We start from the raw sequence: 144179 nt of genomic DNA, 5'->3' as shown, positions 1-144179 counted from the left end.
AAAAGGCTATCGAATCAACATGGACAGTTAACAGTGATCACTAGGGCAGAAAAGTCAGAATTACTACTTCAGAGATACAATTTGCTATATACAATATACTTATTAAATGTTAAAGCAACACTGTGTATTATTTATTTTAAAATTGTTTAGCTAAAGGCTAAAAGAATCTCGCGAACTCTGCTTCCCCCGTCCATCCACAAAAGAGGCGGAAAGATCTTCAAACCCACAACTGAGGATGCACAGAGGTAGATTTTTGACATGCAACCTATAAGTGTAGATGTATCTCTGTTTTGAAAAAATAAAACACTTTTAAAAATAGTTTTTTGTTTATTTTTATCAAAAAACAAGTTAGGAAATTTTTAAAGGTATACTTGACTCAAATATTACATTTATGTCACGTGGTTTTGAACCCCTAAAGACCTCTATTCATCTTGGAACCCAAATTAATATGTTTGATGAAATCCAAGAGCTCCTTGACCCTCTCTCAAGGGTGGCTAGGGTCCTACCACGTTCAAGACACAGAATATTAGTAAATACTAATTAAAATAGTCCATGTGACACCAGTGGATTAATAGAATACAAAAATATTTACTTTTCAATTCACTTTTTTACTATTCGACAATTTCTTCTCTTCCATTTTATTTTATTATTGATGCCTTCACTTTCCAAAACACAGTTATGATAATAGCATATAGCAAAACTTGAGACACAGCAGTCTAACTGATCTATTCTGATAACATAATGCATTTATCATTTAGAAGTATCTTATAAGATGTACTGGGTTGCATGTACTAAAAGTAAACTTGTCTTGCGTGATTGCACGAGGGTGCAGATGAGATTTGTGCAGCCCATGTTCCCCTTTCAGCAATAAAACTGATACACCGTGAATAAAAGGTGGGGGAAATCATGACTGGAGAGTTGGATACGTGGCTGCAGTTGTCAAAGAGCTGCAGTGAAAACACATTATGATGTCTCGTGGGACCAAACCCTCCACTGCCTCGCCTTTCATAATAGCGAGAAGCTTGTTATTGCCTCTGTGGAGCCAGCCAAGTATTTTCATTTATTTATTTTTTAACATCCCCCTTCCCCCCCCTCCACTTTCCACCATCATCTTCACCGTCCGTGAGCATTATAGAGGCTTCAGCACTGGATATACTCTTTGCTATTGCTTTGTGATATAGTTTAAGAGCTCTGGTCTTTTGGAAACAGTGGCACATTTTCTTCATTCCCTTGTACTTGCGAGGAAAACAATAGGTCACAATAGGTCATTGCAACATGAACATGAGTGACCGCAAGATACAAACAAGATACACTAACACTTACAAGTGCTCATCTATACTTACAGCTACGTCAGTCAGCATAATGAATTTAGCATTGTGCTTTAATGATAGCACGGTATGGAAAAACCTGACAATCATGTTCTCAAGCGTTATTTGCGATAATACAAAGATAATTCGTTGCTTGAACAACAAGAAAACATCTGTCAAAAATGCTCTCTTAATCAGCGTCCCAAATTTGATTAAAGCTACAGCTTTATGTGTTTACCTACTTTTGTTTGTTCAAAAAATTGTAGAATCTTAAAATGTCCTTATTTCGAGATTCGATAAAGGGGAAATTGTTCTTACAGCAATTTCTTTTCAATAGTGCTTGTATAAATATCTCATGCATTTGTTACATTTTCTTACGTACGCAACATCATTTCTGGACATTTTTTGAGTTGGGTCACACTGAGCTATTGAACCTTCCTGCCAATGTCCACTGATCTGTCTCTCAGCCTCTTGTACAATCTGCTCAGGATTATGTTCCCAAACATGCTGAGTCTTGTGGTCCAACTAGCATAAGACCATCAGCTCCATTTGCCCATGATCTCCACAACAAGCACAGTATGGATGCTCAGATAACAGACAGCAGGGGCTCACATGCACCAGAGCGGAGATGATAGGCAGAGTTTAACTCACTTATGCTGATGGGATTTACCGTTTGGTCAAAACAGTCCTTGCGCTTGTCTGCCATGATTATGTTTGCAGAAAGTTTGCAAAGTAATTTGCATTATCATTTTATTTGTACCCATTTATGATCATTTTAAAAGTATTACATTTCTTTTCACATAATTAAAATTGTTTACTGACATGAGAAAAATATTTCTTCCTTTTTTTTCAAAATAATATATGACACTTATTGTGGGAAGGTTATATAACAAACAAAAAAGTTATGCAGCAGTATACTGAAGGCATGGGTTTATTTTATGACATGGAACCTTATTACAATGTTTCTTATTGACAATTTTGCATTAGGTCATGTTAAGTAAAAAAAAAAAAAAAAACGACCTTACTGGAACCTTACAACAAGTAAGATTTTCAGCATTTGCAAATCTCTTTTGAATGAAATTTGTTTCCTGTCCTGGAGGGCAACACACTGAACTGGTTTTGTATTAAACCAGCATCTGCAGTTTTGATAATAGGAAATAACATCTGCAATCTTGCTCAAGGCTTTCTGCAATACTCATTTGTTTTCATCATTCTTCATCAAACTAATATTGCCAGCAAACAATCCAAAGGGGGCTCGGAAAAGAACTGTTTAGCACAGTAGGAAATTAAAAACATTTTTATGCATACATATTGAGATTCCTACAGTTCTAAAACAGAGCTGAATAAGACAAATGCCGAATGATAGGGACATTTGTTTTTAAGCTTCCAATATCGCAGCAATAAATTATTTTTGTAAAGTCAACAGGAACTATATCTGAGGGACACTGAGTAAAGGGTGTTTCACATCACGCATCACACATGTATTAACATCAAAGTTAGTAAATTATGTAATTTTAATATTAGCCATAAATTGTACAGTTATTATCTACCTTGTCTCATGGCAATCACAAAATATGTACCAATAAGTATATATCACTACAGTAAAATTCTGACACATTTTTTTTCCTTTTCATACAAATTTACAGAATTTTGATTAATAAAGTGTAATTTTCGCACAATAATTCGTACAATGCACTTATTGTGCACATATTTTTTACACTGTAAAGAAATACCTATATGTAATTACATCTGTAATTAATTACTGAAATTACATTTATAATTATACTGCTGACCTACCCATATAACCAAACCTGTCCCTAACCTTACTCATATTTCACCTCAATAAGAGCAAAACTGTTTTGTAAAGCAATATGAAATAAGTACATTGTATTGTTTATTGTTTTAAGTTCATAGTAGTTAAAGCCATAATATAAAGTGTGACCAAATTCTATATTGCATATATTTACAGATACTTTGCTATGTTCAGCGTGCTATATATATTCAAAGAGAAGAGAAATCGGTACTGAAACAACTTGCAACTATGATTATCTTGCAAGAGGACAGTGTAAATGCTGTGTCTTGTTACTATGGGAGCTCAAATAAATATATGCTGCTGTAAAACAGGCCTTAAGCTGATACCTTGCTTAAAAGTTATGGCAGTCGACTGTAGCAGCTCTAGGTCTTCACGGCAAAGGGCCCTGCAAAGTCTACCATGTCCAATTGCAGCTTTGATAGACTTTGTGGCGGGAGAATTTCAATTGTGTAATTTCCTCAGAAGCAGTTTTTTGTGCAACTTCCCGATTTTCTAGGGAGTGAGAACAAGCTAGTATGAAATGGGATTAGTATTAGAGACAATTTCTCTGACAAAGCCATTCACTTTCTTGTTCTGTCGGAGCTGGCGCTAGCTCAGGGATGAGACTCATATAGACCAATGTGATAAAGAGCTCTCCATCTTGCCTGCTTTTGTCCTGCACTACAGGCAGACACAAGGAGCTTTCTAAAGGTCATTTCATCGACTGAACACAACTGCATTTTGAGAAGTGGGAAGAAACTACAGTCTTTAGCTCCTTGGCTTCGTAGGAAAAAAATTATCTCATGGGTTCAAAGTCAAGTTGTTGTGTCTCAACAAAAATCTGTCATTAAAAAGGATTAATCATCTTCATATTTGGCATATTTCAGAGGCTTAAATTATAGCCCATGTGTGCAAGAAACTGCTCTTAAATCCTGACTAATTCATGTAGTAGCTTTCCAGTATCACGCTAAGTGAGATGAATGATGAGGTTAAGCAGTCTTTCACACATTAGGTATTTTAAGATACCCATTCTCCTAATATCATATGCATTCACACATATAGTTTTTTTTTGTTTAATTAATGAAAATGCAGGGTGTCAGGCTATAAAAGCAGCCACTTCACCACAGGATTCAGATCACTTCGATTGATGCGTAGTTCGTGCAGCCCGTCAGCATGGCAAGAAACACAGTACTCATTACCATATCTCAGGGAACCAAGGTTTTGTTAGTAATCAAGTACATCTAGGGACATCTAGACTATAAAATCTAGCGAATATGGACAGTGAAGCCCAGTCGGCCACCTCACAAATATCTGTAACAGTCACACCACTAGACCACGCCCATGACAAGGAGACCACTCTAATCGAATGGGCTCTTACTCCAATGGGACAGTGTAGGCCAAGGAAGAGTAGACTAGATGAATAGCATCCACAATCCATTTAGAAAGCCTCTGCTTTGAAACCAGAAGCCCAAGACAGCACTTTGGGTACATAACTATGCAGATTTAGCTGTCTGGCCCCTCTTGTGAAACAGACGGTTTGGTTTATCCTGTAGAGTGGAGCTATGAGCAGCATTCTGTGTCCTTGCTCCCTGACCCATGTGATTACTTGGGGAATCAGAGGAAAAGGGGAGAAAAGCATAAAGGAGAGGTTTGGGCCAGTCTTGAGCCAACACAAGTGAGAGTTGTTTTTTGAGGCAAAAAGATCCACTTTTGCCTTGCCAAAAATCTCCTAAACCTGTTGAAGCATTCACTCCTCTGAGGAAGCAAGCCTTTGCTCTGGTTCAGTTTGCCCGGCAGGTGTACTTCTCTCAGGGATTTCAGGTTTAAGTCAGCAACCATGACGTCAGCCTGAAATTATCACCTGAAACCTATGACACCATCGCCATGCTGTCTGATCTGACTAGAACTTGGTCTCCCCTCAGGTTTGGTAGGAAGCTCTGGCAGGCTCTGTAAACTGGGATCATTTTTAGGCAGTTGATGTGGGGCCTGCTTTTTCCACCTTTGACCAGGGGTTGTCTAAACTCATGAGTGGTGTGATAGAATTCTTTTTTCTTTTTTTTGTGTCTGGGTGCTAGAATGGAACCTTTTTTTAACAACAACATAGCCTGTATCTAGAACTGAATGAGGTAGCAGTTAGAAGTTTGACTTGGAAGACTTAAAGCACTGCCATGGATGAATGCAGCACCACGGCAGCCTATCTTGTTGGGCAGAGGTAAGCGCCACAGATTCTCGTATCCCTTCAGGACCTTCGAGCAAAGTGAGGGTGGAGAAACATGAGGTACTCAAGCGTGCTGAGTAGGCATGCTAGGACGTGGTGAGCTCATCCTGGACCTCAGGAAAGAAAGGGCAGGCTCTCTGACGATGAGCTTGCTGTCGCCCTGGCAGGTCCAAACAGCTGCAGGAGGAAATCAGTCCAGGCCAAGTTCCTATACGGACCTCGAGAGGACGCAGATGAATTTGGTAGGAGTAGAAGTGTCAACATTAAGCAGTTCAGTGGAGATCAGCAAAGTGTCATTAGCGCTGAAGGAGAAGCAATCTGAATCCTGAACGTAGCCTGAGTCCCCGCCCATTATTGTGTGCTTTGCTGCCATAGGTTCTTGCAGTACTGCTGCCAAGCCATTGGTTTGTTTCTTTTCACTGCACAAACCAATGGCCAACGCAGTTTCACTGAATGATTGAATAAGTCTCCAGTTCATGACAAAAAAAGGAGCTTTTCCCATAGTGTCTTGAGGAGACACAGTACAAGTGAAGTATTGAAAGGGAATCAGAGTTTTAAAGAAAGTTTTGACCATCTTTTTTTATTTTTTATTTTATATTCACAAACTGTCATGCCAAAGTAAATGTCCACATAATTAATGGATAATACCTTTTATAATAACTGTTCTAACAGATCTGTTCTAATAACATATATTTATCAGAAATGTTGCAGACGTTTTACTCACTTTAAAAGTGTTAATAATGCTAAGACTAAGAGATTAGTTCCCAGGGGATTTAAATAGTTGCAAAATGTCTGCAAAATGATTATTTTAAAAGAATAATTCACCCAAAAATGAAAATTATGTCATTAATTAGTCACCCTCATGTTGTTAGAAACCTGTAAGACCTTCATTCATCTTTGAAACTCAAATTAAAATATTTTTGATGAATTCTTAGACCTCTCTGACCCTCACATAGACAGCAAAGATCCTTAAATGATCAAGGCTCAGAAATGTAGTTTAATGTGGTTTTAAGGACATTGTTAAAATAATTCATGTGACCTTAGTGGTTCAACCATAATTTTACAAAGCTACAAGAATACTTTTGTGCATAAAGAAAGAAAGAAAAAAGTTCTTCTCTGCATCATTGTGCCATTTTGGAGAGTTTTACATACATAAATATATGTAATGTGTATGCGGATATGTTGTTTACGTTCAGTGTAAACAACGTAAACAATGTAGCAAAATGCACACATTGCATATATGTTTAGGTATGCAAGACAAGTCGAGTTATTGTCTTTCTTTAAACAAAAAAAAAAATTCTTTCAGCTTCATACATGAACCACTGATGTATTGTTGATTATTTTAACAATGTCCTTGCTACGTTTATGAGCCTTGATTGGTTTAGGATCCTTGCTGTCTATGAAAAGGTCAGAGAGGTCTCAGAATTCATCAAAACTATCCTAATCTGTGTTTGCGAAGATGAACAAAGGTCTTACAGCATTGGTCTCAAACTCAGTTCCTGGTAGGCCACTGCTCTGCACAGTTTAGCTTCAACCAGCTCCAATTCACAACATGTTTGGATGTTTCTAATGATTCTGAGCCTTCGGTTATCTGGATCTGGTGTGTTTGATTAAGGTTGGAGCAAAAGTGTGCAGAGCTGTGGCCCTCCAGGACCAATGTCTTACGTATTAGTAATTAATAAGACCATTTTACATTTTGGGTGGACTATTCCTTTAATTTGGTCATAATATTTAAGTACAAAAGTATTTTTCCCTAACTGCTCTCATGGCACTAACGTACCTTGGTGCACTTTTTAACTAGCCAGAAAATATGTACCAATAAGAACATCAGGGCAGTTTCCATAAAAAATTAATACCAGAGTAAAACTCTGACACATTTTATTCCTTTTCACAAAAGTACAGAGTTTTGATTAATAAAGAGTAACGTTTACACGATTATATGAAGAATATCATGTTATGATTTCAAAACAATATTAATGTGCTTGGAGATTTGAAAATTGATGCTTTTGAATGTTAATATCAGATGTAACCACCTTCATATATGTTGGTTTTCATAGACAATAGATGTATGTTTGCGTCAACTATCGGGTAGGTTTAGGGTTGGATTTGGTGAATATTTCCAATATAATAGAACATTAACTTTTAGTGACAGTCCCTGAATATTTGAATGCTGAATGTCACAATATGTAATGGAAGCATTTTAATAAGAACATAGCAATACTCACCTATGTCAACATAATAAAAATGTGCCAGGGTCACGTATTGAACCTGTGTTTTAGTATCACTCAGTGGACATTTCTCATTAAAACTGCAGCGAAACATGCAGTACATAATACGGTGTTGCACAAGTCTACATGGGTATATATTTTTTATGAGACCAGGTTGATTTTCGCCAATTGTTTCAAACCTTAACCTCGTTAAATTTATTATTTCTTATTTCCCATTTCTTACTTCTACTTTTTTTTGTGGCAGAACTCTTATCAGTCGTCTTGTTGCACATTTGTCAGTGTTGCTGTTAAAGTTCTACCTTCACCAGATACACAGCTGTTGGCCTTTATCTGTGCCCCTGATGATAAGCCAATCGGATCAATGGATGAAAAAAAAAGTGCATGTGAATGATTCTGAAATCCGTTTTAAGACCTGATTGCTGATATAAGTGATATATCTAATGAGGTGCCAGAGCAGCGCTGGGTTATTTCAAAGGTGTTCTGTTATGTTATCCCACCCCCACAGTCATTATAGTGTTGCGCCCATATTCTGAAATAATGTGCAAGAGCGTATGAAATATAAATGCATGATGGTGGCAGAGAGATTCAGTAGCCACCAATAAATACATGATGAATGTTGTGTTTAGAGGCTTCATTATTTACTCTACACAACAGCTCCAGCCAGCTGTCGTGCAACACTCTGAGGATGTTTGATGCATTTTCCAGGGTCCTTAAAGTGAGCTTTGGTGTCTTGTGAACAAGTATGAATGCAGAGATAATGCTAAAACTCCAAGTTCATAGTAATTGTTTTTTGTGTTTGTGACAGCTTTTTGCACCAAAACCATTTGTCTGCTTTCAGAGAAACAGCATACATTAACTTTCTGAAGAAAATGTGAGAGATGTTTGCTAATATAAAAATCACAGGAGGTTTTGCCAGTTGCAAAGGTTTTCCAAGTGGTTGCTGTCGCTGTTCTTTTTAACACGATTTGGCTGGTTCGTCTGTTTATTTTGCAATATTTAACTGTTATTTTATCGATATGTAAACTGACATTATGATATGTATCTCACTCATTTTGCCAAAAATAAATAAATAAATAAAACAAACAAAAGAAAAAAAATCTTAAGAGTTGAAAAGCATTTGCAGGATAATGAAGCCTTTAAAAATAATTAGAATGTCCCTAATGCAAATTATGAGGTAACAAATTTGCTGTTTGAAAAAAAAAACTAAGCTTTTTCAATTTTTATGAGCTATGATATACTTTAGTAACATCACACAAGCAAGATTGTATGCAAGAAAACGTGACACTGATTTGAGAAAAGAGCTGTACCAAATGTGACATGATCTAGCAAAATAAGTCACAGTGACCCAAATGTAGAAATTGAGATTTTGGCATCAATGGAAAGAGGAGACCATACCTTGAATGGTTTTAAAGATATGCCCATTTAAATAATGTTTTTTTAAAGGGAAAAACTGTTTATTTTATAGCTTAATTTGACCAAACACGTATAAATATTTTAATTTGGCATATTTAGGATTTGCTTTCTTTTTTTTTTTATTTATGGATTTTGGCCTGAATTTAAAATAGTGCCGTTATCAAACACATTGAAGTTCATGTCCCATGTCCCTTTGATATCATTAGGTGCCGACTAACAGGGAAAAAAAATTGTATAATTTTTCTTTGTATATCCTCTCCTTCTTTGTATGTATGGGGTCTCCAATCTGTGAGTTCAGACATATATACATTTAAAACAGCCCCAGTACTATATTTAAGGGGTTAAATGGATGAAAATGGTCTCATGTTGCACAAAACACCTTGAAGTTTAACACATAATGTATAATTATTGTTTTTGTTCATTATCCATAGCTCCGTATTGAGCTCACTGCTAGCACACCACCATACAAGCTCACAGAAACATGATAATAGTCTCATTTTAAACGTAACAACCTAACCTAAAAGCTGTTTGTGGCCACTTTAAGAAGGAGACCTTTTATTTGACATATGACTCATCTATGAGTGATATCAATATAAATTATATCGATCCTTACGAATTCTCAGTTGATTGCATAATTCCTACCAGTATAAACACTTTATCGTTATAATGTTTATTCAACTTTATATTCATTTAATCACCTTTATTTAATTATCTGGACTACTGAATTTTGGGAGAATATTTCTGAATGTCTGAAAATAGCTAAAAAATATAAATACATTTGCTTAATGTTTTCCCACATTATTGAACTGTATCTTAACATGGAATGTGAAAATATTGTTAGAATGGCGACTTCTGACTCATTTCGCCAGATTGGGTCACAAATAGAAGGGAAATATTTACTGAAATGCATTTTAAATAGACAATTGTTAGCGAAGAGCTTGCAAAGAGCTTGATTTGACAGGCGATCTGACCAATCAGAATGCCAGTTGCACCCTGTCCCCATAGAATCCATGTTAAAACGGGGTAGTTTTAAGTAGATTGACTGAATTGAAACCTTTTCAATATAAGTAAATCTAAAAATGTGCAGAGGGTTAAGCTACGCTGTTCCTGGCTGCCACAGTAACAGGAATAGGCTAAAGAATTCCTTTAAAGTACTCGTTTTGTGTACCAGAAAACCTGTCATGTCCGGCACTGTTGGCATTGATTTCAGCATTGAAGTTAAATACTCAGTGATAAATAATGAAATAAACTGTGAAAACATGCACACTTGCACTCATCTGTTTTCAATGCAGCTAACCTGGCGTCGCTTCATGTCACCTTCCCTCTCTATAACAGATTCTTTACTGCAAAAATATACTGCGGCACTCTGAAGTAATGAAACTATGACACCATGCGCTTTTTAAAACCAATTTTATAGGGTTCATGTTATATTCATACATGTTAGAATATGTAAATAGCATATAAGCCGCACTGTATCCTTTCTAGCCTTAATCACAAATCAGACAGAAGAGTAGATTACCTTCAGTGGACTCAAACGTGATATGGTGTGTTTCCTCTGATTGAAATAAAATTCCGAACAAAACTGGAGTAATATTTTGCAAAACATTTGTCCATCGCAGTGCAAGTGTGCATTATTTTGTTTCTGAACGAATCTATCAAGCAGGCCAATGATTGGAGCTAAAATGCACGCATAGGAAATACAAATGCGAGATATAAGAATAACTTCGTTTCTAAATGCTGTTTTGAACAAATTGTTTAAATGAATGATTCAGTTAAACCCTCATTAAAGCAATGACTTGTCGCCACCTAACAGCAATTTTAGTTCTACCATTAGCCATGGTTTAAATGAAAATTGCATAAATGATGAATTTTGGGGAGCAAATAAATAAATAAATGAATGAATAAAACTTCAAGAATGTTTTCCTGAGCAAGCAGCAGTAAAATTCATAAACTTCCTGTTTCCAATTAAAAGAGAGAAACACAGGTCTGGTATAATTTAGAGCAATTAGCTTTGGCCTCCTTGATCCTTTCCAAAGCACGATAATTACAGCCTGAGCTTCACCTCACACCTCTAAGCATGGTTATTTTAAACCAGAAGCTTGTTTCCAGGACCTGTGCGAGAGCAGCCCCTGACCGGGTCATGTTGTTTGTCCATCTGTGTGCTTGTGGTTAATGTGTGCTGGTGTTCAGAACACCCCTGAGAGAACAGCCCAGAATTCCTCCATCTGTGAATGCGATGGCATTTTGTGACATTAGAGACCCCGGGCACGTTTAGACCCGCTGTCTGTCTCCCATTTCTACATCTGCACACATAATATCCATGCACGAGGGTTACCGTTAAGTTATAGATTACGTAATGTAATGTCAGTAATGTCAACTATGCTTCATCAGCAATGATATGCGGATGTACATCATCGCAGTTCAACATCACAACGATGAGCTATATACGGCCAAAATGATTAGAACACTAGTAATTTCGCCAACAAAAAATGGCTTGAAATCAGTTAAAATCTTTTTCTTTTTTTGTAGTGTGTCAGTAAATGTAATTTTACATTTATTTTCATGCATTAATTTATTCTTTTGTTTTCATGCATTCATTCATGCAGCTTAATATGGATGAGAGCAGGGAGAGCAGCAATAACCCCCCAAGGTATACAGAACCAAAGAAATGTATGTTTTTATATTAATAAAATTAATCATTTTTGTACACGTTTCAATTAGTCTGATTCAAAACGAGCCAGAAGGCTGGATCCTGACTGACCTTTTAAAATAATTCGATAAATTACTGAAATAAATAAATGACTTTTAAAAACGGTTAACTGATTGTATTATCTGGTCAAAAAGTCTTACCGGTCAATTACCGGTTAACCGGTTAAAATGAACATCCCTACTTTGAAATAATATTGCAGTTTAAAATAACTTTTATAATAATAACTTTTTAAAATGTTTTACAGTGCTCTCCAATAATATGAGGAAAGGCAACTGTGAAAATAAATCTGTATTCTTGATCTTTTATCAAATCTTTTTTTTTTTTAAATCACAAAATATTTAACCTATCATAAAAGTAAAACAATTGAAAGTGGGGAGAAAATCTCCGGATTTATTTATTTGTTAATTTATTTAATTTTTTTCATAATAAGATTTTATGCATGTATATGTTTATATATGTTTCTTTCTTTCTTCCTTTCTCGTTTAGAGCATCAAGTTGCCAGGACTGACATTTGTGCTGCTCAAAAAAAAGAAGCAAATAAATAAATAAAAATATGCATGGCTGGATTGTTAATTCAAGGGCATTTCTAAATTGTGGTGGGGGATGTGGGCTGTGAGTAATGACCCAAACTATGCTCAAGCTCGGGTCACCCACACACAAGCACTTCTGTGCAGCCCGTTGGAACACGCGCGCTACCCACTAGGCTCCAACACAATTTTGACTTGTTAAACAGGCAAGCAGCTACACTTCAGGGTTCATTAGCTTATTGAAAATGATCCTGCAGCCTGTGAAATGGGGAAAATGACAGTATAAGCTTTCAGAGCAGGGAATGGTGCTAATAGAAAGGTAAATATTGTAGAATGAGCAGCATGAACAATTTGCAAGTGTGAGAAGGTCTTGAAGTGCTCATATTTTCTCCCTGTTTCAATGACACATCAGATCACATGAGGTCTATTAGGCCGGATTAATGGTGAAGCCCAGCTGTGGGGGTGGTGGACAGATTGAGGGTGGGGCGTCTGCTGGAGGCCAAATAGCTGTAGACTACAGACAGCAGTGAGCTAATTGTTAGAGCGAGCCATTGGAGCTCTCAGTGACACATTATTCACCGGGTAAGACCGCTCCACCTGGACGGAGTGGATGAACATTGTGAAAATGCAGCCATAATGCGGTGGATAGATGGGTTAGGAATATTACAGTCCTGGCCTCAGATGTGTTGCACACAAAATTGTGGCTGAAAGGCTGAAATAAGCGGTTCTAATCTGACTAGCTTCATAGTTTAGGGGTGTCTGGATTTTATCAGCGGGTTTCGATGTTACCAGGCTTCTACAGTGTATACTTCCAAGTCAAAATCACTAGACGTGTCAAATATTCAGAGGATCGTGGCATCAAATGCAATGTATTTTGTTTCTGGATGGCTACTAAAAATGAAAAAAAAAGGTTTAAATTTGGCGTTTAAACTGGTTCTAACTATTCTCCCAGCTTTTGTCATTATATTATTTTATGAAATGTAAAGTTTTAATTAAGTACAATAAACACATACATAATAATAATAATAATAATATATCATCCCATAGATTTCAATCACATTTATTTATCAGAGAACATCAGTAAATTATGACATTCGCATATGATATAAAAGAGCCTCTGTGTGGGCAGAGAATAAACCAAAAGGTCATTCAGACTTACTATAGTCAATAACTGGTATATACAGTATATATATAGTGTGGGTGTGTGGGACTAGTGGTATGATGGAAAAAACTAACTTAGCGTGACCTTGTATTGTGTCTTTTTACCGAGTCACAGTGTACTTGGCACAAACAGTAAAGCGGCGCTCTTGCTGTTTACTCAAGACATTGAGTCTGTGTGTATGCGCTGTGTGTTGTGTGTGTGTGCGTGTGTGTGTGAAATGAAGCAGGAACGCCGGGTATGGCTCAGATTATGATGTGTCTGCCGGGAAGGGGAATGGAGGCAGCAGGATATAACGGGACAGGCTTGGGCTGCAAAATGGCATGTGTGACAGAGATGGATGAGCTCAGGCCCAACATCAGAGCCCCGTTTAAAGGGCTCGTCCTGTGGAGCGGCAGGAAGCAGTGTTTAACTGTCTCCCACCTGCAGGCCACAGGCAACCACCAGCAGACTAAAAGACACTTTACCCTTTAACTGAGACGCTCATCAGTTCTGTCATACGCTTCGATATTAACCTGCTGATCTGTGCATGTGCTCAAAACATGATTCTGAAAAATATTAGAGACTGCATGTGTTTAAACAATAATAATAATAATAATAATAATTTACACAAACAGGGATGTTGAATGCTTGATTCTGATTGTTTGATGAACAATTTAAGTTATGAAATTCTTTTGTTTGTTGACTACATAACTGTTCCATATTACTATGGCAAATTATATCCTTATTATATATGCTTTTATCCGAAGCAACTTACAAATGAAAACAAAAGATGCAATATAAACAAATATAAAGCAACAGCATGTAAACACCATGACAAGTCTTTTTTTAGATAGAAAACAAGTAGATATAAATAAATCTAGTTTCAGTTTTAAAGAAACTCTGGTAAGTGGTAAGTAACACTAGTGGTAAGAGAATAAATATGCAATTTTATTATTATTATTATTATTATTATTATTATTATTATTATTTTTATGAAAAGAAAGATTAAATAGAAAACATAAGAAGAGTTACAGGGTCAAATAAAGCCGGAAGAGATGTGTTTTTAGCTGTTTCTTGAAGATGATTCAGCTGCTCGTATTGACCAGGTTGGAACAGTTTGTGAAAGTGATTATGTACCTCTTTAGGACATGCATTCTTTTCGGCTCATTAATCTTGCAGCGGCATTTAATTGTAGAGGTTTGATGGAATTGGCCTGCCAAGTGAGAAATGTAAGACATGCTGAGGCTCTAGCAGTTATGGTCGGATCATCTGGATGAAATGAGAGGTCATCAGCATAGCAGTGATATGAAAAGCCATGTTTCCGAATGACAAAATCATAGCAATGTCATGTAGACGTAGAAGAGAATTGGTCCAAGAACGTGAGATGTCCTGAGATGCTGTGACTTGGATACCTTCTCTTCTCCAATGTACTTTGAAGGACCCGTCTGAGCGGTAAGACTCAAACCACTGGAGTGCAGTTCTTGAGATGTCCGTTCTGAAAAGTGTTTACAGGAAGGAACTGGTGGTTGATGGTATTAAAGGCAGTTCAACTAAGATAAGTAACAAAGACTTGGAAGCCACTCTTGCAAGTCTTAGTGTTTCAACAACTGACAACAAGGCAGTTTCGGTCGAATATCTGCTTTGATGCCAGACTGGTTGCTGTCCAGGTGGTTGTTCTGTGTGAGAAAGGCAGAGATTTGGTTGAACGCAACCCGTTCAAACGCTTTTTTTCAATGAAAGGCAGATGGGAAACTGACCTATAGTTCCCCTAAGGTTTCTTAAAAAGTAGGGTTATACTGAGACTGTTTAAAGCTAAGGGAAAAATTCCAGTATAATATGTATATATATATATTCCTACCTGGTCTTATTACATAAATGTTCCTTTTTAGTAAAACATGAAATACGTACCAGCAAGTACATATCACTTCAGTTTTCAAAAGATATGATCACTTAGAGCCAGTAAAACTCTGACACCTTTTATTCCTTTTTTTTTGATTAATAAAGCATAGTTTTCACACAATTACTTGAAGAATATCACAGTGACTTCAAAACAGTATTAATATGCTGGGATATTTGAAAACAATTGCTTTGAATGTTAGCATCACGCATATACAGCTTCATATCTATGGGTTTTCTGTAAGTTTGTTTAGTAGCTCACAGAGTACAGAAATGTACAAGAAGCTCAAATCATGTGTGTTTAAATCAGTTTTGCATTTTTGGGTAGGTTTATGGTTGGAAACGTGCCAGTGTTATACAAAGAGTGCACAGAAGTATATATTTTTATGAGGCCAGGTTGAATATTTCACTCAATAATTAAATCTGTGGTGTCATGTTTTTTTTTCAACAATTTAGTTGTCTTTTGTCAGTTATTCCTTACATACAATACACAGTTAAATTAAAAGTAATTAGATGCATCTTTCTTGGGTTTCTCTTCCTTTAAGTCAAGTTAGGTCAAGAAATGAATACTTTTGTTAAACACAGATTTATTAACTTGATCAAAAATGACAGTCGAAAGTGACAAACAAAACACATTTTCCTCCAAAAAATAGAAGCAACATATCTTTTTTTTTTTTAAATATTGGTAAGAATGAGAAATGTGTGCATAATAATTGAGCAGCAAATTATTAAAAAAAAAGGAATAAATGAATACAAACAATTATTTTAAATTGTAATAATATTTAATATTATTATGGTTTACTGTCTTTTCTTTATGCAGTTTACAGAAAATAAAGTAAACTATAATATCATGAAATATTATTTATTATTGTATACATAATCTATATATATATGGCCACAGGTGAGTCCTTCAGGATATCAGTGCACAGATCACCAATAGACCAGTTTTATACAAAAGCACAGTCAACAATGTCTCAGGAAAGGAAAGTGAAATAAAGTTTAAAAAGAAAGTTTGGTTTGATATTTTGTCATCTGCAATGAAATTCATACATTTTTTAAGAGTGACTTCCAAATACATCTCACTATCTTTACCACAGCTATTCAGAAATATGACATTAAGGGGCAAACATTTTTTCCCTATGAATAGGATTCCTTCCCGAACACATTTTGAATGCCAGCATGTGCAATAGCAAACAAAACCAGAAGCTCCAGTGTGACTCTTGAATAACCTTGCTGGATCTTTTTCGTATCATGAGTCACACAGGTCTTTTTCCCCTCTAAATTCAGATCCGATGTTCACATAACTATAATAGCACATCATCTGGAGACGAGATGTTCGAAAACGTTCCACCAGCAAGTTACAAGAAAGAAGCCTGCCTGATGGCAGAGTTAGCAAAGTATGATCAGGGATCGGCGTTCTGCGTGAACGCGTATCAGTAAATCTGAGTTGAGTGTGGCGAGAGCAGCTGTAAGGATGTCTCTGCAGAGCCACACTGCCTGCCTCGCTGTTTATTTTTGTTTACTCAGGTTTGCTTCCTCAGATTAATCTCCAATAACAGCTGTGTCATATTGTCTGCTGTGCTATTAATGGCGCTCGTGTAATTACTTTACGCCCAATCATATGACTTCACCAAGTACGCAAATGAACCTCCCTTTGGGCGCTCATTAAGACTGCTTTCAATGGGTACACATATCAAAACAACTTAACCACACTTGTCTGGTTTCCTCACAAAGTCAGTGGCATCAAGCTGTTGATATTCAGCTGTTCTGTAATGTTTGCATGTGAGCCTTCAGTTCTTTAGACAGAGAGTGGGCATCTGGAGGAGATTATAATAGCATTAATAGGCCTAATCATGACATCTCTGTTAATATCGACATTCAGATTTTATATAAAATGCATTCCTGCTGTGGTTTTTAAATTGCTTTTGTTTTAGCGAGACGGGCCTCGCTATTGATAATGAAGCGCAGTATGTGGACCTCGATCGTTTGTTTGTTTGTCCGTTTGTCCATTCATTTATTCGTTCATTCATTTTTAATATTGTTAAAAGAATACCTTTTACTAGGGTTATGCTAGCCAGCCAAGTAATGACCCTTTTGTTTCGAACACACACACATTATATATTTTCAGCTGAATCTGAATGCAGCCGAGCTAGGATGTTCACATGTAGACTTTTAACGGATTCATACACGAGTCTGTAAATTTTATGCAAGAAAATTAATAACGAATGAATGCAACATTCTATATTGTGTGTTGTACAGAGATAATACTGTTGAACACTGCATTTTTCAGTAGGGCTGTGTTTGAAAGTATTAAATCTTAAATTTCAAGATTAATGTGCAAAAAAAAAACAAAAACAAAAAAAACTAACGTTCATTTGTACTCTGCCTACCTGCCTGCCTGCCATCAAATAATTACTATAATATTTTTTTTTTCTTTTTGAGCTGCCTCGGTATAAGCAGCATGTAAAATGTAAATCTATTTATTACGACCACGATATATTAAGTCGGGGGAACGTGATGACATGACGTGCCCATGAGATGTTAATTAGTGGGAACATCATATTAACTCGAAGGAATGTGATGTTATGTCATAGCTGCGAGATCGTTTTATTGAGGTATCAGCATCCCCCCGTCAGTTAATGTCACCATATTTTAGATTCACAGAGAGCCTTTGAGCTGTCGTGTGTAATATTGTGGCGTCTTACGAATATCGCTATGTCGCTAATGAGATATATAGGTGTACATATACATATATATGCCGACAACCGTGTGTCAGCTAACTTCTACTAACCTTAAACCTAACAAAACAGTTTAGTCTGAGAGTCAGTAGACATGTAGTTGCAAATAATAATGATTCGTTTCTAAAGTGGACATTCTCTGCAGTGTATTTTCAAATAGTATTATTATATATATATATATATATATATATATATATATATATATATATATATAATGACTCTTGGTCATTACAACACTTGAACATATGGATATTGAACCATTCAAGCTATTCATCCTTTGACTTAGTAAACGGATACCATGTGTTTGTGTATTGATGAGAATTGATCACACCAGATGCCCATAATCTTGATAAAGTGGAACAGCACCGATATCTCTACACGTAACAGATTTATAAAGCACATCTATCCTCCCTAACGTGTTTTTCAGTGAATGCAGATCACGCTAACTTGATTACTTGAAAGGCTGCGCACCTGCACATGACACATACACGCTAATATGCATAAATGATTATGTAAATGCTGAGGCTTTCAAAAAATGAAGTGTGATTTTTTTAATCATTTCATCTGAACCACAAACGCAGTCGCCGCTGCATGCCGATACAGTTGTAACATGCAATCTCGAAACACACTGCTCGTCTGCTTTTGACATCAGCTGTTGAGCATTGCGTTTTAATGCGTCCTCGTAACATTAAACCAGCCATCTGTGACCATTTGCTATGTGGCACTTCTCAAGATATGAATTGCTGCTACAAAACGTACAAAGAAGGGCCACATTATTTCCTCTGATTACTGTGATTTCGAACCACTCTGCCTAGATGTCAAATATCAAGTGCATTTTTAAAGTCAGTCCCAGTTTAGTCATGAGTGATCATACAACATTTTTAAGATTTTGGCAAAGTTACTCTGCTTAGCGCACAAACGCGCATGGCAGCAAATATTGTTGCATAATGCTGATGGTACTGAAATGTTTATCTTGATACTAAAAAGAAAAAAACAAACAAACACGGCTTAACTGTGCAATGCATGCTATTATGTGAAAACAAACAGATAGAACACATCTGTCAGCTGATATGTTGATACGAGCGTGTGAATAAAGGTAAATGAATATAAATAAACATATAAATGTCTTTGGTGAGAAGGTTAATGCTATGTAATACTTATTACTATTTACAACGCACCTTTGCCATTTTCGCGGAAACTGATGTTTCATAATTAAATCAATTTTATTAGTATTATTTTTCTTTCACAGAAAACTATGATCCTGAATACTTTTATGAAACAAACGAACAAACAAAAAAAACTATTAAGCTGCATGCTGTCAAACACGCACATCCCCTCGGGGGTTAAATAGTACATTAAAAAGCTTTTATAAAGTTTGTACATTTGCGATGCATGCTTGAGTGTGTGTGTGCGTGCATGCATGCATGTATGTGTGTGTTCTTGAGTTGAAAGTCACTGCTTAATGGTGAATAACTGGAAATAACCACTGTACGTAATTTATGCAGAGAGAGGAGAGAGAGAGAGAGAGAGAGCAGTTATTCCTTAACTATTATTTTCCATGTGAATTGGTACACCAGTGACCTGACTCACACTGAAATCTGCTGAATGTACATCATGCCGGAAATAAGCTTACAAAACCCGCACAATTTTATGGGCCAAACATGTCACACTTTCATATCAGGTTTGTGCTTGCAATTCAGTTCTCACTCTCTCGGTGGGCTGAAATGTAGATCAAAGTCCTACACCAATACAACTTTCTGGCAACATTTTTCCTGAAGAAAAATTGCATTCTTTCTTTGTTCTGCTGAAACAAACAAAAAATACAGGACTTAGGATTCTAGGATGCAATTGATTATTGTGAGTGGTCCTACCAATGAAGGCCTCTCAGCTTTGATTATACAAGCTTCTACAATCTTTTCTTCTTCTTCTTCTTCTTACTATTTGAACTTATTTGGCACCCAGGAACCTAGATTAGCTGTCAAAATGTGCAGTATGCAAATAAATGTTTAATATCTGCTTTGAGCAGAACCTGGGATTTTTTTTTAATTTCATTCACTTTATATTAGGTAACAGTCAGTATTGCGTAACCAGATGCTTGCCTTGCAGGATTAGACAAGTGAGTTGTGATGATTAATGTGAAAAACCAAAAAAATACATATATAAAATGAAATATAACTGCTATGTAAACTATATATTGAACTATCCCTTATTTAATATGCAGCTTCTGTTCTGGGCTTTTGTCAAACAGAAATATCTGACACTATTTTGTGTTACTCTGAGTACACAAACCTTGAGAAATCACAAGCTTTTGTTGAAATACATGCCAAGAGCGGAGTTTGGTATTATTGTATGCAAATAAACCAATCTTAAAAGAAATGTAGAAGGGATAAATATATTAGAGACTGAAGGCCTCTGCTTTTAACTAGGATTAGAGTACGGTGTGTTCTCAGCATGATCAAATAGATATTAAATTCAAGCTCTTGTTAATAGAAAGGCCTCTGAGGTAACATGCTGATTTGTTCACTTGGCTAAGGAAACATTATGAGAAAATTGTCTCTGCCATTTTGGTGAAGTGGACCTCAAATGAGGATATTGCCATGGTGCGGATAATAAATAATAAAGTTTATCTATCGTGAATGTTATATGTAAGTTCTGAATCCCTCACGCTGGTTTTCTTTGAGCTCCGACGCGAGATGCATGCTTGTTTGTTTTCTTGAGAACACATGACAGTCACAACCTTGGCGTTCCACGAAGCTAAAAGTGAATGCGGATGATAAGTGGGCTACTTGACCACAGGTGAGGCTGGACTGACGTCGGTTTCCAGAAAGCACCGATATGTATTCATTGAAAATGTCATCAGCCAGAGAATGTATGGCCCTACAGAACCCCACCAGGAATATCGGCTCTCAAAACTGCACTCAGCAAAAGTGTGTAATTACTGTTTGCTCAAGGAAAAGAGTGACGGATTATTTGTCCAAATACTAGACAGTCGGATGGCGACTGTTTCATAACCTTGTCATTTTTTTTTTAACCGTATGTCACACTAATCCGAATTATAATTATTAGTTTTTCTCAGTACATCCTTATTTTTGTACATTTTGATAGATAATGATCCGTATTTGCTTAAATTAAATCAAATAAAATTAATTTAGTTCTAACTAAATTAAATTTATTATGATTTTTTTTCTGTATTTTATGAATATTTTTCACAGTAGCGTATTGAGACACGGTTCTATTTTATAGAAGAGATATGCGTGTTATGTTTGGGTTGGGGATGTTTGAAATATTGACGTAATGGTGTGACATGAAGGTTGTTTGAAGACACGCCATTAGCAGCACATAATCCACATTTAATTTAATTTATTTAGGCTAAAGTGTTATTGAATATGATTGACTTTGAGTTGCACTATGTGCTATTGTCATGCATGCCATCAAAACAAGAAGAAAAATAAACATTGCACTTCGTTTTTTTCTCTCTCTGTGAAACCTAGCCTTTGTAATGCAGTTTTGTCTCAGTATTTTGTTGTTTTGTATTTGATAATACCGTTTCATATCGGACATTGTGTGATCAGCTTTAGGATATCATACCTTTTAAGTCATAAGTCTTTCATAAGCATTTTCTTGAAGTGTACTGCACTGGCAGCAGCTGCTTTGCAGCCCACTTCTCCACTTACTGCTGTTCTTCTCAGACCTGCCCTGCAGCTGACTCATGAAAAATGAAGCGCTTCACACATATTTTCATCTAATCTGTCCCTCTTGAGTCTTAAAAAGATTATTTTTTTCATAAGTAGAGAAAGGGTGAGGTGAAGGAAAAATAAAAAAATAAAAATCTCAGATCCATATAGATCAGATTGTACTTGATCTGAATCAGAGGATTTGACAACTACCTGCTACTTCCTATTTTCCTCTAATGAAGTCATGAGCGTGGCTGCAGTCTTAGGCCCACCCCAAATGTTCTCATTGGTGGACACACGTGATGACGCCCATATCAAGCCTTCCTGTGACCCATGGTTTATCTGTTTATGTATTCAGAGCCAGTGAGCAATGGACTTTTTAATAACTTTAATAACAAAAAAGCTGTGTTAACTTTAGATAAAATAACAGATAAAATAATTGTCAGCATTAATCAATTAATGTGTTAACGTGCCAATGACGTGTTAACTTGACTAGCCATTATATGTAGCATCTACAGCTCTAATGTTTGTGCAACTGCACATATGTAACAACCAACTCAGTGTTATGTGTATGTGCAAATGTGTAACAAGACATCGGTAACAACACTTTTTGGTAATGAAAGTACAAATGTGTAACAGGACAAACCTTTTGGGGTCATAATACAGAATAATTACCTAATTAGGTACTTAGTAGTAGCCATTGTACTTACATGAAATAAAATGTACTTTAATGTAAGTTATTGAACAGCCTGTACAGTAGCTGTTACACATATGTAACAAACTGAGTCTGTTACATAGCTACTTACACCAAAGTACAATCTAGATTTTAATGTAACAAGGTATTACATGTGTTTAAGCTGTATACTAAAGGGTTAAATCAAACTAATGTGCAGCTAGATAAAGTATATAGTATAGTTATACATGAAGTAAACTTAAGTACAATCTTGATATACTTTATGTAGCTTATACCTGTCTAATATTATGTAATTTTAATGCAATTAAAAAGGCACATGTATTTAAGCACTTGTGTGGACATCTTTTGGTTACATAAGTTGCTGTGTAACAGACTTGGTCCGTCGCAGCCTATTACACCTACATAACAGTACAAAATGTTCTATAACTTTGTTACATGGTAAGTACTTTTTGTTTTTTTAAGTACTACTACAAAGTACTTACTAGGTAATCACTCTGCATTACGGACACCCTTAAAATAAAGTGTTATCCCTTTTTGTTCAAGAAAGTGTTAAACTTTATATTAAGTGAAAGTTTCTAAAGAGTTACCATGTAAGTACACTGGTATTACAGTGCTACACCAACTCCACCAACTCCAGATCCAACTTATTTAACCCTGAATGGTTTAGCTACTCAATACTTGAGCAAGCTTTAATAATACATAGAATATCAAAATCGAACATGGGGGGCAGATCTTTTTCCTATTTAGCACCCAAACTCTGGTACTATCCCCCTAACACTGTTCTGGAAGCAGACATACTCTGTCAATTTAAATCTAGATTAAAGACACATCTCTTTAACCAAACTTACACATAGCACACTATTCTATCATTCAAATCCGTTAAAGGATTGTTAGGCTGCAATATTTAGATCAGCCGGCACTGGGAACCTTCCCCAAAACACACAATGTTCTTGTTGCATTGTAAAAAGAATGGCATCTACACTAATATTAGTCTATTTATTGTCTATAATATTTTTTTTTTCTTATTCTGTTTCTCATTTCGTAGGTTGTGGCTCAGTACCAAGAGATGCATCGGAACACCTAGATGAGCCTTGTGGACAGATCACTGGAGCCATGCGCGCACACACACACACACACATACATATACATATACACACACACACATACACACACACACACACACACACACACACACACACACTTGTGTACTGGGAAATTAATTTTACTGGGAAATTAAGTGCTGGGCATCCGGCCAGAGGAGAACTGACTTGCTTAGTTGTGAATACTTCTACTTAATCTCTAGTGATTATTGTTGATTTGATTAAACAATTTTTTGTTCTATTAGTCTCAGTAATCATAATCACTAGTAAATAAAAGTAACTGATCGATTATTACTGTTGGTAAAAAAAAAATGTTATATCATTCCTGTTACACGAGTACTTAAGTGAAATAAATGTCTTGTTACACATTTGTACTTACACATACCATTCTGAAAGTTGTTATATATTTGTAGTTACAGAAATATTACAGCTGTAGATACTTACACTGTGGTAACACTGTATGTATACATCTAGTTACTATGTACAACAACAGGTGAACGCCAGCCAATGAGATTGTAGTGAGATTGTGCGCAGTATATATATATATACACTTTTTTACCTGTTTCTTACACTTTAATGTTTCAGATCATCAAACAAATTTAAGCATTAATAGAAGATAACACAAGTAGACATAACATGCAGTTTTTGGTGAAGGTATTTACTATGAAGGGAAAACAAAATCCAAACCCACATGGCCCTGTGTGAAAAAGTGCTTTCCCCCTAAACCTGATAACTGGTTGGGCAACCCTTAGAAACAACTGCAATCAAGATTTTGTGATAACTTGCAATCAGAGGTGGGAAATAACTACAAATGCTTTTGTTACGGTACTTTCTGGAGTATAATTAAATTGTGGTACTTTTACTTGAGTAAAATAAAACTAAAAAAGGCTATCTTTTTTTCTTTTCTTTTTTTTCCATTTCTGTCCCCCTCATTTCTGAAATAATGGCTATACCCCTATGTGCGGGGTACAGAAAACAGTGCACAAATCTTGTGCTTGAATGATTTAAAGTAATATCACAATTTTTATCTTATAACAATGAGATGATTCCTGACCTTAAGCATCTTATTCCCAATTTGTAAGAGTTTGGATTCCGAAGCCTAAGTATGGGTTAACATTTTTTAATAACAACAGCTTTTTTTGTCCTACTGAAAATGTGTCTGGAGTCCACCTTTGTTAGTAGAACAAACTACACTTACAATGTGATTTTTAACCCATTCCAATCAAAAAGACTCACTGTTTTGTTTTGTTTTTTGCTGATGGTGTGTTTGATTAATAGCATCAAACATGAGACTAATATCTTGTTTTGCTCCAAAATCACTATCAGTCATGTTTGAAACAGTTAGCTTCTGTGGTTCCGTGTTGCTTCTTATTTTTTTTTAATTTTTATAAGTGTATACTGCGCTACAAGCTATGATAATTAGTGTTGCATTGCGACTGTGTGCTTATCTCTTTCCCGTTTCATCAGTCAAAGCGTCTCTATCTGCATGTTATTCAGCTAGATATATCTGATGCGTTTGTCCATATAAGGGATTTCCTGGGTCTTGTACTTGAAAAACAAACATAACTGGGTGTTAGGGTTAATTATGCTCCATAATGTTCACGTCATATTTTGGGAAAAAATAGAAAAATAATACTAAAGTGGACCTGAGTGGTCTACTTACTTACTCTTATTTACTTATTTACTTCAGATATATAAATATAATTTTTCAGTACTTTACTTACTAATTATTCCTTATAAACTATTCCTTAAGTAGCATAATTTTTAGTTAAGTACAATTTCTTAGTAATCTTTCCACCACCATTTTCTTTGTTTACTTTTAATTGCGCTCGTGCTTCACATTATTCTGTAGGTGAGGTAAGATACATATATTATACACATGCAAAGGGACTTTTTTTAAATGCAAAATTGCAGCTGATTTTATACTCGGTGACATTCAGACATTCATGCATTTTTAGTATATGGAAAAGAGCAACTCTGACTTTTGAATTATAACATCTTTTTTGAAGGTTGCATTCATATCCATTTAATTAAAACAGCATATGGCATCTCACTTCGAATGCGCATGATGCCTCGTGACAATAACCTTCGAGTTTTTTGTCTGCATGTCGCGTATCTGCGTTCCCCGGAACGCATCCGTGCACAGGTGTGCACAGAAACGCACCGTGACGACTGCAGGTTTATTTATTTTCGTCATATGACTCCCTGCAGCTTCCATTATGTGTTAAACTGCAACACTTGACTGCTTGCGGCTCAGCATAAGGAAAGCCTCTCTCTCAATCTCCCAGTCTCTCTCTTCTTCTCAGCCGGGCCAGAAAGCTCTCCTGCAGAGGCGCAGGATTACACCCACATGTGCTCCTTTCCTGTCATGGTTGTAAACATATTGGACCACCACCATGCACACGCCGGCGAAAATCCATGTCTCCTACTGCTTTTAGCTGACTGACAGCGGCCCAATTAGAGAGACCCGCTGTCTCCCCCATAAAGCACAGAGACATGCCTGAGTCAGAGTCTTCCCCACCTCTGCTGGATACTGCATGCAGATCTCTCTTCGTAATATCTAAATATAGTCCTAACCAAAGAAAAAGAGTGCCGGATCTGACATGAGAGAGGTGCTGAGGTGGAAACAGGGGTGTGCTGAAAGCATTAGTTAGTTTTCATGGCTGAGTGATCTTGACTAGTTGCAAAATATCAGTTCATATGAAATAAGCCTCAAAATATCCGGTCCTGTCAGACAGTACACCACTGGCCACGGATGAATTCTGCCTCACAACAACCCATATAGGAATATTCCAGGATAAATGCAATCAACGACACTACTGACATAATGTTCATTACCACAAACAATAATGTAAAATAATAAAAGTAAAGTATTTGTTGGGATGAGGCAAGAAGTGGGAGATATAATAAAAAAAGCATACTTATTGCATGCATTTTTAAGCATTGCGGTATAAAAAACAAGTGATGGTAAGCCATTGAAACGTAATCAGCAGCAAGTAAGAGTGTGATTATAGTGTGGGTGTATTGAACCAAGTTATTTTTGGTGCTTTATAGGCAACCTGGTCTCTTAAAAATATGTACCTCTGTGCACTTTTTGTGCGGCACTGTTTTATGTACCTTACTGAATGATTGGCCGCAATTTCAAAGAGAAATGTCCACTGATTGATGTTAAAACACAGGTTCAGTACGTGACCCTGGCACATGTTTTCTTACATTGACATAGGTAAGTTTTGCTATGATATTTTGCGTTATGCTATTGTCATGTTGCTTTAGTTACATATTGCGACGGTTCAGAATTCAACGGCGTATCATGCAGTAAAAAGCCATACATATATGTGTGATGCTACAGTTCAAAAGCACCAGATTTTAGTTTAATATTGTTTTTGAAGTCATGACATGGTATTCTTGAAATAACTGTATGAAAATTACGCTCTGTTAATTGAAACACTCTTGTGTGAAGAGGAATAAAAGGTGTCAGAGGTGTTTTACTGCCTTATTTCATTTGAAAAACTGCACTGATGTACTTATTGGTACGTATTTCGTGTCTCGCTTCAAAAGCGTGCCCAGGTATGTTAATGTTATTTGATCAGGTAGTTTATAGAACTTGAACGGTTAAATGCATAAAATTTTATGTGGCAGAATGAAAGAAAACACATGTTCAATAATATATTGGATCTGGGCAGCTCCTAAAGTGGTAGCAGTTTAATATTCCTTCTGTCTGTCATTTATGTTAATCAAACCACAAAAAAGAGAATATATATATATATATATATATATATATATATATATATATATATATATATATATAATTTTGAAATCATAAAGACCTTTCATTTTGAGAAAAAAATAACGAGTAACACATATTAATAATTAAATAATTAAACTGTAATTAAGCGTTTATTCTACATGACCTTATTTTGCATCCCTAATCCCAACCAATACCCGAATTTGAAAACTACATTCTATTAATATGCAGCAAATTAGGAATTTATAGAGGGAATAGTCATAGTTAACACTGAATAATTAGTGTGATACCTTTTGAATCCTTATTCTAAAATGTTGCCAAATAACTATACAGATTACAGTCATATCACAATCCTAAATGAGGCACTTACAATAGTTGTGAATGGAGCTAGTTCCAATTTAAACTTATATCTAATTTTACATCCAAAACTACAATGACAATGTAGCATTTAAAACATTTAAACAGCCAAAAAAAATTATGCATGTATTATTATAAATCCTACAAATATTTACCTCATTCACTTACACTTTTATTTTTTTCCCCTTAAGCTATTTGTGTAATATTTAAATGAAAATTATTTATTTATTATATATATATATATATATATATATATATATATATATATATATATATATATATATATATATATATATATATATATATAAAAAATGTAAAATTTATCAGTGTGCCACGAATGCTGTTGAGTTTTTTTTTTTTTATTGATTTTGGAATATTACTTGTAAACAAAAGTAAAAAAAAAAAAAAAAATCTAAATAACACACAACCTCCTGCGGTGTGTCACTTACTCCTGCTGTGCTTCGTGAGCCCATCACTTTTGCAGTACAACATGTAAACTCATAAAAAACAATTTGTCCCTCAAAAAGGATGATGAGTTGTCACTGACAGCAGTTGGAAAACATTTGTAACATGCGAACGCTGAGCCATGCCTACTTGAACAATTATTTTCCGTCTGTACCATCCCTCACATCAGAGAGTACGGCTTTTCAATCAATCACACTTTGGATAGGTGCTATATGGTCAGTTTTACTGGCATCCACTTGCTGGGGGGGGTTTGTACATTATTTTGAAGTCAGGTACCTCCATGACAGTTTCATGTCTACAGAGTGGGAGATTTAGAGCCTATGCGGTCACGTTGAATTAGAATCGATGACAGATGACACAAAGACAGATGTTAGTGCACCAGGCATACATCTTGGCGCTGACTTGCTGTTAAGCTGTCCATAAATCTACCTTAGGTTGCTGATGACCACACATGAAACACTCTGATGGTCATGCGTTGCTCGTGTATTCACAAAAAAAAAATGCACTCTATATGTAGAATGGTCACCATAACATTAAAAGGAAGCATAGGACTAAGGTCGTGATAAGCATCTTATGTTCTCATAAGGTTCATAAGGGTCTCATTGTCTATTATCTACATTAACAGTTCCATTTAAAAGTAATCATAAGTATATAATAATATGATAATAATAATATTCAGTAACTGCATGTTTTGTATATTTTGTAACATAGGCAGCAGCTCAGTGCACCATACAAGTAGCACCTCTCCAAAGGAAATTTTAGTCACAATAGATTCCAGATGAACTGAGTGTTATTATGTTGGTAATAGTCAAAAAATAGCATGAAATCCATAGTAAGCAAAAATCGAACTCAGGAACAACATTTCACATGCTTTGTCTGCTATCTTAGAAGAAAGCTATTTGCTATGAATTTCGGTATTGACTTCTCCTGGAAATATGCAGCATTACCTTTTGAATTTAGAGCTTTTTAAGACACTTGACAATCTTTTCCTTGAAAGGGTATATCATATTGTGTTAAAGTGTTTTTGTGTTTTTATGAACATGACGTTTCATGTCGTTCCAAACTCTATATTTTATTTTAATAAACACACATTATAAAACCTGTGCCTCAGAGATTTTTGTCCCTCCATAGAAAGTTAATTCAATGTTCATAAAACATTGTAACCATTTATAAACATTGAACTATATATATACATAGAACACATCAAATATGATAAACAGCAGCTGAACTGTACATGCTTGACGGATTCAATTAAAAATAAATAAATGTTTATTAAAATAAATGGAGGTTTAACCCTCGTGTCATTCCAAATCTGTGAGTAATCAATGACTTCGATTATAAGTTTGAGGACCTAACCATCACACAAATAACTAATAATCATGACAAAATCGGCAACGGTAGAAAATAAAATCAGCCAAGAAGACAATAACCCTTAAACAACAACTGCATTATTTGTTTATGCTGCAGTGTATGCTGGGAGATCACAAAGCTAAAATTGTTCAGACTGTGTAACCGTGTTTGGCTAGTTGGTGTAATATTGCTGTGATACAGATTCAAAGTTATCACAAATTATAGTGCCTGTGACTCATAAGCTGAATAAAATGTCACTTCTTTCTTTTACAGCGTAATCGTGCTGCAGACTATATACTGTAGTTGCGTCAGAAACAAGTCTATGATGTCTTCAAATATTGCCTTCGTAGGCAGCTCAGTGGTTATAGAACCAAGCCATTATCTCGCTATAACACACATTGAGTGAATGTGTGTGTGCGTGTGTGTTAACACACATCAAATGTCTGTCAGAGAGGTGTGGGGTCCAGCGGAGAGTGGGCCGTTGGATGAGAGGAGTTCAGCTGTGGCTATGATTGAGAGTGGCCATCGGGGACTGTCACCGTGTTGATCAAACTATACAGAATGAAGAAAGCCTGACGGACCTGTCAGGTCTCAGCTCTAACTGAGAACTGAGGGATTATGGGAGGAGTAATGTTACCTTGATGTATTTTTCAATCTCCTTATAGTGCAGCTGCTGTACTTTCCAGAGTGCGCAGGACTCAGCAAATCAAAGGAAACACTTTGAACCACGTGATTTTGTCTGGCATATATTATATATATATATATATATATATATATATATATATATATATATATATATATATATATATATATTTTCAGGTGGAATTATGCAAGCGTTTAATAGCGTCGAACCCAAGAAACACAATTTTCTTTGTCATACTACAACATGCATTTAATATTCTTTGTCATACACCAGCAGCAGCCTGGCTTGAAGTAGAGCCTGGCTCACACTACAGGGGTTTTTGCCCGATTTAGCCGCTGGATAGAAATCACCTCAGTTTTGAACTCACCGGGTGAGTACAGAAAGTTGCTAAGCACGCTAGCTAATGTAAACATCAATGAAATATCAACGACGACCTGGTGCTGCGTGAGATTACCCGAGGCTCTCCTTCTGCCATGATAATCTTCATATTATCTCTTAATGTGTGATTCGCCACAATGTTAAAAAAACTTGTAGTCTGTGCAAGATTTGAGGGTAGATCATTGGGAAAGATTCTCCTTATGTGTGTGCTGCAACCAGATTTCAAAATCCTGTTGTTTGAGCCCAGCTTAAGAGCATTTCTTTCTATTTTTTTTTTTTTTTTTTTCTGGATTTCATTTTATTGGTTCATTCTTGAGAAATGTTTAATCAGTTGAAGTCATAGAACTTTGTACAAAATCGTAACAATATTAGTGTCCTACAGAAGGTTTTATTTACTTTTTTCATATGTAAATATATTTTCATATTTCATATGTTTTCCCATATGCTCTTTTTATTTATTAAATGTAAATTTGTTCTCAAAAAACGCACAATTTCATTAAAATACACCTGATCTTTATTATTTTGAACTGAATAACTCTACACACTGATACACATTTTTAAATTCAATTTTAAATTAAATTTTTAAATTTTAAATTCCTTTCAGGTTAAATAGCATCTATGCGATCAAGTCAACGATATCGCTGATAATTACTTAAAATGTATTATCATTTGTCTGCTAATAAAAACACATTGAGTGCCCTCAACCATTTTAAGATGAAATATTAAAAATGCAGAATAAACAAACACGGTTCAATGATCAGTATTATTTATTTATTTATTTATAAACACACACATAAATGTGACCGCTCTAAGACCTCACTTGTTTTCCCCTCTGAAGTGACTAGGGGCCCTGCTACGTTTGGCAGCGTGAGGCAATGATCTGTAAGTGTAACAGATGAAAGGACCAGCACTCGTGTGCACATTAACCTTTGGACCGCTGTTCGACTCCCTGCGCAGTACTCGTAAACCGGGGTTCTTCTTTTGAGAACAAAGCTTTGAAACACTGGCCCCCAGAAGTTCCTGAGCACACTTGAGCTGATTTTGCAGGAAATGAAAGAGCATGTACAGTAGGGGACTGATTAGATATACAAGACCTGTGAGGACTAACTGTTGAGCTCTGAATGACCCCCCCGTAAAAATATATAAATAATTACATGCATGAATAAATCACGACAATGCATTTCATCTGTGATTTGCGAAGAGGGCAGGTGCAATTTTATTTAAATAAATGATTTAAATTATACAATTATTACAATTTAAATGACTTACTTACTAATAAATATGTTCTTTCAGAGTGTTTCTTGATGCCTACTGAAAACGTCAATGCTTTTAAACATGACATATCATTTCAATTAAGTAAGTATTATACTGGCATGTAGAAAGTGGCATACTGTTCATAGTGCTCCAAGTTACTGAAGACTTTGGTCCTAAGGTGGCCAACAAAAGAGACAGTAAAGCAAAACCCTTTATTTTATTTAATTTTGTTCCCCTTTTACACTAAATGTAAATAGCACACTATTTCGGTAGACACACTAACTCAGCTCACCAACTTGTGAGTGGACTAGTCAACGTTACAAAAGACAGTTGACTGTTGTCAGCTCCAGTGGTGCAGATGGTAAAACATGTGTTGTACTCAATTTGACGTGATCTACCAGAATTAGAATCTGCCTTTTGGTAAACTGTTTTTTTAAAATCGCATTAGAAAAGCATTTGTTTTGCATAAACATCAAAAAGTTAAAAATCGGGTAGGTTAAAGGTATGTATAGAAATTGAAAGGCTTTATTAAAATGTACATTCAATAAGTTATTATGGCATATTGTTTTTTAAAGTACTATAATACTGGAGTTAAGATAATTGCCACTATTTGAAATAAGTAGTACAGATAGCAGAATCCTGCTATTTTAACATGTATATTCTTTCTTTCTTTCTTTCTTTCTTTCTTTCTTTCTTTCTTTCTTTCTTTCTTTCTTTCTTTATTTCTTTCTTTCTCATTGGTTATAGTTGTGACACTCAGTGAGATGAATGTACATCCATTCATTCATTCATAAATGCATTACTGCTTTTTGTTGTTGTTGTAAATACCATTTTCATATTGTTGCTTCATAAACTTGGGTACATTCTGTTTTTGTCACATTTTTTCTATGAATTAATACTTTAAAACAGCAGTTATGATCCACTAAGACAGCTTCATTTTATATTGTTGTGTGTTACTGATTATATATGTTTCTTTGCTTCCTCTCAATCTTATCTTTAAATCTGTTTGGACAAACTTTTTCCACCATTAACTTTCATACCAAGATCATTACCTTCTGATGTGAAGTTATTCGTACCTTCATTTAACTTGTCAGACAGTCTATATCACTTCAATACACAACATCAGCAGGAAGACACTTTTCATTTATTTCACTCCAGACTCTTGAATCCTCACTTGAACCCTCTGTGAACTAGCTAATGATGTATAATTTCAAATTTGAACGCACACGGTGACTGAAATAATGATTTTCAAACACAGAAAGTATTGCCTGCATATTTCACTGAGCTCTTAATAACGCTGAGATATCTGATGTCTCCGAGTAAATATTTCCCAGAACATCTTGGTTTTGTTCGGATGTTATATGTTTTTTCGTATTAAACTGCATCGTATTACATTTGTGTAAGTACATCGGCCTATGCTCTGATTACTCAATTTCCCATTGCAACTGAATAAATCACGCAACAACTGGCACAGAAAACTTTGTTTGTAAATGAACAAACTGGAATAAACCTAGTGGTCTGCGGTCATGAAGGATAAGCTGCAAAGCCATTATCGTTTTTCCCCTTCAATATCCTTGCAAATTTCCATAAGCCTCTAATAATGAAAGAAAAACTTGGAGGCTCTCTCCTCCGTGGCTCTTTGATCAAAGGGAATGTATATTAGATGAGACACTCCAGTTAGCATTAATGGAATTCATTTCAAGTGTTTATTCATAACAACTTCCCTTTGTCTCTGCTGTGGTGTTGTAGACATTTGATAATGGAACTTCCGCATTAAAACTGGGAAAATTATGTTCAATTGTGGTGACGTGGCATAGATGCTGAAATTATTTTTTACCCTCACGTCGAAACCTGAATGCTGTTCTATGAATACATGTTCTATGAATGAACAAAGTAAAAAAAATAATAATACATACAATATATATACAGGTCGTACAGAATTCCATTTTTGGCAAAGCTATCCCATTATTTGCAAATGTTCAAGTTTTTATAAATGAGTTTCTACCTGATACATTTCTTATTCCGTTCACATACGCACTGTGAGGCTTGGTGTAATTACTTTCCTATCATGGTGTTTTGAGGCTAAAGGGGCCTGTAATAGCAAATGAAGCATCTTCAGTTTTGCACGTCCAACAGCAGTGAGGAGGATTTGGAGAGCAAACAGTGAGAGAATCTTGACTGGAGTTTGAAATAGGTTTGGATGACTGGAATCAGCCAGCAGATGCTCTTCATCAGTAGTGCTTATTATAGCCAGCTGAGACCAGGAGCTCCACTGAAGACACTGTTAACATTTTGACATACGGTAACCGTAGCCACAAGAAATGAAAACCACAGATAATTAACGAGGAAAAAGTACAAATAATAAATTAAAATAGATACATATTGATGCATTTGTGATGCAGTATAAATATGTTGCATGAAAAATAAAAAAACTCAATTACTGATGACTATAAACTAAATTAACTTACACGTAAACCACAATTAACTCACTTGTAAATCTTAAGTCAGTTCACATTTTGTTTAGTTCTGACAGCTGCAATTAAATTCTTGCTTCTTCTTCATAATGCTAAAAAATATTTAAAAATAGTCTAGGTGTCACATCTCTGGACTCTTTTGTTATTGTTTTTGTCTCATGCCGTGTGCTCTGTGTGCCCTGCCTTTAGTTCGTGTTAATTGTATTATTGTCTGCAGCCGTGTCTCGTTAGTTTAGTCAATTACGTTGTATATTTAAGTCCTGTGTGTTTTTCTTCAGTTTGTCCGATTGTCGAGGTTACTTGGTTTATGTCCTGTCTGCTTGCCTGTAATTATTATTATTTTGCCCGTCTGGAATTAAATCTGTTTAAGTTTAGCTTACGTGTACGTTTTCTCGCGAAAGCGTGATCGTGACACTAGGTCTAGGTTTTTTTTTACATATTACTGTATGCTGTATTTATCATTTATCTTTTTATTTATTTATTTGATTGATCGACTGATTGAATACTTCACAATAATCATATGTTTAAAATCGGATGAGCCTCTGTACGCTTTAACAGTGCGTTAACGATATATCAAGTTATATGTAACAATATAATTGATTTTCCTAGTGCAGAAGTGGAGGCTGCACTGAATTACAAGGTCCTGTTTTGTTGTTTGCTCAGCCTCACTGTCATTAATTGATTGACTGAACGGGGCTTTAAATATCCAGAAAGGAAAACCACCTGCTGCCGGCCAGAGCCTCTGTCTTTCAATCTAATTAAAACCCCACTCCAAAAAATCTAGAGTATCGCTTCCTTCCCAATTTGCTGCAGTGTATACACACTTTTATTCCTTAAATATCCCCCAGACAAAAGCTTGCGAGCCCCATGGATCAAACTGAAATCGACCTCCTTTAGAAGAGGTAATAAAAGCCGGAGATATCATAGCATGTCATCCTACCTGGTCCAGAGCGTCACGTGGGGTGCGTTCGCTTCAGCGTGCCAGACACTGCTCACTTGGAACCCAAGATGATGCTGCATTGATAATGGGGCCAACACCCTAAGAATGGAAAACATGCAAACATGACATGGAGTTATTCAGTGTCAGGTCTCTCAACCTCAGATGCAATGCCCTGGAGATATGTGATTACAGTGTGTGTCGCTCGACTCCAATTAGTATATTGGGTGAACAAGGGACAAGAATGAAAGCCTAAATAATTTAATCACCGGATGTCTGCTTCAACTTTGTGTTCTCAGAACGTCACAACAGACCGCTTTTGTTCATACGGTAATTGGCGACTGACGGAGAAAGATGATGTTTACAGTCTGTGGCTTTTAATTGTTTAGGCTGACCAGGTTTTTGTGTGTAATTTTCTGTGTAACATGATGACATATGTGTCCTATTCTTAACCGTATCTGTGATAAACCCCGCTTTAGGTGATCCCGGAGTAACAAAAAACACAGATGCTACAATTTTCAAAAATCCGCCCATTGCTCAAAGCAAAATGCACAAAGGAACTATTTATATGCTCTTTATACTTAGGCCTGGGACACCGCAATTACAAATAAGCAAGTGTGCGTTTCCCAAAAGCATCGTAAGCTCCACAATTACAAATAAGTAAGTGAATGTTTCCCAAAAGCATTGTAAACCAACTGTAGTCGTTACAAGTTACATAATTTAACAATTCGGTGTTTCCCAAAACCGCAGTTGTAATGAGCGTTTGGAAACAGCATCACAAAGTTGTGTAGTTGAATTGCAGTTGACAACTTGTGGTTTATTAATTGACAGAAAGTAAAATATGCAAGCTAACACGTAGTATAATCTATATATTTCATTTAGAAATACACACACACACACAATTACATCAAACTTCTTGAAATAAAACAACAGAGAACAGATGTGAAAGTATTGGTGAAAGTATTTCTCAGATAAAAGTAGTGTTCAGACAACGTTATATATAGCAATAACCTGAAATGAATCTGTTCCGGGAACATTTTAGGTTGCAGAAGTTATTGCTCCACCTGTGTGACGTCAATAAACACCGATATCGATGATCCAAGATGGCACAAATGGCCCATGTGTGGCCAAAGTTATTACAGTTTTGGGAAAAAAAAAACAATACAAGCCAAAATTATATTGTTATATGGGAAATTGAATGTCAAAACAGTAAAGGATCTTGGTGCTCTTATAATACTTATCAGTAGTCTTAAAACATCTCTCGGCCAATCAATTTTGACTGGGAAACAAACCATAGAAACCAATTTCCTATACACCGCTTGGACAGTTTTGTGTTTCTCATTTTACACCGTGTCCAAATTAGCAATGCACCACACAATAACAGCCTTTCAGAGATGTTTTTTTTTTAAAACAACATAACCCCAACTACTGTAGTATGATAAATTATTCAAGGAATTAACTTTTGCTAGTGATGAATGTTTTCTTAAATTGTACTAGCTTTGCCACACATCTGGTTCAATAATATAAAACAATAATAGATTTTAACATGTACATTTCCCTGTTGTATAATAAAAATAAAATTAGTTTTTATCATAATTTCTCATAACTTAGTTTCATATAGAGGTCGACCAATTGATAAATTTTGCATATTAACTGGCACCGACAGTTGATTGTTGGAACTATCGGCTATAATCTGTGGTTTTCTGGGTTGCTGGGGCCTGGGGGCTACATATGCACAGATTTGATCTTACTCTTTCCAATATGAGTCCCTTTGTTACATTACAGGGTTAATCCAAGCCCACAAAAATAAATAAAATAAAATAAATGTCATTAATAACTTACCCCCATTAGTGAAAATTAATTTTATTTGTTTTATTTGCATACAAAAGGTATTCTTGTCACTTCATAACATTACAGATGTTTGCTGCTGGCGCCATTGAAACCAACGTTTGGCATTAGCATGAGTGACCAAAGGTTTGGCTATAGCAGCCCAGCCATGTATATTGATCCTTTGGAGCTCCCGACAGACAATTTTGGTGGAAACAGGAGAGTTGAGGTGCACGTTTAATTCTGCAGTTGGGCAGCTGTGGTTTTATGTATTTTGGATACAATCCAGGTTAGCACCCAGACATCCCTTTCAGACAGCTTCCTCTTGTGTCCACAGTTACTCCTGTTGGATGTGGTTCGTCCTTCTTGGCGGTATGCTGACATTACCGTGGATACCGTGGCTCTTGATACATAAAACAACTTGGTCGCATAAAAATATGTTCTTCTGTGCACTTTTAGTTTTTATGTTTTGCTGCAATTTCAAAGGGAAATGTAGCTAAAAAGCAGGTCCATAAGTGATCCCTGGTACATTTTTATTACTTTGATATAGGTATGTATTGTGGAGGTTCAGAATCGAAATTCTTGGGGCTGTTGCTGTAAGTTAACGCTCTGTCGTGTTTGAAATATGCACTGCACCAAATCCAACCCCAAACCTACCCGGTAGCGTTAATTAAAGCAAAAATTTGCTTTGAAGTCATAGCATAATATTCTTTAGTGATATGTTAAATAAAGTCTCTTTCAGCACGGATCGTTCAATCAATGAGTTGTTGAACTGTTACTGTAATGTTAACTTCTCGGTCAAACACTTACTTGTGTGCTTGTTTGTGCATTCAGCTAGTTTGGTCGTAATATCACAAGTTCACTCTTCATTATGATGAAAATTGGGCATAAAAGGCAGCGACAGCACAATCCAGTGTAGAAACTCCGACACGTAAAGACTGGGAAATTGTTTATATTACAGGATGAGGCTGTTTGTTTTGTTTTGTTTTTTTAACCCACATTTTAAAGCAGCCTAACCTTGGGTGTTATCAGCATCAAATAAGACGCCACCTGCCTTAGTTTCCCATTTGTTCAGACCATATTAGAGTGTAAAAAGCAATTTCTTTATGCTATTGTTGATGACTTTCAGAGCTGCATTTTGATATTGTGCTTGAGGAACGAGACATAGATGAATGCCAGCTATGGGCCGAATGTAAATCAGTAGAGTAGTCAAGCTCTCTGCTGCATTTCAATGCACTGGGGAGCTATTAGGAATTACCCACAGAGCCCCCTTTTCTTTTTTTTCAGCTCAGTTCTGTGTGTGGCTCTGAGGCCAGTCCTTTGCTGCGTGTCCTTTTAACTGTAATGAAGGAAGGCACGGTTTGGCATTAGCTGAGCACTTTAGTTGCAGTACACACACTGGGTCCCTGGTGATTTCTGAGTCACAGCAAAAGCAGGTTGGAGTCATGTGAAGACCGATCAGTGTGAGTCATGATGATGGGAAACAGAGAAGGAACTGCGGCCTGGAAGCTCGTCATGAAGGTAATGGTGCTGCCACGTGTCAGGGGAACTTACTAGTCCAACTGTCTCACTCGCTTTTGCCTCAGGGAGGTACAAAACCTTCTGCTCATAATGGAATTACTCCCAAAAGTCCTATTGCGCAGATGTATTAATAGTTGATTCACTGTTCCATTCATGAATATCAATTACGATCCCGTGAGCCCCAGGGTGAGTTTTAATGTCCAAATAAGAAGAAATGAAATCACAAATATGCAAAAAAATATGAATATAAAAAATGACTACTGCAAAAGAGACAATGTCATACAACTTGTGTACGACATCAAAGCTGGAATGAGCTGTTTAGAGGACACTGAGGAGGGGTCCAGAACAGCCATTTTTCATTTCTCCATTTATTTAACATCGTGGCAACAGTCACTGGCATACATTCAAGTGCTGTTCGTCTATCTGTATCAATTCTCCATCTGTGTGGCTTGTTTCCAAGTGTCAGGGCACCGCGGACCTCTCTGCAGTCAGAGGTCCCGTGGCACTGGCCCCACTGGCGCAGTCTCTAATCTGTCCTTGCACGGACAGCAGCGACTGCATTAATCAAATGTTTAATTTCAGAGTGCTTTAAAATCTGATAGTAATCTGATTATAAGATGTGAAAGAGCAGTTATATGCACGGGCCGCATATCAAACTAATTATTGTTATTATCTTTAACAATAAGTGGTGGATGAAGTACTGCATTTGAGTAAAGTCTATAGTTAAGTTATTTTACTTTATGGGATATTGATTATTTTATCTATTTATTTAACCATTCGTAATTCATAAACCATGATTATTTTTTTATTCTTTAACAATACAGACTGTGTCAAAGCACTTAACAGTATCAAATTGAAGAAATAAAGACATTTAATTATTATTATTATTATTATTATTATTATTAATATGTTTAAAGAAATAGAAATGAAATAGAATAAAATTGGAATAAAAATACTGTAATATTTTTACATTCATGCATAATTTTACTTATTTATTTCATTTAAATAATTGCATTTGTTATCCTTTGATGTCCGCCGAATTTCTATTCAGTCTCCAGTGTCACATGACACTTTAATCGTTCAAATATGCTAATTTGCTACTTTCCAATCAATGCTGAAAATGGGGGTTTAATTTTCATGAAAACGTTCATACTTTTTTTCTATAGGATTCTTTTGATGAATATAAAAAATGTGTTTCATTGAAATAGTAAAGTTCCTTTAATATTAAAAATGCCTTTGCTGTGATTCTTTTGCAGTATAACGCATTCCTTAAATAGTCTGTTAGTCTGCATTTTCAGAACTAATTCAACAGGTTCATCAAAAAGAATAATTATTTGCTCAAGGACTTGACATTATATTATTAAAAAAAAAAAGCATCAACATTAACATACTTTTTAACTTGTTCTTACTTAGCAACGTGGCTTATACATAACACTAACATTTGGTATCACACGTCTATGCACCATCATTTTGTTATGCTACCGCCAGTGTTTTTGTTCGAGGGGATTTGGCAATATTGAAGTTGAAATATTTTGAAGTACCCTTCTCAAATATTAAGGATACTCCCATAATGCATTTCTAAAGGGTCATGATGAAATCCACAGCTTTCTGTGCTCTTTTAACAGGCATGCCACAGAGATTATTGGATTGTGCTGAATTCTGAGTGACTGACAGGAGTTTATTCTTGGGGTGCAGGTCTGTCATGTTGCTGTCTGCCTGGCATGGGTACAGGGCTAACTGGAGTATTTGCTCAGGGCCGATTTCCGCTGTGCAGCTTATGCTGATTGGATGATTGTGCTAAAACCAAAGGACGACTGCCAAGAGACATAAATACCCTCTGAGATAACAGCCAAGAGTGATGAAATACAGCGGGGATGTTTGATAATGCTTTTATAGACTTAACTTTCGGGTGATGGATTTATCAAATGCTACATCTCGAGTTCTAGTTGTGAATGCTGATTGGTCATCTATTCATCTTGGGTTCTTTTAATGAATATTTCCGTCCTCGCTATAAATGTGAAGCTTATAAATTTTTCAGCGTTAAAATACTTTCTCCTGTGCTGTGCTAATATGCGGAGACAAATATGAATTATCCATTAGCGCGCTGATCCCCCAGTCTCTGTTGTCTTATCAAAACATTGCTCTGTTTATTTGCGCATAATAATACAGTCGAAGTCGCGATGTGAGTTTTGGGGAACGATTTTCAGTTTCATCCGAGCGATGGCAAATGGACTGTGTGTTCAGAAAACCTAAAAAAAAAATCATTCTTTTTTTTATTGAATTCTACTTCTGTTACCCTGTGGTTTATGTACAGTTGAACTGTCCGTGGCCGCGTCTTAAATGTATACTAATGTTAACATTTAAAATTACACGTTTCATACAGACCATGGCACTATAAGGCGGGGGATATCGCACGGCAGTTGAATTCACGAGGATCATGAAAAAGTCAATAAAATTAATGGAAAGGGAGGTGAATAGTCATTCAGCTATATACCACTGTGAAAATTACTAAGAGAGCAGAATAAAGTCTGTGGCCCGAGTCAATGAAATAGCTGAGGAGAGCAATTGTACCTTGGGGGTGTCTCCTGCCACCCCTGCTCTCCATCACAGCGGTTTAGATAATAGTATTCCCTGCTTAAACATACAGCACATCTGTTTTAAGCTAAAGGCCGTCAGTGCTGCTCACAGAAAATGTGCAGATAAACTTGAAACGCATGTAGGATGACAAAAAATAAATAAATCAAATGTGACACTTGTAATCAGGTCAGTGGGGGGCATAAGCATATATATAATTGATTGATATGTATTGAATGATGGCCCCCCACTGACCTGGTAACAGAGATAAATGCCCCACTGTAGAGGAGTCAATCACAGATATGGGGTTCGGGATGGTAAAACTGGACAAATCTGGTTTAGATGTGTCAAATGCCCTTTCTCTGTGATTTAATTTCATGTTTTATTATTTTTGAGAACAATGACCATGACATTTGATCTGACAAACATAAATCAGCCAGATAATAACAATATATATGTTTTTAAGCTAGTAATAATAAGAATAGTTATAATATATACATATATATATATATATATATATATATATATATATATATATATATATATATATATATATATATATATATTAAATACAGTAAGTCAGGGTGTTATAAGAGATTATATATAAAAAATAATAATAATAAAAAAAAAAAAAAAAAAAAAAAAATATATATATATATATATATATATATATATATATATATATATATATATATATATATATATATATATTTATTTATTTTTATATATAATCTCTTATATCACCCTGACTTACTGTATTGTATAGAGTAAAAAATAAAATATTAAATGTATTGTTTTATTAATTCAAGAAAGCTATTAGCTGCATGGAAAGCTAAACTCACTTTTAGCGTGTTCTATTCCTTTTGAGTCTTGAATGTGAGTCACTATCGACTGCTATTCTCTGGGAAATTGCAACTCTGACATTTATTAGAATTTCTTCTTTTGTTGTCTGCAGAAGCAAAGAAAAGCCGTATTGATTTGGAACATCACAACACAAGCTGAAAAAAAAAAAAAGAACATTCCAGAATTTACATTTTTTGGGGTGAGCTATCCCTTTAAGGCAGGATATGACACAAAACTCAAAGGAAAAAACGAACACGGCAGCAGTTCAAATAAAGCCAAAAACAGCAAACAATGAGGCGTTAATTTGCATGATTTATTCATGCCAGAGTCCAGCGTTCAGCACGACAGAAATTAGCCCTGAATTAATAGATCCAGACACAATATGAGTGTCTTGTCATTGACCCAGATATATTTTGTCCTAAACCACTTTAATGAAAAGCAAAGGACCTGCAGTGGAAGCAGTATGGTATCAGTTTCTAACAGCGAGGTGTGCTGTCTAAGTGTGTCTTTCTGCCTAATGGACACTGAACGGAGATATTGTCTCGTCGGTGTTATCATGCTGTTTATAAATGTACTCATGTATGTGCCTGGTGCCAGACGATGGGCGGTTCAGGGTGTTCTGCACGAGCCTCCAGGTCTGTAATTACAGTACATTGTTGTCAAGTATCTGAGAGGAGTAATTTCAGAAACTCTTATAGAAGAGGAAATTGACCTGCCTTTTCATTATCTCATGCGTAATTATGTTCTGCCTTTCTACAGTTTTATCCACTGTATTGCCGTTGGTTAATGCAATATACTCTTTGTGAATGCAGCAACTTTGATTCATGATCTGGCACTCGTATGCTCAGTAAATGCGATTCTTGGCGATGGCTGTGAATTTGTGTTCTTGCAACTATGCACTTGGTGTTTCATTAATCGCACCTGACTGCTGCTATCGTTATAATACTCACAGCAGAAAATATGCATGTATTTATATCTACATTAGGTAATTTTTTGTGCACTTTAATGCCCTATACGCTGGAAGAAAAAAAATTGATAAAAAAAAAAATAAATAATATATATATATATATATATATATATATATATATATATATATATATATATATATATATATATATATATATATTATTTATTAAACCATCACCTTGTTTTTTTGTTCCACTTTTGTTCCCCTTTTCTACTGTATTAAATGCGCCAGATGATCTAAAATAATTTTGAGCACAAATATTATTGTGATTTCATGCCAATAATGTCACAGAAGTGAAATTTATTGAACTACAAAACAGATTTTGCTTAAATAAATAATAATTAGTGACCAATTACTAATGTAGATTGCAAACTTTTGAATGCAGTTTAAACACAAATGTATTAAAGAAAGGTATAATAATATAATATAATGTAACATAGTATTTATGCATCAATTCATTCTTTTATTAATTTTAATGGGATAAATGAATGAATGAATGAATGAAACAGTTTTGACACAGTTTTGTATGCGTGTGCAATATTTATGCAGTTTTTTTAACACAAAAACCTGCAACTTATTCATTAACAACCTTGAAAACCAAACACTACATATATATATAACACAGCGGCAAGTATTTCAGTTCAATCATTGTCATTCTTTTCACTTGTTGTCGATCAACTAGCCTATTTGTGTAAATCGGGCTTATTATCAATTGTGCTTCATTCAGAAAAGAATACTATTTTTCTGGTGCAATTACCATTGCGCGATTACGACAAAAAAAGAAATCAGTCAGTAAATAGTGTTTTATTTGAAAGAGATGCTTATTCTTGAAATTATTGAAAAGGGTATAATAATTATCACACAATTAGTAGAATTTCAACATTGTGAAGAGCTGATACAGGTGTCTGAAGACCGAGAAAGGAGCAGTGCAAATTGTGCTCACAATAGATTTTGATATCTTATTTGCATAATTACTTTAGCGAATAGGGCACTAAAACAACACAGATAGTGAGTGCAAATAAACAGAACTATCGGCTCATTTTTAGCGAATCCCCCTTAAGTGAGTCACGATGCGCAAGCGCTCAAAGACAAGGTTTTATGTCTAACTATATATCCAAAAAGTCCCAAAAGAGCGTTGATACCTCTCCTCCCTTTAGCGTTGAGTGTCACCACCGTAATCAAGCCTTCATATTACACTCTCTCATTATACCTCCCATTTTCTTAATTAGCTCCCGTATCACTCATGCTCCGAAAATACCATGCGTCTGGTTTCCCAGAACCTGACAAAGAGCTACTGTACAGATTGTTGAGGGCTTCTCAGACGTGATGATCGCAGGCCTTCCAGCTCCAAACAGCTCTATACGGTGGCTTCATGGAAACGAGGGCAGTCATTTATACTTCATGAACTGTTTGTCACTGGTGAAGTAATTATTGATGCCTCTACATCTCGGTAAAGCGTCTATCCATCCGTTCGGTACGTGTGAAACAGCAAATCGCTTCCATGAATCCCCAGAGAGAGTTGCTGTCAAAATAATGACCCTCGATGGCTTATTATTGAGATCGGTGTCGTACAAATTGATCTAATTTTGATGATGAAAATAGCACATGGCGCATGATTTCTTAGTATTGAGAAAGACTTTAAGGAAGCACACTTAACCGAGGAGGCTAAACAGCTGAAATGATCTGAGGGCGCCGCGGACGTGCCGTTAAACTGATAAGTGAACTGAAGTATTCAGTCATGAGGTGCCATTGATTTGATATGAACTCCTAGGGCAGTTTTTCAGAAAGGAGCTCAGTGCCTTTCAATATTCCATTAAGCACAGCAGAGATAATTCACAAAAGAGCATTATTTTACATTACATTTCACAATTTAACATGTTATCACGACTTTAAATTTTAAATGTATGTGAGTCAGAGATAAAAACTGAAAAAAAAAGACTTCCAGTGGTTTTATTTGATAAAGGTCAGCTTATATAAACTTTAGCAACTGCATTTCTTATGGCTCCCAACTGTGATTTAAGGAAGATGTCCCTCAAGTCTAATAACCAAATGGCAGAAAGGTCGTGTCCTTTGATGTATCCCTCACACAAATATCATGGGCTTTGGTTATATAATTTAAAAACATTACATATCATTTCATCACAACTGCATCATTGTAACTGTTAGTTTTCTGTTTTTCTATCTATCTATCTATCTATCTATCTATCTATCTATCTATCTATCTATCTATCTATCTATCTATCTATCTTATAAAATGAATGATGGATGGATGGATGGATGGATTGATGGATGAATACATTTTCTGGCCTTTTCAAGGCAATGTATGCACAATTTAATTTTAATTTTACATTTAACTTTATTTTACAAATATAAAAATTTGAATGAATAGTACATCTGTGTTAAAAAAATGCATAGTGAATATCACTTCAGTGCTACACATTTCACGTAACAAAAATGCATATAAAAATAAATACATAAGAAAACAAAATAGATTAAATAGATGGTCTAAAACTAAACATGCTATAATTCCTTGTGAAGCTCTAGGGAGCTTGCGGTTCTACAGTAATGAACAGACCAGCTGGCATTTAAAAAACATATATATGAGTTCGATATAAACACTTTTGTCAAAGGTTGAATTGGAAAACAAACAAACAAACAAACAAAAAAAGTAAAGCGGTTTCAAGATTACATGTGACGATGTATTTACTATCACGCTCCGTGTGTGCAGCATGAGCAGCAGTATTAATGGAAAGGTCATCGTTGATCTCCTGCGTTCAGTGCCTTAATACCAGCACATTCAACACGCACAGCAAGCCAACAATAAACACACACCGCATCTATATTTCATATGCGCCGAGCCATATGGCGGGGGGGCTGTGATTATTACCCTCCACGAGAGAACAGAATCTGCTTTAACAGCTCAGCCGTTTCAAGAGCTCACTGGTGAACCGTTAATACATGCAAGATACAAGAAACTATGTTTGAAAAGGACTGACGATGTTTTACATCATTCACAATATCACCCACTATACATATCAAATGAATTTAAATGCGGCCAACTGCGCATTACGATTCTTCCAGATAGCAATGAATCTAATTTTTGTTGCACCCCATTAAGTTGAGTGCGTCATGTAAAATGCATCTCATTTTTTTGTTATGAGCCACTTCCTGTGATATGCACGACCTATTAAACCGCATACAAAATAGCGAAACCCCTGGAAAGTTCGCATAATCATGCATTATGTACATGCACATGCGTGAACTATTAGTCAGTGCCACAGCGATGCAAAAAAAAAAAAAATGTTTCGAATGCATGATAATATTGAAGACAGAGCCAGCAGGGGGCAGATGCCCATCTGCCAAAAATGCCCTTTCCACTTACTTGCCCCCTTTTATCAGGCGGGTAAAAGCAGTCACAAGGCGGATTCACTTTAACTCGGCTGCTCTTGTTCCTTTGACATATACTGTTTGATCTGGAATACCAACTACTTGTGCGAGATACTGTACAGAAATAGAGACATATAACCATCTCTGTAACACATTCTAGGTAAGGAAAAAATCAGAGGCCTTTTAGCAGCTATATACCTTTCAAAAACAATATATATTTATATATATATATATATATATATATATATATATATATATATATATATATATATATATATATATATATATATATATATATATATATATATATATATATTATATATATATATGTAAAATGCAATTTATTTCTGTGATGCAAAACTTAATATTCTGAAGCTATTATTTAGTCTTCAGTGTCACATGGGCCTTTAAAAATCTTTGTAATTTTTATTGGTTCATCCATCCATTTCATTCATTTATTGGAACAAGTCACTGTCACTTTTGATAAATGTAGTTCATCCTTGCATAAGAAAGAAAGACAGACAGAAAAAATAGCAGTTTTATTTTATTTATTTATTTATTTTTACAATAACTATAATCATAATTAAACACGCAGTGACTCTCTGTAAGTCTCTGGGATTTATCATCGACTTCACCGTTCTAAATTTGGATTAAACACGAGAAATTAAATATGAATGTTCTTAAAATGAAAAGCTAAGTACACCGTAATTTAATATTTCAGCTATAATAGTCTGAACATCAAATACAATAATACAAACTGAAGATGAGTTTATGAAATGGTTGACGGAATTCAAATTGACTAAATAAGACTAAAATAAATACAATCAGAGTTCAATCACCTGACACTATTCCAAAACAAATGAGGTTTTATAAATGGAAAAATACATGTATGCAAAGAGGAAATGTGTTTCTTAAGAACTTAAGCCGAAAACAGGCTCCTTTGTTTTCATCTGTGCCAAATGTTCCTTAGTTTAGTCAAATACTTCACCGTGTTCGTCTTAAAATCGTTCCACTTAGTGAAAAACACCTCAGACTTCATTGAGTTGAAGACCATTGAAGTGCGAAACAAGTGAGGAAAGTTGTGCTTTACATTTTAATAATGTCTCCAACTAAATAATCTATAATTTGTCATAATAGTTCTTAAAATGATCTCTTATTTCTGACACCTGCACTCAATGTGTCTAATAAAATAGCATTGATTAAATCATTTTAACATAATTGTTTTAATGTCGTGAATATTTTACGGTATGGCCAACATGCCAATCATTGACATTACAGTAATGACACTTTGACCTGTCGACAGTTTCAAGGGTCGGCTTTCATTGGTCATTTTGATATTTGCAATCAGAGTGATTGTAGGGAATGGTCTTGAGTGTTTGATTTTAAGTCCCTCCATCATGATGATTTTGTAGTAACACAGTCTTCCTCCTAGGAGGGTCTCTATATCATTCCTGGCAATCAAGCAGGTGCTGCTGCAAGATGTGTGGAGGTGAACGGAGAGCTGCCTTAACCCCAGACCTGATCCATCATAACCGGAAAAAGGTGCTTTGTGTCAGTCTACCTCAATCCACTTGTCATCTTTTTTTTTTTTGTAGACCATGAGGAGCATGTTCAGGTTTTAAACATGAAACTATTATTAGCAAAAAAGTGAGTTTAGAATGCATCCTTCAGAAAAGTATATTTTTTATTTTTGATAAGTTATGTACACCTGCCAACCGGTATGCATTATGAGCATCAACAAAAACAACAACTGCAATAATAGTATTATTATTATTATTATTATTATTATTATTATTATTATTATTATTATTATTATTATTATTATATTATTATATTATATAATAATAATAATAATAATAATAATAATAATAATATTATTATTATATTATTATTATTATTGTTATTGTTATTGTAATGTGTGTATTTATTTATTTGCACTCTATCTAAAGACCATACTGTTTTACAAATGTGTTTATTTGTTTGTCTGTCTATCATCTACTTAGTAAGTTAGTTGGTTGGTTAGTACTACTAAATATTCTTGTTATTCCACAGTACAATACTATTACCATGTCAGTAGTATCATTGTTTATTTTAATTATTATTATTTTTATCAACATCATCATCAACATCAACATCATTATTATTGTTTACAAAACTCCACCAACCAAAACAAGTCTGATTGATTGATTGTAGTTATAATGAACATGGAAAAGGACAATAAGTACTTTTAAACTTTTAAAATGCTATACATTTATTTGTGCACCACTGAGGACCATGTAGATAAATATTGTAAAATAAAACCAAAAAGAAGGGCAGCTAATATGAAATGCAGCACAGGAGGAAAAATAATGAAACTGATTAATTCAAAATTAGAACTGTTTAAATAAAAAACAAACCTTGGTATGCAAAATAATCAAGCCTCCTAGGATGCAACAGGATTTTTTATTTAGTATCTTTTTTTTATTTAGTACCTGGCCAAAGCTCACAGATGCATATTATTCATAGTCTCCACTGAGTCTGAGTTTGTTACCGCAGCCGTGGCTTTTCTTCGGCACACTATTTTGTGTTTTCGGGAGCTTGAAAGAATGTCCAAACAGTGCAGCAGGGACCAATTTGCGTTCCGGCCAGCAGACACTGTTATATCCCAGCAGGCATTTGGTCCAGGTAATGAGAAAAGATTAGCTGCCTTACATATCATTAAAAGCCCCACTAATGGTGTGAGTCTGGTCATTATTTGCCTCTGTGCATAGCACTGGAATCAATTAGTCACAGAGAGATTGCCACCGCAGTAAACTGTTGGGGGAAACAATTACAAACTTTCTGTCTTTCAGAGCACTTGCAAAATGGTACGCTAGCCAAATTTAGTCCACAATAATCAGGTGTTCCACGAAAGGTACGATTCAGGATTAAAACCAGTGGGTTAAATGGAAAGAAATGATTACGGCAGCTAAATGCTATAATTATAGTTGAGCGCTGTGAAGTTATGGTTTAGTCAAAGCTTAGAGCTGAATATGTAATTTATTTAAGTTACAACACTTCTTCCTATCCTAGTTCAATGTGCTTCTGAAAGTAAGCCATTTTAGGCCACTTTGAGCCTTTTATGATTTTCTTAAAATATAAAGAGGTAATATTTTAATTTTTGCCAAAAATAAAAAAACAGGTTACAGGTTTCCTAATAGCATTGAGATTAGTTGTTTCCCTGTCGGCAGCTTTGGCCGGTTGAGCCTGTGAATCAGTGCACAAGGATAAAATAGAAATGATGAAAGAGTTATTTCCTCTCTCGCAGACACAGAACATATGTGCTGTTTGACCATTGGCTGTAATTTTGGTGGTGCGTTAAAGAACATCTTTATGGCCCAGCCGCAGGCGACATGATGTGACAACACAGTCCGTTTGGTGCGTCTGGGCTTAAACGGGATCAAATAAGAATCCTTAAAGAATCAAACAGGATCCTACTGGATAAAACAAATTCCTCCAGGATTTTGTGCTCTTACATGTGAGATTTCGGTTGGTTATTGTATAAGCTTTATCAGAAACATACTTGTCGACCTGAACTGATGTCTTGCAATGGGACAGTTCACACAAGATTTTCTTCAAATTTCATCCATCTTTTTGTTTGATCCTATTTGAAACCATAGCTTTCTATTATTTATTAATGGACACAAGTGCTTGAATTTAGAGTTTAGCCGAAGATATCCATTGAACAGATTTTGAACAAGAAAAAAAGTATAGGTTTATAGGGTTAAGAACATCTAAATAAGGATCCTCTGGAAGTTCCAATAGGATTCCTTCAGGAGTAGGGGTTTTTGAGTGTTTGATCGTGTACTACACCTGGACCGCGATTCCCAAACGTTTTACACATTAGGTATTAAAATGAAGGTGGAGGGTTATCAGTGACGTGCTGTCATGCAGAAAAGACGACCATACCGCTTCCACCTTCCTATTGTGTGCCACTGAACACTTCTGGAATCAAGGTGAATCTCATTATAGAGAATATCCTTGTCATTGCCAGGATCATTTACAGAGCATCAGCGAGTAACCAATGTCTTCACCGACCCTGGGAAGCTTACGCCTCAACCCAGGTAAAATTTAACTTTTCGCATCAAAAGATAGACGAAATGGCTGAATTAAGAAAACAAACAAAAAAAAACCTGTCTGTACAAAAATAAATCACAATCCTTATGTAGATAATCAGATTGAGATTTAGAAAAATAATGCACAATAGTACACAGTGATGTGCGATTTAATCTCAAGACTTATATTTGCGTATAAGACAAGTGGTAAAATAAATAACTTCACACATAGAAAATGCTATTAAGAGATAAGATCCATCGTTATCGGAAAAAGCAGTCCTGATCTTGTTTGCAAGTCTCTTGCTAACAACCAACCCATGAAAACATAAATAACAATACAATCCTGCCATTACAACCAACAAACTAATGAACAGACTCCATCTACCTTCACTGTGTGTTTTTTTCTTCACAGTGTCTACAATCAAAGGCTCACACTCCACTTAATTAGCAGACTCAACTCTGGGTGACAAGAGCACGAGAACCAGTCCAAATGAATGTTTAGTCTGTCTCTGTCTTAGCGAATGCACACATAGCCTACTTACTGAAAACATGTAAAGGAAAGTAATGAACAATGTCCATCTTATTTACGTCAATCATTACTCCAAAGTACAGCTAGTTATCACAGTATTGTGGAAATGATGAGGAGGATGTGTTGCTACCGTAGGCCTACATAAGGATGTAAGGGCTTTATTTTTACTGTATGTTACTTATTACTTTTTAAAGGTTCAGGGAAAAAAATGCAGATGTTATTTCTATGGCCAAACATAAAAAAGGTCAAATTTCGATAGCTTCTGAATAGTTGCAAACCTCATTTAAAAGACAATCAACCTTGTGTGAAAGAGCATGTTTTATCTTTTCCACTATGTTTACAGGTTAAATATTTATATAAACCTCTCATGCCTACTGTCCCAAAATAACGCAGACTTAAACTCCTAGCACTTGGGTATGAGAAAAAATACCAGACACAAGGCAAGACACAGGGCTTAAGTAATCAAAACAAGGAGATGCAGGACACAGCTGGGTTTAAATCCAGATAACAAGGGAAACACAGGTGATTCTAAGGAATGTAATAGGGACAGGAACAAGATAAACCAAATATGGGCACACTGAGGGAAACACAAGACACAGGCCTGACATTTACATTTACTCCCCCTGGAGTCATACAACCACTGCAGGCACTGTTGGGCGCTCTAGAGGAGCAGGTTCTGGAAGACACCGAACGGAGCTGGCTGGGACTTGTGGTCGGACTTGGGCCTCCTTGGGCTTAACCAGGGAACAAAAGCTGAACGTGGAACGTCCTGCAGGCTTGCCATCAGAGCTGTCAGAGCCCCTAGGGTTGGAGAAGATGGGTGGTCGGAACATTTGGCCGTGTATGTGGAGAGTCCTGGCGAGGGGTGAGCTGATAAGGCCTGGCGATTTTCAGGAGGGACCTCTTTTACTTGGAGACGCAGACCCCTTTAAGGACTCGATTAACCAACTCAATCAGGGGGAAAACAGTATGTGGAAAGATCATCCAGCCCCAGCCGAAAACAGACATATGGATAGCGGCCATTATTTTAAAGCTCCGTATATCGGATACATCAGCTGTACTGCGACGTAAAACTAACCTATACACCTTCGGTGGGTTATCACATCTCCTCTGAAGCAGATAAATAATTGACTCATGATATTTTCCATGAGAAAGCCGATTTTCTGCATCTTGGCTGACCTGTGACTCGACGTATGACTCAACTTAAATCATACGACGTACGTTGAGTCAGAAGTCAGCCAAGAAGCCAGAACTCTGCTTTCAGTCAGTCAGGTATTTACACTTTGTTACAAAAACACTTCGATCTGCTTCAAAGTGCATATGATAACACCTCGAAGGTGTATAGGTTAGTTTTACATTGCAGTACTTGCGGACATATCTGATCATATCCGACAGAGCTTCAGAATAATGGCCACTATCACTATTACTACAACTGTGTTCATCTGAAAGAAGAGCGTCATATACACCTAGGATGGCCTTGAGGTGAGTAAAATATGGGGTAATTTAAATTTTTGGGTGAACTATTCCTTTAATGTTTGTCATTTGTGGAAAAAAAAAACACTTCAAATATAAAGTAAAGATAAAGTGTATTAGCTGAACAAAAAAGACACATGTGACTTTGCTCAGCGAATTGAATAAACTAAAAAAAGCAAGTTTAACTAATATTTTAAACATTTTAATATATACACACACACACACACACACACACACACACACACACACACACATATATATATATATATATATATATATATATATATATATATATATAGGCTTGAAACATCATGATGGTGTATACTGTAAATAATGGCAGAATTTTAATTTTGGGGTGAACTAATCCTGCAATCGTCCCATTTAGTGTAAAGAGGATTTGGAGAAATTAATGGCATTCTCTCTTTCAACCTTGCATTTCCACTTAGAACGATTACACAAACACATCTGTTTTGCTGTGCCTTGTTGCTTGCTCTAGGTAAACACAGCAGTGCCATAGACGGCATGAAACCTTGTTTGCAAACTACCTCAGTGAATAACCTCATGGCACGATGAGAAGGAAGCTCCTTTTCCTGTCGTCATCTCTTTCTCTTCTCCTGCTGTTCTGCGTTGCTCCTTCCCCCTGTTTTTTACATTTCATAAAAGATTGTTTTGCTTCAGTCTGTTTTGTGTCTCTTATCATTTAAGCTGCTTTTGTTGCTGAATTGAAGCTGGATGTAACATGATCTGGTTTACTCATATGTATCTCGGTTTTTGGTTAAGTTTAACCTTTATTCTTTATGGTGTGGCTAGACTGAGCCTCCAACACTAACAATCTCTATTTCTTTCTTTCTTTTTTCTATTCTATTTATTGGACTCTAGTAGTCTCTACATATCTATCTGCTTTTTATTATATATTGCTATATGTGTGCTGCATACTGAATTATTTACAATACAGTTATCTATTTACAAAGAGGGTTTACATCAGATTTTTTTTCCACACACACTCCCACATAGAGATGTAATTGATTTATTTCAGAAATTCAATTGACTGCCTTAAAATATGAAACATCAATGTGTCAGGAGTTTAGAAAATGTATATTCAATTATGTTTTTTTTGTATTATTTCATAAATGGTTTTATGTATCGCTATGCTTCACTTTTTTTTTACAAAGATTTGATTTTTAAAAATTTGTATCATAGCTAATAAAATAAGTCTTGTGACTTTTAATATGTATTTAACTTCAGAATGATCTCAAAGTGAGTCTCAAAGTAAGTAACTCTAGTCACACCAACTTGTTTTTGGTCATGTCCCTTTAAATGCTAATGAGCTCTGCTTACCCTCTCATTTCTTCCAAGGAAGAGTAGAGACAACTTGCAAATAATCATAAAAAAAAAAAATATATATATATATATATATATATATATATATATATATATATATATATATATATATATATATATATATATATATATATATATAGATAAATAAATGTACAAGTGATGAAGGATTTTGATTTCTGACAGTAATCAGTACTGAGTTGAACAGTTGAAAACATTAGACATTTAGAAAAGCAATAAAATGTATTAATTACATTACTTTATTAAAGTAATTGAAAAGTTACACTACTTACTACTTACTTGTTCAGTTGTTGGTTTGATTGCTTTACTGTTCTTATTTGTAAGTCACTTTTGGATAAAGGCATCTGCTAAATTATTAAATGTAAATTGGCAAATTGATTATTTCACTGTATGAATCTGGTGAGTGAAAATTCAATGACTTACGCATGGCAGTCATTCTACTCGAATCAGTGTTGTTGTTGCTGTTTTGGTTTGTTAGTTTTTTGGCTTTTTTTTTAGAAAGTGGTGTCAAAAAACTCCATTGCTGCTGTGTGAAATGTGAAAAAAAAAAAATCAGGCAAGCGAAAAAAAGTGCTAAAATTACGCACTTCATATTGTTCGTGTTCCTATTTAAAATGCATTAATTAATTATGAAATCAGACCACATATTTATTAAATAATGCATTCCCTTATAGCTCATTTCATAATATGGATGTATTCCATTCCAGGTCATAATTACATCATTAATCAATTAATGTTCTATGTATCCTTGACATCATATTAAATACCCATTTTTCTTAACATGCATGAACAAAACTCTAATATAAAACGCTGACCTCTGAATATACTTTTCCTGATTAATGCACTTAATAGTATACTAAGTACATCCAATGGACTCCCCTTGGTCATGTTAAAGTTGATAATATTTGTAATGCAGGATTTTGTGATCAAAACAATGCAGTACTAATACAGAACTAAAATTAATAAGATGCCATGAGCTTTTATCTTACAAGACCGTGAAAGGTTCGGTGGTCCGCTGAAGCTCTATTCTTTTGGTATGCCAGGGGGAGATACTAATACGGGAGCTCTTTTAAGTCTGTGGCACTGAAAGGCATTTCCAGGAGCTTCTCCACCTCCTTTCTAAAGGGTGACAGTGTATTTCCGGCAGCATTTAGGACAGTGTGACAGGATCAAAGGACAGGGAGGGCTAAGGGTTTTCTCCACCTATCTAATGAACACTGGCCTGAAAAACAGTCACACAGCAAGAAATCATGAAAGCAGAACCCACAAGTGACATTTCATGAATTTAAACACACACAGTAGTAACTGGCTGCCGGCAATTACAAGCATTTCACCTGTAATGTCTTATTTCTATTTGAAACAAGTTGTGCCGCTCTTGCTGACTCCAGGGTGAATATAACATTGCTCTTATATGTTCGTAGAGTGTGTCTCTTGAAGGTTTGCCTTAAGCAAGGCTTTCAGCCAACCATTTTAAGATTGTGTTCAATAAGTTAGGAATCAAAACAAGACTCAAGATTACGCAGATATATGATTGTGAAAGTCACGCCTCGAGGAGCAAAATTGAATATTTTCATCATCGTCACAAAGAGAAAACAATACAGTGTAAATTGGAATTAGATCAGTTTATAAAAAAAAAAAAAAACTTTGGAAACCGATAGCCTTATTTTTTCAAAGCAAACTTAAGAGGAAAGTTAGGTTAATAATTAACTATAAATAAGTATAATTAATTATTTCTGAGGAAATAAGTAAGTTTTGAATGTAAATTTAAGTTAATGTATTCTAATACTTATTAATGTTACATAGAAAAAAAAAAATATATATATATATATATATATATATATATATATATATATATATATATATATATATATATATATATATATATATACTAAGCCTACTATATTAATTTAATAATCAATTTTAAGTCATGACAACTTAAACTATGTGCAATCGGTTTCCAAATGTATTTAAAGTAAAGGAAACTTTTTTATTGTTGTTGTTGTTGTTTTTTTATGTACACTGTAAATTCTAATTAGTTAGGCTTACTTCAAAAAGTGGAACAGAAATAGTATGCTGTACTGATATAGTAATAGCATGCTGTACAATTGTTACATTGTTATGATTCATGTGCTGAACGTTGAAGTCTCTGTGTGACTATTACTGTTGTGAAAAGCATATTACCACAATTATTTGGGAATTATACCACCCCATTTAATAGCTACTCAAGGTGTTTATGAAAATCTATGAAATTGTAAAAAGTAAAAATAAAAAAAAGAGAAGAAAATACACTAATGACTCAATAAGAAGATATACCATCTTCTAAAAGCAATCTATTTATTACCTTTCTTCCTGTGAAATCAAGTAGTTCTTTTTAATGTTGCATTGCTGCATTAGTACAAACCAAAGGGAATGCCAATCAATATAATGTTGACTTAAAATAAATAAATAAATAAATAAACAAAGCCTGTCACTGCTTTATTAATGTCATTGGTTCCTTTGTGGCTACTTGAAAATTTTAAGTAAATATCACTCAAAACAATAAGTGAAGTGTTTTGTCTTGAAAGTTGCTTTAACTTAATAAAACCTTGTAAGTAAAACAACTAAGTAAAGATAACTAACTATATCTAAGTTGAGTAAACTATTGGATTTTACAGTGTAGCATTGAATTTTGCTTTGAAATATAAATATGTTCATCAGTGGTGCTTTGTATCCAGGAAGCTATTTTTGTCTGCTCAAAATTAACACTTAATTAGAGATGCTGGTCTAAGAACATAATAATGTTGCTGTATAATGCTGCTGTAATAATTGTGTGTGTATTTACACTGCAAGACCAAATGCAGTCTATTATCAGAATTTATTTGATTATTTGTTGTTCATTTGATTGTGTTATATCTGAAGACGTACATGCATACACGCACACGTAAAAATAAAAAGACCATAATATCTTTGGGGCAACAATCTTCAGCAAAAAAGCAACCATTTACTGCACACTCTAACCATCATAAGATGTTTGGGATGGTTGCCAGGGTACTGTGAGAAAATGTATGTTTTATGCTTGCAAATTTGATTCATACCAGCATGAAAAAATTGGCTGATATCTCTGTTTTTAGTATATAGAGGCATATTGAAACTGTTAAAGTCATCCAGTGTCTATTAGGCTGCATTTACACTGCAAGACCAAATGCAGTCTATTATCAGAATTTATTTGATTATTTGTTGTTCATTTGATTGTTGAATTTTTATCAAATTTGTTTATTGTGTATGTGTTTAAACAAAAGTTAAAAATTAGTTAAAAAAAGTTAAATATTATATTTTGAATGTGCGTCATCACTCAAAAATATCTCTAATTGCACCTATTGTATTTAATTCAATATCTTGGGCATGCTACTGACTATTACACTATGACCTGATATGTCAAACTGATATGTCACAGTTATGCATCTGGTGTGCTCGGGCCCATAACTGCCATTTGCAGCTGTGTTTATCTTTTTTTCACATGCCTTATCGCTGAAAGTAGAAAGGCACTCATTCCTCTGAAGACAACCTCCAGATCATATCTTGACAGAGTTTAATTTCCTTACCTAAATTAAAATTAAACTTTACCTCCAACTCAGTTGATCAAAATACACATGGTTTGATTACCATAGTATCTGTGATGGGGGTGCTGTAAACACAACTTACCAGTCCTGTAATAATGTTTAAATTTAAATTACATTTTTTGAGTAATGTACCCAAACTGCGCATCCAGTCTTAATTCTCAACATTAGCATACAATATTTCTTCATAAAATGCTGTTTAGAGTTGCATTGCGATATATTTTGGGGTGACTGGAGTCAAGTTCTGTTTAGCCACTTAAATACAACATAGAGGGTTTAAGAGGCTTAAAAAATAATGGATTATTCATAAAGAAAACTAAAAAAACTACTTATCCATGTGTGTGTTTCTTACACAAATCCAAATAAACCAATATAAAACAGCACTGCTAGCGAAAACATGCTTTTTATAAGATGATGCCCTTGTTACATTGTCCCCATGTGACAACTAGCCCCAGTCTTCTTTATGTATTGCTGTCTCCGGGGCGTCATTTTGGAGGACATGGAGAAGACATCCATCACATCCGAAATGATTTAACGATCACAGCAGTCTGTGCATTCCCCTGAATGCACGTTTGGCCTAATGTCACTCAATGGTCTGCCACAAAAGGGCATGTTTGCAGCCGGGATCTCTGGAGAGAGAACCGCTCGTTTTCTAGCACAATGGCCCTGCTTTCAGCCCCTGAAATTTGGATTCTTATCTCTGCATTGGCCCAATGAGAGCACAACGGGAGAATTTAATTGGGGAGTTTAATTAAATGTCTGGGTCAATTGCATCATGAGCTGAATACTGACCAAAGGCCAGAGGGGACTAATAAATGCCAATTTACCTCATATGTCCTGTCTTTAGGTGTTACTCCCTTCCTCCAGGGGCAGTGAGATGCTTTGAATGCCTCTTAAATCAGGATTAATGGATTGTGACCCCGGGGCATTGAGCAGGCGAGCCAAATTCTCACTGATGATTTTGTCAAGAAGTCAAAAATGGTGAGTAATCTTATTTGGGACGAAGCATCAATTAATATTTGGGTGTAAAAGCCGATTCCTGCTGCGTTTTGGAATCCTATGAGGACGGGAGACATAAATAGAAAACGTTACATAACTTAACTGCTTTAAATTCATGTGGAGTAGTTTCAAATATGTCACTTTCCTTCAAAGTGAATCATCAAAGAGATTGCTTGAAACAGAATGAATGGGTCTTGGCCACTCGAGAGGCTAGAGTTCACCTGACTCTGGAGACAGACCTTGGCCCTGAAATCCCATTCTGAACACAGCTATCAACAAGCGCTCCGGCCAGGGCCTTCAGATCAATCCCCGTCTCGCGCAGAATTCCGCCGCTCATCCATGAGATGGCTCTGGCTAGGAGCTCATATTTTAGCCCCTCAAAGCTCAAAATTCATGCCATGTTCAGATGGAACACTTGGATAATTGAATTGGAATATTGTGCTAGGAGCTCCTCGCTTACGTTGAGAGCTCAATTTGATGAGCACAAAAGCAGCGTTGACCCGAGTTCAAACCTTTCTGGCACTCCACCAAAATTATATTTCATTCAGTATTTTGGGGAAAAAATGGTATTGGTTGAGTTCTTGCTCCATTTTTGTTAAAGCGGAATATAAGAAGCCGGATAGAGGTGCACATCTGCGAAATACAAATGGACTGTTCATTCACATATTTCTGAGTAGAAAAGAGAAGATGACAAAGTGGTACTGCGGTCGCTCCGTTTAGATTCAGAGATTGGTTAAGCCAAGAGGCTGCTGGGAGATACTTGAGGCTAAATGAAAGCAAGTTTCACACAAAATAGGAGAAGCCCAACGTACAAATGTACTACTGGGAATTTTTTATGTCTGCAGGCTAAATTGTTTTGACTGAGGTTTTATGCGTTGTGCTTATTAGCCTGTCACAGATAGACCGAAAACAAAGACAGACAGAAAACAAAGCAGAGTATAATGTAAGCAGCACACTATCTGTTAATTTGTGTGGCACTTCATTAGAAGCATCATTAAGTCAAGGCTAAATAATCACTTATTGTGATTGGGAGGCATCACAAGTGTCATCCTGTTACATTAAACAATGCCTTGGAAGATACCTGACACCTCATTTCCAACCTCTAGGCCGAGTGCTCTGAGAAATTAGCTTCTATGCGACTTAAAGGGTTGCCGCTTTATCCCTGCTCTTTTAAAGCACGTGCGTTTCAAAGACAGCAACGACCCAATTTTATCAAGAATATCAAATATCATCGCTAGCAAATAAAACCGACACATCGCACATCGATTATCCCGCTTTTCAACGAGTTACATATCGTGTCCTAAACAAATACATTGCGTGGCAAATCACATTTTTCAAAAGAAAATTAAGTAAATTCTTTAATGATCCATTTGCTGATTTCATTTCATCAATTTCTCTGCGCACATTTTATGAGGACGTTCATAATCCTGTGCCTTTTTACAAGGATTTAAGTTAAAAGATTAGATTTTTTAAAAAAAGGAAGCACAAGCAATTTGTACGAAAAGTAATAAATGGGCTTTTCACACTAGTTTTATGCTTCACAAACTTCATATTTTATCCTTGGGTTGGTTAGTAATTAATTAAATAATTACTTGAGCTTGGAGATTTCACTCTGTACATCTGAAAGCCTTTGCTTAATATTATTTGCATATTTATGAGGTTAACAACATTGTACAGCATGTGATTAAATGTGCTGTGGTTATCTTTAATTTTCTGAAATGTCCTACAAATGCAGTATTTTTTTTTAATTATATTTTATTATTATATTATTATAAGTTCAGTTAATTAATACATATGAATTAATGTATTTGTTTTCCCATCAGACAATTAAATTAAGCGAGGGAAGTTCTGTGAATGTACAAAGTGGAAGTGTATTTAATTAGGTATTCTCTGATTAATAACCAGGCTAACCAGTCTAACCAAGGGTTAAATATGTCTCTACCCAAGTTTTGAAAAGATTAAGCACAGCATACAAGCCTTAAAATACTGCAAAAAATAAATGTTTAGTTCTCATGCTGAAAACCGTCTGATAATTCAGCTGAAGGCATTAATAAAATTAAAGTATAGGACAGGAAAATAAAGCAGTACTTAAAGTAGACCTTGCCTGAAGTGTCCTTTTTCTCCGTTTGATTTATAACACAAGAATCCTTGCATGCACCAAACTGAATCGTGGGTAACAAGGTGAGCCCCGGGGCCTCCTCCAGTTCACATTACATGTCTGTGCCATGTAGTTTTATGATATGCTGTAATTCTCTCCAGTAATAAATTAGCAAACGACCAAGTCAGCTAATGAACAAGCATTTATGAAGAATGTCTTCCAGTACTTCCATTAGTCCAGTTATATGGGGATACACCTCCAAATTTAATTTAAATGACTATGACATAAACCGTCATAAGTATATATACATACACAAAGGCATCTGGTTTGTCTGAGATGTGGCACAGAATTGTGGTCCCATTTTCTCTTGGTGGACTTTCTTATTCATGAAAAGAAAATCAATAGATAAAAAAATAAAAAATGTAATTTACAAATATAGACCTTGGTGCTCATAGAAAATCTTCCTCTTCGGTGGGCTGCTGTGACTGCATTGATTCACTGTGTTGAACCAGGGAACCGGATCAATCTGATTTGTGAATGAATCGTGTTTGTGAAAAAAAGATTTATTCATGGATCAGACATTACTGACAGTCCAGCCCGATTTCACGGAAATTCGTGCATATTTTACTAGGTGTCAAATTCCTACGAATTCGTACAAGCTCACTCATATGACTCGATATGATTTTTTTTTGTATGAACTTACACCTAACCGCATGCCCTAAAGCTATCGGTCATGGGGTTTCAGACAAATACGAGGTGGCTAATTCGTACAAATTCGTACAACCTCACTCGTACGATTTTGTACGAATTAGCCACCTCGTATGAATATATAGACGCGTTGGACAGTCACAAATTAGCCATCGTTTGACTTTAGAGAGGAAGAGAGCTTTAGAAAAAAACCCTAACCAGAAGAATGTTTGAGGAATATCAGTGCAGTGAAAACGCTATGAAACACAAATGCGAGTCTGAAAGCCAGTATGTAGACAACAAATTGGATGAGTGCAACAACAGAGAACATGAAAGGTCAACTGGACTAACAATCAAGCACAGAGTGTACTCAAAAACCCGACGATCAAAGGTACTTCTGAGAAGCAAGCTTTTTGTAATGAAGAAACAAAGAGCTTCATGCAGGCACTTATACGCCTCACGCGAGTGCATGCGCTTTACATTCTCCAGCTCTGTCACCGGCACTTAGTTTCATTGAGCATGATAATATTACATTGTAAAAATACTTTCAGCAGGCGAGTCATTTCTTTTGAAAGTGGAAACCGTTTCGACGTATCAGCGCCGAAGAATAAAACCAATGATTCTGAAAGAAGAGATGAAACCAAAGGAAAACTTCTCCCCGATAGATACGTTGCAGTGACACCAATCAATAACTCCCAATAACCTTGTACACTGCAGCAGGAATCGAGGAGATGGCGGACCTCAGATGGCTCCCTTTGAAGCTAGAGATTAGAAATATTCTTTTCTTTTTGACATTCATTTAAAATCCTTTCAAAGCCCCGCCGACCCTCCATATACTTTCACAAGCAGAAGACACGCGCAAATGAATATGGAACTGAATGTTTTTTCTCTTGGTTTTTAAAGCAGAACAATTGTCCCTCCAGCTATTTTTGTACTAAAATTAGTGGTATGGAAGACAGCAAACAAGCTGGGGAGGGAGTAAGGAACAGCCATGCATTATGCATAAAAGTTCCTTTGCAGTGACTAATGGTGCCCCCTGTGACTCACAAGACCACCAGGAGGAGATTCGCCGAAAACCTTATCAACAATTTACGGATTGCAGGTTGTAAATGGGGTATTTATAGGTCCCAATCACCCTTAGATAGAACACAAACAAATATAAGATCGTGATGACTCAGTCAGTCAAATCAAACAAATCACAAACCATATTACGGAAATGCTGCCTGCCCATACGTGGTTTATGATTAGTTTGATTTGACTAAATGAGTCACCCTGATTGTTGTGCTTCATTTTGGTGCCATTTGTTGGTAATGTTGTGTAAAAGTGAAAAATGAAGGACAATGAGAGTGTTGTACTCCTTCTCTATCATGCACAATGTACATATATATATATATATATATATATATATATATATATATATATATATATATATATATATATATATATATATATATATATATATATATATATATATATATATATATATATATATATATATATATATATATATATATATATATATATATATATATATATATATATATATATATATATATATATATATATATATATATATATATATATATATATATATATATATATATATATATATATATATATATATATATATATATACTGTATATATATATGTACATACACGTATATATATATACATGTACATGTATATGTACATTGTAGAACATTTCAGAAACAATGTGAAAGTACAATAAATATTTTTGATTATTTATTCTCTTCTAAATATCAAAGAAACTAAACTTCCCCACATGGATTGCCAAAGTCATATTCATTTTGTGGCAGTTCATGTATAATTTGAGAACGTAAATAATTTCTCTATTTTTACTATCAAAATCTCGGTTGATGCCATGATAAATTGGTAATTAGCCATGTTTTAAAACTTTAATCTTTGCACATGTTAAAAAGTCATTCATCAGAAAACCACACGGATTTAATTGAACATCAAGGTGTTTTATACGATTAGGTTCCACCTAAACTGACCCGGAAATGCAAAAAAGGTATATGCAGATTTTTGAATGCACTGGGAGGGTTAGGTCATGCTTAAAATGTTTGAATGTCACTGCGTTAGGTGACAGAATGTCAAAGCAAGTGACATTAGCAAACTTACAGAACTAACTTAACATTCCTGAGCCATTTTTTGCAATGCTGTGAAGTAGAATGTTTTTGCATGTATAAAGTGGTCACATTTTAGGTTCACTTTTCATTATTAACATCCCAATTATTAACCATAGTTATAATTGTCACACCCGCGTCACGTAACACCAGTCCCAGTTCCCAGGATCTAGCCCCGCCCACACAATCTCCCATTCAATTCTATTCAAGTTCTAATCAGGATCACCTGCACCCCTCAATCACCACACCCTATATCTACTCACCTCTGCCATTCCATTCAGTAATCGAAGTTACATGGACACTTCTCCTGTGATTCTCTCCCTCGTCGTTCGTTGTCTCCCTGTGCTCCAAGGACGGGTACCCCAGTATACCTTTGAATGTATCAACACCTGACTTAAGGAAAGTACTCCTTCCATTGTCGTGACATTATTTGTCTACGAGCTTACCTGGTATCTCAGAGTATACAGAAGTCTTCTCTGATCACTACCTGCCGAATTCACCTTTGTAAATATTGTGCGCAATAAATACCACAAAACTGATACCCTCTCCTTCTCTTCTGTGTGTGGACGTGACTATAATATAATATAATACGATTGATTTAATATAATATGATATATTAGTCATATCTGACATTTACCTCAATAAACTCCTAATTTGCTGATTATTAATACTTAATACCTAAACTTAACTACCTTATTATGATGTAGAATTGGTCATGCAGAATATGTGCTTTATTAGTACTAATAAACAGCCAAAATGGTAATAATATGCAACAACTACAAAAACATCAACGACAACAATAATGACAAATAATATGCTAGCAAAATCTTTATTATTATCTGTTTGTTGGTTTAATTAACAGTTTTTTTTTTTGGTTTGTTTGTTTCAGATTTGCATTTAGCAATTGAAACCTCTATTTTGTAACGTGTCCTGACAGGTAGTATTTCTGTAAAATAATATTTGAAAATAACCAAGCTGGTACGCGCATATAGAAATAAAAGCAGGAGGACTGCACAGTCGCTGACAGGTAAAAGCTAGAGTGCTCCTGCCATTTTAATGCGCTTTATGGTTTTAATGTAGCTTAATTGCAGTGACAAAAGAGAACAATTGGAATAATTATGACAGTCACATTATGTTTTCTCCCGACATTATATTCAGCAGATAGCTGAACTGATGGAACAATGCCATTAAAATGTCAACACAATGTAATAGACTACTTAATTTCTTTTAGGGCACCACACATAAAGGCAAATAGGGCACAAAACAATAGCACACCCAATCCTTTGTGAATGATTACTAGGAGAACAATGATAGTACTGCATGCGAAGTAAACTGAAAAACTGATAATGCATTTATAATGAATATGCTTTTATATTTGACATTATACAGTAAAGATGGACCGGTCTATTGTGTAGATTAGTGCTCTAGTTTTATTCAAACGAATATGTGGTAAATTATTCCTGTTGTGCAGTGCATTTGATCGCTCCATACAATGATTATAAAACACAATTATAATAATAATAAAAATACAACACACAATCGCTAAAGATGTAAATTATATTCAGTACAAATAAATGCGTACATGCATATATGCATAAATAAATAAATAAATGTAAGCTATTATGTTAGACAACCTGTTAATTACTTGCCACTATGTAAATAATCAAGCCATAATTAAAGTGCTGGAGCCTACTTGTTACTATTTATTTATTTTTGAAAGGGTTGCATAACAGACTTATAAACAATAAATAAATAAACAGCCATAGCGTAGTTAGTTAACTTAGTTAACTAGCAAACAAACTAAATAAATAACTAATTAATTCAGCTAGTTGCAAAGAAAACATTTTTTTTCTATAACTATAAAATGCATAGTATTATGACTTATATTATGAATACTACTACTAATAATAATATCTCAATGACACTTACATAAGACTCCACGAGGGCTGAGACACACAATGCTTTGTTGCAAACATAAAGTATGCAAATGACATCTAGTCTTATGAAGAAAAAAGATGCGATTTTTGACTTTCCCTTATCTAGTAGATCTTCAACTTTCCCGAAAAGCAATCAGACTCGGTCCCAAGGTATGAGGGATATTTACCAATGCACGCCTCCATTCACCAGCCATCCAATTGTTAATTGAATTGATCGGCCTGTAAATCCGTGGAGACCTCTCCCTTATTGGACTAATTAGTCTTGTATTGAACTCTGAATTAACAGGGCATCATCCCTCAAAATTGCTCCTTCTGCATGTAGCTTGGCTGCGGCTTCCGAACGCGTCGGAGTCAGAATTAGGCTAAACTGTGGCATTTGCTCAGATTTGCTCTCTTGTTCACGCCGCACATCAGCGAAAATAGAAACGATTTTAGCGGAAAGGTCAATAACACCCTGTGGATGGGAGCTGCTCTAATTCTTTAGTTCTGGTGCCCACGTGGTGACGGTTGTGTTATATCATACGCGACTTTGAGTTCTGAGAGGAGAGGTTTTGAGCGAGCGAGTTTGAATGAGCTGCAGAGCCGTGACAGTCGGATGGGAGATCTCAGCAGACGGTCATATCGTCCATAATTGCAGGGTGCTAATGAGAGTGTAACTTAATGACCCACGTAATGGCTCAAAATATCATGTCCGCGATCATCCGCTGATTTGAACTGTTCTAATCGTTTCGCTGAGAAAAAAAAAAGATACTAGTTTCCACTAGGTTGTTGCGGCATATGATTAACGTCACAGTTCGGTAAACGCTCACATTACACCGAATCTCAACGAGCCAACATAAGCGGGACAACTGCACATCTGTGCCTGTTGGGATTTTTGTTTTTATGAGGCAGTGAAATGACAGCATTGCTTGAAACCTGTCAGAGTTCCTTGTGGGGTTTTTCACTTCAGTAATGTGCCAAATTAAATGAAATATGCTAAATTTTACTGTAGCAAATGGCATTTTGGAATACGAGTGTGTCTCTGGGTAGTTTTTTTTGTCCCAGGGCTTGATTTACTCCCAATATACTATTAATCATTAAGGTTTCCAAAAGGGTTTTTATCGTAATTCAATAAAAAAAGGATGTTTGGTTCCCCCAAATAACAAATGATCATTAAAACAATATTTCTTTCTCCTCTCAGTGTGAAGATTTCAGTAATCTAAAGCCCTAAAATCTCCCTTTTTAATTAGATAAATGATTGATTTATTTTTCCCCACTATAAAGAACTTTTATTTATTTATTTATTTATATTGTCATCATCAATTACATTTATTCATTAATGTACATTTTATTGCTTTATTTGTCACAGAGCAGGTATGTACATTTGAAAATCAATTATAAACCTATTAGTGATTATGATAAAATGATCAAACTAATTATTATGAACTCCCTGTGAAGCTTAAAACAAACAGCTTGGAAAATGAAGGGATGAATGATTAAAAGCTTAATGAGAAAAAAAAAATTAATTTTTGTTTTGATCAAATTTTACACTAATCATATATTCCCGAACAAGCTATGTCAAATTATCCAATAACGATGCATAAAATTGCAAATAAGCATTTTTTCTACCTCAAAATGCCTTTAAATGAGTTAAAAAAATATATATTTTTACTGTTATAAAAATTGTAGAAAATGATTTTATTTTATTATATTAGTATTTTAGATTATCGTTTTATTTATTTATTTTATTCCAGGACCCACGTTTTCCACAGCTGAAGAAAGATCTCAATGTTTTATTTATGTATTGTTATTTTGTTTCCCCACAGATGAAAGCTCATACCTCTGACTGTAGTGAAAGCTTTGTTTCACCCTCCCTCCTACTGTATCTCTCAGTGGACCCGGATCCTTACGGAGATCTTTATCTGTTGTTAGGCTCCAAACAAAAAAGCACTTGCCGTGTAACCGCAATTAATTTTGCTATGGTAATGTGAGCAGCACCTGTGCACATGAGGAATTAGACAACAAAATATTGTAAAAGTGCAGCCAATTAAGGCCCGCTCCCATTCTTTCTTTGAACTTAGCAGGTGAAACCAAGATCCATTTCATTAAGCAAAAAGCCTCAGTTTAGGAGTGCCATAAATAAGTGTTCGTTAGTTTTAAAGTTAACGATAGTTGGATCAAAGACTGCGAATGCATTATTTGTAGAGCCCATAGGAGACGAAGTGGACCGCGGGGGTTGTTGACAACATCTCATTGCCGCTGATTTGTCATTTTAATGCAAGACACGTGTTTGGCCCTGCGGGTCTCTAGAAGGAAATGACCCATGCTGGAGGGAGTTCCTGCTCCACATCTGCATTTCCTGCAAATTGTTTCTAAAGATGGGCCACCTGAGCCCTTGTGAACATCCACTTTACATCCCGCGGTCCTGCTGAGGCGAGGACGCCGACCTCCGTTCTGCCGCCGAACAGGTGCTGGTTAAAGATTTGTTAAGGATGTTCTGAGTGAGCCGTGAGCTTCAGTCTGTGAGCTATCAGGGAGCTTCAAAGGAAGCTGCTCACACGTTCTCCGAAGTTCAATTGAATGATGGTTGAGCTGCAGCCTCATGAATTGCAAAAGCAAAGCAAGTACAAAACCCCCTCAAAATCTTCTGAATCTCTGCTTTGAATTCGCTTGGAGACACATCCCACGATCCCGCTTCACCTTGAGAATAATCAGTCGTGCTGTGCTCTGACACCGTGATTCGTTTAGCATAGTTTTAAAGGCTTTTAATGCCAATTGTTTTTAATTAATGTTGCAAGTTGGTTCAGCCCACTCCAACATTTCAAGCACCAGAAATATTACCCTCTAATGCTGATGAATTATATCTTTTATAATGAAATTGGATTTTTCCTCCTCTAGGTCATAGAAATGCATGCTGCGCTTGGACCAAAAAAGAGCCACAGCAAGCAAAAAATTATTTTGTTTAGTTATTTGTTTGATTGTTTAAAACCACTATTTGATGTGGGTTATATACACATGCATACATATACATATACATAAAATAAAAATTCTTAATTTTATTCTTGTTAACCATCGTGGGGTCTGGGATGTTTTGACATGCATTTGTGCTTATTTAAGCTACTTGTAACACACTACTTATGAAAATTTAATTATTATTTTTTTTATTTATTATTATTTTTTAATTTGTATTTGATGCAAAACTGTGCTACAATAATATATGAGAAAGATTAATGTACATGCACACACACACACACACACACACACACACACACACACACACACACACACACACACACATTGTCAATTTAATCAACTATAAAGTCATTTTAATTTGTAGCAATAACTGAATGTAATGTAAAATAAGTGCAGCATTGACAGAGTTATTTTAAAATAAATAAATAAATAAATAATACACATTTTTTTTATCTATTCACAATTTTACTGCACTTTGCATTGTCCCTAAGAGCAACCATTAGCAATGGTGAAAACCTTTACAGTGCACAGCATTTCTGCTTACTGCTTTATTGTTTTGCTCTTTTTTTTTCTCTTTGATGTGTCTTGCTACTTTGTTTTCTGTAGGAATGATTTTGTGCGTTTGGGAGGGCGAACCCTGTCATCTTGAAATTCATATTTTATTCCCTAGCATTATCTGCAGCTTTTACAGTATTTTGTGGTTTTGAAAGTGGAGGTTTCTCGTCGTAGTTCATAACGTCAGTGAGAGTTATAGCTGCGTCTTAAAAGGTCGAGAATTCTTGCGCACCGATCATCTCTAGTAAGCTTCTCCGCCTTCCTTTATGCTGTATAAAAGGCTTTTCATTCCACCCGAACCCCAAAGGAAGAGTCCCCTCGTACACTGTGAGAAACTCTGCACACTTAAATAGAGGGGCCAAAAATACCGTCGAGGCCATATGTTTAATTGCTTGGTATTATTGCAATATGTCTATCCTCTCTGGGTGCTGGTCTCCCTCAACCCTCTCGGCAGGCGGCACACAGCTTAATTGAATTCCAGAAAAAGGCAAGCCCTCCTCTCTGTCCTGGGGAATCCAAAAGGGAGCTCTCTCTTTGGTCTATAGCAACGGGGAGCTGTCCTTGGTTCTGAAAAGCTGGCTGTGCGTCAAAGCCGCGCGGCGCGCAGTCTCCGTTTGTCTCTGCCCTAATAATGGATCTCATAGCGGTGGGAAGTTCCTAATTTGGCATTTCCACTATTCACTGCCCAGAACGTTGGCAGTTAGCTCCGTTTGAATGTGTGAAACGCAACTATTGTTAGTAAATGCAGAGAACAACAGCTGTCTGGAGCGTTTTGTGTCAATAGCTTTTTGAAATGACAATCACGCTTTGCACCCTGATTAGTTCTTGTTTTATTTAGCTGGGTTAATTAGGAGACATCGGTAATGAATAATCTGTCGGAGGATTTGTTTTGAACAGCTAAATTATAATAACCTTTAAGGTCATCCTCTGAGCACCATTTGTAAATCTGTGGATTTATCAGGATTACCGGCTGGGTTGAGTTTCTGACAAGAGACTTTGCGTGCTATTTCACCGCGTGAAGGGGATATAGCTTGTAGAATCGGATATAGCTTGGCCTTTCGATTTAGAGTAAAACTTAATTTAATTAAACACAAATAAATGACTCATAAAAGCCACTTGTAACATTTTATTGATAAAATCAGCGCTTGGTTGGTTTCTAGCATTAGGCGCGCAGTGGCCACTGCAAAGAAGTGAGATTTATTATTATTTAAGAAAAGAGCGCAATGTAAATTTTAGTAATGACCCGGTTTTCTCTGTTCAGTCCAAGGTGCTTTAACACCTCAGCAGCTGAAATGCATGCAAATGGATCCCTTAATACTCATTTATCACCATTTCTGAAAGTTAACGAACCAGTCGCAGTAGAAGTGTGGTTCTGAAAATTAATACGAAGTATTAATTAAGAAAACTAATACGAATTCCGTGTCCGAAAATGCCGTTCCCTTTTCACGTTCACTAGGCAAAGGAAAATCTCTGTTTTGATCCTCTGTTGGTAAAACTCTATCCCAGGTACATAAATATACCACACGATAAATCAGACTGAAACATTAGATATTAAGTGTCACTGACAGATGGTTAACTTAAACATAGTGAATTACATTCTATGGTAGGTAGATGGGAAAAAATGGCCTTAAGCTACTATATACTTACATCAAAAACTAAGTACAATGTATTTATTGCGCTCATGTTGTATTGCAAAACAGTTTTGCTGCTTTGGTGGTTTGGGTAGGTTTAAGGGTGAGCTAAGGTGTAATGGATGGGTCAACCGTGTCTTTATAAATGTAACTGCAGAAATTAAATGCAGATGTAACTACATTTTAAAAAATGTAAGTACAAAGTAAAAACATGCACGTACACAATAAGTGCATTGTAACTAATTATTAATTTAAATGTAAGTACATAGTAGTCAAGGCAACCTAATATGAAGCTGCAGGGATGCACAGAAAGGTATCTCATTTAAAGGAATAGTTCACACAAAAATGTAAATTTGTTCAAAAAGTATTTACCCTCTCAAGATGTAGATGAGTTCAAAGGAGTAAATTTGGAGAAATCCAGCATCACTTGCTCACCAGTGGATTTTAAGTGTTAATCGACACATTCAATCTATGTTCTAAAATGCAAAGGGTTTTAAATGAGGTGAACCTCGATAAACATTGATGGAGAACTTTTTTTTTCCTGCATCACTGGGATTTAGCGTAGTCTTTGAAGAGTCTTTTAACCTTAGACGCACTATTGAGTGTGATTTCAGCCTCTTAGGGGGATTTTTAGCTGCGTTTAGGACCCTCTGTGGTGCCAAAGGTTCTAATTGATAATTATATGAATGGTTTTAGCACATATATAATCAGGTTCTTATCATCCGTTCGGAACAAACAATATTTTCTTGGAAAGCCTGTTGAAATTCTGAACACATTCACATCGTATTCAGTTTTATCTCTTATCCACGAAACTTCAGCTATTTATTTTGTAATTGTTTATTTATGAATAGCATAACTGTTTCATTTTAATGGAATAAAAACAGATAGTTAACATTAAAATAGCTTTTTTTTGTTACGAATTAAAAACTAACGTTTATTTTTTGATAAAGTCTTTACTGTTACAAACACAAAAAAAAGCGCTATTAAGTGTAAGACAATAATTGAAATGGACTGTCGTCTATTAGATTACAAAATGACTTTCAGACATTTTGCCAAAGTCACTGTCGCTTACAGAAATCCATTACATGAAACAGAGACTCAAACAAAAAAAACGTACCCACCGCTATTAACTTTTCATGAATATATTTCTCAAACTTTCTTAAGCAGACACTCGAAAAAGGAAAACTAAATGGATTTCAAAAAATGAATTACACGGTGATCTCAAACGATCAATTCTCTAGTATTACGAACACCTTTCCGAATGTAATCTTTGTCTCTTTCATCTTCGTGTGAATTAAAAGTATCAAAGCCTCCTTCCGAACTCTGATTAAAGTGTGAGTCTTGTTCTAATTGAGAAATAGGAAATTCAATTTTAATATGAAAGGGTACACTAATAGGTGCTCCGCGATAGACAGATAGCTCCTTAATAATGCCCTCAAGCACAAAAATCAAATATGATAAGGTTATGCAAATAGATGTAAGAATGATTGAGATTTCACTCAATTAATAAGGCCCCGGGAGACATCTGCTCATGCATATGCACCCTAAGCAGAGGTTACGCCTTCTGTGATCCCAACTCTTACGATCCGTTATCCTCAATTGAACTTCCCGATAGCGTTTATGCATTAGGCATTAAACGCGACTCTCTGTTGCTTCCGTCATCACGAAAGAAGAAACGGCAGCTCGACGCGACATCAAAACTGTCATGTAGCTTCTAGCCGCGTTTGCCTTGCTGAAACTTCGGGGAATTTCTTTTTCTCAAGCAATAAATATATATCGTGGACAGGCAGCGAGAACTGCACTTCGCTTTACCTCTTCAGCTCAACTGTCCAGGGACGCCGGGCTTGATATCTCAGCTCTCACCTCTATTGACTGAAGCCTGTCTAGCTGCTTTTTAGACTCGCTTAAGAGTCACTACATGCGCACCACGGCTGGAGAAACTCTGATCAAAGCAAACAAAGGAAACAGCTTTCGGTATGACTTTTTGGATGGCGTCGAATGGGTTCATTGTCTTTCAAATGGCTTGCAAAGAACATCCGACTTTTTCATGCATAAAATAAGTGGGTGTTATGTGGTACTGAACCTATAAATCAGGCCACTGTTGCAAAACTTTGCATTCTACATAAGCAGCATCCTAACTAAAATGTACAGTCATGGTTGACTGATTCGGAGTGATCTAGAAAAGCAACTTTAACAAGTATCGTTCCTCGCGAAAAGTGCTCGAGAGATTGCAATACACACTGAATTGAATTAAATTTTTTTTTTTATATATAATAACATTTCTAAAGCTTTGAAAGCACCTGCAGTCAGTGCTGGATAGATTAATATCCAGTAATGTATGTTGTCTATTTTTTAAAATACATTTTATCTAACTTGGTTTAAACTTACTAATGAATCTGCAACATTATTTATTTATTTGTTGTGTATGTACATTAATAAAATTAAATATTATATGTTTAATGTAATGTTTTTCATGGGTCTAATAATAATAATAATAATAATAATAATAATAATAATAATAATAATAATAATAATAATAAAATAAACATTATTTGATTACTTAAACATTAAACATATTTGTTGTCAATGTGACCATTAACTGACATCAATATACTGTAAATGTGAATATGTTAAATTATTGAAATAGTAACTTCTTTTGAGATTTTAAGTGCATATTTCATGTGGGAAAGTTTGGGAGTCTCTTCATTACATAAACAAACATCTTCATACAAACATACTCTAATTTCAAGTGTTTATTGTTTTTTTGAATCTGCTTACAATATTCATATTACACATAGTTCCTACCCAGCACCGTCTGTGTTATAAATGCTGTCTGGTTAAGTTTTCATATTTCCTTGTTTTTTTTATTAATACTTTTCAGTAATTATATTTTTCAGCATTTCTTAAAGTAATTAAACATTTCAATCTTGGCAATTAGAACACATTACGTCTTGTTATCTCATTCTTTTTTAAATAATGTTTGTAAAAATGCGTGACTTGCCATGATTCTATTGTAACAAAAAAAAACTGAACAAGTCTGGCTTCTGATGAGTGGTGATAAAATTAGCCCATTAACAGTAGACTACACACAGACTACAGGAATAGATAGGAATTTGCCAAATCAAGACATTGCGTGAATCATTTAGCTGCTGGAACAGGTGGTCTTCATACATACTTTAAAATATGAAATATTCACAGCTGCCAAAAAAACCTAAGCACTTATCATTTTGTTTCCACCAGCTGAAGTATGTTGCTCATTAGTAATATTTCACACCATATGGCTTAATTTGGATGATTAATATTGCCGTCTGATTCCAGCATTGTTTCATCGGGAAAATGACAAGTGGGTGACTTTTCACAGTAACCAAGAGAGAGGGAAGGAGGGTGACATGTACATGTATTGTATATTTTGGCCACACTTTAGTTTGGAGACCATTTTCATTATTAACTAAACATTACTTTTGCAAAAGGTAATCAATAAGATAATTGCTCCCCAAACTAAGGTGATATGATTTTAAACATGATTACGAATACCTTTCCATGCAATCTAGCAAAGTTGTTCATTGTGAAGTTTTGTTTTATTATATATATATATATATATATATATATATATATATATATATATATATATATATATATATATATATATTTTTTTTTTTTTTTTTTTTTTTTTTTTTTTATATATTTTTTTTTTACGGAAGCAATTTTATTACAAGGATAAACAATTGAATTAAATGAAATTAAATTAGGACAAAGTATGGTATGAAGAAAATAAACCCACATATAAGGTCAAAATTCTGAAAAATAATGTCACAGCTGTGAAGATCCAGCATTATTTCTAGGTCACTAATGATATCTGCACTTTTTTATCTTTGTACAAAAGGTCAGATTTTCTTGTTTCCACTGAAACACGGGATGCTCTTTGGTTTTGCTGGATAACAAGATCATCAGGTTTGTTCATGTCAGCTGGAGCGCGTCTGTCATAAAAGCGTCTGTATTATTCACAATACCTCATGCTATACTCCCTCATGGAAATAATACCGGTGCATTATTAATAACTTTTTTTTCTCAGAATTAGGTTTTACCCTTTACAAAAGCCGTAATGCGAAGCAAACATATTTTTAGAACACTGCAAAACAAATGTATTTCGCCCTGTTACAATTTCCTCTTTGTGTAATTTCGAATGGAGGTTATTTTACACATAGCGGCGCGGCGTTCACGCGAAACTCTTTCAACTCAGAGTCTTTCAGCTTATTTCAACTGCTCAACGGAGCAGAGAGATCTTTCTTTTCTTTCTGAGACCTCCCTGCGAAATGAAACATTCATATCCGCTACATATTTCTTCATGCGTGTCATTTTTTTTTTTTTGCCTAAGATGGGCACCTCTGCCTCAATGCGGGCGGCCGCCACCCAATGCATCTGCATTTTCCTCCTCCCCAGTCTTCTCCGAGCATATTAGATGATATTACCTCTCAAGGATGTCCTCGATACAGCGCTTATCACCATGGGGACTGTAATGGGGGGAGATAATGAGACCTGATTTATATTTCAAAGACTCTCCAGCGAGAAACTGATAAGAGACCTTGATAAAGGAGAATGATGCTGGGGAGGAAGGATGGAAGATACAGAGGAAGGTTGAAGATCATAGAGGGGTGACGGTGGTGAAATCAAGTGAAAGATTACCTCTAACCTGTTGAGACGTCATAGATCCTCTGTCTAACAGCATTATGACAAAGAGGTAATTGCAGTAATATGATGGTCTGCTGGAAGGTTGGGCTCTAGTGGTCAAACGATTGGCTACCGTAATGATGATTCGTGTAATTATTGGTAAATGAGTTTTCGCTCCTTACATCGAAGACTATTTGCAGAAAATGAAGAGAAGGAGTGAGATAGTCTATTTTATTGAAACTCAATGGCCGTCAACGGCTGCTCTAAAACAGCACGCTTGAAATATTGGAGTTGGACCTACATGCTCGAATGGATGGTTTCTATTAAAGTCATTATTTAGTCACGAAATTGAAATCATTATTTATGAATAATCTCCTTCATGAGCACCGGCAGCCGCTGTGGATCTTTGAGTCTGTCGGTCGATCTTGAGAACCGGATCAGTCAGATTCACGAATGAATCATTTCATGAATTATAGCAAAGTATTTATTTTACTGGTTCACCTTAAAAGAATGATTTGTTGATGTTAAGATTTCTAGTGAACTTAAATTTCGGTCCGTTCTTTACACAAATGACTCGAGATATAATATAAATTGCATGCATACTTTAGTGATTTGTTGTTAATCCAAATCTAACAATTCTGAGAAAAAGTGAAATTTAGTCTTTCAGTTAGTTAGATTTGTAAACAAATTATTCAGATTGGTTTTGTGTGTTGAATCAAATGATTCAATAATTCAATTCAACTTTTCATGAATGTGCCTAGGAGAACTAGAACTGATGTCAATATTTCCAGTGGATAATGACTTAAATTTATGTCTGTTCTTCATACAAACAACTTGCATGAACTACTTTAATCAAATTTGTATGCAAACCTAAAAAAAACAAAATGTGAATCTTATCAAGTGATTCAACTTAAAAGAAGTTTGAACTTTTTATGAAGGAGAACTAGAGCTGATGTCAAGATTTCCAGCAATTACTTAGATTTCTGTCTAATATTCACATAAATGACTTAATATGTGTCTTGAGTTGCATGAGCTACTTTAATGATACTTCTGTGTGCTTTATCATTTCAAAGCCCCGATGCTCATTATATTAAAAATGCGGCTAATACAATCTTCAAAAAACTTCTTTAATATCAAAAAAAGAAAGTCATTTTGGTTTGGGACAACATAACAGCGCATCTTCCTCTTTGGTTCGAACTAATTCCTTTAAGATTGTTGTGAGAAAATAAGCCACGACCGAGAAACTCACTTATAGTTGAAAGGCTGTGACACAGACCCCCGAGGCGAACAAACAATTATGCGGTCCTGAGCAGCCGGAATTGTGATAGTATAATAACCTATTGTGCATTTCATAAAAACGAGAATTTTAGGAACAGAGATACTATAAATGGCTGGGCCTGGCGAATCCATGCTCCTTTTTTGAATTTCGCTTTGTTTAATTGTACGTCACAGCTGAAGCCTCGTATACCTGAGCTCGGCTCAATCTATCGCTAAACCCTCAGGACCATTAAAACGACGGCATGCAAGAGACACATAAAACGATTTCCAGAGTGCGCTGCAGTTTTCCGCTCAATATTTTATTGTCATTGTTCTCCAGCAGAGAAATCCAGCATAAAAGGCTGCAATGAATGAGCTTTCAAAGTGGATCTCCCTCTGACATTACAACGCATTTTCCTCACGCTCAAACTGAGCCCGCTTTCCACATGCAAATACAGCCTTCCCGAAAGTTTTCAAATGTTTTACAATTACGGAACTCTAAGCCACGGCGACGCGCGCTTGCGAAAAAGTTTGCTTTGAAACGATTTCACACTGTGAGGTTCCATTAAATCTTGCAAAACGTAATATTTGATCATAAAACAGTTTTAGCTCCCCCTAAGATGCCAACTTCTGAAATAATAAACCGCACCGTAAAAGTTATCAGCGCTGATTAAGTCACTTTCAAAGTCTGCATGCGTGCCTAGAAATACATTAAAAACAAATATGTTTTCAAATTGTTTCTAAACATTTGAGCACAGCAGAGCAAGTAAAGATCCTGCACTTACAAATCTAGTGGCAGTATGTTCTTTTTAGTGAGCAATATGATCTAAAGACACCTTTTCCCATCAAGCAACCCTCTTATCTGCCATCTGGCCCCATTCTGTCACCCTTACCATAAACCACTTCAACACAACACCCACATTTTGCACTCAATAAGCCACATCTTAAAAATGTAGCAGCACATAACTGTCTAAACAACACACCTATGGTCATATCATAAAAAAAACACTGAACAAAGAAAGGTCAAACAATCTCATGGACATTTTTCTTACGTCACACAAACGCAGGATTGGGCTAAGAACGACTTTCAAATTTCAGTTCAGTTCCAGAATATGAATTTGAGAAAAAAAAATAAATAAATAACTAAAACTACCAATGCAATGTTGGTTTAAAGTTCTTAAGTAACATAGTAACATCAAGATTTTAACACAAAGCACATATGCAACCATGACAAAAGTTTTAAACATTTACAGGGAAGAAAAAAAATTATAATAATAATAATTTTTATTAATGCTAATCTGCTATCAAATGATTGGGTTTGTTGAATAGTTATTAAAACTTTTTTTTTCCTTCCATTCCATATTTGAAACATATTTATTGAATCAATATTAAATCAAATTGTGTAATAATGTATCCATGAGATACCATGCTGCCCATACTGTCACGTAAGCAACTAATTACAAATACTGTCAGTATTTGAATATTTTTTTTTACTTTGAGTCGCTCAGAGCATAGCTCTGTGTTGTCGTTTTGAATCAGCTGAGCTATGCTCTGATTTGTAATCGTAATTTTAAAATGGGTAACGCCGTTCATATGACACGACATTAAATAGAATCTCATTTGATGGAATGACGCTGTGATCGCATGGATGAAGCAAGAACAATGTAAGTGTCCAAAATACGTGCATACGGTTCGGTTGAATGGTAAAAACCGCCTTCTAACAGTGCAATGAAACTAAATGTACGGAGCTAAACAAACCCAAATGAGAGTTCATGTATGTTTACGTGCATCTGGCTAATAAAACAACCATGATTTTCTTATTGGGAGCATTTAAAATCACTTTTTTTCTGAGTGTGTGCTTTAGATGTGCGAAAAAGGTTATTTCGGGGATGAGCAATATATATATTCATATTCAAAACAAGACGACTTGAACATCACGGAGCAGTGGCTTATGTCTTATGCAATGTGTTTCATTCATACCTAGTAGAAATTATATACATATATATATATATATATATATATATATATATATATATATATATATATATATATATATACACACGCACATGTCCAGTAGTGTAAATTATTTCTTAGCCAATTAAAATACATAACAAAAAATAAAGTCTATCAATTAGGCAAATAATATAGCGCTATATAAATAAAAGTAATTGATTGATTGATTTATAGACAGATTTCAAATGTTGTTCTTTTTGTTACATTTCCGTCGCCCTCGTTTCTGAAATGATGGCTACACACATATGTGTGCAGTCTTTTTGTGCTCGAATGGTTTAAAGACATATTAAAATGCATACAAAGAAATCCTAATTTTCATTTTATGACATGTAGATGATTCCTGACCTGAAGCGTCCTATTCCAGAATTAATAGAATAGAAAAAATAGAGTAACGATACTAATACTTTGTAACTTTGTAACAGTACTTTGTAACTTGAGTAGTTTTTCAGCAGACTACATTTTTACTCATACTTTACTCATATGCACAATTTCTTAGTACTGCACTTAAGCATTGAACAACAATAAAATAAAAAAAAAACAGCACAGAATTTTGAGACATTATGACTAAATCATTGGTATCGCATTAACAATTATGAGAATAAGATGAAAACTACCAACCATGTGCAAAAGAAATGCCTGTACACAGCTTTGTTTAATCCGTGAGATGGATATCGTACCGTTCATAATGAAATAAAAAGTAAATATATAATAAAATAAACCACAAAAGTTTAAGACATTATGATCAAATTATCGGTATTGCATATACAATGGCAGATGTCACGCCAAATTATTGGATATCACTATCGGCGGTGTAATTTAGTATGTGCATCTTTTTTCGAATTTTGCACAAAACACAAACTGAAGACGCACACAACTTGGCTCGACAAATGGACGCCATATTTCGGGGGCCGTCTCGTCCTGTCCATTTGACTGATGAGGCTGAGGCTGGTATCAATATTCCTGCAAAGGGAGGCAGACGAGAGTAGAGGCCCAAACGCTGATCAAATATGTATGGTAGGGTCTGGCTGCTTTCCCATCAAATCAGCCTAATGTGGACTCAATGTGATTGATAAATTGTGATGAGATCACGCCCTTGGCAGAGAGTGGCACAGCGGCGCTGACAACACAGCGGCACAGACAGGGGTATTCTTCAGTGCCCGCGCACTGACTGATGAGGCGGTCTGCCGCATATCAGAGGAACTCTTCGGAGACGCCGCAGCAGGTCAGCTCATGGTTATTTCCATGTGGTGAAACACTGCGGGTGCTTGTTATGGTGGAGGAATGACATGCAAACTCATTTTGGCAAGCTGCGTTCCTCCCAGGATTGTTTTGCAGAGAGGATATTTTTCCCCCGGCATCTTCCAAAGTCACCTTTTAAATAAGATCCCCCTTGGTGGCTTCCTTTGAATTGTGCCAGGCCCTGAGGGTGGCGAATACCAGATGAATCATCGCAGACCCTGGTTATGTCCACGTCGCTTCGTGGCGCGTGGCCTTCGTGTAGGTGATTGACGGGATCCACCCAGAAGCCTGGAAAAAGCTGCTCTGACTCTTCTAGAGGTGACAGATCTGTCCCCTCCTGCATATCGTGACGGCTTTAACACCATATGCACCGAGCAGTGGTGTGAGAACATCTTAAGGGCATTTGAAGGGTCTTTAAAGGGGCAGAGTAACATTTTTTTTTTACCAGCAGATTTGAGCTAATTAATGTAAAAATAAGACATATTTAGTCATTTTGCTGATTTTGATCTAATTGTGGATGCTGGAATTTGAATATGCTGTAATGAATTGTAATGACTGTAATGGTTCCATAGTGAACTAAATATTTGTATGCTTTCACTTAAGTCATATTCACAATGCAGTAACATCATTACGTTCATTATACAAAATGCAAACAAATGGCACTTTTCTCAAAACGTTTCAGCACCGATTTGTTGCGCTATAATATATTAGTATCTTTTATTGTAATCAAGTCGATAATGTCAAATATCGCAGATAAATGGGGGTCGGGGTGGGGAATGCAATTTTCTTTTTATTATGGTTGTAAAAACACAGTAAACCAAATCACAAAAGAATATATATATATATATATATATATATATATATATATATATATATATATATATATATATATATATATATATATATATATATATTTTTTTTTTTTTTTTTTTTTATTTTTTTTTATAGATTTTATTTTTTTTTTTTTTTTTTTTATTGTATTAATTTATTAATTGATTTTGTTTTTGTTTTTTATTATTCATTTTTTTGTGTTTTTTTCCGAGTAGTTTGTATAATTTCGCTAAATAGTGTTTCAATTTAATTTTCACAGCATTTCTAAGGCCATTTAGAAAAGGTTTTATTTCATGAAGTGTCTCGGATAAAGGCAGCCAAGAAAATAATTACGTGCAATATAATGCGCATTCACCTCAAACTGCATTAAAGCAGCGTTTGTGCCATTACACCACAATAATTCTTTATTTTCCCAGTCATTCTATTCTTATTACGAAGAAGCACTTTCAATTTCAAGCGAGTCATTTACGCAATTTTTCCAGTGATGCATTTAAACAGCTGACACCTTTAGTCAGGAACCTTCTTAACTCCACCGGCAGCATCTGTTTACGTCAACTTCATTTCCTTCTTTCTTACATATTAGATGACTCGCTCGACCCTGACGTTAATAATACCTAAAATTATGCATATGAGTTAGTTCAAAGTTGTTTCTCCTCAACAGATGCTTGATGTGCTTTGTGGCTTCCTCCTGGCCTTAGGCTAATGTGTTATGTTTAAATTTAGTGTCTCTATTAATATGATAATGGAATGTTAAGTTTGGCAAGACTTCAAAAGTACTTGTTTGCAGTCTGACTGTGAGCAATACCACTTAGGAGACTAAAAAATCAGTTGACTTGGAGTCTGAGAGACAGACCAACATTAAACAATTGATCACTATCACTTACGAAATTAAAGGTAGCACTGCTTAACAGATGATGGTGCACGCTGATAGAGTATCCAGACACTGATTAATGAGATGACCGTTTATTACTGGAGAGATGTAGTGATCGGGGGGGAACATGCTGTATGATCAGATTACTGTATTGTGAGTTACTCGGCTCGCCACAATAGCTTATGTGTTACACTTTATAATAATGTTCAGTATTAGCTAACATGAACGAACAATATTTTTTCAGCATTTATTGATATCGGTTAATGCAAATGTCAGCATTTGCGAATACATTATTCAAATCACAATTAATTTTTTTTAACATTAGGTAATGTTCTGTAAACTAACATGAACCAGCAATGAATGACTCCAATGCTGACAAAGGTGAATACATACTGTAATGTTTGTATTTTTCATTGTTAGTAATGTTAACAAATGACACTTTATTGTAAAGTGTTACCGTTTTGATGTTACAAAAAAAAATCAGTATCAAGTATTTGCTAGTTGCTTATTAGCATGCATATTGTGTAACATATAACACTACCACATGCGGAAGTGTGCATTATTTATAGCTATTTCTTTACATTTTGCTGTTGTTTTCCATTTTAGTTTTAGTTGCATAAATAATAATAATAATAATAATAATAATAATAATAATAATAATAATAATCATATACTTCAACTAAACATATTTTTAGTTTGTTTCAAAGGAATTATTTTAATAACATTTTAATCATTTTATTTTAATTAAATTTTTGCATTTTTGTTTTGTTTTGTTTTCTATTTCGAATCTTTTTTTCTATTCTGTTTTGTTTACGCTTTACTTAAAACAAAAAAAAAAAAGACTAAATTAAGAATTAAGAGATTTTTAAACAAACAAACAAATACTTTTTTTAAAAATAAATACAAAAAAATAAAAAAATTGTTTTGTAATAAAAATCTATAAAGAATTGGAAAGTGTTTTCATAAATAATTGCTCACAGGACATGAATAGTCAGGGAATCTATTAATATAGATAATATTTCAATATTTTTATTTACATAAACATGAATAATTATAGTCATTTTTAAAAGCATTGTTCACAAACACTGCGCTCAGAACACATCAAAGCAAAGAGTTTAATGGTCAAACCAGTTTTCTTTCAGCACAGTTATACAGTTCAAATAATAGCTAACGGTAAATATGAAGGTACCATTTATGAACGTTGTCCCTTGATCTGTAGGTTCGTATAATCATAGTGGTTCTATGATATATACATATTTGCTTAGATATATTGAATGCACATATGCATTTTGAATGATGTTTGTTGAAGCTATGCTGCAGCCAGTAGGCATTGCTCTTTACAAGGTGAACCAAGGTTTTGTTTTTCATCAATATTTGGATCTCGGCACAACTCTGATTCTCCATATTCAAAGTAAACGCTGTATTGTCAGTATGATTTACAGCTGACTAAAGACAAACTTTACCAAACACTGAGTGCCATCCCCCTGGGCTTATCGTGTTTCACTGAATGTTTGATCATTGATTCTTTGCTAAACATTACCATGACGTGTGCATAATGCTTGACACGACTCGCCAAAATGATTCATTTTTTCCAGCGTGACAACTGACATCTGTAGCTGACACAGTATCTACGCCAGTAGAGTTTGAAGGCTCGTATTCGAGAATATTAAATATTTGTGTGTCACGCATACAGGCGTGATGTGACAGTTGCAAATGATCGTGGGTGCCACATCAGATAGTGACATGAATAGTGTGTGATTTGCATTAAATATAAAACAAGAGCTTGTGGAGTCACACGCGTCGTGTTCTGAGCTGTCTTCATTATTCATAAATAGTGCGATTTTCATTGAATTAATAGCATACTATTTCAGATCGTAGTCGGTTAACCGTATATACAAGCAAATATGCGCTGAAATAATCCCCCACGTGGGTCGAAGACGTTACAGCATTGAAGCGCTGGAGTTTGGAATACGATTACACGATGTTTCTTTATACGTTTCTTTATATTTTTAATTGATGTTTCCTCTGATGCAAAACTGAATAATTACCCCAGACGTTATCGTCAACCTTATGCTTCAATAATTGTTCTAATATGCAGATTTGCTAAAATATTTATCAATCAACCAGTCAATACATGCATGCACACATGTGTGCATACATACATACACACGCATAAATATTTCCATGGATGCATTCAATTAATCAAAAGTGACTGCAAAAAAATTCGTGATGTTACAAAAAAATTCATTTAGAGAAAAATAACCCCCGAGAACAAGAAAAACAGCAATTATTAATTTCCATAAAAAATAAATACGTAAATTATATATGTTTTAAAACTGATGAGCATTAGACACTAATGGGAAAAAAAATTAATTTAAAAATTAAATATTTTTTATATATATATATATATATATATATATATATATATATATATATATATATATATTTGTTTAAAAAATATATATAATTTTACTTTGCTTTGCCTTCTGATATAGTTATACTTGCTCTAAGGTATTTCAGCTAGTGACAGTTCAAAAGGCACTCTTAAGCTTTCTTACTTTCCAAAAACCATTCAAGGTCCCTTACAACCAAACTGTTTCTGATGGCTCTAAAGAGAACAATTTTCCCCCATTGCAGGCTGAAATGAGAAAAGCAAGCAACGCGCTCGCTGCACAGACATTGCGCGCCTGCATTAGGAGCCGTCCCACGCGTGCATTGTGGGTAAGGCTGAATTAAACAGCTCCTGAGAGGACTGGCCTCTTGAAAACGGCGAGCCACAGTGCCGTATAACAAGCACGGCTAAAATTCATGAGGTTTTCAGGGTTGTTTGGCCATATTTGTGTCCATGGGCTTGGCAGGCATACAATATGGTCAGACAGAGCATATTGTAAAAGAAGAAAACGAAAGAGAGAGAGAGAAAGAAACCGAGACAGATTTGTGGCCATCTGCCCAGCAGGAGCTTGAATGTAATTGTGAGCTCGAGGTATTTAAAGTTGCACCTCGCTTGGACGCTCATGCATGATTCAGAATGTCTGTAGCTAGGATATTTACCTGCGCTTTTGTGTTTGCAAGCTTTGGCTTTTGGTATTTGCTGTACCAACAACACTAACTTCCAAACAGAGAGAAGGGTGCAAACGAAATTTGCGAACACAAAAATATTCATGCAGATGTGATCCTTTCCTTCTTGTCTAATAACATACTTAAAAATGGGTTGTATGTGTATGGATAAAAAAGTGGTTTGATTCAAATCAAATGCGATCATTTTTACACTGTAAACTATTATTAATAATAATAATAACAACAATAATAATGACACACTTAACGTGGTGACGTCTGAATTAAATAACCGTAAAATCACTAAAATATAAAATATGGTTATTAAGCCTATACCCGGTTACATCAACACAAGTAATTTTAGCTAAAGTATAAAAGGAAAGGGTCAGGTCTGGTAGAAATAGCTCTGTAAGGTAACACATTTGAGGGAGGATGAGACTGAGAGCCCATTTATTTTAAACCATTACTTTAATGTGCCAACTTATTACTTATTGCCAGAATCAGCCTAAGGAGAATAAGATATTTTTTTTTTTTTACTTGAAGCCAAGACAGGGATGAAGCAATCTCCAGCCATGTTTCTGAAAAAAAAAAAAAAAAAAAGTTTCTGTGTTTCACATGGCAAAATGGTAAAGCGAAATATCCCTTAAGGTTTTTAAAATTAAATAATAAACATTCTCACCGACTTCTTTATGTCTGTTAAAAAGAAATCCACTAATTATTAAAGGCACACCATTTAAATTCCAGGCAGATTAATTCCTATTTCCAGAAGGAAATGATTCCCAAATGTGTGCTGATCGTATTAATGTGGAAATGAAACCGTTCTTTCATGTGCAAAGTGAAATATAACTTGGGAAAGATTACAGACGAAAACAAACTTGCTGGTCTGCCTTAAGTTTCTCACTCAAAGTTTGGAAACATGTATAAAAAAAAGGATTAAGTCTGTTTCACTGTATAAACTTTACATCTTAGACCTAAATGCTCTGTTATTCCCACTACACACTACATTTTATATTGTTTAAACCTATTTAAATAGCCATTTCTTATCTGTTGTAGATGGAAGCCGTTTCTAACACTGAACAAGAAAAATAGACATTTTTACTTTTATATCGCAAATCTTTATAACTTTATAATTCGCAATTGCAAGCTTATATCTCACATTTCTGACTTTATAACCTTTCCGTGATTATAGCGCACAATTCTGAGAAAAATCGCCAGAATTGAGAGTTTGTACCATTAAATTTGAAATGAAAACAGTATTTTGCGAACCTGGTCTCGAGGCATAAAGTACCTGGGGGCACTTTTTTAGCGAGCGATGAAATACTTGCGTATCTTTTGAATGTTATAGCATCAAACATTTCCAGCTTCATATCTATGGGTTTTCATAAGTTTCTTCGGTAGTTCACATGATACCCCGTTGCACTTTCATTTGAATCCCGTATAACTACGAATCGTCAAAACAGTTAAAATTTACATCAAAAGGAAGCAGAAATGGCACAGTTGCCTCAACAAACAACATTTGGGTTTAGGTTTGGATTTGGTGTAGGGCATATTTCCAACATGATTGCTGAGAGGTTAAGGTTAAGCTCGTTCTGTGTTTGGCTCAGAATGCAAGTTGAGTTCTGACATTGCAATCTGTTTCTCACTTTGTCGATGTGGTTGCAAAGAAAACTGTACAATTTTGGTTTTGGAGGGTTGGGGCAAAATCGTGAGCTCGTGAAATTCAAGTTTAAACGCGTCTGTGTTCACAACAAGTCAACACACGCGATCTTAACAGCAGTATGCAATAAAAGGTTGGCTTAAGTAGATGTAACCTTATGGCAGGCCATAATTACACGCCACCCCTGCTCCTATCACAGCTAATGCTGATAACATTAATACTGTTTGCCAATTACCCGTTCCACTCCTTGAGCACTGGCACATTGTGCCACGGTGAATGGCCCTATTAGTCATGTGAAGGTTTCTGCCGACTCGCCTGAAGGCTTCAACAGTCCATACAGTCACGAGTCCAGAAAATATATTAGCTCTAACATCAATTTATTGATTTGAGGGGGATTTACCTCCCCTAATTTAACTGTCAAGATGATAGAGCTGTCTTTAAATGTAAAAAACGTCTTATATCGAGGGAGAGCCAATATGCTGCACCACTCATTTGAGCCTTGTGTCAATCTTTAGTGGAATTGGGGGTGTTTGAAATGAAAAAGCGTTTCCATATTGAAGAAGCAATATCATGAGCTCGTGCTCAAGATGAAAATCAGTGACTTTTTCTACAGAATTCAATTCCTGAGTGTCTTTATACATGTACCTCAGAGTCATGCGTGAGCCTTTGAAAGCCAGACCTGTTTTGACAACACATTCATTTAGGCTGGTTTAGTAAAGCGCACACACAAACACACGCAGAAATTGGTTTGGCATGAGATACACAGGCCAAATGAGAATGAAGACTGTTCCCGCTCAAGGCGGTTCAATATCACCCCTCTCTTCTGTCTCAGGCACACACACACACACACACACACACACACACAAAGTATGTGAGGAACGTGGCAAACATTAGTGCTGAGGAAGGCACAATTTTACTGCTGGCTGTCCCGTTCAGTTCAAGAGTGCATGCTGTGAAAAGCCTGGGTGATCTGGCCCAAGTTCATTGATTTTCATGAAAAGGGTCCATAATTCATGAGATGGGCCATAGAGGTACACCATCAGTACTAGGAGTGTAACCAGTGCTTTCAGCGGCAGCGAGTGCTCTCCCATTTATTAATATCGTCGGAGCGATTTGTGTTCCTATAAGCATTTAAGTTTGCCTATTGCATTACCGCTACAGCCCAGGTCAGCTTGCTTTTGTAACCAGTTTTAGAAGGATAGCATTCCTGTTAGTACATACTAAAGAACACTTTGTGCCACTTTAGATGACAAGCATCATGGTGGGAGGATGCTGAGTGAGGGGATAAAGGGGGAAAGAGCCATTTCTCATTAATCTTAAAGGCGGTAGGTCTGCTAGAGCAGAACCCTGTGGAAGTACACAATTTGAAATCTGCCATCTTTGCTCATGGACGCTCAGTACTGCAGCCGGGATGTGCTAAGCTTTATAGTGCTCCAATACAGATTGGTTCGAAGGAGCTTCACATTAACAAGCAGTAAAATTCGACTTGAAGCAGCACTGGCTGCACAGACCGATCGCTGTGTGACATCGGTACGGTGAGAGCTATAGAGAGCAGATGCTTGTTATGATTTGAATCGCTCTTGCGGTACTTTGATGTCAAACGCCGAGCGTTCTGAGCAGTGCTGCTTCAACTTGAAAACACACATAATAAATACAGCACATAAGCATCGGTGGTTCGTCCATTCGGTCAGGAGATGATGTCATTATCAAGCTGTAGTATCTAGCTATGTATCTGTAGTATCATGTTACGTAGTTGCTAATATTGATAAAACCACTGGGCTTGGTCTCCTTGTTTAAATAAAGCTGCTTGAGGAAGATAGCCGAGAGTAGGAATGGAACGATTCTAGATTTTTCTGGTACAGTTATAATCAAGGTTTTACGATTATGACGATTAATATGCATTTATTTACTTAGGTCCATCTCTCCCACTGGAATAAAAAAGTGACCTCTGTACACATCTATGATTGTATTTGTCTTTTGAAAATAACATGGAAATAGATCACAAAAGTATTTGATGTTTTCAGTTTTTACATTCTTTGCATTTCTTTTGGTCCTGGGGTAGAAAAGTTGGAAGCATGGTGAAAAGTTGGTTCACCATGGGTTTTATTTATAAATAATAGTACAACAGAGATAGTAAATAAAGTTAATGAAGTACTATTAATATATGACTAATATTAACTTTATTTATCCCACAGGGGAACATGTTACTAATGATGGAAATAAAATGAAATATTATAGTAATCAACTGTCATCCATAGGCCTACATAGGCAATTCATTTTAATAATGTTATATAATAATTCATACGATTTTACATGTGGCCTGAAAAAATATATACTTTTGGTTTGTGAGGTTGAAGATCGTATACAAACATTGCACAGACTTTAACAGTGCTAATATTGAAAAGTCAGTTAAACTGGTAGTATTACTAAATATTAATTTTACTTTAAACCCCATTTTCATGTGACTAATAACCCTTTTAATTAACTTAATGCATTAACCGATTGCATTATTTCTTAGCAGCACGCAACTGATAGAGTTTGAATAACAACAAAGACAAATGACCTTTTATTGAGCTTTTGAATGACTTTGAATGAGCTTTTGTATGTAAAAATAACAGTGGAGTAACACATGGAAAATTCTAGCTTTGTTGTCTTTATTCCTTTTGTGTAATATATTACAGTAACCGACAGTTTAAGTAGTTTATTATTATTATTATAAGCCACTACATCCATTTATTTTATCTCATTGTATTTTATTTATCACTTGTTGCTTTCAATATTGCTCTTTTACACTATTGCGATTCACTATACTGTTTTATATAACAAAGTGACATTCACTCCAGATTTTTCGTTCTATACATATCACATATTATCTTCTAAATGTGTAATTCTCCAGGGCATTTTCCCACCTGACTATGTTTAATACGCTATAAATGTGTTGAGCGAACCAGCTTCATGGATCTCGGTCAGAGGGACAAGGTGAGAAAAGTACACCTACATCTTAATAATAAAAAAAGAAAAAAAAAGTGTGAGGCCGTGACAATGCTTTAGCATGTTGTTATCACGGCCTGGGCAAAAATATGCATCTGGGTCAAAACCGTACCTGAGAAGCTCCACGATGCTGTCATTCTCGCAGTGTACTGTAGCACACTTTACAATCCCGTATTATTAGCTACAGGAACGGGATCTTCTAAGAATCTGATATTGAAAACACACAATGTGATTTGGCATAATCCAGGATCAACATTTTTTCAAAAGATTTAGCCTTCTACCAATCCTTACCCTGAACCTATCCCTACCCAAAATGCATGCTTAAAATCAGTGGGAAATGATAGCTGATGAACAAAGGTGTAGAAGCACTTAACCCATACGCCTAAAACATATATCCCTTGAATTTGATTGGTTGATAGGAATATTGTTCAAAGATCAACAAGAATGTTGATCCAGGAACATCTTGTACTTGGGGAAATCGCACTCCCTGTGATCCAACTATATAAAAACAGCTATTTCTCAGAAAAAGCATCATCACACAGTTTTGTAGTACTTGTACTTCAGAATATGGATTACTGTTTCATTACTTTTGTCGCACATGTGGTCTTATTTTTGTTGTTATTTGTATGTTTAAAATGCGCATGGCCTTGGTTTCAATGACCGACTGATTCCCTACAGCCTTGTTGATTTTCCGTGGTTAGTTAATAAAATAAGAGAACAGATAAAGTGTAAAACCTAGCATCTTAGCAACGGAAATAGCATGTTTGTGACATCTGGAGTGCATGAAATATGTCATAAATATACTTCTGCTCCCGTAAAACAAGAACCGTCACTTCACCAAAAGCATGGCCAAAAAAAAAATCTCCAATTTACGGGCAGATGAACTGAAGAAAACACAGACTTCACTTTAAACAGATGGGAGGACAATGGACATTGATTGCCAATAATTGAAGGGCGACACGTTGAGTTGTTCTAGTCTGTGAAGGGCAGATGGTATCGTGCTTCCTGTCATGGTTTAACACAACAGCAGTGCCGAATGCAGCAGGCGTCTGCGGTGTTAGAGGATATATAGGCTCTATATATAATATTCGACGGTATTTTTATGATAAGGTGTTTATGAATCCCAAGGATTGCTTGTTTGTGGAGGTAGTAACCCCCGGGTGCTTTGAAAATCTGAGCATTTATACATACAAATGCAAACAATGATGTGCTCCTGACTTTTTTTCCCTTTGGGTCACGTAAAACAAGCTGGGAGGATTCACTTCTCGTTTCCCAAGCGAGAACTTGGACATGAATATTTCAACACACCCACTTGGCACCTACTCTAGATCTCATGCTCTATCTTCCGCACACTCTCTCACACACACAAACACACAAACTGGTATTCCAGGCTCACTCCGGGCTAGATAAAACACGACCAAAGCGAGCATTTACAATGGATTTAGTACATTACATCTTGTAGGGATTTTTTTTTTTGAGATAAACATTTGACAGCCAGTGATCAGTATGCATTTTATTGTATAGAAAAGAGCAGCTGTGACATCTACTTGGCTGAAATTCTCTCTCTCTCTCTCTCTCTCTCTCTCTCTCTCTCTCTCTCTCTCTCCTCTCTCTCTCTCCTTCAAATGACTGTTTCCACAATTATTAACATTGCAAATAATATAATCTTTTAGATTGCGCATTCATATTTTGTTATATTACCTTATTAAAATACATAAAATGACTGAAAACTGTTTAACACTGTTGCATAAGTGTTTGAAATACATCAGTTGAAATAAGTCTCTTATTTTCCATTTTGTGAAAAGTCATAAACTCCATGGAAATGTGGTCCATACTATCTTTTATTATGTAAAACTTAATGTTGTATCTGTTTTGTTACAAAAATGTTATGCATTCCAATTAACGATCAGATTATATATATATATATCACCCTTATTAATCAGATATCATTTTGTGTATGGTTAAATTTAGGGGTAAAACTAGGACAGTAATGCTGATCCTTATGTATCTAAGAAGTAAATGATGAACTCCAGACACATTTAAACGGGCAAAGTGAAGAGAAAATTTCCACAACAAAATTCTGAAGACATTTACATTTATTCATTTGCAAACTCGTTTATCTAAAGCGATTTATGAATGAGAAATGTAACAAGTGACTAGTTACTAGGAGACAAGACAGGTTCCCATGTCTCAACATTTTATAACACATCAACTAGTTGGAGACACTAACTAGCCACGATTGCTTCCCAAAACCATAACACGCTCGCATTTCTGTCATATTGCGTTATTTAATATTTATAGATGTTTGGTTCCCTATCATGCTCATACTACATTGGTAATGGCAATTTATTTGTATTTTTTTTTAGTAACTTGCAGAAGACATGAGCATTCACAAAGTTTCGAGAGGCAAATAATTTTCCATTCTGAATGCAAAACTGCTCTACAACGTGATACAATCACAGCCAATCAGAGGATTTTGAATGTTTAATGTACAGTTATGACGAGTGTGATTTTGGCACAATCAAATTTCACAGTTGGGCCGGGGGCAGCTCAGCCCAGAGAAACTAAACACATGAAGGAAATCTCTGGCTGCCGTGTATGTTTGCTCGTCTGCTCATTGCTTTTCTGGCTAACGTGTTTGTTTATTTTGATTAATCTGATAATTTGATGAGCGTGTTGTGCTCTTAGCTTTTAGCTTATTTTCAGATTAAAAGAGCAACTTGAATGAAATTAAATGAAAATGTATATTCACCTCAGACCAACCGAGTTTGTTTGTTCATCAGAACAGATTTGGAGAAATTTACACTTGCTGACCATTGGATCCTCTGCAGTTCAAACAGCTTATAAAAGCATTATCTCGTATCACTGATTGGTGTTTTGCCCAAAGCATCTGTTAAAATTTCTGAATTGATGGATTTGTTTCTTACAGACACACTTCATTCACTTCACAAGATGTTCATTGATGCACTGGAGTTGTGCATTTACCTTTTAATTATTGCAATGTTAGTATTGTGCTTTTATAAGCTGTTCGGACTCTCGTTATGATGGTACCCATTCACTGAAGAGGATCCGTTGTTGCGCAACCAATGTAAAGTTAAATTTCATCGGTTTTGATGAAGAAATAAATAAAAAAAGCACATAAACGAGACACAAAGGGATGTAGGACATTTGTATACATTTGAAATGGAACAAAACCCCCGCCAAACCTTTTAAAACACCAGCCTTTCTGAACATGCACAGTACACACAGCTGGTTCTTGAGCGTATGGAATTTTTCCATCAGATTTTGTAATTATGGTACATTGCCATTTAGTCAGCAGCAGCCAATCTGCAGCCTGAGTGCTCTCTGCGATTGATTACTGAGCTGCAGCAAACATATCAATGAGAAGAGATATGCCCTTGCACTGGCAGCCGCCCCCCTCTAGATTAATACACTATGTCACTCTCTGATATAGATCACCCATTCAAACACAACAATCCAGGCCAGTAAATGCACCTCCCCCCTGCTCCTTCTGTCACTTTCAGCAGCTTTGCATGGTTTTGCTTCTGCCGCACTTTAACCTTAGCTCATTTGATATGACATTGTATGAAAATGTGATTGATCATATAGAAAATTTCTCCAAATAAATCATTGCCTACTTTTTTTTTGTGCTGTACATGATGCAGATGTATTATGATCCAGATTTATTTAGATACTAAATACCGCATTTCTTTATTATGCATATTGTATTGATTAATTAGTTGTATACCATTCGGTATGTTTAAACAGCGACTGAAAGTCATTTGAATCTATTATATTCTTAATCAATGTGAACAGTAGTAATGCTATAAAATATTGTGCGCTATTTTGCAAGGTAATTTTTCAAAATTAAGTTGGGTTAAATGCATTAACTGTTAATTGTGAAGCCGTTAAATATATCTCGGGTCATGCTCTTTTAATGTATATAAAAATAAAATACTATCAGGCTAATCTGTTTAAGTCAAACTCCGCTGTGCAACTTCAAGCGATATTGATGCATTTTAATATATGCTGTGATTAAATTATGCTAATGTACCATAGGGTTGACAGTAATGGGATTGACAGTTTTACAATTCAATTTCAATCTTCATGCTCAAGCTTCGAAAAAGTGCAAAGAGTCTATGAATATCCACTTTCTATCATCAAATGTTTACTTTTACAGTTTTTGATTATACCTTACTGGCAAATGGTTATATGATACAAAAATGATACCGTTATGACAAACCTTTTATTTCTTAATTTTTTTTGATCATGAAAATAATTTATTGCTTAAATTGATATTAATAAAATGGACACTTTTTCTGTAAAAGTTCAAATTTTATTATAAAACTGTTTTCTATTTAATAAAACGTCTATGAACTCCAACTAATAAACATTTTAAAACTATAAAGATTTTCATATGCTTTTAATATGTTAATAAATGTTTACATTTTTATCCAAGCTTGCAAAACATTTTAATTCTAAATAGAATCACAGTTTATTAATAATCAAAACACTGATCATGATCAGACTGAACCCAGTAATAATTCTTCCCTTTAACTCAAAAAAATCTGTAATTCCTCAGCATTATGTAGTATTTAACTGGGATCAGATCATGTTTTATACAAGCCTATTTAACATCTTGTTTTAAAATACATGATGCAGAATATGTACTGTGCACTTCAGGTTGTAAAATGTCAAGCTAATAACAGATAATGTCAGCTACCAATAACACGAAACACGAGGAGCAATATTTCTGCTCACGGATCCCATTTTGCCAACGTGTTTGAGTGTAAATACTGTTTATGGCCTGAGGAACCATGCCTGCTCGTTTTACTGTAGCCTCCATATGAGAAAACCGAAAGAAATATGGAATACATTAAAGATATAGTCCCTACAGTACAGTGCTTATGCTGTTAGAGTATCACATTCTCATCATTCAGATTACGAAACGCACATTTGCATACATTACACCCACTTCCAAGCACACATGCTGTGGTTGTGTGTGTGTGTGTGTGTGCTGTAGCTTTTCATTGTGGTTGACATACACACGAACACACACGCATATACACACTCACCCCTAAGCAGGTACCACCTGTGTCACCCGAAGCAGCGTCATACATCGTTAAAGTCATTAAAGTGGCACTCGCGATCCATTTTACCTCCGTAATCTACCATATTTTTAAAAGAAACTGGATGTTTAATGACATTGCGAAAAGTGGGCTCCGCGTACCAGATTGGAGCCATTTTCTGTTTTTGGTTAAAACCTCGGTTGCTCCCCTAACTTTTTTTTTTTTTTTTTTTTGCTGTTTGCAGGTCTGTCACAGAGACAGGTGTGATTTTCTCAGAGCACCGATTTCAGCGATATCTGTCGGGTATAGGACATTCGGTGTGCCAAAGTAAAAATCACTTGCAGCGTCTTTAACAACTGTTTCGGGGGCAGCTGAATAGCTGTAATCCATATCAATTTAGCATCTTAAGTCCTCATGCTAATTTATTTTTCATTTGAGGTTTTTGCATAACAAAATGCTTTCAGAAAGCCCAGAAGAAATCCCATATCTCCAGTGAATGGCTCTGTCGTAACTACAGAGATTAAAGGATATATTTCTTTCAAATGCATTTTCTCTTTGGCCTCAGCTGCATGTAGCGTGAACACAGCATTGTTCATAGCATAGATGTGAAGTGAAGCCATCCACATCTTTGCTTATCAATGGCTAATTAGTCGTGTATATATATTCACAAAAAATGTTTAAATAAATAAAGAGTAAGAGTGGAAAGCAGAAGTGTGTGAAAATGACACATTTTTGTGATGAACAATAATAATAAACAATAATATATCCCCGCTTCACTGTATTTTTCCAATACATGAAAAACATGTCTGTAAATGAGGTATTATTTAAATATTTTAAAAGTAAAACAATAATACAAAACATCAAATAAAACAAAATGGATGGTTAAGTAGAGTGGGACAGGTTGGATAACTATAACTTCAGTGAAGTCAGTGAAGTTAAATGAAATAAAAATTTAAATTCTTGCAGAACCCCAAACCATAATTCTTCATAATTAAATGCATGTCTATGACTCAAAATACATTTGCATGGTACTCAAAGTATTGCATTCAGTTTAGGACCTATGAGATTATATTTTAAGCTTTCGATATTTTATTTTATTTTACTCTTCTTCGTTACTAATGTTTAATGTGAACAATAATCTTTAATCGTAACATTACTTTTTGTTATTGTTTTGTTTTTGTTTGTGTGTGTGTGAGAGGAAATCCTCAAAAGACTCAAATAATGATGTTAAACTGAAGCAGATGCTATATATTGCACCATAAACAGTTTATGGTCCAATAAATGGTAAATAGTAATTCTTTATGAGTACAATTAATTATAGCATTTATTCAAGGCCTTCCGAATGGGTGTAATTATTATGCGCTGAGTCTGATTTCATTCTCCCACCTTGGGATTAGATCCTTTAATGGCTTTCCTAGGCAAAACACTGTGTCATGATGGCCGTATTTGATGAAGATGGATGGATAGAGAGCAAAAATGCTCTCAAGGTCGACACTAAACTGTGAAAGGCATTATGCTGGTTAACCCACAATGCATCACGCTATAGTCAAGCTAAAATAATTGTCTGTATGCCATTGAGACTATTGAGACACTTTCGTTTCATGATGGGTATACCATTCCATTTATTGCTTAGTGCTTAGGTAAGCAAAAGTATGGAAATGGGTTGCATGTGTGAAATTTAAAAGAAAGAGGGAATGCAGATTTTTCTTTTCTCATGCAGTGATCAGATTGTGCGGATGGATATTAGCATAATGATACATTTGGATTTAACAGCTGAGATTCTAAGGGGATAGCCGTAAATAACCATATGGCCTTATAAATATTTTTCCTTTTTTTTTTCTTATCTAATTCATAAAGTGTGTTGTTTCACCTCCCACTTTTCCCCTCGGAGACTACGTGCACATGGTCGCCCCCGTGTCTCTAAATAGGTAGCACAAGTGTAAATAGCACAAAGCAAGTGTGAGCTAAAATATAACATAAATTGCATCACCATCAGTGCTACAGTACATCACAAGATTGCACAAGATTTACCCTCAAGTTGCTCTCAGTGGAGAAGAGAGCAAGACAAACCTCAGGCTTTATCTTCAAAACATACTCTGCTTTGAGTTTATTCTGTATACTGGAAAACAGTGGTGATAGTCCTGACGGGGCATGAAAAGACATCTTTAGAGCTTGCTGTCCAACAATCTTTGTTCCAGTAAAATCAGGAGGACATGTATTATGTTTTGATGGCCAGCTGTGGCACATGCATGTTGTAATGTAATGTAATTCAGTTTTGTACTGTCTGCTGTAATATCTATTTGTAATGCTAATCTGGTAGTGGTAGTAGTAGTGCTAGTAGTAGTAACAAATGGTCGATTGAAGGTGAGTTGTGATGAACCCATGTGTAGTTTTTATTCAAACAAGGTGAAATCCAAAGAAAGAAACACTTGACTTAGCATTAACAGATGCGCAAACTCACCAACAGCAGGTTACACAGTTCAACATTCGACAAGGACAAGGCAACGAGGGGGTGGAGGGTCAGGCAGTTCTTGGCTGTCGATGGAGCTATGGTGGACGGTGAAGCACTAAAGGACCTGGACCATGAAGCAGAGGCAGACAGTCGAACAGCGAAGGGCCTGGACCATGGATCGGTGGCAAATGGTGAAACTCTGTAGGACCTGGTCTGTGCATCAGAGGCAGTCTTTGAAACAGTGGAGCAGGAGACCACCAGTTGAGATCCAGAGTATCATGGAGCCATTACTGAACCGACCGAGCAGGAAGCCCATGACGGAGCAGGCGAGGCAGGAAGCCAAGGCGGAGTAGAGGAACACCAGGTCAGCAGTGCAGACAGGAGCAAAGATCTCCACAGTGGAACAAATGACCACCACAGCGAAACGGGAATCCACCAAGGCAGATCAGGCGTGACTGGAACAGACAGCACAGGCTGCTGCCTTAACAGGACAAGCAGTGAGATCATGGATTGCACCCCTTGGCCGTGACAGGACAGTCAGAGACGTCAGAAACTGGCCTTATGGACAGGAGATGCCTCTGGGGTAGATTCGGGTACAGGAGAGGTTGGTTACTAAGAAAAGAGTCTATGTCAATGCCTTGCTGAGGTCCCTGGAGAGGCCATCTGCTCATACTGACATCAATGGTGGGTCCATAACACTGGCCATCGGTCTTGGGCCAAGCGGGCTCTGGAGTAGCAGACATGATGTTAGCAGGCCCTGGAGTAGCAGGCATGACGTGAACCCATGTGCAGTTTGTGAAATCCAGAATCAAAACACCAGAACAACGAATGAAGAAGGACTTAACTTGGCATGAACAGAAACACAAACTCACCAACAGCAGATTACACAGTAACAAAGGCAACATAAGGACTATTTACATCAAATGATACACGTCAAGTCATAAGAGCCAACATATAACAGACAGGACACATGACTAGGACAACCAATGAGAACATGACACATGAACCAAAGAACAGATAGTAGGACAGCAAGGGAAATCTCATGGTTCCTGTGTAGTCATGTGAAGGCAAAATATAAAAAAAAGACAAGAAAACAAAGAACACCCAAACCCCATGTTACAGTATTAGTAGTAATGTCTTCATCCTCAATGGGGGGACTTTTCTATGAAAACATTAGTTGCGTGTAAGTCAGTATAATGTATATCATATAATTAATAAGATTGTGTTTAGTATCAGTTGTCAGCTTGTGACACTTACAAAAAAGACTCTATTTATTACAATGTCTTAATGTATTAATGCGTTAAAACTGGTTTACAAACTGTATGGTTGGCCTGTCATGTGACCGTAATTGATTCATTAATTTCATTTATTAAAAAGTAATTAAAGTAATTTTCAATTACTTTTTAATTCATAAAATGGTTACTTTTATTATTATTATTATTATTATTATTACTATTAAGAATAATAAAGCATCCTCATTTTGTTAATGCATTTTGCATTTAATTTAATTCATTTGTGCACCACTTTCAATCAATTAATCAATTAATGCTAAATGAAATACAATAAAATAGGCTGGTAAAAAACACACATTGCCATTGACGTCACTCAATCTGGCCTTGTAAAGAGGCTCTAGGTAAAAGGTTGTGCTTGCACCTTGACTGATGTGTCTTTCATGACAATTAATCTGCTCAATTTCTCTTCCGATTACTGCGAGCAAGGATACCTTGAAAGAACAAGTAGCTCTCTAGTATGTTTTTTCATGTTTGAGAAGAGTTAGGAGATTGCAGATCCATTAAGATTCTCCAAGCCGCGTCTCATTACTCACATGATGAGGGCATGCGAGGCGTGAGAAAGATGATGGATGTCAGCAGCTATCGGGGCTGGTGAGTCGGCTCGCGCTGAGGTGGAGGTGAGTCCTACAGCCTGACTTCCCTCTCGGGTACTTTAAAAGCCATCAATAGATGACAAGGCTGATATCTGTGTTCCGTTCATCCATCATCTGAGCTTTGAGCTCAGGTGCGGACACCACTGAGGAGAGAGGCAGCCAAGAAAGAAGTGTCCCGCCAAGGCCTGAATCATGCCTGCTGGCTGTGGTGGTAAATTCTGGTTGGTGGCATGTAACCGGCACTGATCAAGGAGCGGTTCCTAAGGAAGCATGATATTAATCCTGGGAGCGCAGGGATTTATGAGAAATCCCAACTGCATAATGTGCAGCCCAGTGGTTCTCAAGCTATGGGGCAAGGTATTGTGAGGGCGGCACAGAGGAACCATATGCACATTTCATTCACATCTGCTGCCTTAACAGTTTGTACGAGAAACAGGTTCGTGGACATTTCTTGGCATTTAGAAAAAGACAAAGTGAAGTTTGCTCAATGCAATGCACTTCGATGTGCTTGTGTGTTGAAATGTCATTAAAAGTGTGCATAAAAAAAAAAACAAACCAAAAAAAAAACAGCTCAAAAAATGATTAACTGCAGGAATTGGTAGTGCTATCGGTTTTAATTTACTAAAAACACACCTATTACAGTAATTGTTCATAAGTTTGACCTTAATAGTTTTGCTGTATGGTTTGCACAGACACACAAAGAAAGAAAGAAAAAGACAACTTGGTGGATATGTGATATGTATCACTATGTTAATTTCCGAGCTTTCAAAAAATGGTCGGAGGTGATGCATTTCCATAGTTAGAAGGTGGCATGTCCGCAAACGCACACAAAAGCTACTACAGCAACGCGAGAAAGCAGCAGAAATCTTTTGAATTCATAGAGTTTGTTCTAATTTAATTTGTGTTGATTTTTAGCAGTTTCTGTAGACCATGGTGATATTAGATATACTATCAAGCGATATATGAGAATAAAAGAAGAAAAAAATTCAAAAACTCGAACGCTTCGTCCCCAGGAGCTGAGGAAACACCATTATTAAGTTGACCCTCATTCCAGAGAACTCACTATATGAAATTATATTTATTACATTGCAGTGGGCCAGGCATACACTTGATTTCCATCAGGAGATGTCCTCGGTAACAGCAGGAGAGGGCTGCAACTCTGCTGCACGAAAGCCATGGAATTGAGAGCTTTTCATTTCGTCGCCTGCCACCACTGAAAGCGGGCCAGACAGCTGTGACTGAGAGAACGCCTTCCGGCCACCTTCTTCACACGTTATAATCTTATATGACAGAGCCTTGGGACCATTCTGGAACTGGCTGGACCCCTGGAGCACCAAACAGAGACACAAACAGAATGGCAGAGAGAGAGAGATGCGCACCGAGACCTCCTCTTCCATTATGCCTCGTCCTTTTTTTGTTGTTGTTGTTTGTTTAGCTGCATGTTTGACACTCTAACCTTTCTTTAGCTGTATTGACACATTATTATTCAGAGGTCCTCGGTTAAGGGTCACCCGAAGGTCTTGCAAGGTATCATCGACAGCTGCCGGACTCAAATGTCACTCTTTGCTTTTAGGTTCACCTTTGATTGTTTGGTTCATGTGGTGCCCTCAAAAATCTAAGCAGAATTTTCCATAGGCTTGTGGGATTAGGATGGTAGAATGAACACATTTATTTGATTAAAATTGCAATATCATGAAATATTAATGCAATTTAAATGGGTTATGAACTGAGAAACAAAATTCCCTTGATGTTTTTACATATAAGAGGCCTTTAAAAACGTTCTGTAAGTTTTGCAACTCAAAACTTTGTCATTAGCCTAAAAACAACCTATTTTTGAGGCAGTCTGTCTAAATGACTGCCTGTGCAAAAGAAGATCGCCATCGCTGATTTGCGTATCTAAGGCCTCTTTAATAAAATGCTGTGCAGAAACCATCCTAAGTTTGAGCTTCAAAGGCAGTTTTTACAAAAATGTGAGCAGACACTCTACATAAAGTAATAAGGTAAAATAAATAGTCAAAAGTGACAGTGAAGACATTTGCAATACTTCAAAATCTTACAAATAATGCTTTCTATTAATCAAAAATCATTAAAACAAATGCACTTTTACAAAGACATTATGCAGAAAACAGTTTTCAAATAATATATAATAATTTCTGAAGGATCACTGAAAGCTAAAGTAACAATGCTGAATATTCAGAAATATATTACATGTAAAATAGAAAACAGTATTTATTTTTTTACTGTAACTGTATTCGTTGCATTTTTCATCGACTAAAAGCGACTCGATGAGCAAAAAAGACGCTATTAATAATTCCCAACTTTTGACTGGTAGTGTAAATAATTTAAATAAACACTTTGCATATAGTGAAACACGTTTCATATCTAGTTAGCTCGTACCTTTAAGGCTCCAGAGATGGAGCTCGCGGTACATGCAGTGCTGAGAATAAAAACAATCATGCATGTACAGACAAGCAAAAAGTCAAGAACACAGCATGCTGCCAACCCTCCTACATGATGGGACACTTTCTAGCTTTGACCTCTGCCCCATCTCCCATTCCAAAACCTCTAGCCTGGGTAAAAAAAAAAAAAAAAAAAAAAAAAAACACGCAAATGCTATATGCACGTAACAGGAGCGAACACTGCCAAGACGAGCTCTCAGGATTTTCCTGTTTATTTATTTATTTCTGTTCACAATGAGAGAGAGAGAGTCAAAGGTGTGAAACTCCTCCATCTGGTCTCTCATCACAGAGAGCCTCTCCACCTGTGGCCCCCTCTTATGCAATAGCTGCCCTGCTCTGTTCCATCTGCGTGATTATAGTAATAATGATAAAACACGGGGCAATTATACGAAAGAGAGAAGACGGCAAATAATCTGATCAAAGTCTTTTTCCATTTGTTGCTGGAGTCTTTTGAGATTTTCAGCTGTTGCGTAAGAACGAATGTTGTTGTGCTCAGCGGGGTCATGCGCATTTAAACCGAAGGGGCATGCGTAAATCATTTGCATTTAGCTGAAAAATCTGTCATCTTTTAAACATCAGCAGCCTCTTAAGTCAATTGGTGTTTTTTTTGGTTTTTCAACCTGTGGGACATAAAATAAGTTATTGTTAAAATGCCAAAACTGCTATTTTCCATGCAAGAAAATACTATCAAGCTGAGTTGCACTTTTGCAGTAAACAAGCAAACAAACAAAATAAACGATCTGAAACGCTGCTTTCTATTCTAACCAACGACCGACTTAGCCATTCTAAGTTTGTTCCAAATATAAAGTTACCAATATACTTTTCTGCTTAAATTTAGGTCAAGATTTATGCCACGTTTGAAAGAAACACAAACAGTTAATCTTCTAATAAATGTTCAAAGAACAGTTGGGCCTGCACTGTTAATAATTTAATTAAATATCTAACTCAGCTACACATAGAGAGAAAGTTTTGTATGCATTTATGCATTCTTTTCTTTCTTTCTTTCATCCATTGAATATTTTAAAAGTACATTAATCCGTGCTTTGTGCAAAAAAAAAGGGGTACAATAAGTATCATTGTATTTTAAATGTGAAGTCATTTGCATTTTTTAACTAAGTAAAGGTTTTTATAGTGATTATAAATTCTAATGCACCAGTGGAAGCAAAGCCTCAACAAATGGCCGAAAGAGCAGTCAGAAATAACCTATTTTCTTTCATTAAGTTGTAGGCTGGAATTAATGCAAATTGTCTGGACCTAACTAGTGGGCCTGACAGGCTTACAGACACTATTAAAGTACTCACTACTCAGCAATCAGTTCATTTAGACCATTTAGGAAATGAATAGAATGAGGCAATATATTCAGAATCAAGGAAAAACTTCAGTTAATATCCGGGACTGAAAATCGAGTTCAGAGAAATGCTATTCCCTCACTGTCAGCGAGGTGTTTTCAGAACATAAAGCAAATGGTTCTACTTTATTGGTTTTAAATGATTCGGTACAAACTGTTGTGGGATTCCCGTGGCAGATACGCAAGGAAACAGAAACAATGTGGAAAGCTGATGGCTATCGAAAATGAACCATGCAACCCACGGGCAATATTTATAAAACTTCAGCAAGTCATATTAGCAGGAAGTCCTGTATGATAATTGCATCGTTAAAATACTATAGGGTATGTGAGAAAGCTGGGCTTTAGATGGGAATTGGGAAAGCTATATAATTAAAGCAATATATTTCACCTAAAAAAGTCATCACGTCTTTTTAATAAACATGAGTGGTACCATGATACTACTTGGTATTGTTTTATTATAAAGACATGCAGCACATTCTGTTTTTAAAGGCTTTCCTATGTGGAAAAGAAATAAACTTAGTATACCTTTCAATAAATAATATACTAAAATAAAGCTTATTATAGTTTGAATTCATAGCAAACGAAATTACGAACATGGAACAATACATTTATCAATCTGCGTTAACGTTCATCAATAAAAAGACAATCGTTCAGCGTTTGTTCGTGTTTTTGTTGCTGTTACTTGATGTAGCGACGTCCGACAAGGGGCGAGACGTGGGCTGATGATGATTGTTTCAGAAAATATACACAAAATATACGCTTTTGAAAATGCGTAGGTGCCGCTCTGGGACCCAGTTTCAAAGAATTTCAAAAACGTTGGATCTGTCTGGACGAAACGCCTATACAATTAAAAAAAAGTATGCATAAACAAGTCTTTGTGTGGACGAGACCTTCTCTGCGGCTGCTGCTGCAAAAAAAATAAAAATAACCCCAGCCTAGACTGGTTGGCTGGTTTTAGCTGGTCACCCAGCCTGGTCTTAGCTGGTTTAAGCTGGTCAAGAGTATTGGCCACATTTCAAGCCTACCAGGCTGGTCTTGGTTGGTCAGGCTGGTGTTAGCTGACCAACCAACAACCAGCTAAAACCAGCCTGACCAGCCTAGGCAGCAAGTTTCAGCTTAAACCAGCTAAGACCATCCAAGCAGCCTAGGTTGTTTTTTTCAGCAGGGTTATATGGCATTGTTTGAAAACATTCATTACTACACATGCATCTGCAATGATAAAGTTGCAATTCAGTACATAAAATAGATAGTTAGATGGTAGATGATACAGATCTTAACTTTAATAATTGACACAATATTGGTAAAGCACAATTCATCTAAAATGCACCTTGAAATATTTGATTTGACATTATTACAAAGTGCACTTTTAAAAGTGTTTTATAGAACAGGTCATGAATGTGGTGGTGGTAATACTGTATTTCGATTCTACTAAAATTCTACTAACAGTAATTGACTTTGCTACCAAACATGTAGATGCAGTCATTAAAGTAGACTGTCAATTTTTTTGGGATTTGTCCACAACATATTGACATGAGATATATTTCAACTTATTCCACTAACCCTAAACCTACAGTTAGCAGCCATGCAGTTATTAATGAGAATTATTTGACATATAGTTGCAATGTTACTTATAGTTAGTAAAATAAAGTGGACAATGGAAATAAAGTGTAACCAAAATTGTGTTTAAGTACACTTAAGTGGCTTTTCAAACTTTTAAAAAGAAACTTTTAAGTACACTAAATGCCCATCTGCACAATTAACAAAATGTTAAAGGTTAATATTATTCAAGACCTTCATTACGTCTCAGCCTTCGTCGTCACTTCACCTCTTAGTTTTGAACGAACTCTCCACTGTCTCCACTGCTGTCGTCCCAACTTTTTCTCTCCGATTTTCTCACTGAACAGTACTGTTTAGCTAATACTCGCCACAGAGGAAGGACAATGTGAATATACGGTGGCTGGTTTGGCTGCGTCCTTTTTCAACAAACAGCTCACACCACACAATTACCCGTTATTATATGCTGTATTACCTCCCACTCACCAACACAAACACAATGACTTCTAATTGAAGCAGATGGCTCTTACATAAACCTAGAGCCAGAGATGGAAACGGCCCACTTCGGTCACCTCACCGGGCTCCCTGACATCTATGTACTTTTGAAGGAAATGTGCTACGTTCAGATAATATTCACACCGCGCAGGAAAAAAAAAAAGGGCTGTATTAAGAGCGTTTGAAGAACAAAGCCCAGCCACTCCGGCACCTTTTGTGGCATCTTCATTTGCGCGTTCGTTTCTTATTTCACGGGTCGGCATTTTCCAAAGTGATATGCACGTCTGTTCTCTGACACAGACCTGCTCTCTGTGTCAAAACAGGAGCCTAATTGTTCTGAACATTGCTGTTACCATAGCAGCAGGCATTACTGGAAAGAGAGAACGACGGTGGTGGTGTGATTTTTAAAAATAAGTGTGATATCGGGATGAGGTGGCTGGGGACCTGGACGTGCTTTGTGCACAAAAAAAAAAAAACTGGTAAAAACTGGACTGGAGACCTAGTTCTCAGATCCAAACTTCTCAAGCATACATAAGCATGTCATACTGTCTAAATATTTGCTTTGGTTTTTAAGGTTAAAAGAGTGTTTAGGGATCCCATTATCTATAATATATATATATATATATATATATATATATATATATATATATATAAAAATCATTTTCTTTCTTGTCTTCTTTAGTAATAAATTAGATTAAAAAGTAATAAAGAACTGCTGCTGCTGCTGATAGAATTCGGGTTTGGCATCTGAACTACTATAAAAATATAATAATGTAATAAATTATTTAGGTAACACTTTATTTTAAGATGTTCTTGTTAAACATATTACAACTTACTATTATAATAACAATAAATTAGGCATAATTACATGCAAGTAAGACTCTAATCCTTCCTTAAGCATTTATAAAGTACATGTAGTTAATTAATATTACACTGTGGCATCTGGCACCTTAAAAAAAAAAAAGTGTAACCAAAAATCAGACTTGGTGAAAAATGTATTTATATGCATTTATGTAATATAGTGTATTCCAGTGGAACAACTGGATTAAATTTTGCAGCAGACTATATCTGCATACTTTACCATTTCAGACACATGAATCATCTTAAAAGTGCACTCGATTAAATACACAAGAAAAAATAAAAACAAAAATGAGGGTCAGTAAGATTGATTAATTATGTAAAGAAATGAATGCTTTTATTTAGCGAAGGCACGTTGAATTAATCAAAAGCGACCGTAAAGACATGGCTAATGTTATGATTTTATATATTTAGATCTCAAATAAATGTTTCTTGAGCAGCAAGCCGTCATATTAGAATAGTTTCTGCAGGATCACGTGAAGACGGGAGTAATGCTCCTGAACATTCGAAGAATAAATGACATATATTGATTCCTATCACAAAGTTATTTAAAATTTTACAAACGTGACTATTTTACTGAATTTATGATCAAATAAAAGCAGCTTTGGAGATTTTTTTTCACAACATTTATTACACAGGACAAATAGACTTACAACTATAGAACTATATGCAATCATAACGGTTTAATTACAACATATCGCTGCATGAGTGCAGATGGTTAAAGCTATTTAGTGATTTAGCGGGTGGTTAGTGAATAAGATGCAGTGGTATTGTTTACTGAATATGCCTGTGAGTGTTCGTTACGTCTGTTCAGTTATATTTGATACACTTGATTTAACTCAGGGCTCCTATGGACCTTTTTTCGTGTAGACGTCATATTAAATTAGACATGAATGAAAACAAGACTCTGAGGGGAGGAAGTATAGTCAGTTTAAATTATTTCAGTGTATACCACGGTGTTGATTGGGAAGTTTGCATTTCCGGTAAAAATGACATTGACTTCATGACAACAAAACCGGCTGGGAACTGTACTCCTATTTCTCACAGCCTTGTTTTCATTCAACTCAAATTAAACACGTTGTCTACCTTGACAGAGGTCTATTAAGGTAGTTATATTTTCATTGAGCAAATCATATTTAACGGTACAGAACTGGATGCAATTAGGTTTCCTTTGCACCTTTCAAATTATGCAATTATCTACTATGGAGTTTCTCAAAAAGTTTACCTCGAGATAAAAAAGGATGGAAGAAAAGTGAATGTTCTTTAAAAAGACTTGTGCATAAATGAACGTGCACTTTTTTTGTAATTGCTAACTAAACGCTGTGTTTGTTTTAATAAACACTCCTTCTCTCATCCCACTGAAAATGAACGTGCTAGAAACGTAATTATAGTCCCAACGCTGCTATCAACGTCCTCTCAGGTTTTATTTTTAGTTCAAAGTTCCCGCCTGCTTTAAACACGAGGAAGGATCCGGTTTTCAGTGGAGTGGTAACATTAGTATTTCCATAATTAACTACATATTGTACTTTATACTTTGCACATGTGAGTGTGTGCATGTCTGTAGAAGAAATGTTTTATCTCAAAAGCTTTACTGATTTGATCCAAAGAGAAAACGCTATCGCACTGATAAAATGCAGTGACATTTACACCTAAAAGTAGCTGCGTTTAATAATTTATCATCTAAACTTCTGTCTTCTGAAGGTCAAGAAAGGCAGCAGCATAATTAAAACGTAGTTAAAATTAAAGTGTATTTTTATTTTATTGTTGTTGTACTAAATCATGAAAGAAGTTGCATTGGTCTTTTGAAAATAGTTTGATTTGTCAGACTTTTATCACTTTTGGTGACTTTTATCATCAATGGATCATCTGGAGTGGATGGGTGCCGTCAGAATTGTGGCCCAAACAGTTGATAAAGACACATCACAATAATCCACGAGTAATGAACACCAATGCAATCCAGCACATAATGCCTTGTGAAGTGAAAAGCATCATGTATGCTATAAACAGAACAACTGAGGTATTTTTAACTTCAAACCCCCGTTTGCAGCTAAAATATCTATTCTTCAATAAAATATATTCTTGTCCGCTTCCTAAAATAAATATGCACAGGTCATGCATTGTTTACATGTACAAATCCAAAACCGTTCTAGACATACGTATGCATTTATTCATTTGTTTGTCTATTCATCTATTCATACATACGTACGCTGCTGAGGAAACATTATTATAGATTATGGACAGAAGTGACAGTTAAAATAAATTGCTGATTTTATTTATTTTTTTGCAAACACATAGCACTTTGGATTTCCTTTTCCCTTTCATTCCGGTGGCACCCATTCACTGGATCCATTGGTGGGCAAGTGATGCAACTCTAAATTTATCCAAATATGTCTCGATGAAATAAACCGATGTATATCTTGGGCGCCCTGTGGGTCACTAAATTGTCAGTAAATGTTCATTTTGGGGTAAACGATTTCTGATCGCGCGTTAATAATCGGGAAACTGAATAAAAAGGTTTGTTTTACCTGTTGAAGTGCAGTCGAGAACCTCTTCCATTCTCGGTCAGCTGGAAAATGTCTGCATCACAAGCAGAAGTTGAAGACCTAAAGACACGGGACATTTTATTGACAGGATCTTTACAGTTCTCTTTAAATGGAATACAATGAGAAAACAGTACCTTCGTTTTGGATTTCTTTCAACCGAATGTGGTCCTGTTTCACTGAAATGTGTTCTGTGCCATGGGCATAGTTGTTTTGTAATCACGCTGGTCCTCTAATGACAGTTTAAATGGAAATGTTCCTCATCAGACTAAATTGAAAATTATTTCGCCAATCAGCAGGTGCCTTTTATTGTATTTGAACTTATTACATTTCGGCTCTAAACGGATGTTGATGCCTTTAATTTTGAAAGACATTACCCCATTTGAGTAACACTAATGAAAATAGGCACGTCCATGATTATGACGATCTCTGCTGATTTCTCTCGCCCCGTTTCTCTGTCTATGGGTGTTAGACGATATGTGCTGACAAACAAAATGTTTTCCATTGTCAAAATGCTTGAGGAGGCAGAATCTATTTACCTTCGTCTTAAAGGTCTGGCTGTTTTGTGCTATGAAAAGCAAACCCTAGCAATGCAAACAGTCTTAGTCATCAGTCATGGACTATAATTATCAGTGGGTTTTAAAAGGGAGCACTAACTCCACACTTTAATTTGAAGTTAAATGTACTTTCATGGTGATACCTGCAACTAGGAAAAACAAATGGTTGCTATTTTTAACGTGTTTTATGTCTGAGAAATGTTGTGACAAGACTCTTTGCTCTTTTAGAGCTATTCTCCTTCAGACAGCATCGGTGTGACCATTTTTAGCAGTAAACAATGTATGGCTCTCAGGAAATCAAAACAAAACTATAGCCACATATAACCTAGTGCTGTCAAATAACTAATTGCATCCAAAATCAATTTTATTATGTATACACACATATACTGTATATATTTTGAAAACATTTGCATGTATACATTATATTATATATTTAATATATCAACATATTTTTCTTCAGTACATGCATGCATGCTTTTGTATTAATATATATATATATATATATATATATATATATATATATATATATATATATATATTTATTTTTTTTTTTTTTTTTTTTTTGTGTACAACCTGTTTTTTTTCAATTATGATTTAATTGTGTTTTACGGATAGAGACAATTAAAGTATGAATAATCATAGATAGCAAGTGGATAAAGTCCTAGCGGATAGTTTTTTCCTGAAGTGTACAATTAATTACACGTTTAAGTGCTGAGTAATTCTTAATGAACTATATTAGGTTAAGATCTGGGTTTATTTTAAGCTTGCTTGCGTGTACTTATGCATAATTTATTGTTATAATAATAGTTATAGTGTTGGTACATGCACGTGTGTGACAATATAAATGATTCAACCAATCTACTTCCATATTAATAGTACTAAAAATAGTACAAATAAATAAATAAAAACGGTAACCATTAGAACTCGCAGTTTCCTAATCAATCAAAAATAAAAATAAAAAATAATAATTAAAAATTTTTTTTAACAATATATTAAACGGTTTTATCTAGCTAAATTCCGTCAATTGTATTCTTGTTGTTAAAGTCTCAGAAGGCTGTATATTGTTAATTCCACATCGGTTTTGCCGAGCTTTGATGATTTTGATGTATTTATGAAGGATGTGTGGTCTGTGACAAAACCTCAAATATGCGTGCTTGACAGTCTGGACAACAAGGTATCATCAAGCAGAACTTACCTTCAGTGCGTTGCAGATGACAGACCGCCTGCCGTTTATTTTCTTCATGTCTTTTTAGTCTGAGTGATCCACTTGTCCTGCAATTCTTCACCGGTGGGTTTCTTGACTTGGTATAAGACCACTTTGACAGCTACAGTAAAGAGCTCCCTAAAATTGTCCGAAGACACACATCTCAATGTCTCAAAAAAACCCCTCATGTAAAATTAATTGTACAGCCAAGATATATACATATTGTCTTTTGGAAGTACAGTCACTCCGTGCACGGTGAGACCTACCATCGTCTTAATGCAAACCCACGCACAGGAAGATCGCGATACGTAATCTTCCCTCGGCGGAACACAACCACCTCTTCTTCAGTACGACTTGAAATACTTTGCTTTCATTGAGGCAAAGCTGGCAATGAGATGTGGTTTTGTAAGAGGGAATCACTCCTTTTGAACTTCCTTTTGGGATTCCAAGGGAAAAAAAGAAAATACTGTAAGTGAAACAATGTGTTTGAAACAAAGTCACTCACAAAAAGCTGTGCTCTGATGTTGTGTAACATTGCTGAGTTTCATCTATTCGGGGGCATGTTCAGGAGGCGTGCGTAATAGCTTTAAAGCTAAAGTTAGACCTTTGAATTTCTACTACAATAAAAATTGTAGTAATACAAAATAGGATGAATGAGAATACCTTTGCTTGACATCCTGTGGCTTTTAAAATAAATGAATAAATAATTGTTTAATGAATGTGTTTGCGATGTTTTGTATCATATTTGCATTTGCTCATGTATAAGAAAATACGCGGAGCACATTTTCGATCTAAATTGAGCAAAAATATGTCTACTGAAATTTTTTAGGGCCTAAAAGTAAGATTCATTATATTCAGATTCTTATACTATAACAGTGTAGCAAACTACTTACATAAAATGCATATAAATAATCAGCTGTTTCTCTATATCTCCCAGGGACAAATGCTTAGTTGCTTTAGTAGTGTTCAACTTAAATGATTACTAATAAAGGTGCCATGGAATGCATTGAAACAGTGTTTAAAATAGTTGTATGTTGTCTATATAGAACGTATGTTTAATATATTAATATATATATATATTTTCAATAATTTCTCTCACAGTTATATTTTGGAGTAATCATACTGTATGTAAAATAATTGAATGCGCCATCGCTTTTCAGTTTCAGATTCACTTTCGAGATTCGCTGTGTTTATACTGTAGAGCTCAGAAGCTTGTCAGTGGTGCTTAGGATCTGTAAATCATTCGCCGTCATCCTCATTCACCTCTCCTTACTTGTTTATGTTCATTTTTGAGGCTAATATTCACACAGCTACCTGCAGAATGTTATGTTATGACGAAAAAACAATTTTAGCATCCTGTACACCTTGAAACTGAACATTGTCGTCACATATACAACTTCATATGTAAGAGCTTTCTAATTCAGTAGATTTTCTCTGTATTATTATTATTATAATGTGTGTATTTAATAAGTGTACCGCAACTTGAGTGCAACTGGTTTTTCAGCAAACTTTTGCTCGCTTGATCATTTTTATGCTTTGTTAATTTGTGTATCAAATTTTATAAAATAGGCTTTTTGATCTGGATCTTTCTCTACAAATTGCTTCTCAAACACATAAAGGCAGCAGTGTGCAATGTCACATAGAGGACAGACCTATTTGCGCGACTTACAGAATGGGATATCTGGGCCACGTCTCTGCCTTGAATCAGGTGCTCTACCTCTGAAACTTCCTTAAATCCGGTTGTCTGATTCACTGGAGTAACAGACTTCCCTAAATATCATCTCCACTTTCTGGTCGGCAATGAAATAAGGATCGATACGCTGCAGTGTTCCTCAGCGCTGCCAGCAATCCCGACGCTCCGATCGCGGCTGAATGAGGGAGGTGAGACTGATTCCGTCCACTTGCTTTTCACTTGTCACACACTGTTAGACAGTGGAGCTCTGAATGACTGCTGGGCTTCCAACATGTTTAGCTTCACTGTCACCTGACCACATCTTCACAGCCTGGTGGCACCATTCTTGGTGAGTGATCCATGCCGCTCAACGCAGTCTTCTTTGCCATGGGGAAAACATGTCTATATACTTTCACTGAAGCCGTAAATACTTTGTGACTTTTGAATTTTCAACTAGCTGGGTAAAATCTAGTTCTGCTAAAAAAAATATATTTCACGAATATATTAAGTATAATAAGCATACACATAAAAATATTCAAATACGTAAGTATAAATGTAAAAAGTCTATGCTAAGTTTGTTTCACAGTTGTTCCCACTGTGTCTTATTTTAGATTACATTCGCAAGCTTATTTAGCTATAAACTAAATAATACTTTTTTAAGTGCTTCTTGGTTTTTTTTCGAAAACCAAGTGAACATTGAGAGCAACACTGAGCAGAATGAAGGCGTCACACATTTTAAGCAAAAAAATAAATAAATGAATAAAATAATAAATAAATAAATAATAACAAAAATATAAATAATAAAATAACAAAAAAATATATAGGAAAACGACTACAGGGAACAAAACAGTGTAGGGTAAAGTGAACATTCAGGACAAAAAAAAAAAGTTTATTTTTAAATAATACACTTTAATTTTTGTAGGCCAACCCAATCTCATGCAAGTAAACAGTATGCCAAATAAAAACAGAAAAATCATGCTACCTTTTTCATGAGATGTAGTTATTAACGGAGGAACAGTGAGAAAGAGGTTTGAACAAACATGAACTGATTGTGGAAGCACCGACTCGAAAGATTGATTAATTCATAATTAATAGCAAGGCGGGACACATATAATATTTGCAGGGCCAACGTTTCTCAGATTTGTCCGAGCGCTCATGGTAAGCATACCTGCAGGCTCCACTGAAAACATGTAAGAAAAAAACATGAATTATGATGCAGCAAACAAACTACTTCCAATTGCTGTTTGTCAGAAAATAAGAACACGATCCCAACTGTAAGCCATGACACACTCTTGGATTTCAGTTGTCATTAATGTCAAACTTTACGGCAGTCAAGACTCATTAAAACCTGACACACACAAGAAGTCTCGTCCAGAGATTTGCGTCATCAATCTATGACACGTTTGTTGATAGTGAGCCGCATTTACATATGGAAATTAAATGGTGGCTATCAAACAAAAACAATCTTTGTCATTAATTTTGATCATTGATTGTCTGCACAGTCCACCCGGCCCTCTTTGACATTTTCCCTGCGGCTGTTTGTTGCTGTCACACTAATTGTGTCGTTAGGTTCTGTGCTCCTGTTGGTTTTTGATCCGGTGGCAATCGTAGGAAGAGATACACTGCAGGACTGTGCCTCAACACTTCTGACACTGGCGGAATTTCATCAGTGGAAAAAGTTTTATTCATTAATTGGCTTTCTGCAAACATGCCGCACAATTGATCAAAGAGAGTTTGGACCGGGATGAGAGGAATCTTCACGATTCTCAAAATCTGTCTCAGACAAGCAAATTGTAGCCAAAATAACGTGTGTGTGTGTGTGTGTGTTTAGCGAAAGCATTTGCTCAGAGATCATACAGTTACTTAAAGGCATCAAGCAGCTTAGAAATTGGGGACACTTCATTTCTAGCGATTATCGTCGATTTGGTTACACGGACCGTCTCTAATAAAAATTAAGTGCTTAATCTTGTCATTATGCATTATTATCGTTCTATTCTCCTATTTGATACTGTTCGGTTGCTTTGACGCAATCTGTATTGTTAAAAGCGCTATATAAATAAAAGTCATTGATTAATTGAAACGCACCTTTTCTGATGTGACAGCAGACTGGCTCTATCATTATATTACAACGTATTAGACTAATATATTGTGGTAAATATCATTTTTCTGACCACTTTTTGGTACATCAACAGAAAAGCCGTTTCAAAGATTAACGAAAATATAATGTTCTTAGAGAGACAGTTTTTTTTTAAATGTCACTTAATGTAATTTTGATGTTTTTATACATTTTTAACACATTTGTTTGTATTCCTGATTTGTTTGAGTAGGTTTTTGGATTAAATATATAAAGAATTTCCCAACTGCATTACTGTTATCAATGAGCAGCTTAACACGTCATTACAATTCAAATGTCTTTTTCCGTCATACAGTTTGCTTGCACCCAAAATATTTTACTGTAACACTGCCCTTAGACTGACCTCTCACTATTCTGCCCACAGGCCTAAAGAAATCAGCAGATGCTATCTACATCACAGTTTTAACCGCCTGCGCACAGTCTTCTGGATTTACGGAAACTTATCTGTTGCAGATCATGAGACTAAAAAAAGAATAATAATAATAATAGTAATAACAAAAACCCACATGCAGCCCCTGACCAGAATCAACACACCCGGAATCTCAACAGAACATAAGGCTTTTTGATTTAATTTCATGTCATTTGAATTCAGTAAAATAACAACCCTCCGATGAACTGCTTTTGACTACATCCAGAGACTCTGGGATAGGTTTTAGCATTATGAAAAATCGATGGATAAATGTTACGATAATCTTTCATAAAAGAGCTAATTTTTCATGTTGCACACCGAACCATTTATGAAAAGGTAATAGGCCACAGCTAAGTCTACACGCTATTTAATGATTCATTGTTTCATTTACCGTAAAAAAATAAAAGTAGTACTTTATAATTATATATTACCCCCTGTCATTCCTGTTTTACTACTTGCCATTAAGAGCCCCGCAGATCAAAAATAGAAAAAGTATGGTGTAACTGTGCTGTAAATGTATGAAATCATTTATCCTGGCAAAAGTTAATTTACTCGCACCTCGGGACGGCCTGACTCTATAAGGGGCGTAATACATCACTCCGGTGCGCTACAGTTTTAAAGTATTGAGGTGAGCTCAGAATGATTTCAGAGAATGTCTTTCTCAGAATTAATTTTCTTAGAGGAAGTTCTATCTATCATCTTTCATACGTCGTATTTCAAAAAAAATAGGGGGGTGGGGCTATGTAAAGACTTTAACCTTTTTTAGACGAGAGCCCACATTCGGAGCGCTTGCTTCATCAGGCGCAAGTTATGCAAAGCATCCAGAAAATATATCTTCTTTCCCCTCAATCATCTAATTAGAGGGATCACAAAGTCACAGCCATGTCACAATGCATCTCTTGAAAGCATTCCTTTATTTTCCCTCTCCCAAACTGCGGAACATCAGAATGCATCAAGCATCATCCCGCTGTTTTTCATTCTTTCTTTATTTATTTTTCTTAAGTGGATTATTTTTTGGACTCAGCACAGTGAATCACAGGTGTGCACTTCGCCACGTGTCTGCTTTCCAAGGTTTTCTCCATTATATGTAGGCCATGCGTCAGATCACAGTTTAGGAGAGCTTTTCCTTTTTGCTTACAGCTACATGTTTGTCCTGTGGAAAAAAAAAAATGCTAGAGATGTACCTGAGTTTCCCCCACTAACATAATAGCTGTATCTTTGATTACTTCTTGACTCACTTTACGAAAAAAAAGTGTCCTATATTTTTTTTGCCACACAGTTTCATTGGTGTATCAAGGTATCTCGGGGTATTCCTGGCACCAAAAAAATGTATAAAATAAATAATAAAAATAATAATAAATAAATAAATAATTTTTCGGTCAAAAAAAAAAAAAAAAAAAAATATATATATATATATATATATATATATATATATATATATATATATATATATATATATATATATATATAAAAAATATATATATTGAAATTAAGTGCTATTCATTCACATAAAGCATTATACATTATGTTAATGCACTGAATGGGTAACATACTTCCACTGCATTTTTAATGTATGCTATGTATTCATTACTAATTATAATCGTTATGTATTTTGAATGTAGTTATAATAATAACAATAAATGATATATAATTGCAAGGAATTAACCCTAAACTAAACACTAATCCTACTGATAATATTACGTTGAGGTTTTTGTCCATCTTCCAAATTTTGACTAGCTTTAACCATGTGAATCTGGGCCAAAAACTCAAATAGAGTTTGATTGGATGCACTGTCCTTGACACCAACAACAAAAGACTCGTGAAGTGTTTTCTCCTCGTTTTTAAAAGCCTATTCATTTTGCTATCCCGACTGTGCAGCTACTTGCATTTTATAATTTTCATCAAGCATTGTTTTTCACAGCATGACCCTATCAGAACGGATGCACGACCCCACTTTGGGTCACGACCTAGCGGTTGAGAAGCACTGTTCGAAACGGCAGCACTTAGCACATGAATGAAAAAAAAAAAAAAATACGAATGTAAATCAGCTCCAATAGGCAAAACACAGAATTGGGAATTAGTTTAGAAAGCATCGTGTTTGTTCCCAGGTCAGTTCTCCAGTAGAATAGCAATATCTCACACCAGTCATCGTTATTTAAATGTCACGGCTGTCCTTTGAAGATGCATGCAAAAGGTGGAGGGATACGTTGAAGGAAAGAGCATGCCGCAGTGTACTGCTTCACTGTACCATGCAATTATGCTGACAAACTACTTGCAGTAGAGTCACCAAATGTTAAGAGGAGACAAATGAAATCAGCCAAGTGAGGGAGGTAAATAAACAATCTGATCCGTAACGTTGAAAATCCATCATCATTTTCTCTAACGACCAGACCTCTCTCTTGCACGTACGCCACCCCTCGGCACTGTCCTCTCTTCGCCAGCGCCTCATGAATTGTCTTCTGTTTGATACTCAGCTAAGACTGTAGATGATGTATTACATTTAGCGTCAAGGGGGAAAGTGCCTCTCCAGCCACATCAAACTGACAGAGCTCCGAAACACAAATGATGCAACAAACAGAAATCGTGAGTCACTCCGTAGATCAATTAGAGTGAACGGTGAGAGCGTCGCGGGGTGAGGCGGCTGCTGCATCAGCCTAAGCCGTTTACTAGCTCGCAGCTGTCTGAAAAACGTCTAAAAACGATGACGGTTTTCATTTCGGGCTGAAAGAGAACAGCAGGAAATGAAAAAAGAAAAAGAAGACTGTTAAAATTCGAAATGAAAGGGGTTTTTTTTTGTCATCCGCAATCAAGATCTGCTCTAACGACACGTTTCGAAATGCGCTTTTTTGCGTCGTTTTGATGCCAGTCAGGCAGACGTTTGACGTTAACACTGATCTGGTTACAACAAAACATTTTAAAGCTGCAGTTGAAACTGAAGCGCAAGGTCATGGAAAATCGGTTATGATTGCCATCTATGCAATAACGCTTGTCAAGGTGATTATTACTACATGTATGAAGCTCATAAGTGTTTTTGGGGTCATGAAATATCCACTCAATAACGCTTATAAAAATAGAACTTGTAGTTGAGCACTGCTTTCATTTTTGTGTGATATTTAAAACATATTTAGTAAGCAGCTCATTTGAAAAAAAAACAAAAAACATAATTTTCTTCTAAATTGATCAATGCAAATAAGCTTATTCAATTCAATTAATTTCTAAAAGCATTGTGTGACACTGAAGACTAAACAGTAAAAAATAAAGAAATGAAATAATTAATAATAATAACATTTATACTGTCTATAATGAAGTTGTATTAAAAACCGATTTGACTTGACAAACTAAATACCTCTTCAGTTGCAGTGGATATGATGCTTCTGGCCATAAATATGTTCTTATTAGGCAGAAGTGATTTACAATTCCTGAAATTCAATTTCTTCTTTAAGTTGCCGGGAATTCTTTAAGGGTCAGGTTTATTGATTTCTTTTCGAAGCCTGTGGCAGTTTGAGGGCAAGCGCATTAAAAATGCCTTTATCATATTGTCAGTGAGCGTGTTTATCAAAGCAAATATGAAAGGTCTAAAACACTCTAAAGAAACAGAAATCACTTAGACGTCTGCTTACTTATTTAGCAAAACATTAGGTATTTATTCCAGATGGTATGGCTTCCCCTCGTTCATTATAATCAACTAATTTTACACTAGCATTGTGCCAAGCTGCAATCTCGTTCATTATAGAACCATAAATGTGAGTATACCAATAAATAGTACGATTATACACATTACATTCATTACAGTAAGTATCTCTCATAAGACTATATTGTACTAATTATGATTACCTTAAAAATTATGCATTGCCGTCGCCTGCGAGAATACACAGCAATCTTCAAACTTCCTCTCCCGAGCCTCATTGTGAACTAGATTTCTATATGAGACAACTGGCCTGATTTCAGCATGGTCTTGCGATACCGGGAATTCCCTTCTGGGTTAACTCACATTCACACATAAGGCCCAGTGATGGGATTTTACTCAACAGATCAATAATTGCTTTAGCATATTAACACCACTTACATTCAGTTCATGCTTTTAAAAAAGCGAGGTGTGTATTTCAGTGCCTCCCGTGGCAACGAACAGAACTGCAAACGACTCTTTTCAAACGGGTTTCTTGAACGCCTCCCGGTTTGCCATTGATTATTTTGAAATAAACGTTAAAATGATCAATCTGAAAATGATGTTTTGTAGTTATAATCGATGGCAAACGAGCTTTATATCGAACCATTTCTGCTTCGGTTGTGTATTTTAGAAAGCTTGAGCACGGTCCCTTTGTCTTTGATTTAAGTGCTTTCATGCTTTTAAATAAGTTTTTTTTATTTGCGAATGTTTTTGAATGCCTATGGAGAAAAGTTAATGAGAAAATAACAGTGGGTGCCTATTGTGGAGCTCTATCGCTTTTCATAAGGACCTGTTTGAAAACAGGTAAGACATGTCACCTGGCTGATCTGAGAGCTTTCGTCCCAGGCTGTCAAAAGCTTACAGGACACCCATTGTTGGCTTTTTTTTACGGCTTGTTATGAATACTGAGAGGATGAATTATCATTAGCGCAGAAATGAATGTGTCACAAAACATTACGAACCATTTCCAGACCCTTCAAACTCACTCTTTATCTCCGGCCCACAGAGACCCTCACAGCCTGTCAGCAATCTTCATACGGATCCCCCAAGATGCCTTGCACTGGGAATACTTTGACGGAATACAGTTTGCATAATTACCCTCCGATTTTGAATATTCAAGCGCTCAGGGGTCCCTGTTTGTCTCTGGCTCATTAGAATTTAGAGGGCAGGCAAAAATAAAATATCTGAGTGCACATAGAAGAGCCCGCTCTGGCAAAGATGACACGCGGCATCTGCTGAGAGCCTAGGAAACTTGTTCGGGTTCTGTTCTTGCTGATCTTTGCAGCTTTACGACCTGGGCCGAGTGAAAAAAAAAAAAAAAAAGAAGCCTGAGAGCGTGCGTACTTGGCAAGCATCACACACATCTTGTGATACCCCTCGTTTGCGTACACAATTAGTTTGAAAGAGACGTATCTGGAGCAGTAGGGAGCCTCTGTGTACAAGGTGAATCTGCTTTGCAAATGCTGCACTGAGGGAGATAAAAAAAAAAAAAAAAAAAAAAATGTGTGTGCCAAACAATTCCACTCTTCTTCCACACGCTGCTCATGTCTCTCATTATATTTCCATTGAGGGCCACCTAAACGCATTCAGATGTTCTGTTTAGTAAAACGCAATCCTCAGCACAATAACAGGTGAGAAATAGCAAATAGGCCCTCTCAATAAAACCATTTGTTAGGAAGAAAACAGAAAATGTACAGGAAATGAAGGCGTGCATTACAAAGCGTGTAAAATAGGAGGCAGATTAATGCAATGGTAGAACTCAATACGTGGTAAACAACTAGAAACTGGTGCAGGGGATATGAGCGTTCAACTGAAATTTGATATCCAACATTTATTTTGCACATTTGAGAACCCACATTAATAGGGGGTACTTCAATCATTTCAATCATTTTTATTTATATAGCGCTTTTAACAACACAGGTTGCATCAAAGCACTGTCAACTTGTTAGTATGCACATTCATTAAGGTAAAAAGTCAGTTAGGTGACACTTTAGAATAGGTAGCACTTGTTACGGGCTGAGGGTATGAAAATATGCATACTGAGAGGAATGTTTTGGGTTTAATGAATACAAGTTCTGTGTACAACACACACACACACACACACACAAAGAAAAGGTTTAGTTTGTTTGAATATAGGGCAATAGGGCATGCGCAAAATGGTCATTCTAGGGAAATCTGGCACTTAATTATTAATAACATGATTGCCTCACATTTAGTATTTTCCATGACCTATAAATCTAATATTTACTCCTGATAATTATTAACAACTCCTTAAATACAATACATATGTTAGGTATCATATATTTTTTTTTTTATATAAGAACTTATTAACGCACACACACATATACATTATATTTAACATTATTATATACATATGCATTATTATATAACCGTTTGCAAATGCTTTGTTCCGTATACTAATCATACAGTGTTGTGCAAAATAAATAAAATAAATTGTATGGAGGCTAGTATATGTGTTGTAGTGTAAGAGTTCACAATGTAGCTATTATATATAGCCTTTATAATAAAAGCCATTATTAGTAGTAATTAAGCATATACTGTATTAATGGCTTATCCTACATCACCTTATTCTAAATCCCTAAACCTACCCAATACCTAAACTTAACAACTTACTAACTGTTAATAAGCAGCAAATTTATAAATTGTTGAGGGAAAAGTCATAGTTAATAGTGAAAAAGCTTTCCCCTATTGTAGAACGTTACCCTTATAAATTTGCATAATATTACGTTTGTGTTGTATCTTATAATCTGTATGCTGATTATGCCATTTCTACCTTGTTAATTTCTCACTACAAAAAAAAAGCAAACTGTGGTGTAGGAACTAGTATATGTTTGGTAGTGCAAAAGTTCAGTCAGTTTGTCTCAGTGTTTTAGAAAGGTTACTCTGCTACACCGTGCTTCTGTTGTGTCAGCATAAGCAACCGCTTGCGACAGAAAGGATATGCCAACCCTCCGATGGCACGAGTGACTCATCACTTTAGTTTCTTCTTGATTACACTAATGATGCATTTGCATCGCTTTAGCTGTATTAGCATCGCTTCCATTTTTTGTGCAAAACAATGGCATATAATACGTAATGCTTTGCAACAAGAAGCCATCTGCACAATGTCTCCAATTCAGAGCGGAGGGGATCAGTGATGGTCACATGATTGCGTGTGTGGGGGGGGGAAAAAAAAAAAAACACACACTCATGCCACTGCTGCATATAAAGACGTTCTTTGGCATGCTGTGCGAGCTATTCACACTCACAAGATACTCCAGAGGAAGCACAGCCTCAATCCAGTGCCATTCATCATTATTCCCTGTGCCCTCTTCGAAAAATCCACCGTGTAAACGTCACATCCAGACATCCACACCTGTGATAAGGCCACTTCCTCTATGCATCATTTATGCTTTCCACCAAGGCATCACGATGCTTTCTTGAACGATTCTGATTCGGTGCACACACACACACACACACACACACACATTAGAACAGTTTGAAATTAAAGCAGCGTTTAAATAATCGTGAAAGGTACATTTAGTGGTAAATCTTGACATTACAAATAATTTGGTGACTTTAGGTAAAGCATTAAGAATAGCAGAAAACCAGGTAGAAAATAAGTACGATATCTATAATAGTACAGTAACACTTTAAAATAGGGAAAGCTTTTTTTAATTATTAACTACAACTTTTCCCTGAATATAAATTCCTAGTTATCTGATTATTTATAGGTAGTGGTTAAATTTAGGTATTGAGTAGGATTAGGGATGTAGAATAAGGTTCATGTAGAATAAAGCATTAATATGTGCTTAATTAGTACCAATAAATGCTGAATATTCTAGTTATGTGCATTGATGGTCATTAGCACTAATGAACTAAATATGTTTTTAAATAGCCAAATTGCATCAATTAATAACATTGCATGCTTTATTTACGCTTTATTTGAATGTCACTTGTTTCACAGCAATCCACTTATTATTTTTATTTAGTTTTACCGAATAGATTGAATTGATTTCAAAATAAACAGATTTATGCTGACTTTTTGAATAAATGATGTCGAACATTTCATTACCCTTAAGGGTAACACTTTAGTTTAAGGGTCTCTTAACTAGTTGCTTTTTAGCATACATATTACTAAGCTATTAGTAATTTATTTGTTGTAACTGAGCACATAATAATGCCTTTTCTACATGACCTTATTCTACATCCCTAATTCTACCCAAAACATAAACTAAACAATTACCTTACTAACTATTAATAAGAAGAACATGTATCATTTATTAAGGGAAAAGTCATAGTTACATAGTAAAAAGTGGTCCCAATTCTAAAATATTTATTAAATGTATGACTAATAAAAATGCATATTTTACGAGTACACTTATTAGTTAGCGTTCATATTTTTAGAATGTTAGCCATTTCTAAGTGCTAATTAAACACATATTAATGCCTTATTCTACATGGCCTTATTCTACATCCCTAATCCAACCCAATAATGAAACCTCATAACTACCTTAACTATTAATAAGCAGCATATTAAGAATTTATTGAGGAAAAGTAGTAGTTAATAAATCTTAAAACATTATCACCCAAATGCATGCCATTTTATGTACAATTCAAATACATAAATTTGGCCTAGTTTTTAAGAGAATTTACAATTCTTATAAAAAAGGGTTTATTATTAATAAATGCATTACGAAGTCTATTTCTAAAAGAAATAAATGCATTTACTATCATTACGTTGATCAATGATGAAGTTTCCTCTAAACTGATATTTAATTTAAAAACACGAAGGGCTTATTCTTTTCTTGCGATACATATTTTAGTATGGTTTTTATATGAAATATTTACGCAGAATTCTGCACCAACCCACCTTAACTCACCAAAGATTTGGCCCTTACACTGCTTCTGAAAAATTGAGAAGTATCAAGAATCATTTTGGAATCTGCTGATTCCTTGTTAACTCCTACGATCAAAGTCTAAATGAATCGCAAAGTGCCTTAAGATTCCCACCTCTACTGTCCAGATCTTCAACAAGCTATCAGAGCTTTCTACTGAGCGCGAATTTAAAACGATGCCAGTACAGACCATTAATACAACTGCACTGTATGTACAAGCCCAGGCTCAGCGAGGGAAGGGCGAAACGGGAAAAAAGGCCTCATTTATTTAAAAGAGTTGCCATGGGGAATGACATCCATGATTAATGTGAGGGTTGATTATGCAACCAATTGACTATAATTCACAACCAAAGAAACAAACGCCAGTCAGCTGCCAGAAGGGCTGAGGGTATAAATACTTTTTTTTTTCCCATTTACATGACACCCTTTTTAACAAACAAACAAAAAAAACCCACTTTGTATGTTTTACGTTTCGCTGTTTATTTCTAACGATTTAACAACGCCTGCCAACGATGACGTTTTAGAAAACAATACCATTATCGTATTTGATCGACACGGATTTTTGGAAAAAGCGATCTCGTACGCATGTTAAAAAAAAAAAAGTGACTGCTTGCTGCGTGAATGGCTTTTGAGATTTGACAACATTGTGCGCAAAGTTTTACAAACCAAAAGCTTTTTGTTTATAGCATATTCCCAACGTAGCTGTTTACTTATAAGCCTACTTTCAAGACGGTATTTTATTAAAATGAAACGACGTGTTTTGCGAGATTCGTGATTAGCTGCCATTCATCTAGTACCCTTTCTGTGCTTTGCTTTTATTATTTTCAGCGATGGACTGAGAAGATACGGCCCGCAGTCCCGAGGCTCTCACATTTATCAGATGTGAGCTTCAGGGCATCCACAGAGGAAATGCACTGTAGTGAGTCTGGCTGTAAGTCAAGGAGACTACGGATGTCATGGATGAGCATGCCTTTTTTTTTCCATTGTGGCTTTGAAAAGGATTATCTGATTTATTTACACCTGTCACTTTAATACACGCATCGTAGGGGTTCTTCAAAGACGGGGGTACGCACTGAATTTTAAAAAGGGGATCTCTTTATGATAAATCAGCTGTTGCTGGTTATTATTCAAACTGATGTAACACTGATTAAAAACACAAAATTAAGCTAATTGCATGCATGTCACAAATGAGTGACTGATAGAAGATCCGCTGTACACTTTTACGTATAACCTCGACTAACCTTCGTTGGTCAAAACTGTTCCAGCGTCGGGTGCTAAATGATTTAAAACAATGGCATTAGAATATATTTTATTGTGTTTTTTTAATGCTGTGCTATTTTAAAACGGTTATATAATTTCCACAAAAGTTTCCGCGAAAAAAGTTGCATATGTAGGCATTATAAATGGAGTTTTGAAAGACATCAAGAGACTGTTGAACCGCTAATAAAGCAGGTTATGCAGTTAACACGAGCAGATGCACTACAAAGATGACAGTTTATGTTCTTTACCCCAACAGCAGGGCTTTGAACGGATCATTTTAAATGCAACGTGAAACTGTTTAACAGCCGTCTTGATCGTATCAATGGTTTGGTTCCAACTGTGCAATTAAATGTTTGAATGGAATACCGCATTAAATGTTTAAATAAAAAAAGGAAATGAACCTTAGCGCCGGTTACTACGCTGAAAGGCATTATCTAATATTCATGACCACAGAAAAAGACTCAACGTGAATGCAAAATCGTTATAGATTTACTGTGCAATTAATACCTTCCAGTCATTATACGGAATAGAAATCTTGTCAGTAACAACAAAAACACGTGTTAGCAACATCATGACCATATTAGCAATAGCTTGGGTTCCCGACCGCTTTAGATCTGCTTTCCTGTAGAGTTCCAGCTCTACCTCTAATCAAACACACCTGAACAAGCTAATCAAGGTCTTCGGGCTTAGAAAGTCACACGCAGGTGAGTTTGATCAAGGCTGGAGCTAAATCTTGCGAGAAAGCTGAGAACGTCTGAGGTATAGTATGTCGGCTCTCGGCGTATGCGCAGATGAATTAATCGTATGCAAACACAATATAGCAAGCAAGTGCCATCTGCGAACAAATTATTAGAAAAAAAAAAAGATTCACCTCAAGTTCAAACTGGTGTACGATTCTCCTCGAGCAGAGCAACCACAGGTGTTTTTAATTTAGTGTTTTTTCACGACATACCTGACACATATTATCTTACATTTTCTTTTGTTAACACAGTAATATTAATTAACTACACGTACTTACTATACTATTAGAGATAGATACTTTTCGTGGGCATTTAATTTGAATAATAAGACGCTACGCTCTGGTTTCACAGACAAAGCTTAAGCCTAGTCCCAGACTAAAATGTTTAATTTAAAGAAACTTGCACTGACTGATTTTAAAATATATCAGCTCCTTTGTTTTGTCTAAAGATGCACAGCAGTATTTTTTTTCCTAAGACGTTTATAAAAAATACTTAAAAATCAGGGTGATACCAGTCAAAGGAAGTTGATATCAGCAAAATCCATCGTGGTGCAGAAGCAGCATCTGAAGTGCATTTAGATGTAATACGCAAGATATTTAATGCAGCTCATGCTGCCTTCACATGCTATCTGCATTATCGTACATATGAATTTCCTAGTTGGGAATTGGACACAAATGGCCTGACAACTGACAAGCTGGCCAGATTTTTAGATAAAACTGTAAATGCTTATATGGTTAGCAACTGATGTATTGCTTAAAATATTCTTCGAAATCTGTTGGATATTGCCTAAATATCTTCTAATCTTTACATTTTGGCTTTAATGAGAAAAAGACAAGATTTAACGAGCTGTCCATCATGATTTTTGTTCTTTCCAAGACGTGACAAACTTGTAATTACATCTTCAGAACTGGGATGTATACTAGAGGAAGTATAGGTTACACTTTATTTATAAGGTGTCCATGTCACAGTGCAACTATACATTTAAGAACTGAGTAATATATGGTTAGGGTTTGGTTTAGGGCTACTTTAGGGCTAGTGTTTCCGAAGTATTACATAGGAATATACTAAGACTTTTCCTATAAGTTTCCGATAGGAGCATTAGAGGAGGCAAAAATGCATTTACAATTGCATAAATAACAGTATGATTTTAATGCTTCAAATATAAAATATACTGAATATAGAACAATGAAATGATACTTTTAATACGGAACTAAATCAATTCAGTTTACTCATCAGTACACTAATAAAAAATCATTGACATACAGTTTTAACCGATTAGTTCAAAACTGATTCATTCATATGAAGCGAGTGACTTGCTGATTCCAGAACTGCATACTAGTACGCTACTCTTATTGTTTTAGCTAAGAAATATGCTAGAAATAATAAGAGTAGTATACTAGCATGCAGTGTTAAATGTAGCAACTGTCTTTATGAATTGTTAATTTTATCACTGACTCGATTTTATAGTAATTTGTAGCAAAACATGACTTTGAGTAGCGTAATGTAAATTTCAACCTAAGTATTTGCTTAAATAATCACAGAATGTACATTTATTGATAAATCTTGGCATTATGATTACATTTGATAACTTTACTTAAAGCATTAAGAATTGAGGAAAGCAATTTTTCACTCAATAAATTGCTAATTGTCTGCTTAATAATAGTTAGTAAGGTAGTTTAGGGATGTAGAATAAGGTTGTGTAGAATAAGGCACTGATATGTGCTTAATTAGCACTAATAAGTGGCTAATATTCTAGTAATATGCATGTTAATAAGCAACTAATTGGTGTAACCGTAAAATGTTAGCTTTATTTATTATACACCACTGCATAAAGTATATAATAATAATCTTAAAAGAAGGGCAAATGAGCGTCAGGTTCAAGACAGACATGGTATTTCAAAACCGAACTGTCCGACCTAAAACTAGACGGATGGCCACCCTAAATATAACCTAACACTTTATCTTTAGGTTAGACTTTCAGCAAGAATAGCAGGCGCACTGTTAAACTTCTCACATTGCCCAGATGAAAGCGTTTCCTTCGCATGTAAATTGTTAATGTGAGGCTGATTATACAACCTGTATACAACGGACAAATAGAAACCAGCAAAAATCCTAGCTTTGTTACATCGATGTAGAGCAGAATGACATGCTCCGGGAGCCCGGGACACCTGAGCTTCCAGTGTGTCTCTATTTCTTTGTCTTATTCATTTACATCCGACTGAATTGTGAGGATGAATTTGTATTCCATGAGTAGGTAATTCTCCTTCCATAGGGAAATCACCGGAAGAGTATACAAAACCAAATAGCAAAATTACATTCTTTACACATGTAGGCAGAAAACTAATTGGAATCTGACTGCGAAAGAGAAAAGGCGAGAATGATCGGTAAACTCATTTACAGACTAAATAATAGGCTGTCAACGGTTTAACAAAGACTGTCAAAGGTTGCGTTGCTATAAAATGGGCTAATAAAACATGTTCAGGTGCGCACTTCAGGTGGGACAGCTTATAAAACATTTTCATTCATAAACTGTAAATGCCCTGCGTTTTTCTCTCCTTTTTACATATAACCTCATATTTATGTATGGAGTTATTCATTGGAAAGAAAATGAAAAACTTTGGTGTGCGAAGTGGTTTATATTTCATGAGATCTTTAAAAGCAACATGAAACAGCATTCACAATGCATTTTGTGTTTATGCGAAACACAAAATTCAGCGCAAAATAGCTCGGGAAGTGAGGATGAAAAAGATATAATGTTTGGCTATGCATATTATTAGCTAATATTATTCTTATAGCAGAAGCAGCATTTCAAATGCGGAGGGAGTTATTATATTTTAATGCAATTTTTCTTTGCAGTATAAGACTTGGGATATTTTTGATTTAATGCATTCCTGTCTGTAAATTAGAACAAAAGAATTAAAATAAAATCCCGTTTTCGAGTGCAATTCAGTACAATGCGTAAAACTCACACACACACGCAAACTTGTGCCTCTACTTTGAGACACCATCTCCAGCTCACGTGAAACATCGCCGTTGTGCTACTGTCATGTCTCATGTCACATTTTTAAGAAAGACGTAAAGCATTTTTGTATCGTCCCTGATGTTCCTGTCACCAAAACTCTTTGTGTAAACCTGTCACCAACAACAGGCGGCAGTGATTTGTTTACTTCCTTCAAATCAAATTGAAAAGGATGCCAAGCCAAAACTACAAAACAGGCCATTTTTTTTTTTTCCTGCAGCTGTCCTCTACATCTCTGAAAATGGCTGGCACTGCTTCTGCCCCGGAGAAGACTCTACGCTCTTCAGCACCAGTCAGATTCAGACCGCAAAAAAACACCTGCATTTTCCACTTAAACTACAAGTTCCAAGGGTTCAATATGTCCAAATTGCCAGAGAAATGGCGCATCAGGTCCGCTGAGCTTATCGTTTGTGACCGTAATGAGAAAGGACTACATCTGAACATTCAATCTTGCCTTCGGCATTGTGCATGTTACTGCAGCTAAACACTTCTGCGTCAAATAGAGCAGAAACAGGTGATGAGGAAAGAGAGGGACGATGCTGTTCACACAAACTGTGCAATACTGAAGCGCTTGTGTTCTGCCACGGACCAATGACTTTCCTCGCTGGCTCATTTAATGCAGCTATATCAAAAAAAAAAACGTAGTTGTCATGGAAACGTTAGCTAGAATGAGTCAGAAATACACAATTGTGCAGGCCTCCAGTACAATCATTAATTAGTGCACTAGGAAATCTCATTTACATGAAAACAACACAAAAAAACAAGTTTAGTTGCCGCCTTAAGCTTGGCCTTTCTAAATGGAGCTACACTGTAAACCATCCATCTTGAAACGTCAAAGTGCACTCACGGTTTTATACTTAAACTGCATTTTAAATGCCACAGACTACCTCGGAGGTACAATAATTTCCTTAAAGGCACAGTACAAAATTGACACCCCTCAGCGGAAACAAAAAAAAGTCTTACAATACAAAGCCAACTTGATGGCGGAGGGAAAAAAGACAAAACAAGTTTGGCAATCAAGTCATTTAAGAAATTCCAAAATCGTACATTTCTTTCGCTGCAAAATACAGTAAATAAAATATACTTAAATAGAGAAGATTCGAGGCACGGAATTTCTCCCCATTTTCCTTGGTAACAAAATTGCGACTTGCAAATTAATATTTTGGTGTAAGAAAAAAATGCATACACTAAAGATACATCTTAACAGAGCAATAATTGACTATTAATTGTTTACTTTAAATTCAGTAATTTTGAACAAGAACAGTCTAGATCTAGAACAATGTAACTTTAATGTGCACCGTATGTTGTAAATAAGTATTCTTTCAATTTAGTTATATAAACGAGGTTGTTATTGCAGTTATTGCAGGACAGTAGTATCATTATTATACAGCATTTTGTAACTATAACAAATATCCCAAACCACACGTCATGATAAAACACGTTATCAACCTTTACATAAAAAAGACACTAAATCGCTCAAAGTGCTACTCAAATCCTAAATGCAACGCAGACAGGATCCAAAATACAATTCATTATTGTGGAAAAAAAAATTCCTCATCACACGCTTGCACAATTAGTCATTTCTGCATAAACCTTTGCACATATCATCTTAAAATGCCAAATTGTTATATTAGACATTGAGTGCACGGCACATGGTGTTTCGGTCTCAGTACTTCATGTTTTAGATGAAGCACATACAAGAGCCTCTCTAAAGCACGATCCTGCTATCATCAAAATGGAAACAGGTCGTCTTTTTTTTCCGCTTACATTTCTGTCTGATGCACACAACAACAACAGAATGCAATTTAACTAACATTTATTGTTTTCTTATCCTTTTCCAACTCAGGTCAAGTGACCCTCGGCATTGTGGATGAATATTTTTTAAACCGTAAGACCTTTGGAAACCCGAACCATATGCTAAAGAGCAAAAGTGAGTGTTCAACAGCTTTAGTGGATTAAAAATCTGCAAGACACTTCATTTACCAAACTTTCTGTAAGAGCATTCAGGGCCTTTTATTTGAGAAGCAACTTTAACGATCAACAAAACATGATAACACTTCTGTAAACAGAAAAAAAAAGCAGAAAGAAAAGACAGAGCAAATTAGATTGGATTTTAATACCTTGACCTCAACAGGATTGCACAATGAAATTAATAACCAATATACAGATTTCTCATGACTGATATAAAATTGTATTTATTTTTATCTCTCATGGTACATTCTATTTGAAACAATCATTAACTTAATATTTTAAATAAAGACTGAATGAAATTAAGCCTTTTCTTTAAAAAAATTAAGCTCTCTCTTTCTGTAATATTAATTTGAACAAAAAAAACAAAATAAGGATTTCAAGCTAATATGATTGAGCGTAATAATATTGCACATGAAAAGTGATATGATTCTGACCAGCCTTTTCATAAGGCGAGTTAAGTCTCACAGTTGTGTCGAAAAGAACACAATCCTCTCCACAAGTCCAGTAAATTACAGCCAATCAGTACTTCATTCCCACAATGCGTTTTGCACCATCCAGAATCATATCACGTTAATGCACACTTATTTGGTTGCATATTGTTAATAAGAAACCTTTTACAAGTTGCTCTGGGATATAAGAATAAGCAAACTGTTAGACGTGATACGCTAGGAGGCCTCACCTCGTGCAACGTGACAGTGAAAATTACATCACCGTCATCTGTATGCCTCTGTTGGTCAGCCACCAGCAGAATTCAGAATGTAACTCAGGTCAGAACAGAATTTTAGATTCAGAGCTCAAACTAAGAGAGCTCGTCTGTATCACTTAGAGCATTCAAAATGTCCCTTGAAATTGTTAAATAGTACCAATAGTCTTTAAATAATTCTGCATAGAAAAATAAATTAAATATGAAGTTAAACTACGAATTGACAGGTGACAGTGGTCATCAATCATTTTTGTTTTTTTTTTTTTTTTTTTTTGATTTTCCGTATTTTTCTTGAATCCACTATATATATTTTTTTTCTTGATGAGACTGTTGAATTTAATTGTCGACTGTTGTAATTTACACAACTGCCCCACAAATACAAATAATGTTGACTTACAAAATAAATCCAGATACGCTTACATGGCAAGCAGCTGTTTAGTTTCTCTTGAGTTCATGAATGTCCTGTCATGTGCCATAACCAAACACTTCGAGAAGAATCACATTTCAGTAGGACAATATCAAATGGCTCTTTACAGGTAATTGGAATAATCCAAAATGTATGGATGTTGGCTTCCAGTACCTTCAGATATAATCAAATCCAACAGTTTCAAGTCCCCAAAAGTGGCAAAATATAATCCAAGAGAGAGGGAGTCTGGGGTATTCCACCACTTTCAAGCATGTGCCAACTTCCATTTCTTCCACTCCATTTGATTTTGTCATCCCAAGATGCCTAAAAATACTTCCAACCAAACACAATGAAGAAGGGTCAATATGAAGTACACTCAACACTGTTTCATGACCCAATCATTTGGTAAAAACAAAGTTCAGTGGAATTTGAATGATGGAATTCATATCGATAGCAGCAATCTACGACTGTTTGTTTATTATTATTTTTTAAGGATACTGACTGATGTGATTCTTAACTCTTAATGACATCACAAACATAAAAAATGGTATGTAATTTTAACACAGCCACCGATTCTAAGGGAGTTACGTGTTGTGTAATGAAACGTGTCCGGTATTCCATTGGTCATTAAGATTTGTCTTAAGGCACTTTTGTCATTACGGGGGCAGGTGAAGATGATGTTCTAGAATTTACTGAGGGCTGTCTGTTCCTCTAGTACTTGAAGGTAGTCTGGGGTCCCCATTTTTGCCTTTAGTTCATAATAATCACTTTTACGCTGCTCAATCACTATCTTACTGTGATTGCCCCCTATCAATGATTTTTTCATTTTTTTGTCATGTGGTTTCTCGGGGTAACGGATCTCAAAGCCACTCACCCCTATACTGTTGAAATCCTTTTTGCTCTCCAAGTAGTTGTGGAGGAACATGCTGTCTCGTCCCGGTAAGAACTCATCTAGCTCGTCAATGGTGCTTAATCTCTTCCTGGGGTCCAGGGGTAGAGAGTCCTTGTCTTTGTCTGCGCTATTGCGCAGCATCATTTTCTGTCTCTCCGAGTCTACGAATTTGAAGCCCGACTCTGAGTCTCTAATTCCACATGTGTGAGCTTTGCTCATGTGCTCGATGGTCTGCGGGATGAAAGTCTCTCCACCCAGGTCGTCCTTCTTGTTAGATTTGTGATTGTGCCTCCGGATCTGGAGAGGCATGGAGCCGCACTCCTGGTTGCCGAGTCCCTCCTGTCTTCCTGCTGGCTTTTTGTTCCGTCTCAGCACAAAGACCAGCAGGCAGAAGGCCACAAAGACAGTGAGAATCAGAACTACCAGTATGCTCAATATCATAATAGACAAGGGCACAGGACCGCTGGGGGGTGCCTTGCCGACTCCGGCAGGTGACAGCGATGTGAGGACAGGGGTGGCGCTGGTCAGGATGAAAGGAGGCCTGGCTATGAGCTTTGGGCACATGATCTCATTTTTCAGCTCCCTCAGCTCAATGTTGGAGAACTGCACTGGAGACGCACACTTGACCCCCTTGGCAGCGACCCCTTCGTTCAGCTTCTCGAGCCAGAGTTTCAAAGCCACTAAATCGCAGGAGCATTCCCAGGGGTTGCCATCCAGGTCTATCTGAGTGAGAGATTTGAGCTGGTCTAGCACGCCACTCACAGGCAGAGTCATGAAGTGGTTGTTCTTCAGATTCAGCCTGGCGAGAGAAACGCCGGCAAAGATGTACGCAGGCAGGCTTCTGAGCACATTGTTATTCAGGTACAAGAGCTGCAAATTTGGCATGGAGTCAAACGTCCCTGCTAACACCTCCTTTATGGCATTGTACTCCAAATAGAGATACTGGAGGTTACTTAGCCCAAGAAACATTTCAGGGTGCAGCTGCTCCAGCTGATTTCCATTTAGGTACAGCCTACGGAGGTTGGTGAGATTTGCAAACACACCTTTCTGCACGGTGGATATTTGATTGCTGCCCAAATGTAATAAATCTAAACCTTCAAACCCCTGGAAGTCAGTGGGACTGATATCTCGGATGTAATTACCACTAAGGTGCAATTTCTTGGCATTTGGCGGTTTAGGTACAAGGTCTGCTAGACTCTGAATGTTTCTTTCTTGACAGCTGACACTAATGCCAAAGTCAGAAGGGTGAGCTTTGCATGTGCAGGGCTGGGGGCAGGAGAGGGGAGGGATTCGAGTTTGATAGGACACAATTTGGCCATTTTTGCCCGGAGGGTTGCCAGCGACAATCCCGTTGCCGTATATTTTGGAGGGATTGGTCGTTTTGGGTGCTTTGGTCACTAAAGGTGCTATGGTTGAAGGTGCCATGTTGGGCATGGTTAGCCCACCCTCGGGCTGAGAGGGGGGCATCCGTACATCAAAGTCACTGCCTGTCCCCATGGGGCACAGCTCCTGCTTATTAGTCTCCTTCAAAAGTCTGCCGTACAGGTCGCTAGGGGTCTCGCAAATAGCCTCTCCGATGAAAATGTTATAGGGCATATTCTCCAGCCAGGCTTTCAAAGGTAACAAATCACAAGTGCAATTCCACGGGTTGTCATCCAACTGCAATTCCACTATCCGCCCGATGTGCTCCAGAACTCCGAGATAGGGAAGCTTCTGTATCCTGTTCCCCCTTATGTCCAAGTGAGTAAGTGAGGCAAATCGGAAAATGTTCTCAGGTAGGCTTTGAATCAGATTGTCATTTAAAATGAGAACCTTCAGTTTGTGTAATTTGTTGAAGGCTCCTTTCTCAATGAACTTGATTAAATTGTAGTCAGCCTGGAGGTATTCCAAGTTCTCGATCCCTCGGAAAGTGTCGGCACGGAGCTCTTTTAACTCATTGTTATTTAAGTGCAACTGTTTCAATGCACTAAGCCCCACAAAGGCCCCTCCCTCAATGTTCTGGAGTTTGTTGTTCCCCAGCTGGAGTGAGACTGCGTGCGTGAAATTCACAAAAGAGTTGGGGTAAAGGATGTACAAAAGGTTGTTCTGGAAATTCAAATGGTAGAGGCTGGACGCTGGCGGCTGCAGCTGTGTAGGTCTGTACACAGTTATTTTCTCACAGTTCACATAGAGGACGTTCTCGATGGACATGCAGGAGCAAGCGCTGCAGGTCTCAGCTCTGAGGTCCGAATCCGAGTCACAAAATGAACCCGATATGGAAAAGGCCAACAGAACAAGCAGCAGCATTTTGCCTTTTACAAATCCCCCAGTAAACCATTTAGTAACCTTAGAGGGGGGAAAAAACAAACAAACAATCAAAACACATGCCTGTTTCCTATTGAGTCACACAGCTAATGCCAAGATCTTACAGCAGGGGTGTTTAAAAAGCCCTCTGCGCACACAAAGAACTTGGAAAAACCTGTTATGTGCCTCTTGGATCCAAACATAATATCTGAGCCTACACTGCAATAAATCCATCTGTATTTACGAGCACCACAATATATATACATATACATATATGATTTTAATACACTGACGTAGTGTGACTAACACCGCAATGAATGTATGCATCAGCGTATTTCTCGCGTTTCAGTGAATCGAAGAGGGGGAAAAGTATCTTCCCATCGCATACAGAAGACAGTATTATCACCTTCACAAAAACGTATTTTAAAACACGGTACAAAGAGATCATGCCCTTTGGATTATCAAGCTTTGCCAACAAATAACTGAATGTATAAAAAGATAAGGATTCAACACTCACCGGCAATGTTAATATCTCCTCCTTTTCAGATAACACCGGACATTGGGAGCGCCAAGAGAGGGACTATTCCCATTCAGTCAGGTTCAGATTTCAGTCTCAGCCTCTCTTGTCAGGCTCCACTTGTACAAAACATATATTGTGTCATAAAATCCCAAGGTTACTGAGCTCTTTTGAGGCATTTCAAACGCGGCGCTGCGTATTTACGCTGAAAAATGAATTCGTTTCGAAACCAAAATAAAAATGGTGAAACAGCAAGTGGCGAATTTGGATGCAAAACAAGTCCAACATTCTTCCGTTGAAAGAACTGGGCATCAGTTTAGACGCAATTTGAAAGGACAGTTCGCTCAACAGTTCCGGGGGAGGAAAAAAAACTGAACTGATACAGATCTTAATAAATTAATCGCAACAATCCATCGCGCGTCGCGGCTCAACCCGATTACCGAAAATCGGAAATCGACTCCAGTTGATTCCTGCCGTTTCTTGGGATTATGCAAGTTGCGAGATAAGAGGAAAAGAAACTACGTGCTCTGATGTCAGACCGACGAGGAAATTAATAATTCAGCTGAGTAAAATACGCTCGAAAAAGAGATGCCACCCAACACCACATCGTCAAAATAAGTATTGTTAGTGCAGTCCTCGTCCGAATAATGAGACCGGTCTTATAAACCAACTATTCCACCTCGTCTTCTTCTAAGTATGTTGGTTTTGTTGCTGCATTGAGCTTCCCACACGGTGAAGCGGGAGGAGAGAAAATGCAGAGATGCAGAGAGAGAGAGAGAGAGAGAGAGAGAGAGAGAGAGAGAGAGAGAGAGAGAGAGAAAGGCAGAGGGAGAGAGCGAGGTAAGCGCGAGAGAGAAGAGGGGGGTTAAGAGGGCGAAAATATTAAGGAACAAAACCTAACTTCAGATACCCTTTAAACACTCACTAGTGAACACTATAACGCGCTCTTCTAGTGTCTTTCGCTAAGGGATCGCTTGAAACGGTGACGCGTAATCTGTAGTTGGATCCCGGCCAGTTCGTGCGCGCGTAACAGATTTCCTGACAGCAGCACGCGAGGACATAGCGCGTATTTTTTTTATTTTTTTTTTGCGTGCGTTTTATTTTACTTATTTAATCTATATTTCACAACGTATCTATCGCTCGCGCGCGCGTGTGCACGTGCGTTTGAGACAGAGACGGCGAGGGAAGGGAGGGCGATCGGCAGGTCGAAAATATCGAAGAACAACGTTTAACTTCAGATATCTCCGAAACACTCAATAGCGAGCATTGCGGAGCTGTCTTCCTCGCGTGTCTTTCGTTAAGGGATCTCTGGAAATGGTGACGCGTAATCTTTAGTTGGATCAAGGCCAGTTTGCACGCGCCCGGGTTGCCTGGCAGCAGCAGGAGGAATTAACGCGTGGGATTCTTTATTTTCTTTATTTTGCAATTTTAAGATCGCGTTTCGCCGCATTCGGCAACTGCGACAAAGTCACCCACAGTAGTTTGAGCCGTTGCGCGCACAAGCAATAAATCTTTATAGTCGGACAGTTCGCCAGGGATGGTGATTCATTCTTGATAGACAACAGGTGCGCTGTTTTATCGACTTCTTATGTCTTTCCAATAACCTGAACATCGATTTGTGCTCATGCATGTGTTTAATTGATCCTATGCCGTGCGCGCTCCCCAACTGGAAGCAGTTACGATTAAACCCTTAGATTATGAAGATGCGATAAAACAGAGGAGTTAGTGCACATAGATGATATCTATGTCTGTCCTGTATGGATCTGCAGTGGGTTAATGTTGAACCAAGGAAAAAAAAATAAGATCAAACACGGCGCCCTCATCTGGCAGAAATAAGTGATTTAACACATAAAATGGATCGCATTCCAAGCTTTTTGTACGTATAGATTTGCTTTATATTTAGTTCACAGTGCGCATGATGTGATATAGGGGAGATGGGCAAGCTAGTAAACGTTGAGGTTGTTACATCGTGTAACAATCTAATTCCAGTCATAAAATCCACACGAATAAATTTGTTTTTTTCCCTCTGTACTTGTTCTGTTGCTTTGGAGAATAGTTTTAAAAATATATAATAGCAAACGATAAAAACTAAATTAATAAACAAACAAAAGATCATACTGCGTGTTGAGAATATGCGAGCACGCTTATGATTAATTTAATAATGAAACAAAACAATTTAAAACTGGAGCAAGCATATTTTTAATAAATACCAGGACAGGAAAGCTGTTGCATACTTTTTGATTTTATGTAGTTTTTTATTATTATTATTATTTTTTTTTATGATATGTGGACATTTCTGACATCCAAAACAGCAGCTTGTTAATTTGCTTGTGTTGTTTTTAATGTTTAAATGTTCTGAAAAGCCATTATAGACATGGCTCTGTGTCTATAAAGAAAATAAAAGTTAACTAGCCCTAATCCTGCTATTACAATGTTACTACAAATAAAAAAAACTTAAGTTAATAAAGATAAAAATAAAATAATAATGTTAATTTTCTTTGTGTTTTGTGTGTGTGTGTGTGTGTGTGTGTGTGTGTGTGTGTGTGTGTGTCACTTTACAAACCGTATGTTTTAATATTCACATTTTTGAAAAAGCAACTGATTCCAGCCTAATATTCAGGAGCCTAAAACAACATCTGTCGGATCAACGTGAAAGAAAATTAGATATTTATTAAGCTCTTAACTATAACAGTTATGGTTTGCACCTTCTACTTTAGAGAATCATTGAAGCTTATTGCTTAGAGAGCTGGAAATCACAAGAAATCCCCACCTCAACAAGAAGTAAAACAGCAAAGGGCCCCCAGGGGCTTCACTCAGTTATAAGCTGGGCAGCGTTGTCGCAGTTGTTCATATTTTGTAAATTTCTGTTTATACCAAGGTATGGCATAAACACTTTCAGTCTGGGTGTTTAGTGTGAAGTGACAGCCTTTGCTCCGTGAATACGGGGGTTGTTCTGGTTTTTGTGTCTGTCTCTCTCAAGTTTCGGTCTTTGATATGTTAAACAACTGCCTATTTTTAACTAGCAAGAAAAAGAAGAAGAAAATACCAATAGTGGTGGTGACAATAAAAACACATAAGCGTTGTTTGTTTTGTACGCAGTTTTGTCACTTGGGTTGGTTGAAAATGACTTAATTTAATCCGCGTTTAATGTCGGAGCACGCAGAGAGTTGTTTTGTTTGTTTATTAATTTTTTTTTTCACCGTAAACTCACTGCCTAACAAGAGCGGGAGCCAACAATTATCATTCATTTATTTAAGCGATACCTTTTCTCGGCTTATTTACTTCTAGAAAGACCATTCGTCGTATATGTTTCCGTTCTTTTTTGTTTTTGTTTTGTTTCTTCGCTCGCTAATACCGTAATTTCAGCCACTGCTAAAAAAGCACATTTTACGTCATTAGCGTACGTGACACCGCGGATGTCAACGACATAAAAAAAAAAAATAACTTTTTTACCATGTTTGACAGAGAGTAATGGCTCGGTTTCAACTTTTCTGAAAGTGTGAATGAGTAATGAGAAGCAATTTATGTGAAGGATACCGGTAGTGCATCTTTATTCCTGCATGTTTGTTCCTACAATCTTACATGTAAAAAAAAAAAAAAAAAAAACACAGTGGGTGAAGAAGTTAAAAAAAAAAAAGCAATGGCAAGATTCCAAAGCACCCGCTCTTCTGTTTTGGCTTATTTTCTGTTTGTAGTCTCTTCTCCCAATAGGCAAAACACAGAATGTCGCCTTCTGTTCCATGTTTTTACAGCTTTCTTTTAACCCTTGCTCCCCGTTTCCGTCAATCATGCAGCAATCTAATAAAGTACATCCCTCCAGCTGGCAAACATGTTGATTGACAGGCAGTCTGTTGAAATAGGGTAATGAGATAGAAGAGATGACACTGTGGAACGTCGCCTGCAGTGGATGAGCGTGGTTGGGAGAATGTCTACCGGGGATTACCGTGAAGAACTTTGGAGTCTAGTGGCAAAAATGGCTTTGAACTATCTACATATGTACACATGCGATGATTAAAGCTGTTTATCTTTCTTGTAGTCTGAAAGGGTACTAAGCCTTCGGGCATGGAAGACTTTCACATTCATTAGGAAAGCTGAATGTGTCTTGAGTGGCAAAGGTTTTTAGATATAAATGAAAATAGCGGATTTTATAGGGGTTTCGCCATCTTTAATGGAGGCGATGGAGTAAAAGCAAAACAAAAAAAAGGAAACGAGAGAGAGACGTAATCATAAACGAAAGACTTTGATGGTCATAGAAGCGTGCAGGCATCTTTGTATGGACTAAGAGGCAGCAGGGGATACTAATGTCCACTCCACAGTTGGCAACAACGGATCCGCTGTGTCTCATCTGTTCCAATCGGGTTCTTGTGCCTCCTCAAATATCGCAAGGTTTCTATTAACCACAAAGATAGCAGTAGCAGTCACATTGTGGCCTACTGGGCACCGATCCAAAAAAACAAAACACTAAGATTGTGTGTATTGTTCAACCGCGGTCCTTCAGTCTCGTAAAGAGCGGTGAATAGCTGAAAATCAGACGTTACGAGATCACGTCATCTGTTTTGATTAGCACTGGGAGCAGTTGTTTCCGACACGGATTCGTTGTAGAAAAGAGAAGTGAAGTTTCTATTTCCAGAACTGCAGTGTATTGGCACGCGCACGGCTGTACACATGAAAGACACGTTTCGTAATGGTTGCGCAAGATTAATTAAGACTAATAAAAAAAATGTGGGTCAGTGAGATTTTTTTTTTGTGTGTTTATTAAATATTTTCAGCATCGATCTACAGCATTAGAAATCATTCTAATATGCTGATGTGCTGCTCATAAAACATTTCTTATAATTATCAATAAGAAACATAATTCTTTATATTTTTTTGTGGAAATAATGTATTCTTTTTGGGTATTTAGTCAACAGAAAGTTCAATAGAACATTTGTTAACATTATACATGTCTTGTTTGTCACTATTGAACTATCTAATGCATCCTTTTTTTTTTTATTTAAATAAATAAACACAATTCCAAAAATGTAAAATAGAATAATTTAAATTCAGACATAAAAAAGAGAGAAGCATAGTTTCTTGTTAGTAAGACATATGGAATGAAAGCAATAAGCCAACATGCAGTGCAGTCTAAATATAAACACATTTTAACGTATGTATTTTTGCATGTCCTTTCTAAGTTATTTGAAGAGTGCGCATGTGAGTGAACGTCTATAAAAGAACACCAGAGTATGACGTGTGGCTTCTGCAAAGCAATAAAGCAAAAATAACGGCTTTATTCAAAGATTCAGCATCATAACATCACCGTAGCACCATTTTGGACAGCATCTGTGCACAGTGCTGAAACTGTGAATAAAGCCATTATTTTTGTTTTCTTTCCATACAAAAAATGCTCTTATAGCTTCGTAATGTTACGGTTGAACCACTGATGGCAGATGGAGCATTCAGACAATGTCTTTAATGCTTTTCTAGACCTTGACAGTGGTAATTGTTTGGCAGTCAATGGGACAATCACAAGCCCCCCCGGTTTTCATCCGAAATATAAAGTGAATGAACAAAGGCATAATTTACATTTTGGGGTGGAGTAATCCTTTAACAATGGCCTATATTGTTGAACTAATGTGGTTCGGATGATGGAGATTGAGCTGTGTCCAGGAAACAATAGCAAGTTCGTTTTCGTTATACTACAGTATGTTGGTTAATCAGCCAAAAAAAATGGCAAGCATGGCCCCTGTAATCATAAGTAACCTTTGACCCTTATATATATATATATTACGTATAAGATTGAAAGATGACATTATTAAGGAAATCATTTTATTATGATTATTAATGATATTATAATTTAATAATTCATGCTTCAGAGAGTTCTGAACACCTCTGAGCGTTCATCGGATTAGCAGTTTAATGAAACCGATGAAGAACGATTTGGAATTGGGCCAAAACACCATTACGTATTAAGACAGGAAATGGTATGCGTTTCGAAAAGCTTCAGCCAAGATTGAAATAAGTTGACACATCCGCCCGTGGGGACGACAACTAGAGAAAGAAAAACTTGAGCCGGTCAGCCGACAGACAGCGATCCTGTAATACGCTGCTCAGTGGGAGCTCGGTACAAGTTTATCATGGCCAGAGCCTCCAGAAGTTTAAGAAGCGATGCTCCTACGTGGTGCTTTGCTGCATGAGTTCTCCCACAGCTCTGAGTCAGATTTACTCAGCTGTCAATTTCATTTGTGAGCCACTGTGGCTTAATATGCTTCCCCAGGAATCCCACAGGAAAGGGGACCACAGCCACATGAGCGGTTTTGTTTGTGCCGTTATTATAGTCGGCCAGGCATCTGACAAGGGATGACTCTAATTCCAATTTTCCATTAATATATCAATACTTCATCAGCAAAAGCAAACAATAAAGAGTGATTATATCCATCAGTATGCTATTAAAGCCAGTGCGCCAGCCTGGGCAGCGGGGTGAAGCATTCGGGGCTCAGGTAATCTCCTCTATCTGTGTGGAGGAGGGCAGCTTGGCATTTCGAAACTCTGGCAATTTTTTCCTTACACAATAAATGTATCGTAAACGAAAGGTCAGCCTTTCACCGGTTATCACTTTGACTTTTGACGTTTTCTCCGCCCCTAAGTAAATATCAAACTGTTTCTACACGTAGGGCCAGTGTTTATTTTACACAGGGGCAGATATTAGCTCTGTATTAGTAACTTTTTACCTAGCATTGATGGGATCTAATTTTGAGGGGAAAAAAAAACTAACTTTTGCAACCATTTTTAAATATGTTTTTGTATTGCTGAAATACGCAACGTGAGCTAATGATGCAAACCAGCATTGTTGTTCGAATGTTGCAATGCAACATTCCTGTTTAAAGAATTATTTAGAAAAACATGCTATTAATAATTGAATTGGATTTAGACCTTGAGTCGAAAGTCTGAACCAAATGAGGATTCACAGTTGCTTTAACAAACACAGATATACCACTATTTCAAAACACTTCCAGACGAAAAATGCTGCATTATAGATATAGTGTCTGAAACGACAGTGATTTCTCATTTCATACTGAGATGCTGTTACTATTTTTTTCTCTATCTTCTCCATATATATATATATATATATATATATATATATATATATATATATATATATTGTATTTTTGCAGTATGAGTTGAATTTAAACTTAAGGACAGCAGTATTTCTGAAGCTAAAACAGACTGCCGACGACACATATGCTGTAGTTGTGCTAAAATAAAAGCGAACCGTTATTCACAAAATTAATCTGCAAACACAACAAGACAGATTTCGTCCAGTGCGATGGCTAACATGCCTAAATTTCTGCTCTGCAAGGGAACTGCAAATTAAGTGCCGACATGAGCAAACTTCTGCCACGTCTCAGCTGAAGCTTAGCACCAGCTAGTCCAGGTTTGAAAGAATGCAGTGTACCAGATCTGCTGTGTCTGTCTAAGCAAATGTAGACGAGATGGAGGGAATTTGGCATGTGTCAACAAAATGAGAGCAGGCCAACAGCGAGGCCCATCTGCAATGTCATCTGAAACTGTTACAATAAAGCTTAACAGGGACACAGATTTTAGCCACACAATCTGTGGTTTTGACACCATGTCTGGTGGTCGGGTTAAAGCCAAAAAAACGACTGTGGGAAGATGCTTCAAACTTTTCCGTAGATGTGCAATGAAAGCAAAGCAAAATGTCTAGCGGAACCTGAGGATTTTATCCAGCATGACCTGAGAATGATCCATCTGAATGTGATATTACAAATTTAATTGTTAGGTAAAAGAACTGCAGAATCCGGTATGCTATAAATTTTCATTTGCTTTAATCCTAAAACCGTGTATTTATTTGAATGGGGGGTTAAATAGGGTCTCAAACTTTTAAACTTCACTGTGTATTATAATTATGGTTTGATACAAACATTTTCCATAGCTTACTGTATAGGCGATTCACTTTAGCAGGCATCGACCCATTGCTAGCTTATATAAATACATTTTGCACGTGGCAGGAACATCAATGCGCAAATGAGAAAACAGAAATGAACTTAAAATGATCAAAACATACTATAGGAAACCGCAAAGCTCTCAAATGTGATAATGACTACAAATTTCGTGCTGTGCCTAAATTCAATTATTTTGTACGTGTTTGTGGGCAGGTTTTTAGAGAAAATAGATAGCTTACTGTAGATTGACTGCACCGTTAACATGCAAAGCTAAAACAGACAATGATTTCAGAGAAAACATCATGAAGGCAGCAATTTAATCACAGAGAACGCAATCATGCCCAAAGCCATTAAGCTCAATTGTTTCTTGAGCAAAAAAAAAAAGAAGGTTCATTTCAGTGAACATTAACAGCTGCGGAGAAGATTAAAGAGGAGAGACCAAACATATGCTTCATTGAGAACATATAGGTACATGCAGACGTTCCCAATCACGATTTTTCTCACTATTTTAGCTTTCTTTCAAGGAAAAGTCTAAATAAATAGGTCTTGATCTTGACTGCATGTGCTGTTTAAAGAACTGCAATTGATTAATCGCAATAAAATGAGGACGGTTACATAAATAAGTAACTCAGGATTCAACTATTTACCACTTTACAGTAAAGCGTGTTTTGCACGAAAAATAAAATAAAGTCAAATCAACCTTTTTCGGAAACACTGAACTACAAGACATGACACGTGCATGCTAGTGAAATGCCTGTGAAGTGCTCATGTCTAGAAGCTCTCAGTCTATCAGCGTGAAGAAGAAAAATGTTCAGCTGCTCTGTCAAGGCCTAGGAAACAAATCAAAACAGCTCACTGTGATCCTGACAATCGGATAACAAAGTGAAGACACAGAAATTGACATCTGCACGGCTATGGTGACCTCCATATAAGAACATTAACGATTAACATGCAGTGCTTGCAGAGATAAAAAGACCCGTGAGCACTTTATGAAATATATAGCCAACGTAACGATAAAGTAAATGTACAAATTAGCATTTACTGAAAAAAAAGTCAACACTTTTTAACTATTAACTGCTACTTTTCCTTCATAAAATTCTAGTTAGTAAGTAGTTAGTAAGGTAGTTGTTAATTTTAGGTGTTGGGTAGTATTAGTGACGTAGAATTAGGCATTAATATGTGCTTAATAACCACTAATAAATGACTAATATTCTAGCAATGTGCATGCTATAAAACAACTAGTTAAGTAAATGTAATTAAAACTTAATGACATACAGTGGGTCATTTCTGTGGACAACAATTAATATTAAAGCAATGCTTCTGCAAGTTTGCATTATGAAATGATGAAATTATTTGTGCACACCATATATTACCACCTGACAAAAAAAAAATCAATTAATTGATTAATAAAAATTGTCTTGGAATAACAAGATTAATACAAAATAAATACATACAATTAATACATAAAAACGCACAGGGTAGTTTTATGCCTTAGTGATTCTGTGTTTCATAAAAATCGATTGAGTGAATTATTCAATGATCACCTTTATGAGCCATTTGGTTACTGAGAACCATTTGGTTACTGTTTGGTTACTGATTCATTTTAGTAAAAATATCTACAGGCAAAAATAAAAAAATAAACACAACTACAGCCAGTCTCTTATTTTCACTTTATCAAAAGTAAACAAAATGTAATTATGCATAAAAAATCTGAAAGCTTTACAAATTTGCAAACTCTTTCAATCATATGGTTTATCGGATAAACTGCTAATGATGTCCATGTCCCTAAGCGCACATTCCACTTCTTGCTAATTGGTTCTTTTGCAACTAGCCCTCCACTGTGCTTTCTAAAGAAGGAACGGCTCTATCCATAACCATGGCACGCTGTGATCCTCTGCCATCACCCGCCCCACTAAGGAAAATACCACAATCCTCTATCTCAGCCTATCTATGTCCTCACCTCTCAGGATTTCATTTAATTAGGCGGCGGTCAAAAATAGCTCTGGCAGATCAGGAATAATGACATTGAGGTAAGGTGGGAGGGAGTGGGAGTTTGGAATTTTCCTGCTCTCGAATTTCACTCAGTTTTTCTTCCACTGGGATACATTTTCACCGCTGGCATGGCATTTAATTCTTATTATGCTCGTGTCAACCTTTAATCAAATTTCAGCAGGGTATTGAAATGTTACTCACACCAAATGATGGGAAATGATACATCCGAACAACCGTCGTCTGGGAACCCGGGATTGTGCTCTTATCGAGTATCAAATAGCTTAATAGTAAAGATTATATCCCTTCTTATACATATGGTGACTCCTGTATGATTGATCGCTTGCATTGCACATGCGGCTGCGTGCTGGGCTTATACACACACGGAAGTACACACACACACATAAACACATACGCATTCAAACAGAACACCTCCATCATGTTCTTGCAGTGCATCACACAGAAAGGCCACCTTCC

General features: G+C 36.1%; 1 protein-coding gene and 1 long non-coding RNA gene across 3 annotated transcripts; both read right to left on the bottom strand.

Annotated features, from left to right (window-relative positions):
* Nucleotides 1-31188: 31188 nt before the first annotated feature.
* Nucleotides 31189-109691, bottom strand: LOC122357368. Its single transcript, XR_006252461.1, has 5 exons — nt 109466-109691; nt 109191-109337; nt 107424-107501; nt 35045-35143; nt 31189-33911 (listed from the first exon to the last, which is right to left on the bottom strand). It is a non-coding gene; the product is annotated as an uncharacterized LOC122357368 (long non-coding RNA).
* A 19303-nt stretch (nt 109692-128994) lies between these two features.
* On the bottom strand, nt 128995-134525 carry slitrk4 (SLIT and NTRK-like family, member 4). Of its 2 annotated transcripts, XM_043258081.1 has the most exons (3): nt 133771-134524; nt 130953-133295; nt 128995-130411 (listed from the first exon to the last, which is right to left on the bottom strand). In XM_043258081.1, the coding sequence occupies exons 2-3, from the start codon at nt 133254-133256 to the stop codon at nt 130403-130405; spliced, it is 2313 nt and encodes a 770-aa protein (XP_043114016.1). In that variant the 5' UTR covers nt 133257-133295; nt 133771-134524; the 3' UTR covers nt 128995-130402. The 2 variants fall into 2 exon arrangements, with proteins under 2 accessions (XP_043114016.1, XP_043114015.1); XM_043258080.1 differs by lacking the exon at nt 128995-130411 and having other exon boundaries at nt 130624-133295; nt 133771-134525.
* Between the last annotated feature and the right edge of the window lie 9654 nt (nt 134526-144179).

The sequence above is a fragment of the Puntigrus tetrazona genome, chromosome 14, assembly GCF_018831695.1.
Source record: "Puntigrus tetrazona isolate hp1 chromosome 14, ASM1883169v1, whole genome shotgun sequence".
Classification (NCBI taxonomy): Eukaryota; Metazoa; Chordata; class Actinopteri; order Cypriniformes; family Cyprinidae; genus Puntigrus; species Puntigrus tetrazona.
The sequence above is the reverse complement of the archived record's forward strand: the minus strand, read 5'-3'. Positions and strand labels throughout refer to the sequence as shown.

Excerpts from the sequence above, each read along its gene's own strand:
- slitrk4 (XM_043258080.1), bottom strand. The coding sequence starts at position 133,256 with ATGCTGCTGCTTGTTCTGTTGGCCTTTTCCATATCGGGTTCATTTTGT.